We start from the raw sequence: 121,896 nt of genomic DNA, 5'->3' as shown, positions 1-121,896 counted from the left end.
TTTATTTATAAATATATTGACAGAGGGTAACGAATGCGTTTTGGAGAGATGCAGAAACACACGAGAGGCAGGAAAGGCGCTGGCACTGGAAAACAGAAGGAATTAACATTAAGCATCGAAGCAGCAATTATTGTTGCTTAACACACAGTGAAACTGTCAAATGTTTTGCCAGACCAAGAGCCCCGTGTTCACTTCAAAGTTTGCTGGAGGTGTAATTTCACGGCAACCTAGAAATGCGTCTGCACCCCTCGCACCTGAAAAACTTTACTAGTCTCTCCCCAAAATAGGGTTTCCAATAGTGAAGATCTGGACAAAGTTGTTGAGGTGGGGTTTTTTGGGGTGTGTGTGTGTGTTGTCCTTTGCCCCCTCCCCCCGATTTTTTAAAATAAAAAGTATTGCCACATGTCCAGGTTTCCCCTGATATTATGCCAACTCGGCAAAAATCTGCCCGGACGCCATCTTGGTGAACGATTCCCAGACATGTCAGGAAAGACCCAGACGTGTGGCAGCCCTACCAAAACTCTCACTTGGGGTGGAATTTGGCAGCGATTCTAATTTTTTTATTATTGTCACACACAGTTCCTCAAAAAACAGCTGTGTGTGTGTTGGGGGGGGAGACAAAGTTGTTGTGACAAGAGTAGCAAAAATATCTCCCCCCCCCTGAAGTGATGTGCATCTTATTTTATCACCCCTTTCCCACTTATCTTCCCTGTCAGCTCAAACATTTTTCTCCTCAGCCCGGGCCACATCTCATGTGTTTTGATAACAGAATTTGCAAGAACAGTCCAGGGTGTGTGAAAATGCTTTCCTGGCAGTAGTTTGAACATATTTTAAAGTTTGCTGCTATGATTCATTTGTTAATTCTACAAATGGCCTCAAAAAAGAATAGAAAACAAGAAGTTTGCTTTCCTGCTACAAATACAGTCAACAGCCACCTTGAATTCCTTCGTTTGCTGCGTCTGTGGGGAAAATAAATAATAATGGCCAATGTTCATCTTCGGGCCTTTTTTTTACAGTGGTACCTCGACTTACGAACGACTCGACAACCGAATTTTTCGACTTACAAATGGGGGTAATGGCCGCGCGCTTACAAATGTCTCAACATCCGGGGGGAAAACCCGGCGGTTTTAGATGGGATTTTTTTGACTTACGAATTTTTAGATAGGGTTGCTTCGACTTACGAATTTTTCCGTTTTCAATGCGTTCCTATGGAAAACCGCGTTTCCAATGGCGTTTTTCGACTTACGAATTTTTCGACTTGCGAAGGTGCCCTCGGAACGGATTAAATTCGTAAGTCGAGGCACCACTGTATTTACAAAATGGCACGCCCACTAAGTGCAATATATTTTGCTTTAAAAATAAAATCTGGAGCTACAAGGAGCATCACCCAAGGCATGTTATGCTGAAAACATTTCTCCTAAGTATCATATGCATTTGCTTTGCTTAATGGAAATTATAGCAAAGTGGAACTCAAAAGATACGCTGGAAGGCACATTTGACTTCTGGTAAACCGAAGGCGCAAGTGGGAAATAAGATAACCTGCCTGCAGTCCTTTGACTTCTTCCCACATCCAACCCCCCCCCCCCAAAAAAAACCCTACTTCACCGAAATAGCAGAATCCAGCCCCAAAGATGACCGCAAGCATTTCAAGCCAAGCTCCAACTAGAAGGAACTGGGCAGCCTCTCATCAGGAAAAGGCGATGCGCAGATTCTTGGGCTCCTTTCACCAGTGAAGACTGGCAGGCCACAAGAGGAACCGCCCACCTCTTGTCATTTTATTTCTGATACGTTCCTAGATAATGCATTTGATAGAATTACTGGAAACGCTTCTAGGGACGGAGACCCAGTCTAGACGTTTCGGTCACCACGGAGATCAGCACCGCCCTGGGCAAATTCTCTCCTTAATCCCAGCCATATTGTGTACTGGAATGCCCTGTGTGAGTCAGAGCCGCTTGGAGATGCGTTTCCCTGCCCATAATCCACACTGCTTACGGCTTGCCAGCTGGGCAAAGGAAACTCGCAACGCTGCGGCCTACCTTCAACCGACTGCACTGTGACCAAGCTTCACATGCTAACTCCCAACAGCTTTAAGGTGGGATCAGTTGCCGGAAATTGCTGCAGGGATGCGAGGCCTTGAAGGAGAAATTTATACTGTGATGGTCACCGTCGTGCTCTCTGGATGCTACTGGTCTCCTGACTCCTATCAGACCTTGGTTCAACGGCCAGGGATGGTGGGAGATGCATTTGAGCAATATCTGGAGCAGGCATAGGCAAACTTCGGCCCTCCAGATGTTTGGGACTACAGTTCGCATCATCCCTGACCACTGGTCCTGTTAGCTAGGGATGATGGGAATTGTAGTCCCAAACATCTCGAGAGCCGGAGTTTGCCTATGCCTGATATGGAGGGACTCTGATGTCCCCGAGCTGCCCAAAGTGGCAACCCAGCCAGATGGACGGGTTATAAGTAATAAATTATTATTACACTTACATGGTGTGACCCAGTCCCAGAGCTCAGAACCCTGGCAAAACATTAACTGGGTAGTCAAAGCAGTGTCCTGTTTTGTTTGACTATAATTCCCATCCTCCCCGATCACCATGGACAGTGGTCAGGGATGATGGGAGCTGGAGTCCATCAACATATGGAGACGTGTCTGTATAGGATGAGTAGTAAAATATGCTGGAAATGTAAAGAGAAGGATGGTGAATTTTATCATATGTGGTGGACATGCGAAAAAGTTAAAAGATTTTGGGAAATGATATACAATGAACTGAAAAGGATTTTTAAATATACCTTTCCCAAAAAACCGGAGGCTTTTTTATTGGGACTTATAGGACAGGAGATTGTAAAAGGAGACCAGGTATTGTTTTTGTATGCGACAACCGCGGCTAGGACTTTGTTAGCCCAAAAATTGAAAACTCAGGAGTTACCGACGATCGAAGAGTGGCAGACAAAAATGATAGACTATGTGAAATTAGCAAGGCTGACTAGCAGGATCCGAAACCAGGGAGAGGCAAAGTTCTAAAAAGACTGGAGTAAATTTGTGGACTATATGGAGAGGAATTGTAGAAGTTTAAAGACACTTGCAGGACTGAAATAAATCCTACGAAATGACTTTAAATAAGGATGAAGTGTGCATGCACACGAAAGCTCATACCAAAATAAAAACTTAGTTGGTCTTTAAGGCATTACTGAAGGAATTTTTTAAAATAAGGAGTAAAGGAACTGCGAGATAAGAGTTGAAAAGAAAACCAAATGAGGGGAGGGAGGGAAGTCAAGCTCGGCAGAGCATTGGGAATATGAGATAGGAGAATAGTTTTTAAAAAGAGAAAATTTGTATGTGTTGTATTTTTTTTAATGTTTTGTTTTGTTTAATTTGTTTAATGTGTTTATTTGGAAAATTCAATAAATTGCTTAAAAACCAACAACATATGGAGACGTGTCACTTTGGCTCTTCCCGATAGATGTCAACAAATCTGCGTCCGTAATGTGACCCTGCATCCTTAGGGCAGGTAAAGGTGGAAGGAGGTGTTGTGGTTGTCATTTTTTAAATAATAAAACTGGTTGCAGTGCAGCAGGAAATATAGCTTGCAGTTAGGCTCGGACAGTGGTGGTGGGGACCATTTTCAGCCAAAGAGGCTTGTCTCCTGGGGGGCAAAAGTGGGAAGGGCCAATGGATCTGACTCTTAACTTTTGTTATTATAGGCTACATTCCAGATGCACAAGTCAGAGGTATCTGTGCACACCTCTTCCTCCATCCAGGCAAACAAGAGCCATGATCAAAGTTCAGGGGCAGATTCCAGCCAGGCAAAAGCACTTAAGGAAGGTGCAGAGCAGGGCTGGTGAGGGATGCGTCCTGTTTGGGGTGGGGGAGGAATCCTAAGGGCCAGAAATAGAGAGAGCTGGCAGGCCACATTTGCCCCCAGGACCTGGGGTTCCCCACTCCTGGGCTGGAGCAAGAATAGGAAACAAGGAACCAGTTAGCATTTAGTCCACTCTGCACACTGATGAATACTACATGAACCTTGCAAGTGCAGACACTGGAAGTACCCAAATAACTATCTAGGTCAGGCAGCCCCAACCTGCGGCCCTCCAGATGTTTTGGCCTACAACTTCCATGATCCCTAGCTAACAGGACCAGTGGTCAGGGATGATGGGAATTGTAGTCCAAACATGGAGGGCCGAAGGTTGGGGGTGCCTGATCTAGGTACTTCCTGGAGCTTCTGACTGACAGACAGAAGCTGTGCCTGAGACCTGGAGGTAAATGTTGGAGAGCTAATCAGGGGCTGACAAAGGGGCACAAGCAATGGCATAAAAAGAGACGGCGAGAGAAGCTTGGGTGACTCTCTTGACTTGGATCCTTTGTGGAATTTCTAGTGGAAGATTGTGTCTTTGGAAGAGTAAGAAACCTTTTCAGTGGTGCCTCGCTAGACGAAATTAATTCGTTCCACGGGTCTTTTCTTATAGCGAAAAATTCGTCTAGCGAATCCCATAGGAATGCATTGGATTTTTTTTTAAAAAAATTTCCCCATAAGAACGCATTAATTGAATTTCAATGCATTCCTATGGGAAACCGCAATTCGCTAGACGAATTTTTCATAAAACGAATTCGTCTAGCGAGGCAACCTCTGCTCGAAAAATCCTTTCGTTAAGCGGAAATTTCGTTTAGCAGGGCATTCGTTAAGCGAGGCACCACTGTAATTGGTTCCGGAAGTCTGTTCATAAACTGAAGCGTTCATAAACTGAAGCGAACTTTCCCATTGAAAGTAATGGAAAGTGAATTAATCCGTTCCAGATGGGTCCGTGGCGTTTGTAAACCAAAAATTCATAAACCGAGGTTCCACTGTATATAGATCAGGCATCCCCAAACTGCGGCCCTCCAGATGTTTTGTCCTACAACCCCCATGATCCCTAGCTAACAGGACCAGTGGTTGGGGAAGATGGGAATTGTAGTCCAAAACATCTGGAGGGCCGAAGTTTGGGGATGCCTGATCTAGATAAAAGCACACTTAGATGCAGATCACTACGATGTATTGTGACCTAGCCTGCGGTGTGTGGCCTTTAATGCTTAAGAATTACAACCGGATAGTTCTCATTGTCCAACAGAGTTCTGCGGCTTAGATAAGGGGTCCCTTAGTGCAGGGGTAGCCAAGGTGGTGCCCAGAGGCACCAGTATGCCCACCAATACCTCCATAAAGTCTCCATAAATATCACCTCAAAAATTTGCAACACACAACTGTTTGCTCTTTGACCTAAACTCCCTTGTGTGCTGGCTCAGCCTCCACTGGACATGCCCCCTTAAAACATGACATTTCACTGGGTGCCAGGATTGGATCCCCACCCTCTGTGTGGCGTCTTCTTCCCTACTGATGGGCTGGCTGGCTGGGGGTGGGGTAGGCCCCCGTCATTTTGTGACCCTGTTTCTTATTCAGCTGACTAAGAAGTGGCAGCTGTTATGCCATACCACCGCAGTGGCTATTTTGTGCTATGTCATGTGTCCCCCCCCAATGGCTGCCATTTTGTGACGGGCACCCACGGCACTTTCTCGGCATCCCAAATGGGCCCACAGAGGCCTTCCTTGGTGGAATTAAGGGAGGACCAATGCTCTTGACTTGGGTCTCCCGGTAGCCAGGAGTCAAAGGACCAACAAAAGGAGAAGAAAGAAAAAGGAAAAATAAGAATAAGAAGCGTTGGCAGTGATATCCTTTGGTCCAGAGTGTTTGGGGAGCCACTAAGTGATCACACTATTAGGAAGAACAGTTTCTTCTCTCATTTGTGTGTGTGTGTGTTTGTGCACTCCCGTTTCCTTCATTTAGAACGGAGACAGTGAAAAAGAGCCAACTGTGGGCGCAGTCGGCGTTGTTTAGAAGCAGATACAATCGCAGGACGTGGATTGGATTCAGAAACGGAACTTGAGTAGATGTTGACAGATTTACTGCTCTCTCCCCGCAGCTTGTTTTGGCTGTCAAGGTTGGCTCTTCATTTTAACACGCGGCACGCAGCGCAGGCCCAAATGCGCGTGTGCGCACGGCCGCTTGTTTACAACAATGGAAGGAGGGATGCCCGGTGAGCCAGATGGAATCCTGAAATGTCCTTCAGCCTCGTCGCGTGCGATGAAAGCACGCACGGCACCTTCCGGGGTTTCCTATCGCCGTGGGAATGGGCTCGTCTTCGGTCGTTGCGGGCCACCGCGGTCACAGGATGGGTTCTGTACCGTTCCAGTCGACGACGGCGCCTTTCCACCTAAAGGCAAAGCAGAACTGTTTACTTTGATGGGTATTGACGTGGAATTACTCTCAGGCCGTTATTAATGCGGCCTGACCGCAAGATTGGCGAGGACCAGTTGAAGGAGAAATTAACAGCTGACCGTGAAAAACAACATGCAGGATCAGGTCAATGGCCCATCTAGTCCAATATCCTGTTCTCACACGGGACAACCAAATGCCAAGGAGATGTCCGCAAGCAGGATCTGAGCGCAAGAGTCCCTCCTGGGGCTTCTTGCAACAGGTATTCAGAAGCATGAGTTGCCTCTGGCTCTCCTCCCTTTGAGGTTTTGAAGCAGAGATCTGTCATGGATGCTTTAGCGGAGATTCCTGCATTGCAGGGGGTTGGACTAGAGGACCCTTGGGGTCCCTTCCAACTCTACAATTCCACGAATCTATGATGCCAGAGCATAGCCATCATGGTTGGCATTCAACAACAGCCCTCTCCTCCTCTGTGAGCTCGACCAGTCCTCTTTCAAAGCCATCTAAGTTGCTGTCCTGCACTACCTCCTGCGGAAGTGAGTTCCATAGTTTAACTACGTGCTGCGTCCAGAACTACTTTATTTTTGTCTGCCCCGAATGTCCAGCATTCTGGACGTCAGGCCTAGATTCGCCATTTTAAGCAAAACAAGCACGTGCTCAGGGCATCGAGGGAAGGGCGGCACCACAGATATTTTCCCATTGCCGGGTTTACCATGGGCTGTATCACAGAATTGTAGGGCTGGAAGGGACACTAAGGGTCATCTAGTCCACCCCCTGAAAATACAGGAATCTCAGCTGAACAAAAATAATGGCGCAGCTGAACAAAAATAAACGTTACTTTGTACAAATACACCAAAATAAGCATGATTTCCCCTCTTACTGTAGGTTTCATTTCATTTCGAAAAATCTAATTTTATTTTAAGGTTTATTGTTGTTAATATTTTGAATCAGATATATATGGGGGCAACAAAATCTTTTATGCGCTTAGGACCTCTAAAGGACTTAATCTGGCCCTGCTAGATGCCTATGAGTTCTAGTTTCACGAGAGAGGGAGAAAAAAACCTTCTGTCTATTCACTTTTTCCATGCCCTGCTACCATTGTTGTGGCCTTTCACTTGCCTCACAAAATGGAATTGTTCTTGGTGAGTTGAGAGTCAGATTCCGCGATTGAATGTGGCGGGCAAACTCTCTCAGGAGAACCTCGGCCCATGACGTCACATGAACCGCCATTACAATGGGAGCTCATCAGCTTCCTGCCGGTGGCCTTCGCAAAAGTGCCCCGAGGCTTGAATCAGCCTGGACCGATTGTTCTCTCAAGGAGTCTTTTGACAGTCGTGTTTATTTATGGCTATGACTTCAAAGGAGCTCCAGCGAGGAGCCAGAATCGTTGAAATACACTTGGGAGTTCAATGGAGAGTCAATTCTCGCTTTTAAAAGCTTTTGTAACAGCGCAGGTTTGCTGCCTTAATTGACTCAGGAGTCAGTCCGGGAATGCCAACAGCACATCTTGTTTAACTTCATTTATGTCCTCCAAACAAATCTGTGTTTTTTAAAAAGACACAGAGGAGGCTGTAGGCCCCTCCGGGTCTCTGTTCTTCCCACTGGAACTCCGCACGCAGATGTTGTAGAAATTTGGGTCTCCCACTGTTTTTGGACTACAATTCCCATCATCCACAGCCACTGGTCCTGCTAGCTAGGGATGCTCGGAGTTGTAGCCCAAAAACAGATGGCGATTCAAGTTTCGGAAACCCTGTTGCAGATCGTGCAGCTTTTGTGTCGCATGTTTGCTTGTTTTTTTTGCTTCTGCGTACATTGTTTTGAATGTGCAAATAAACGGGATGCAGGAATCGTCTGACTTCTTTGATTTCCACTACTTATTTGTAGGGTCAGACAATTTTCCTGAACCCATCTTCTGATTTTGTTTGTACAGACCCTGACTAAGATGGAAAAGTTGTGGCACAGACTCACATCTCTAGCTATATATATGTCGACTTGGCAACTTTGAACCTAAGTGACCTTATGTTCACTCTGCTGCACTTGTGTGAGGAGCCAGTCTCTTTCAGTGTGGCATCTCTGGAACTCCCTGCCCAGTGACATCAGCCTTTGCTGTATTCTTTCTTACATACACTGCATGTATTCAGATCTGCAATTTTAGCTTATATCAACTTCTCACTGTTGATTTTATTCATTCTGCCTTTTTATAAGCTTGTTTTCAAAGTTGGCTTTCAATGATCCTTTCAGTGTATGCTTCACAGCCTTTGCAAACCTCATTTATAGCTGGGCAGTTTGCAGATTTCGTTAAGTACATAAAATACATATCTAGAGCCACCTTTTTCAACCTGGCGGTCTCTGAGTGCACCTGGGCATCAACTCCCATCAGGGAAAGGCCGTAGCTCAGGTCCCCAGCATCTCCAGAAACATTTGGGAGAGAACTCCATCCGAAGTCTGAGAGAGCTGCTGCCAGTCAGTGTAGACAATACTGAGCTAGATGGACCAAGAGATCTGCCTCGGTATTTGGCAGCTTCCTATGCACCCAACCAGCATGGAATGATGGGAGTTGTAGTCTGACAATCTCTGGAGGGTACCAGATTGTGGGGAGGCCGACCTGGGATAGCTCTGTCGATAGACTCTTAGCCCAACATTGAGCAAAATATGCCTACACTGTAGAGGAGTTGGACTACAAGCTTTGCATTCCAGAGATATGCATCCATGCCAAGGGAATTCCAGGAGAGGCAGACTTCAGGAGTTAACAAAATAAGACGGCTGCCTTAGAGATCACAACGAGATCAAAAGTTGCAGCCTACCCTTCGGCAGAGCTAACAGAAGTTATTTCCTTTGCTAGAGACAGAAAACATCGGGAGGATCAGGAGTGTGATATGAGCCTCTCCCTCTCCCTCTCTTTTTTATTCCTTGGGGCGATGGAATACATTACGGGCCACATGACATTCTGGGGGGAAAACTCGAGAAAGGCACATTCCTTTCGTCTCTCGGATCAGAACTGAGCTTCTCGCACAGGTGACGGGCATGGAACCAGCATGAGGAAGGGGTGTGGGTCGTCTCTTCCAGATTTTCATTTCATATATGTCAGAGGACGACGACAGGAAACACACAGCAAAAGGGCTTGCTCTTAGGGCAGGCACCCCCAAACTTCGGCCCTCCAGATGTTTTGGACTACAATGCCCATCTTCCCCAACCACTGGTCCTGTTAGCTAGGGATCATGGGAGTTGTAGGCCAAAACATCTGGAGGGCCGCAGTTTGGGGATGCCTGTCTTAGGGATTTGCAACACATTTAAAAACATAGGTAAAGCATACCTGCCAAGTCTCCTGCAGAATAATACGGGATTAGCAGCAGCAGCGACACCGGAAGTTGCACCGGAAGTTGTCCGGCAGCCATCTTGGGGGTGCCCGCATGGCGGCGATCATTTTGGGGGTGGCCATGGGGCCACCTCCAAGATGGCCACCACCATGTGGCCACCCCCAAGATGGCCGCCGGGCATGCGTAGAAGCTATTTCTGCCGCCAGCGGTGGACATTTTCTAGTGCCCATAGATGGGCAAACCGGCACCAGAAAAATGGCTGCCGGCAGGAGAGGATTTAAGGGAGATTTACGGGAGAGGAGCTCAAACGGGAGAACGCCGGGAAATGGTAAGGAAAAACGGGGGTTTCCTGGGGAATACGGGGTACTTGGCAGCTATGGTAAAGGGACCCTGAGCATTAGGTCCAGTCGTGGACGACTCTGGGGTTGTGGTGCTCATCTCGCTTTATTGGCCAAGGGAGCTGGTGTACAGCTTCCGGGTCATGTGGCCAACATGACTAAGCCGCTTCTGGCAAACCAGAACAGCACACGGAAACGCCATTTACCTTCCCGCCGGAGCGGTACCTATTTATCTACTTGTACTTTGACGTGCTTTCGAACTGCCAGGTAGGCAGGAGCAGGGACCGAGCAATGGGAGCTCACCCCGCTGTGGGGATTCGAACCGCTGACCTTCTGATCGGCAAGCCCTAGGCTCTGTGGTTTAACCCACAGCGCCACCCGCCTCCCTTTTATTTAAAAAACATAGGGTACCCCAAATCCATTGAAATCAAGGAAGCTTACTAACTTCCATACATCAGAGTACGGCAAGCATTGAATGCCACCCATAAAAATCACACCATTTACGAATTCGCACAAAATAACAAAATGTTTTGTTAATCCTCCATGGGAGGAGCACGCAAAACATTAATTGGGCAAGGATTCCTCCATTGCCATCAGATCCATGCTGGAGGAAAAACAGCGCCTGTTGAATTTCTGGCTGTCATGCAACTGTTAAAAGCACAGGAGCCATGCCAAGAAAAAAAAAGTATCTTGTACAGGAGTGGAGAGAGTTGGTGTGTTGTCTGCACATGAACTGTGAAGGCTGAATATTTGGGTAACATATCAGATAAGTTTTCGGATGCTCTTAAGAGGAACCCCCAATTGGCTGCTGGTCGCATTATCTCTGGCCAAACAAGTTAGCCAGGCTTTTGAAGCATTTAAAAAAACCCTTAAATCTGTTTGAACAGAGATTACAGCAGGACAAAGATGAATACATAAACGAAAGTGTGTGTTTGCAGACGACAATTATTTCATCACCCTTTCTCCAACCTTCTGAAAATCCACCACCTGGAAATTATAAAGAAAAGAGAGTCGAAGGGAGGAGGGGGACAATTAGGCAGGTGTATTAGTGACAAAATAGGTTGCGATGTTTGAACAAAGGCTTTAATGGCAGCTGAAGAGACTCCTCGTGTTCTCTGAAAATTGCACATAGGCTTCAGATAACGCCTTTTGCTAAGCAGCGTGCAATTTAGCCGGCATTGTTGGGAGACGTAGAACCGAGAGCTGCCACCTGCATTTTCGGCCTGCAAGGCTTCCCAACTACCACCTGACTATGAAGTCATACCAGGGGAACTAATGGGCCGCAGGCATGTATCTGGCACTGAAGAAATGCAACTCGTTTGAAAAAATATGAACACGACAAAATAATTCTGATAAGTGGAGGAGGGGGAAAACCACTTCCGCATTTCTCGGAGGTGGTGTTGTGGGCGTGGCCCGTCTCGACCCTCGCGAGGGGGCTGCAGTTCAGCCCTCTCGCGATCGTAGGTTCCCGCCTCTGTCATACCCGGCCGACCAGTAGCGTCGGGAGGCGGGGCCTTCACTACCTTTAAATCAGGACGGAGGCGGGAACACAGCCTCTCTTCCCTTGAGAACCCAGACCTTCGGATCAGCTTACCTCCTTCGGATCGGAGCTTACCCTCTTCAGATCGTCGGATCGGAGCATACCTCCTTGCCCTGAGGATCGCTGCAGAAATCGCTGCAGTCTTGCCTCTTTTGAGCTGAAATCACTACAAAAACGGCGTTTTTAAACGCCACGTTTCTTCCTTAGCGTCAGGCTCAGCAGCCCTCAGCAGGATCGTGACCGCGCGGCACTGTCCCGACCAGCCTCAACTCGCTCAGCGCTTCGGCATTACCCTCGGTGGTGTCTTCGTTGCGGCGTTGCCTGGAGGTTGGGGGACCCCCCCCCCAGTTCTTTACCGCATAACTTCTCCGGCGCCGCTCCTTCTGGAACAACATTCGCTGCGAGCAAGAGGGCCACGGTCGGGGCTGCCATAGCGACGCCGCCAGGAGCCGTTTGCCGGCGGGGCTTACCCACCCGGGACCGTCGTTAACCCTCAGCACCGTTGCGCAGGCATCCCTTCCTTTGCTTCTCTCCACGACACGCCGGTGGGCTCGCCGGGGACTCCGTGGCATAAAAGCGCAACTCCAACGCGGCATTCGTTCTGTGTGCGGTAACGTACTGCTTTCCATTTCGCTCTTGTTGTTAGCGGGGCAGCGCGGTCTCCTCTGTGGGGCTTGGACCTGTTGCAGAGCCCACAGTATTTTGTTGTCAGGTCGGGGTTGCCATAGCGACCTGATTTCTATCGCCATTTCTAGTGTGTCCGTTTGTGCTTCCCGTGGCCATTTTGAGTGCGTCTTCCGGCACCCGGGCGGCCATTTTAGTGGGGACACGTGCTTTAGCGGCGGCCATTTTGAGAGTGGCCGCAGGCGCCTCCCACCCTCGGCCATTTTGAGTGTGTCTTCCTGCTCCCCTGGGCGGCCATTTTAGTGGGGACACGTGCTCTATCGGCGGCCATCTTGAGTGTGGCCACAGGCGTCTGCTGCACGCGGCCATTTTGTGTGTGGCCACGTGCGTTTTTCATAGAAGCCATTGCGAGGAGGTCGACGCGGGTACCTCCCTCTTGTTCATCATTTGAGGAGGTCATTCTCCTGCGTCTTGGCAGCGGCGCTTGGGAAAGACACGCAATTCCCCCCTCCCCTCAGGCCTGATTAAAGCCTTGGTTTCTGCTACGCGGCGCTGCTGGCCTAAGGCGCCCTCTCAACAGCTGGTCTCTCGCCGTGTCTTTTCTTAGTTTTCTGGTTTATTAGGCCTTTTCTTTTATAGCCTTTTCATTGCCTTATTGTCGCTGTCCCAGTTGGTCTGTGCTTTTAACATCCCCTTCAAAGGAGGAACCAATTGGCTTCTTTTAAATTGTTTCCCGGTGGGCGCTTATTGTGCGATTGGTGGGCGCTTTAAGTGACGCCCCAACGCGTTTATTCTGCGTTCCTTATCTGATTTGGCTACTAAGTCTGAGCAAGTCTCTTATCTCTTGTCCTAATTCATTTATTGGATAAGTTTAATATAAATAAATAATTATTAGCTTAGTTGCCTCTATAACCCTTTAAAGTTGCGATTGGCATTGTAATTAGCCAGATTAGTTAATCCGGAATTTCTCTAGCATATAGTCGCCTTACGCAGATCCTTTAGTACTTTTTATTACTTTATTTACTGTATAATTTCATTGGGTCGGTTCCAAAGGGAGGTTAGAACTGACGAGGCATATCTTCACCACTGAACATCTTGATATCTTCATATCTGACCAGGAGTCATACTTAACATTACCCTTGGCTTCCAGAACCCCAGGTTGTGTAATTTCTCGCAGGACGCATTAAAGATTCCTGTTTCGCGTTGTTCCTTTAATTGCTGGCAAATAATCTTGCAGGAAGATGCCTTCGGGACGTAGCACGCGTAGCAAATCCTCCAAGGGTGCTGCCCCAGTAGGGGGTGCCAACGCCGCTTCCTCAGCCCCGGCTACCACATTTAATCCCGAAGCCTTGGCCCAGGTAGCTTCCAATTTGCAGAATATTTGCAATCAGTTGGGACCCCTGTGTTCCACGCTGGCCCCTTTGTGTGTATCCCTTGCCTCCGCGAACAGGGGGGCTCAGATTAATTTTGGGAATACCCAAGCCTGCGTCCCTGAGTCACCCCCTGGAAATAGCCAGCTATCCAGCTCTCTCTCTTTCTTTAGCTCACAGTCCAGTGGTGGTGGGGATCTTGGCGCAGCTGTTGCCCTGTCTCCTAACTCGCAGCAGGACATGGGCGCCCAACCGGGCACGTCAGCTGCTTCCCTCCAGATCCTCCGGCAGACTCAAGCCATGACGCAAGCTTCTCAAGTCGCGTCTCAGAACCCCAGTAATTCCCTCCAGTCTGCCCCGCTCTCTACTATCCCCCTCCAGTTAGGCTCTCCAAACGACCCGGTGGGACATAGCTCGCAACAGGTTTTGGTGCCCCAGCGGGGTACCTCGGCCGTTTTCCCGCAGCACTCTCAACAGGCCCAGACCATGGCTCAGGGCTCCCTGACCGCCTCGTCAGCCACCTCTCAGGTCACAGTTGACCCCACCCATACCCAGGTTTGCACACCAGCTTCGCCTCTCATGTCTGCTCAGTCCGTTTCAGACCTCTTTAGGGCTCAGTCCGTGCAGGCCCAAGCCGGGCCCTCTCTGCTGGCTGCGGTTCCAGCATCATCGCGGGAGACTGCTGACACGCGGACAATAACCGAGCCAGCGGGTGCCGAGCCTAGTCAGGCGGGAGGTAAAGCAAAGAAGAAGACTGAGAAGCGGAAGCGCACCAAGAAGGACGACTCAGATGAGGACTCAGGTACGTCGTCCGATTCCGATGCAGATATTCCCATGGAGGACTATTGGGGGGTGGCGGAAGAACAGATGGGTCTTCCTTATTGGGTGCACAGGAGGCGTTCTAGTTCCCATCGCAAGGGTTTTGACGGTACCCTCGAATGCCGGGGTGGGGCATTGGTGCCAGAGGCTAAATCCTCCACCAATTCGGACACTGACATAATTTTGGGATCCCATCTGTCTAACCGGAGGCGTGAAAAAATCTTGAATGGTGATTACATCGATATTTTCACGCTGCTGCCACCAACTCATATGCTTGGAAAGGGGGAGAAGAGGAAGCAATTTGGTAAGCGTAGGTATCGAACCCCGCGTGCAGACCGCACGTTCGAGAACTGGCAGACCGGTATCCACATTTGGGTGGCAGTAATTGCTGCAGCATACCCCAAGCGGGCAATGCATTTGTTAGCTTATGTAGCTGATGTTAGGCTGGCCTACTCGATGGCGGGGGAGGCGGCGGCTCTTAACTACGATGAGGATTTCCGTAGAAACGCCTCTCAGAACTCAAGAACACGCTGGGACCAGAGGAATCAGCACTACTGGAGTAACCACGTGGTGCCATTTGTCGAAAAGAAGCAGGCGGAGCCGCTAAAGTCAGCCAGGTTTGAGCCCAGGAAGGACCCGCGTCGCAGGGTCTGCTGGGAATACAACAAGGGCCTCTGTCAGAGGCCCAATTGTAAGTACGTGCATGAGTGCGACAAGTGTCTCGGTCAGCACCCCGGAGTTTCCTGCTACAAAGGGAGGCAGCCCTTTCGTGGAGGAAAAGGGGGGGGGCTCCAGCCATGGTCCCAGGAACCCCCAAAGTGCCGCCCAGGGATCAGCCTCCGGCCAGAATAGGTACTAATAAGTCCCTATCCCTGGCATTCACCCCCATAAAGCTTTCACCACTGCGCCGACTCTTGAATATCTATCCCAATCTCACCGCCTCCTCTTACATCTGGGACGGCTTCTCGCAGGGTTTTAGAATCCCGGTGCTCACCCCTCCGTTAGCAGGTGACCCACCAAACCAAAAATCCGTGCGCGATAGGCCGGATATAGCAATCAGGAAAATAAATAAAGAAATCACCGCAGGTCGGGTGGCGGGCCCATTTGGGACACCTCCCATACCGGACCTGCACATTTCCCCCCTTGGCATGGTACCAAAGAAGACCCCTGGCGAATTCAGACTCATACACAATCTATCTTTTCCAGATGGCAAATCAGTTAATGACGGCATCCCACAGGACCTTTGCTCAGTGAAATACACATCATTTGACCAGGCTGTTAAACTGGTTAGACAATTTGGAAAGGGGGCATTGATGGCCAAATGCGATATAGAATCGGCATTTCGGCTTCTGCCAGTTCATCCACACGACTTCAAGTGGTTGGGTTTTAAGTTTGAGGGTGCGTACTTCATTGACAAAGCCATGCCTATGGGTTGCTCTGTCGCGTGTTCAGCCTTTGAGGCCTTCAGCACATTCTTGGACTGGGCCCTCCGCTTTAAAACAGGCTTAGCAGGTGTTACGCATTATCTCGATGATTTCCTTTTTGTGGGCGGGGCAAATACTGGTGAGTGCGCGAGGCTGCTGGAGGCCTTTGCTTCCCTCACTCGAGACCTCGGGGTCCCGCTTGCAGCCGAAAAAACAGAAGGGCCTGTAGTCAGCTTAACTTACCTGGGCATCGAATTAGACACCGTGGCCCAAACGTCACGCTTACCTCAGGACAAACTGATTGCGCTTAGGGAACTAATCCTGCAGCTGACCCCCCTTAAGAAAGTCACTCTTAAACAGATTCAATCCCTGCTTGGGCATCTCAATTTCGCTTGCAGGGTGGTTTCGCCGGGGCGCCCCTTCTGTCGACGCCTAGCTAGACTGACAACAGGTCTCAAGCGCCCATACCATAGGGTCCGTTTACCCAAGGGAGTAAAAGCCGACCTCGAGGCTTGGCTAACATTTTTGGATCACTACAATGGTGTGTCACTTTGGCAGGACAATCTGACCTTACATTCAGACTTCCAAGTACAATCTGATGCTGCCGGGTCCTTGGGTTTCGGAGTCTACTTCAAGGGCAGATGGTGCGCTCAGCCTTGGCCCGCCAGCTGGCATGCCTCAGAAGTCACACGGGATCTAACCTTTTTGGAGTTCTTCCCAATCGTGGTCGCGGTCCACCTGTGGGCCGACGAATTCAGGAACCGCCGGGTCTGCTTCCGGACTGATAATCAGGCGGTGGTCAGCGTGATGTCCAGACAATCTTCCCGTTCTGTGAGGGTCTCTGCCCTTCTGCGGGCTTTCGTGCTGCGCTGCCTAGAACTGAATTTACACTTCACGGCCAAATTCGTTCCGGGGGTTAATAATGATATTGCCGATGCGTTGTCTCGTTTCCAGATGGACCGCTTCCGCTTGCTGGCACCGGGGGCGCAGCAGTGTCCAGAGCCGTTCCCGGAATCCCTATGGAGCCTTGGGAGCGAGAAATCTTGAAGGGAGTATTCGCTTCGGTTGCCCCCTCAACTCTGAACTCTTACAAACGCGTTTGGGCAGAATTTTCTAAATTCAGAAATAAAGGTCCCTCCCCTTCACCTTTGGGCCCTCCCACGGAGAGGGAGGTCATGCAGTATGTGGTTCACCTAAGGGGATTGGGTCGTGCCGCCAAAACTCTTAATATTCACACGGCAGCGATCTCCTTCTTTTGCAAATCCCTGTACTCCACGGATCCTTGTAACAACTTCCACTTGCGCAGGGCCATGGAGGGATGGCAGAGGCTACAGCAGCCAGCCGGTGACACCAGAAGACCCGTTACTTTCGACCTGCTGTGCGAGATTCACTGTCAGTTGTCGACCCTTTGCTGGTCCCCTTATGAGGCGAGCTTGTTCTCTGCGGCCTTCTCACTAGCATACTTTGGGGCCCTCAGAGTGGGGGAGCTAGTATGTGAGGACAACCCTGACGGGCCCTCCTGTGGGATCAGGATGCAGGATGTATCTTTGTCAAACTCGTTAGCAGTAATCCACATCCGCCGCTCTAAGACAGATCAGCGGGGATTGGGGGCCACCATTCGCCTCCCAGCGTTGGGGGGCCAAGGTCCGTGTCCCGTTAGGGACCTCAGGCACTTCCTATATTTGAGACCGGCCGGCACAGACCCTCTGTTGATCCACCAAGACAGTTCTAAGCTCACGCGCACCCAGTTTACACGGGTTTTACGCAAGGCCCTCTCGCTGTGTGGCGTTGACCCGAGCCAGTTCTCCGCCCACTCCTTTCGTATCGGGGCAGCAACCTCCGCGATGCACTTGGGCCTTTCAGCAGAAAGGATTCAAGACCTGGGGCGATGGAAGTCCAACGCTTATAGAGGTTACCTGCGCCCCACTTCATAACCCCAGGCTCCAAACGAATCCTCTGTTTGCCTGTACCTGATCCCCCGTCTGTCGTTACTTCCTTTTCAGGTGGGAGCCGCATCAATGTGTGGATTGCGGGTCACAGCATTGTGCATTGGGCCAAAGAAAGGGCAATGGAAACCGGTCGTGGGAGTGATCTTGGCCTCCCGGAAAATGTCAAAGTATCGTGGATTGCCAGGCGTGGAATGCGCTGGAAAGAACTTCTGCCTGCTGTCTTGGCAAGGGCTGCTTCAGTTGGGCCCCCCCATGCGCTGGTCATACAGCTGGGGGAGAATGATTTGGCGTGTCGAAACGCGGTGGAATTGAAATGGAATATTGTTGAGGACTTTAACAAGTTACTGGCTTCTTTCCCGGGGATGACGTTGATATGGTCCGCCTTATTGCAGAGGCGTGTTTGGCGTGAGGGGCTCTGCCCGAAGGCTTTGAACAGGACCAGGAGGCTATTGAATTCATTTGTATTGCGCAGGGTCCTCGATTTGAATGGGCAGATAATTCCCCACCCAGAGATAGTACGTACTGAAGCAGCCCTTTATCGTAAGGACGGAATACACCTTTCACCAAAGGGGAATGACATTTGGTTAGGTGATATAACTAGGGGGTTAGAGCATTGGTTGAGGGTGTGAGCGTATTGGCGGCGAGCCTTTGGGGCTCGGGTGGCGGTTAGGCATTGGAAAATTTGCATAGATAAAGAATGGGGGGGCAGATTGCGTCATCCTCTGCCCGGAATTGGAGATTTAACCCCGTTAAAGGGGTTCCGGGGGCGGTCGCTTTGTCCTGGGCCTACGGAGGTCAGGGCCTTAGAGCACCCCCCAACGGTGGCCACAGGAGGTGTCTCAGTAGATACATATCACTGGGCTCCTACCTGGTGGTTAATTTCTCCCGGACTGTAACACACGGGTTACAGTCGGATATAGTCGGTTAGGTTCCAATGCCTAAGCCAATACCGCTCAACATCCTTAACCAATAAAGTTGTGGCCTTTTCACCCACTTAAACGCATTTCACTGTGTCGTGTCCTTTATTTCCGGGGAGGGAGGGTCATTGCCACACAAAACCACTTCCGCATTTCTCGGAGGTGGTGTTGTGGGCGTGGCCCGTCTCGACCCTCGCGAGGGGGCTGCAGTTCAGCCCTCTCGCGATCGTAGGTTCCCGCCTCTGTCATACCCGGCCGACCAGTAGCGTCGGGAGGCGGGGCCTTCACTACCTTTAAATCAGGACGGAGGCGGGAACACAGCCTCTCTTCCCTTGAGAACCCAGACCTTCGGATCACCCACCCACCCGCCCTCTTGATAGGCAGTTAGGCAGGTAGGCCGACGCTGCTATGGAATTAGTCGGTCGCCTCGGTTGGCCGTGGGGCCGGGTAGGATTTTTTCCACTTGGGTTAGCCAACCTGGTTTTTTCGCCTACCTCATAGCATTCCGTCACAACTTGGTTTGGCGGTTAGGCATTGGAAAATTTGCATAGATAAAGAATGGGGGGGGCAGATTGCGTCATCCTCTGCCCGGAATTGGAGATTTAACCCCGTTAAAGGGGTTCCGGGGGCGGTCGCTTTGTCCTGGGCCTACGGAGGTCAGGGCCTTAGAGCACCCCCCAACGGTGGCCACAGGAGGTGTCTCAGTAGATACATATCACTGGGCTCCTACCTGGTGGTTAATTTCTCCCGGACTGTAACACACGGGTTACAGTCGGATATAGTCGGTTAGGTTCCAATGCCTAAGCCAATACCGCTCAACATCCTTAACCAATAAAGTTGTGGCCTTTTCACCCACTTAAACGCATTTCACTGTGTCGTGTCCTTTATTTCCGGGGAGGGAGGGTCATTGCCACACAATACCCCCCCCTTCCCCAACGCTGGATTTCACCTACTTGGTCCGAATGCAGTGTTCCAATGGAGGGATGAGGTCATCATCCTTTCCTTCGATGTAAGGCTGTGAGGTATCTACAGGGAAGAAATCAGGCATCCATTAACGTTGCATGTGAGCGGATCAAGCATACTTCACTTCATTATATTGTGTTTGGATACCTGTGCAGAAATAACTCTTGCTTTATAGCAAAATTTCTTTAGGCCCAGTGTTTTGGTCAAGACCACACCCAGTCTTAACCTGAGGAAAGGCTGGCCCAAATCACCCATCAGTCTCATCTAAGTTTTACTTAGGCTGCTGGTTTTTTTAGTTGCATCTTTGCCCGTTCACCAGGATATGTGCAAATATATCATCGCTTCCTTGTTTCGATTTCCATTGTCGTTTCTGTTAGAATAATGCACATTTTCTTGTTGGTGCTATGGGGCCTCTTAAACTTGATTCAGCTTGGAGTTCCAGCATGTTGGGGTTTTTTTGGGGGGGGGTAATAATTTTTATGAAATTTTCTGTTTTACAATTTAGAATATTCATTTAAACAACCTTAAAATGTCAATGACTTCCCTTCTTCTCTTTTCCATGATTCATTTTGCATATCATAAATCCCTGCATATTTTGCATAAACTAAACCATTCAGTATTCCATTATTACATCCATCAAAACTTGTTTACACTGTTGAATTGATCTTAATGCTGCCAATGTTTTCAAGTGTACACAATTCCCGCCCCCATATATTCAATAAACATTTTCCAACGTATGTCCTTCTTGTTCTCTTATTCTCTTATTCTATATGATAGGTCCGCAAGCTGTGCGTATTCCATCAGTTTAAGTTGCCATTCTTCTTTAGTTGGGACCTCGCTCGTTTTCCATTTTTGGCCTAACAAAACACGGGTTGCAGTAGTGGCATACATTAAAAAAAAACCTTTTTGACACCTGGGAATTTCCATCTGAATTACCCCAACAAAAAGAACTCCGGGTTTTGTTTTGTTTCTGGAAAAAGTACTTGGTTCCAGTATGTCTGAATCTGGTCCTATTGCTGTGTTCTAAAAGGAATTTCCCCTTTCCTGTCTTCGAGCTGGAGAAATCTGATTGTCCCTTTGACGGAGGAACTGGGATGTAGAAAAAGCAGGGGTGGGATTCAACCCCTTCTGCAGGATACGGGCCCTGGGGGCAAAATTTTGGGGGTGCTGTAAGGGGAAAGGCTTACAGAGAACAGCCTCCCCTCATCAGGAGCAGCTTGTCTCCGAGCAGCCACGAGAGCGAAGGGTCTGATGGGCAGAGCTAGGAGACGGAAAGGGAGGGCCAGTCCTCAAGCAACATCCAAGAGCCATTGCTCCATAGGCAGGAAGAGAGGGAGGGAGAAAGAGGGGACAGGAGTCAGTCAGTCCGCAGGCCATTCCCCCCCGACACCGGAATTGAGGAGGCGGAGAAAAGGGAAACGCTTCACAGTTCCGAGGCTTTTATGTTGGTCTAGAACCCGGCGATCGCCAGTGCAGGAATCTTATTCGGAGTGAGCGGACATGAAACCACCAGCTCGTTACACTGTAAATAATGTGCACTAATAAAACCATCTTAAAGACAAGCATGTGGAGGGTCGTTACTCAAGAGTAGCCACATTAACCCTGACAGGTGCCTTTGGTGAGCGTGACCAGAGGCAAAAGCAAGCAAAGCCGCAACTGCAATCCCTGAAATGCAGGCATCTTTCGCCCAACATGGGACTCGAACCCGCAACCCTGAGATTCAGAGTCTCATGCTCTACCAACTGAGCTAGCAAGGCAGACATTCCTATACATAAACATCTCTCCATCACCCAGGCAAGCAAGAGGCAGCCCCAGAATTCGAAGACTTATCCCAGCCAAGCAAAAGCATTCTGTTAAGTACCGTGTCTCTACAAACTCCTTCCCTCTTTTTCCAGCTAGAGCTTTAACTTCCTTGGTCAGTTTCCCTGAAAGCGCCGTGGCCCAACATTTTGGGGACATTTGCAAATGTTTCAAAGATCCCTCATGCTAATTGTTGTGCAAAGGGTGGGTGGGCGGGTGGGATTTTTTTATCAGGATCATGTTTGGGGAGGGGAGGGTTAAGCGTCCTCTCCCCGTGTGTTGCAGTACGGAAAAGTATCTCACCCTCCGGCCAGGCAGGGAACTAGGACTTTTTAAAATAAAAGCCAGATAGTTCTACCAGCCATGAAACTGAAGCGCTATCTATTTGGACCCCGAATTCGGCCACTGAAGCCACCTTCTGACGATATGATAAAGGGAGAAAGAGGCAGGCAGGGCGTAGCCCCGGGGGTCAAATGCTTTGGGAAGCTAGAAGGGAGGTGGGGAGAATTTCAGAGCTCAGCACCAAATTCCACTCCCCTGCGGCTTCGTTTTCCCGGCTGCTGAACGACAACTCTCCGTTTCATAACACCCCCTGCCCCTCCCCCTTGCCGTTCCTCTATGAATAGCAGCCCACAGCTCTGGAGCAATTGGCAGTCGGGGATGCCAGGATGGTTAGACGCGTGGGTGCATTTGGAATGAAAGCAAAGAGTTTTCCTCCGTTCAAACTGCAATGCGGCAATAGGCCGAAGAACAAGGAAAGGGCTGGAAAAGTTTGAGCCGTGCAGGTACCATGGCAGCAGGCTGGGGGTGAAAAAGGTAAAAAAACCAGAGTTATGAAGGCATCTAAAGTGAAACCTAGTACATGAACCACAGCTACAAGAAGTCAACAGGAAGCGGCTTTTCTCAAGCTTCGGTCTTTGGACTACAATTCCCATCATCCATGACCACTCATCCTATACAGACACGTCTCCATATCAGGCATAGACAAACTCCGGCTCTCAAGATGTTTGGGACTACAATTCCCATCATCCCTAGCTAACAGGACCAGTGGTCAGGGATGATGGGAACTGTAGTCCCAAACATCTGGAGGGCCGAAGTTTGCCTATGCCTGCTCCAGATATTGCTCAAATGCATCTCCCACCATCCCTGGCCGTTGAACCAAGGTCTGATAGGAGTCTGGGCTAAAATAGCTGGGGATGATGGGAGATGTAGTCAACCACACGCAGGGACCTGAAGTTTAAGGAGTCTGGGATGGTAAATAAGGAGAGATTGCGGATACCACCGTGAAATTGCATCTATTTTGAATGGTTATCCAGAAATAGGATTTCACAAATTTCAAGACAGTGAGACCAAGCAATGCAGTGTGGGAAGACTTTAAGCTAGGGGTTGCCAACTGTTTTTCCAATAGCCCCTGCTGCTGTGCTTGTAGCAGCAGGTTGATGTGCAAGAATTAATCAGGTGAGGCTCATTCCACAATTTCATCTGCTTTTTGTGTGAACTGGGATGATGCAAGGGAGTGAGTCCTTCAAACCAGAACTGAAGACCAGGATCAAACCATGGTTTGAAAAGTTGTCTTAAACCATAGTTTGCTGGCTCAAATGTAAAAGCAAACTGTGGTTTGTTCAAACTTATTAAGCTGGGCATGCCAAGAGGGAAGAGAAGGGGAGGATGGAGCTCACAGAACTTCTCCTTGCCTTCCAAAACATGGTTTGGAAAATCAGGAACGAGACATCTGAAGGCACCCTAAGCGTCTTCATGAAATGCACGATTAAAATCACATGCCCAGACCAGTTTCAATCTTTTGTTTGTCTCCCTACCGATGGTTAGACGGATATCGTCTTGCTGATTGGCTAAGCCGTCGTAGTAATAGAGGTCAAACCGCCTCTCGGTTTTCCAGTCCGCGAGCAGATCCTTCCGCAAGCAGAAGAGAACGCTGAAATGGCTTTCGCTGCACACAACCCAGATTGGGAACTTGGGGGTCTTCAGGTAACAGCCAACCTGAGCAAAGGGGAGAAAAAAAGTACACACGTTTGGGACAAGGTTATATTTTCACAACTGGATAATGCCTGAAGGCTCTTTCGATCTTATTTTCACAGTGGAAGACCATAAGCATTTTAAGTAGTGTGAGGAAAGTCCCTTCAGATGTCATTTCTGTTTCCTTGCAAAAATCACAATCATAGTAATGTATTTATATGCCACTCATCTGACTCGGTTGCCCCAGCCACTCTGGGTGGCAAATTATTTTGCCAGGTAAGAACATTCCTCTTCAACCAGGCCTTGGGGCTTATTGATACTCTACAGCAGGCATCCCCAAACTGCGGCCCTCCAGATGTTTTGGCCTACAACTCCCATGATCCCTAGCTAACAGGACCAGTGGTCAGGGATGATGGGAATTGTAGTCCAAAACATCTGGAGGGCCGAAGTTTGGGGGTGCCTGATCTATAGCCTTTTAAATGTGTCTGTGGGAAGGAGGGTGTTATTGTTTTGCTGTTTTGTTTTACTTATTTACTGGTTTTTATCCTGTATTTTATTCTGTGAAGCGCCCTTCTTATGATGAAGGGCAGTATATAACTCTAATAAAAAAATAAAAATAAAACCACAGTAAAACATCACAGATTAAAGACTTCCCTAAACAGGGCTGCCTTCAGATGTCTTCTAAAAGTCAGATAGTTGTTTATTTCCTTGACATCTGATGGGAGGGGGTTCCACAGGGTGGGAGCCACTATTGAAAAGGCCCGCTTCCTGATTCCCAGTAACCTTGCAGTGAGGGAACCGCCAGAAGGCCATCGGAGCTAGTCCTCAGTGTCCAGGCTGAATGATGGGGGTGGAGACGCTCCTTCAGGTATACTGGGCCAAGGCCATTTAGGGCTTTCAAGGTCAGCACCAACATTTTGAATTTTGCTTGGAAATGTAGCAGCTTAATTCCATGCTGCGGATGTGACATTTGAAAGCCTAGGCATTGTTGGCAAGGCCAGTTGGCAGCTCTTTGAGTGAGAAGGACCCGTGTTGTGAACAACATCAGAAGAGCCCGGTTGAATCTGGCCAAAGACCCATCTGATCCATCATTGTGTTCTCACATCCTAAGCTCTTGCGATTCCTAGCAGCTCAACACCATCACCGTCTGGCCCAGAGGAAAACGTGGGTGAACATTTGATCATATGTGGTGGAACTGTAAGGTGGTAAAAAGATTTTGGGAAATGATATATAATGAGTTGAAAAAAATGTTTAAAATAACCTTTGTTTAAAAGCCTGAAGCCTTCCTTTTTGGAATTCTAGGTGCCGAAATCCCAAAGGAGCAGAAAAGACTATTTATGTATGCGACCACGGCTGCATGGATGTTATTGGCCCAGAGATGGAAAGAAGATAAAGTCCCTACCAAAGAAGAATGGTAGATGAATTGACTATGCTGAAATAGCTAAAATGACTGGAAGAGTCAGAAATAAGGAAGACCAAAATGCTAACAGGGAATGGGGATTTTTTTTAAAAAAAACTTATCTTAAAGACCATTGTAAACAGTTAAAAGTAGGATAGGAATATCACTTGTAGTTTAAGGTTAATTCTGGACATAATGGAAGAGGCAAAGGGTTTGGATTATCATAAAAGATCCAGGAGGAGTTGATTAATGATAGGACACACAAAGGGGAGGATGGAACTCCAGGAGATTCCTTGGAATCTTGTTTTTATGGTTTATGTTTGATATATCTGCAAAAGTATAAGTTGAAAAACCAAATAAATAAATTTTTAAAATAGAAAAGAAAAGGTGGGTAAACATGCAGGTTGTAACAGTTTAGGGAATAATAAAAAATATTTCAGAGGAGGAAGAAGAGGAAGAAGAGGAGGAAGAGGAGGAAGAGGAGGAAGAGGAAGAGGAAGAGGAAGAGGAAGAGGAAGAAGAAGAAGTGAGGGGTAGGAGGCGATTCAGAGGGGCTCTTATCTATGGGTCCCTTAATGGGTCACCATCAAATGCCCAATGATGCCGACCTTTGACACCAGTTCTGAACAGAACACCTGCTTTCCAAACCCTGTGTCACTATAAGACCACCTGACCTGCTTTCTTTTCGATTGAAGAATTAGATAACCCTATTTCCACCCCCTCATTGGGGGGGGGGGGGTTCTGCACCTCATTACTTTGATAATGACTATTTTTAAAGCCATTGTTCTATACAATGGTTTGCTTGTTTATTTCTTGAGTAAATTTTTGAGTTGCAAACAGAGGCCCACAGTTATAAATACGCCGTCAGAATTAAACAAAGAGAGAGAGAGTGAGAGAGCAAAAGGTAAATTTCAAATGGGGGAAAGATAATATCGCAAGGATTTCCTTTCGAACGCATGCATATGGAAGCATTTTGAAAAGCAAACAAGGCGTCCAGCCCTTTCCCACTCCAGAAGAAACAAATTCTCAAGAATGCTGTTTGATGTGAAATGAGAAACACATTGAAAACATTTCTCCGGAGCGAAACCGCAAATGCCGCTCAATTAAAAGATTTTCAAACTTTCTAGCTTCAAGGAACCTTATCCACATATATTTGTTCTTTAAAAACATACAACAAAAAAAACCCTCCATGACCAACACAGAATGCCTGTGACTTGCATAGCAGGGACAGACAGAAAGCTAGGCTGGATCTACTGGTAGATTTCTGGGTGGTTTGCAGAACATTGTCAAAAATCTCTTGACTCTCCACAGTTTAACAAGAACAGAGAGGAGGAGGAGGAGGAGGAGGAAGAAGAGGAGGAGGAGGAGGAGGAGGAGGAGGAGGAGGAGGAGGAGGAGGAAGAGGAAGACTCCATCTGCCTCACCTCCACAAAGACCTCTGGATGCATTTGCCCAGAGTCTGGCTGGCATCTCTTCTATGCCTGCAAATTTCATTCACTTTTGTAAAAAGAGGAAAGTTGTATCTAAATAATGAGTCCAATAGGAAAAACAAAGAGCAACTCTGAAACAGTTCAGGATGCTTTGCAAACCTGATGTACAGATGTATGTTACATCCTGTGGCTGGTGCCTATCTATAGCCTATAAATTTTCAAAGTTAAAAGCCAACTGTGGATAACCAGCTTTCAAAATGCTATAGTTGTGCAGAGATGAACGAGGCATCAAATCAGAGCGCAGAACAAACCTCTCACCTCTTTTGATTGGTTCCAACACATCCCCAGCGATCCACTGTTGTGGGGAAAATGGCGGGTCCAATACGATCAGAATAACTGCATACCTCACTGCCCTTCTGACCAATGGAGCTCTTGCTTTCTCTCATAAAAATGAGCAGTGGTTTTTCATTTTTTGGGGGGAAATGTCAACCTCTTTTACAAAGGGGCCTCTTCAAAGGCATAGCAATTGCCAACTCCCCAGGAGAAGTCCATGCCTGTTTGACTTCATTCCATGCTTCTGCGATGGTAAATCAATTCCTCTCAACAAGGTGACCCTGGTCACTTCCAGAACAAAAGTTCTTTACACCCAAAGGCATTTTGCCCCTTGGTCAGAGCTGCGGGGCAGATTTTTTTTCCCCTGCAGCTACTTAAAGGGGTGTGTGATGGGAATGAAGCCCAGGCTGCTTCTCTGCCTTCAATGCTTGCAACATCCCAAGATGCAAACAGGGGTCAGGTATCAGTTATTGCCCTGTTTTACGAGATAAAAGGAAGGCACTACAGCAAACAAGGCACCCCCAAAAATTGCCAAGGAGGTTACATTGGACAGAGCAGAGAAGGGAGCTAATAATAATAGCAGCAATTTATTTCGTTTGTGAATCACATCCTATGAAACATCTCAAAGAAATTTAACATCAAAAACACACACATAACATGATTTCATAGATAAGAACAATTTCAAAACCAATACAGATTACAGGCTGGGTTAAAAAAAACAACACCTCTGTCTGAAAGGCCTGTTGAAAAATGATAGGTTTTGATAGGTGCTGAAAAGACGAAACGCCTGCCAGAAGCAAGATGGAATGAGTTGCAAGTATTTGACATCAACACAGGCCTTTTCCCTGCATCTGCAAAGCATTTCACACTGATTATCTCAGAATGCCTTAGGTACAAGAAACAGAAGCGGCCTGGATTTTTTCTGAGACCTTTTTCTTCGATGGTTCTCTTTTTCTTTTCTTTTCTCCCACCTCCCCAGGTGGGATAAAAGAACTCCACCGTTCTTTATGACATCCCCACCCCTGCAACACGTATCCCACAATGCCCTGGAAGGATGCCTGGTCCGGGGCCTTGTGGGGGATGCAAAATGGCGTCCAAACGGACACCACAGGAGTTGTCCCTGTCCCTCAGGGAATGCACAAAATGCAGTAAAACAAGGGCATGGAACCCTTTCAAGTTTGATGGCCTCCTTCCGTCCTGACTGATCTTCTGAGGGCCACATACAGGTGTTGGATGGAGCCAAAGGTAAAAGGGTGTGGTGCAGGATAGAAGGCCAGCCTCTCAGCTTCCACACCGGCTAATTGACCTGGAGGCGCAGGTCAATTCTGTGTCCAGGGCAGCTGTCTATCAGCTCCATCTGGTACACAGGCTGAGACCCTACCTGCCTGCAGACCGTCTTGCCAGAGTGGTGCATGCTCTAGTTATCTCTCACTTGGACTACTGCAATGCGCTCTTTGTGGGGCTACCTTTGAAGGTGACCCGGAAACTGCAACTAACCCAGAATGCGGCAGCTAGACTGGTGACTGGGAGTGGCCGCCGAGACCACATAACACCGGTCCTGAAAGACCTACATTGGCTCCCAGAATGTTCCTGAGCACAATTCAAAGTGTTGGTGCTGACCTTGAAAGCCCTAAACGGCCTTGGCCCAGTATACCTGAAGGAGCGTCTCCACCCCCATCGTTCTGCCCGGACACTGAGGTCCAGTACAGAGGGCCTTCTGGCGGTTCCCTCGCTACGAGAAGCCAAGTTACAGGGAACCAGGCAGAGGGCCTTCTCGGTAGTGGCACCCACCCTGTGGAATGCCCTCCCACCAGAGGTCAAAGAGAACAACAATTACCAGACTTTAGAAGGCATCTCAAGGCAGCCCTGTTTAGGGAAGCTTTTAATGTTTGATGGATTTCTGTTGTCTTTGTCTTTGTCCATGGAGTTTTCTTGGCAGGGATACTGGAGTGGCTTGCCAGTTCCTTCTCCAGGTGGATCACGCTTAGTCAAAACTCTCCACTATGACCTGTCCATCTTGGGTGGCCCTGCATGGCATAGCTCATAGCTTCTCTGAGTTATTCAAGCCCCTTCGCCATGACAAGGCATTGATCCATGAAGGGAATGAAGGGATCATTCTGTATTTTAATGTTTTGTTGGAAGCCGCCCAGAGTGGCTGGGGTATAAATAATAATAAATTATTATTATTATTATTATTATTATTATTATTATTATTATTCAGCCTCTGCTGAAATTCCCTCTGGCGAAGGACAACCTGCTAAATCTCAAGGCAACCAGTTTCATGGCCAAACAGCTGTTGGTCTCTCCCAATAGTTCAGGTGAAATACGCTTCCTTGCCATTTCCAATCCACTAGCTCTAGCCCTCTGGGGCAACAGAGAATGTGTCTTCTCCATCTTCTACCTTGACAGATACTGGAATATACCTGCCGCACCGACCCTTAACCTTCCCACTTCCCAGGCTGAACATATCTAGTTTTTTTCAACTGGTCTTCACAGGAAATGGCTTCCAGAGCTCTCTCCATCATGGTTGCCCTCCTGTGGATGAAGCCCTAGTTTGTTAGTGTCCATCCTAAAATGTGCCGCCCCAAATTGTACTCCAGATTTGGCCTGATCAGCGCAGATCAGCAAAGAACTTTATTATAGAGTTCCCTTAGGTGGGCTCAGCAAAGCAGGATCCTCAACCAACTAAGCTAAGCACTCCGTTTCTTATTTATATTTTCAAAATACAAAAGTGATTATTACAAATTCCACAGTGTCATGAAACATCAAGACAATGCAGTCATATAATTTCCACCCTGGTCGATTACAAATTGGGGGAAAGGGTAGCAGTACATTGTTCCTTTTTAAAGTACAGTTTGATTGGAAGTTACCTTATTTTTCCGTCTATTTGGGGGGACTCAGATTTAAGAAAATGGGGGGAGATGGCCCTGCCCCCTAATTTTTGACTTTATTTTTTAGGGGGAAAACCTAGTCTTATACACGGAAAAATACGGTAGTTGTTAATGCATAGCCAAATGCTGGCCTTTTATCATACGACAAGGAAATCTATATGCAATCATTTTTCTCCCATTCCAAACATAACAATAACTCTCTCTTCAAAAAAAGTCCATTCTACTTGAGCAAATGCCTTTTGTGTATCACTATCTAAGCACTAGTCTTGATTTTTCATTATCTCTTATACTGCGATTGTTACTTTACCAGAAAATCTTCTATACCAGGGTTCCCCAAACTCGCAATAATCGCGTATGACTTCCGGGAGTTTAGTCCTCGCCTTCTCAGGTGAAGATAATTTGGTTTTAATAATAGTATTTTCTCTATGATAAATTAAAATAAAAAATTATGCCACATACCCTTTGAAACCCTTTCACATACCTCAGCAGGGAGGAGTACCATACTTTGCGGGAAAAACTGTTCTATACAAAGCCACCTTCCCTATTAATAATATGTTTAGGTGACAGACAACATGGCCACCCAACATTTTATAGTCCAGAGATATTGGTCTGAATAGTCCAATCTACAAGAGATCCCTTCCAAGCTTAGGTTTTAATATGATGGTTCTCTCAGGAGCTGTATCCCCCACTAAGCAGTCATTCATACCCAATGTTACTTTTGAAGGCAATATGCTTTTATATTACTGATAATATTCACAGGAGAAGCCAACTGGGCCTGAAGCCATATTTTAACTTACTGTTCAGACTTTTCTTATTGTTTCTTTTACATCTTAAACTCTGATTAGAGTTTCCAGGAAGCTAAATCGCCACCATCCAATCAATCAAAATGCATTTTCTTCTCTGCTGTTGAAACCACATTCTGACTGGACGTATTCCACAAAATCTATCATCTGCCAACATCTCTCCCTTCTACCACTTCTTTCTGGCCATGACAATTCCATACGACTTGCTCATCCCCAAAGCAAAATTACACCTTACTGCCCGTCATTCGAACGTGTGGTAAACCAGACTCCAATAACAGATTCCCATCAATTCAAACTCCCAAGCTCAATCCTTGCCGAGTTCATTAATTCAACAGTCTCCGATCCATTTACAGCCAATCAAAAGCTCCAGGTCAGTTTCTTGACATCAAATGTCCAACTCAGCTCTATAAATAATGTTTACAGCACCACTCCTTGGCTTGAGCAAGGGTTCCCAGCACAGTTTATTGAAAGATGTTCCCATCACAGTCCATTTATCAGATTCCCAACAAGGCTAAAATCAAGTACTGTACTTGCTCCCCATTCTCTTTGGAAAAAACACACAAGGTGCATCTTGTCTATGGGACCAGTTGCTCCATTTGTCCCGACCCTCCTCCCGTGGCTCCGCTTCACAACTCACTGGTAGAACACAAAGTTTTCATGCAAAACATCCCTGGTTCAATCCACGACATCTCCAAGGCTGGGAAGGAGATGCCTGACACTCTTGAGAGATGCTACCAGCCAGCGTTGACAATATTGCAGTACAGTCATACCTCGACTTACGAAGGCTTCGACTTCTGAAGAATTCGACTTCCAAAGTCTAAGCCTCTGGAAGTATTTTCGGCGCGGACATTCTGCACCCATGCAGAGCGGCGCACGCAGTCGGTGCATGCGCAGAAGCACAAAATCGTGCTTCGCGCATGCGAAGTAATCAGTGTAGATGTAGGAGTGTAATCTGTCAAGGGTGCTTCCCTGCCAAAGCAATGCACATGGCAGAAAGCTGACTCTTTATTGTAAAAAATAACACAGTCACTTCTACAGCTCTGGAGACCTACGCACACCAATCTAACAGCTAGACAGTTCTATTCCCAGGTCTGTGCACTATGGAGCAGTTGCAGCAACAGATGAGCCCCCCCCCCCAAGTTTATGTACCTTCGCCCGATGGGGCTGCACACATGCAGAGACTACGCCTGCATGGAAGCTGCTTCTGCTCATCCCTCTTCAATCCGCTCCTGGTTCTGGAAGAGGGTGGTGCAGGAGAGAGTGGAGATGCACCTGGCCCTTCACCTGCCTGATGTGCCTCTTCCTCCTACCCATCCCTGTGCTCCACCCTCCAGCTCTGAAGCCTCTCCCCCTGCCTCCATCTCTTGCCTCCTGGCTGGTACAGGTCCCCACTGATCACTAGGCCCCTCTCCCGAGTCAGACTCCAGCACCGCTTCCCTGCTACACAGCCGCCAGCGTCCTGCCAGTCTCCGATATCATCCATCATTGGCATTAAATTCAATTACTTGTAGGGCATTGCCATAAACACCAACACACACAGACACTTGGGCAGAGTCCTGTTAGTTCAGGCCTGTTCTCACAGCGGTCAAGTAGAGGCCCACGGAAAACCTGCAAGTGGGACATGAGCTTCCTCCAGGAGGCTGAAGGATTTGTCATTAATAGAATGCATTCCCATATGGACAGGCCGCGTCCGAAAATAAACACGAGGATCAGGCTGTTCTATGATCACTTGCAGATTTGAATAGGAACGGAGAACATGAAAGGCAATGAAGAGAGGAGAGAGGATGGAAAGAATTGAGAGGTTCAGAATAAATATAACAAGCTCAGATCTTGACAGGGAGGTGAATCAACTGTGTGATGTAGCAGCAAAAAAAAAAAGAAAGAAAGAAAGAAAAGCTAATGCTACTCTAGGCTGCACTAACAGAAATAGAATGTCCCGATCAAGGGAAGTCATAGTTCCGCTCTATTCTGCCTTGCTCAGACCACACCTGGAATACTGTGTTCAGTTCTGGGAGCCACAACTTAAGGCAGGCATATCCAAAGTCCGTTTCAGGAGGCCTAATCCGGCCCGCCGGTCGGTTTAATCCGGCCCCTGTGGCAGTTTATTTCCTGGGGTTAGATTCTTAAAAAAAAACCTCAACAACTTCAATCCTAAAGAAAGGATAACAACTTTGGTTGGCCCTTCAGCACCACTCCTCATGGGCCTTCACTTCATCAAATCTGGCCCCCTTTGAAAAAACTTTGGCCACCACTGATAATTAAAGGATATTGACAGAGGAGGGCAACCAAGATGATCAAGGGTCTAGAAACCAAGCCTTATGAGGAACGGTTGAGGGAGTTGGGCATGATTAGCCTGGAAAAGAAGGGACTGAGAGGAGATGGGAATCATAGAATCATAGAGTTGGAAGAGACCACAAGGGCCATCCAGTCCAACCCCCTGCCGAGCAGGAAACACCATCAAAGCATTCTTGACAAATGCCTGTCAAGCCTCTGCTTAAAGACCTCCAAAGAAGGAGACTCCACCACACTCCTTGGCAGCAAATTCCACTGCCGAACAGCTCTTACTGTCAGGAAGTTCTTCCTAATGTTTAGGTGGAATCTTCTTTCTTGTAGCTTGAATCCATTGCTCTGTGTCCGCTTCTCTGGAGCAGCAGAAAACAACCTTTCTCCCTCCTCCATATGACATCCTTTTATATATTTGAACATGGCTATCATATCACCCCTTAACCTTCTCTTCTCCAGGCTAAACATACCCAGCTCCCTAAGCCGTTCCTCATAAGGCATCATTTCCAGGCCTTTGACCATTTTGGCTGCCCTCTTCTGGACACGTTCCAGCTTGTCTGTATCCTTCTTGAACTGTGGTGCCCAGAACTGGACACAGTACTCCAGGTGAGGTCTGACCAGAGCAGAATACAGTGGTACTATTACTTCCCTTGATCTAGATACTATACCCCTATTGATGCAGTCCAGAATTGCATTGGCTTTTTTAGCTGCTGCATCACACTGTTGACTCATGTCAAGTTTGTGGTCTACCAAGACTCCTAGATCCTTTTCACATGTACTGCTCTCAAGCCAGGTGTCTCCCATCCTGTATTTGTGCCTTTCATTTTTTATTTTTTATTTTCCCAAGTGTAGTACTTTACATTTCTCCTTGTTAGAATTCATTTTGTTTGCTTTGGCCCAGTTGTCTTAATTTGTTAAGGTCATTTTGAAGTGTGATCCTGTCCTCTGGGGTATTAGCCACCCCTCCCAATTTGGTGTCATCTGCAAACTTGATCAGGATGCCCTCAAGCCCATCATCCAAGTCATTGATGAAGATGTGGAATAAGACTGGGCCCAAGACAGAACCCTGTAGCACCCCACTAGTCACTACTCCCCAGGATGAGGAGGAGCCATTGATGAGCACCCTTTGGGTTCGGTCAGTCAGCCAGTTACAAATCCACTGAATGGTAGCATTGTCTAGCCCGCATTTTACCAGCTTCTTTACAAGAATATCATGGGGCACCTTGTCAAAGGCCTTGCTGAAATCAAGATAGGCTACATCCACAGTGCTCCCCTCATCTACTAGGCTTGTAATTCTGTCTGGGAGCCATCTTCAAAAATCTCAAGGGTTGTCACATGGAAGATGGAGAAAGCTTGTTTTCTCCTGCTCTGGAGGGTAGGACTCGAACCAATGGATTCAAGCTACAAGAAAGGAGAGTCCAACTAAACATCAGGAAGAATTGTGTGACAGTAACAACTGTTTGACAGTCAAGCCAGGGTTTGAAACTGGGGCCTTCTGCATGCTCTACGTCACTGAGCTACAGCCTTTCCCCTGTGGACAAAAAGCCCAACCGTGCTTGGAAAGCCATAGGTTCCCCAGCCCTGCTCTAGGAACTGCATTTATCCTTGAACATAGGCCTTCATCCAGCCAGCCTGCTATCACGGGACCTCAACTCTGCAAAGATTATAGTTAAAAGGAGGATAACAGATATAGAAAGGCAGAGGGATTTGAGTAAAGTACCCCACTTTCTTATTCAGGAGGAAAGGAGATACATACCCTGCCCTGTGCATATCTATGCCACCTGGAAATACCATCTCATAGAAGAGCTTTCACGTTAGTGCGATATAGCATAATGCCCTCAGCAGTTCTTCAAGGGAACTATAAACGGACCCCAATGTGCGAGAGATGCTGCCCGTGTGGATCTGGGGAAGTGGAAACTATTGGCCACATACTCCTGCGATGCAGCTACTACGAGGAGGTGCGAGGCGAGCTCATCCCCCGATGCTGGCTGAGCTTCCTGGACACTCGGACAATTTCTCTATAGAGTGGCTCCTTTCAGATGCTAACTCTAATGTGAGAGCAAGGGCAGAGCTATTAGATGTACCCTCCCAAGTAGTGATACCTGCTTTTATCTAAAAAAATTATAATGGTGAAAGTTTAGACATGTTATTTATATATGTGTTGGCGTTGGTGCTGACCTTTAAAGCCCTAAATGGCCTCGGTCCAGTATACCTGAAGGAGCGTCTCCACCTCCATCGTTCTGCCCGGACACTGAGGTCCAGCGCCGAGGGCCTTCTGGCGGTTCCCTCGTTGGGAGAAGCCAAGTTGCAGGGAACTAGGCAGAGGGCCTTCTCGGTAGTGGCACCCGCCCTGTGGAACACCCTCCCATCAGAGGTCAGAGAGATAAAGAACTACACAAGTTTTAGAAGACATCTGAATGCAGCCCTATATTGGGAAGTTCTTAATGTTTGACCTTTTATTATGTTTCTATATGTGCTGTAAGCTGCCCAGAGTGGCTGGGGAAACCCAGCCAGATGGGCGACGTATAAATAATAAAATTATTATTATGACTATTTATGATTAACTAGATACCACCCAGCCCTAGTTATGTGGCGCCTGTAGGAGTGCCAACTGCACCGAAGTGGTCAAGCAGGCGTATTTGGGTATACCTGAAGGAGTGTCTCCACCTCCATCGTTCTGCCCGGACACTGAGGTCCAGCACCGAGGGCCTTCTGGCGGTTCCCTCGTTGCGAGAAGCCAAGTTGCAGGGAACTAGGCAGAGGGCCTTCTCGGTGGTGGCGGCTGCCCTGTGGAACGCCCTCCCAACAGGTGTCAAAAAGGAAAACAACTACCAGACTTTTAGAAGACATCTGAAGGCAGCCCTGTTCAGGGAGGCTTTTAATGTTTAATAGATTATTGTGTTTTATTCTTCTGTTGTAGGCCGCCCAGAGTGGCTGGGGAGACCCAGCCAGATGGGCGGGGTATAAATAATAAATTATTATTATTATTATTATTATTATTATTATTATTATTATTATTATTATTATTAGTCGTCGTCGTCATAGTACTCTCCCAAGTAGTGATACCTGCTTTTATAAAAAAAAATTTATAATGGTGAAAGTTTAGACATATTATTCATATATGTACCCTCCCAAGTAGTGATAATTTCTATTACCTAATAACTTTTATAATGGCTATAGTTTATATTTATTGTATATATTTTAAATTGTATATTGGATTGTTTGATGTATAAATGCGTGTGCTGGTCGAGAACCGTAAAAATAAATTAACTAACTATCCTTGAACATGTGGCTCTCTCCCTACTGCTTTTCCATCCCTGGTTTCAGTTACTGTGAGTTTATTCAGTGCTGAGTGAGCCCATTTGCTGACATTTCGGGCAGGAGAATTAAGTGTGTGTGTGCGTGTGTGCACGTGCGTGCGTGCGATTGCAAAGGTTTGGGTTCAGCTTGGTTTCTGGTAATGCCAGCTTGCTTAAAGGAGTATTACGAGCCTCTCTCTGTTTACACACCAGTGGTTGAGAGGAGACAGCAAGCCCGCTCTCCCCCAGCCCGCTTTAGAACCAAGCCGAGGAAGAATTAAACCCACTAGAATTTCATTTGCTTTTCACTGCCTCCCTCGTGCGCCCGGAGACTTAATCCTTCCAACACACAGTGGAAGGCACATGTTCTCAATAATGATATATATATATTTATAAAACCCAGCCTCTTTGCATCAGGAGTTTCACTTAAGGCAAAAAATGGGCATGCCCTTTTGCAGGGATTTCTGCAATTGATTAAGTCGCTCGCCAGGAGCCCAATTTCCCCCAGACGCCGTATGTTAATCAAATGCTAGAATCCCTTCAGAGTACAGGGCGAAATGTGGGGTATTTACTTATTTATGGCATGTATTACTTAGGCTTCTCGGAAGCCTCGTGAACAAGCTCTCTGGGCATCACGCAAGATAAAAGAAAAAGTCACAATAAACCTTAAGAATCCAACCTAGGCTAAAACCGACCAATGTAAAACACAACAAAAATCACAGGAGCTAAAGACAACCCCCCAAAAGCAGGCGCTGGAGGCAACAACCATACCAGGGAGGCAGACAGAGCAATCTAGGCCAACTTTGCACCAGTCCGTGGAAGGTTTGGACTGGGTTGGAGTGTCGGCCCAATCCTGCCTGCCTCACGCCAGGACAGAACTCCCGCACAAAATGGTTGTTGACTGTACTATGTTTCCAAACTGGTGTGTTGCCCGGAACTTCCCAGGCCACAAACATTTTGGGTTTCATTTTTTGGACCCACGCTTGTGTTTTCCAGGCAGCGATAACATGGGGGAAGCTTTGGAGAACGACTAATGCAGCAAAATGATCTGTGGATGGCCCAGTATGAATCTGCCATTGGTTCACTATTATTGTACCATGGACATTCCAGTCCAATGCAGGGCCTTTATGTTAGCCCAACAGAATGTTTCTCCCCCAGCTTTTGTCAAGGGGCAGATATCCAAACATCCCCAGAAACGATAGACATTGCAGATGTTCTTTGAATGCGCCAGACACTGTAGAACGTAACCTTTTCTACTGTCCACCGTACAACCAGCTATACAAACATGTGCTATCCCCTCTTTTTTGGGTAGTCTAACATCACGGCGACCCAGGTGATCACAGGGACCCAGGTGGCGCTGTGGGTTAAGCCACAGAGCCTAGGGCTTGCCGATCAGAAGGTCGGCGGTTCGAATCCCTGCAACAGGGTGAGCTCCCGTTGCTCGGTCCCAGCTCCTGCCCACCTAGCAGTTCGAAAGCATGTCAAAGTGCAAGTAGATAAATAGGGACCACTCTGGCGGGAAGGTAAACGGCGTTTCCGTACGCTGCTCTGGTTCGCCAGAAGCAGCTTTGTCATGCTGGCCACATGACCCGGAAGCTGTCTGCGGACAAACGCCGGCTCCCTCGGCCTATAGAGCGAGATGAGCGCCGCAACCCCAGAGTTGGACACGACTGGACCTGATGGTCAGGGGCCCCTTTACCTTTACCTAACATCACGGCACAATGAAAATACCAGATTCTATCTGTCTGACATTAACCGCAAGGATGGCTGAGCTTTTATTAATCGTTTCTCAAGAGTGGTGAATGGCACTATTTAGTGGGAAGAAACTCCATTGAAAATACTTGCTATTACAAGGATGACGATGATGATGATTATTATTTACATGGATGTTAATTTGTATATATATATATTTAAAAAAATTATATATGGATGTTTTTAGGATTGTCTTTATTTGCAATGCCTAATAAAGGTTCGGCGAAGTAAGCATCATGGACATACTGTAGAATACAATTGAGGTTGAATCCTGACAAGACAGAAGTACTGTTTTGGGGGGACAGGGGGCGGGCAGGTGTGGGGGACTCCCTGGTCCTGAATGGGGTAACTGTGCTCCTGAAGGACCAGGTGTGCAGCCTGGGAGTCATTTTGGACTCACAGCTGTCCATGGAGGCGCAGGTTAATTCTGCGTCCAAGGCAGCTGTCTATCAGCTCCATCTGGTACGCAGGCTGAGACCCTACCTGCCTGCGGACTGTCTCACCAGAGTGGTGCATGCTCTGGTTATCTCTCGCTTGGACTACTGCAATGCGCTCTACGTGGGGCTACCTTTGAAGGTGACCCGGAAACTACAGCTAATCCAGAATGCGTCAGCTAGACTGGTGACTGGGAGTGGCCGCCGAGACCACATAACACCAGTCCTGAAAGACCTGCATTGGCTCCCAGTACGCTTCCGAGCATAATTAAAAATTTTGGTGCTGACCTTGAAAGCCCTAAATGGCCTCGGTCCACTATACCTGAAGGAGGGTCTTCAGCCCGGACACTGAGATGAAGCGCCGAGGGCCTTCTGGCAGTTCCCTCATTGTGAGGTTACAGGAAACCAGACAGAGGGCCTTCTCGGTAGTGGCGCCTGCCCTGTGGAACACCCTCCCATTGCATGTCAAGGAAATAAGCAGCTATCCTATTTTTAAAAGACATCTGAAGGCAGCCCTGTTTAGGGAAGTATTTAATATTTAGTGCTGAATCGTTTGGGAGCTGCCCAGAGTGGTTGGGGAAACTCAGCCAGATGGGTGGGGTATAAACAATAAATTATTATTATTATTATTATTATTATTATTATTATTATTATTATTATTATTATTTACATCTCTCTCTTTTTTTCAAATGATTTTTATTGAATTTTCCAAACAAGCAAGAAAACAAAAACAACAACAAATTTTTTTAAAATACATTCCATCTTATATTCACCGATCTCCGTTCATTTTGCTCTGCCGAGCTGTCACTCCCCCCCCCCCCCCCGGTCATTCGGCTTTATTTCTCACTCTTATCTCACAGCTCCTTTTTACCAACATGTTTAAATCAAGTTCGTAGGATTTATTTCAGTCCTGCAAGTGTCTTTAAACTTTTACAGTTCTTCTCCATATAGTCAATGAATTTACTCCATTCCCTTTGGTACTTTGTCTCTCCCTGGTTTCGGATCCTGCTAACTCTGCATAGTCAATCATTTTCGCTTGCCACTCCTCAATCGTCGGTATCCCCTGTAATTTCCATTTTTGGGCTAATAAAGTCCTCGCCGTGGTTGTAGCATACCTAAATAATCTCTTATCTCCTTTTGCTATTTCCTCTCCCATTAATCCCAATAGAAAAGCTTCAGGTTTTGGGGGAAAGGTATACTTAAACATCTTTTTCAATTCATTATATATCATTTCCCAAAATCTTTTTACTTTTTCGCACGTCCACCACATATGATAACATTCACCATCTTTATCTTTACATTTCCAGCATAATTTACTACTCAATCTATACACTTTGGCTAATTCTACTGGTGTTAAATACCATCTATATTATTATAGACATCTCTCTCCACCCACCCACCCACAAAATCCCACCAGGCTAGGAGGGCGCTGCTTCCTTCAAGACTCTTTACAGAGGTGGTCAGGCTCTAGCCACCTCTGCAAACGTTTTTGAAGAAAGCTAGAAGGGAAATGAGATGGCTCAGTAGAAGGCAGCTCCATATGCTCCTATATTCCCATGGGGCTGATTACAGAAATTCACCTTACCATCCTGGAATGCGAGAGGAGTAAGAACAACAGAGAAGTAAAGGAACACTGAGACACCCCAATTTTGCACAGATGTCAGGATGGAAAGCAGTGTACCCTGTGGCTCAGCCCTAAGAGGGTTCTCCTCCTGAACTAGATACAAGTAAATCAAAGACAGCCTTTCTGGACAGGGGAAAAGGCTGGTTCCATCAGTGTTCAAGGCCCTGGAATTTGGTGCGTACCTGACAGATGTTGTAGTGCTCAAAGAGGGACAGGACGCCGATGTCGCTGCGGCCGGAGACGCCTTTCAAGAGGGTGATGTTGCCATTCCCAGAGTCCAGCTCCATCACGTCATTGAAAACGTTGGACACGGCTTGGCCAGTCAGTAGAAGGTTGACCAATTCCTGGTTACCGCAGAAGAAAAAGGGGCTCTTGGAACAGACACTGTAGGAAGAGCTGGTGCTCATGTTCTAGGACTAATTCTGCTGGACCCAACTTTCCTCCAGATCCCTTGGAAAAGTGTGTGTTTATCTCTGTCTGCAGGGAGAGGGGCTGGTCTGGGAGAGGGCAGAGAGATAGGACCCTGGGGGATGGTGCCCATGGCACCCGCTGCCAAATAACCAGCCGGCAGCAAATCGCACCGTTCAAAGTTGGAGTTAGTTCTTTATTAGCAAAAACAGGATTTTCAGAGACTTGGCTGGGTGTCAGGCTTAATGAGCACAGCAGCTCATCCTCAGGAATCAGTTGCCGGGACTGAACCCCACCTCCCAGTTGTCTAAGTCCCCTTCTCGCCAAGGCTTTCCCCCAAGAAATCAGAGACTGTGCCCGTATGCAACCAACCTCTCCTCTGCCCTTTTCATGCCTCTCCTGGTTCTGCAAGGAAGCTTATTGCAGAAGGAGGAGACCCCCTTGCTTCTTCACCAGCCTGACTCATCCCTGCATCTTGGCCTCCCCTCCTCTTCTGCTTCAGCTTCTGCCATGGATTCTAAACTTCTCTCTGCCACAGATTCTCCCTGCTCACTAAGCCCTGTTACCTCTTCAGCTTCTGACACGTCCTCCTTCTCCTAGTCTTCTCCCTCTGACCCCTCATCATCGTCCCACCACCAACCTCCGGGCTCTGAGCTTTTCCCCTCTGAGGTCCCTCCAGCTGGCGCTTCCCACCATTCCTCTGTGTCCAACCCAACCATGACACCCGCTCACAAAATTCACCCCCTGACATATACCGGTACATTTCGGCCCCGTCTCAGAAGCCTTTGCCATATTTACCTGCGTACAGTATCCGTGTGCGCCAATCAGCTGGTTTGTGATCACATCAAAATCTCCACGTACTCTAGGGTGGGGGGATAAAAATGAAGGCAGCAAAGTTAGATTGACTGAAGTTTCCCCCAAACCTTCAAGGGCACGTCAAAAGCACACCATAAAAAGGGTCTAGTCTAGGGGTCAGCAAGGTTTACCTTGCCTGGGCCAGTTCACTCCAGCAGAGATCCCTCCGTGGGCCGGCTCACGCTCGTGCATGAGCGCACACAGCGCAATTTCCTGCGTCTGCATTTGTGCAGACGTGATTTCCAGCATCTGCGTCTGCGCAGGAGCAGACACGATTTCTGGCACTGCAGAAGCGAGTCCCCGTGCCGCACTGGTTTAGCACAATGTGCGGGGACTCACCGAGTGAGCAGCTCGGTTCAGGGGCAGTTCATGCGCCAGTTAAACCACCCCCGTGGGCCGCTTGTGGCCCATGGGCCTTAGGTTGCCTACCCCTGGCTAGTCCAATATTTTGGAGACTGGGCCAGGTTCCGTGACATTCCCAAATTCTGCCATGGGTGTGCAAAGTCCTATTATAAGCGTGCACTGTTCAACCCAGGTGCATTTTGCATCACTGCTGCACACTTTAAACCAGCCTTAGCCAATGTCTTGCCCTCCAGATGTGTGGATTTCAACTCCCTTCCGTCCCAACCAGCACAGAATCCAAAACATCTGCAGAGCACTAGGTTGCTGAAGACTGCCTTAAACCCTTTTGTGCAATTATTAAGTCAAGACTCTGGAGGAATCTGGGTGATTTAAGAAGGGCAGACCTGAAAATCCTCCCCCAAAGTCAAATGCTAGAATCCATAGGCCTCCTCTATCTCTCTAAATAAAAGATTTTATTCAAAGAATAAGGCCACAATATATTTCATTGTGAACATGAGTATCCGCAGAAAGTATTGAGGAAGTTACTATGAGTACTAAAAAAAATTCAAAAAAGAGCCTTTAAATGAAGCACTCAAAGAGTATGCTTCAATTTTTAAAAGGTGATGACTTATAAAATAAAACATTATTATTATTATTATTATTATTATTATTATTATTATTATTATTATTATAGCTACATTAATGGCTGGAACTCTTTTCAGAGCTGAACTGACATAGCAGAACGTGAAATAAGGAGCAGTCAAAGAGCAAATATCATTGCACACTTTCAATGGGGCTTCAGAAAGAACCACCTTTGGCTACTGGCCACAGTTTTTCGCTAAGGGAACAATCACACTCTGGAAACCCCAAACCTTTGCTAGAAACAACTGACCGGGGCAACCTGCGTCAATTAGGGGCTGTGGGACGTTGAGTCCGGACAATAGGAGGAAGTTTCTAATTCCATCCTTGGGTGCAAACGGCCTGGGAATCTTGAGTTGTCCCTAAGACGCCCGCAGAGGAGAGACATCTGCCCTTCGCATCATTTCTGCGAGTGAGGAAGCCATCAAGGCCGTGGGATGGAGACTGGCGGCTAAGCCTGGGTTGTACTGAAATCCCCTGGGTAGTCTCCATTAGGTACACGTAACAACCAGGCGACCTATCAAGACAGGCCAAGCGTGAACAACACAGGTGTTGGGTCCATTGCTTTGCCCTCCCGCTGCCCCGGAGCCAGGCAAAATAGTTAATCTGAGCACACGGAGGCGAAAGAGGAAGCGGGAAAGAGCCTCACCACCCTCCTTTAGTTCGATGCACTTTTCACGAGACAAAATAATGAAACGCCCCCCCCTCAACACCTCGCCAGCAAGGGTGCAGTAAGTGGGGTGGCTAGTGCCAGATTTATGTACAGTGGTACCTCGACATCCGAACAATTCGACTTCCGAGGGTTTCGACTTCCAAAGTCGACAATCCCAGAAGTCTTTTCCCCGCGCGTGCGGTCAGTGCATGCACACAGGGCCGGTGTGTCCAGTTAGGCGGACTAGGCAATCGCCTAGGGCGCGTAAATGGAGGGGGCGCTGGCCAGCCTGCCCCGCAAAACCCCCGCGCCACCGCCGCCCTACCACGGTGCGCGCTCGCGCTCCTCCCGCCTATGGAGGGGACGCTGTGAGCTCCTCAGCGGCTGCAGAGAGCGGGCGGCGCCAGCGCCCATAGCTGAAGGCTTCAGCTATGGGCGCTGCTGCTGCCACCGCCGCTCACTCATTACAGCCGCTGAGTAGCTCACAGCATCCCCTCCACAGGTGGGAGGGCGCTGAGCTCTCCTTTTGGCTTGCGCTCCTCCCACCTATGGAGGGGACACAGGGGCATCAGCGGCGTTGTGCGTGGGGCATGACGCATGTGCCGGGGGGGGGCGCCAGAAGGTGATTTTGCCTAGGGCGCAAAAAGCCCTAGCACCGGCCCTGCATGCACAGAAGCACGAAATCGCACTTTGCGCATGCGCAGAAGTGGCGCTTCGACAACCGAAGACTTCGACTTACGAAGACGGCTGCGAAATGGATCGTCTTCGTAAGTCGAGGTACCACTGTATATGCTAAAGAAGCTAGAGCTTAGGGCCCCACTTTAACTTACAGGCACAAAAACAAACCATCCTTCTCTCCTCCCGGCTGCCCTCCCGCCTTTTTTAATTGTAGATTTTCCTACTCCCGGCCACATGTGTGTGTTTTTAACGGGAGGCCTGGCACTTCCGCAGCTCCTCTCCATGTGGCGAGGTTGCACTGCTCCAGGGGTGACCTCACACCCCTTTCTTCATGGCAACAGACTGTTAACATTAGCAAAACACACACAATTACAGGGTTGGCGACAGAAATAGGCCACGGGTGGGGAAAGAGGGGGAAGAAAAGGTCTTAAAATAATTGCAAGGGACGCTTCTAGGAAACGGCAGCCTGTGCACAAGGGCTCTCCGAAGGGATGTTCTCCTTGGACATGTTCATGCGCCACCATTTATGGGTTTGGTCCAATGGCATGCAAGACAGGAAAGCCCAGCCGCCACAGGTCAAGTGTATCTTTTACGGGCTGAAGGGTGAAGATCTTCCTGTATCTTCCTTCCCTATTCCCCTGTGGCCTGCAAAGCTGGTGTTTTATTCTAATCTGCAATTTTAGCTCGGAACGCACACTTCTGACTGTCAATCTTACTCATTTTGCTTTTTCCATAAGCTTGCCGGTAACTTAGATTTTTCTAAACGGCAGTTCCGATGTGCGTTTTGCATTCTTTGTACACCGCACGGAGGTCTCGTGTGCAGTTAAGCAGCAAACACGTTTCGTTAAATACAGTTTGAAAAAATAACCAGGGTACTGCAGGCAAGACGCAAGAGCCCGGGGTGTGAAGATCGAGATGCAAAATATCCAGAACACCACGCGGTGTTAATAGAAGCTGTGATTTTCAGGGTGTGCTGTATTAATTTGAAGACAGTGTGAGTTGAGGAGGAATGTCTCCTACATCTTATAGAAACGGCAATGGAAGAAACATATGTTTGAATGCACAGCAAACCTCTGAACCGTGTAATGGAAGCCCAGTTCCCTTCAGGAGGGAAGGTCAGAGGTGGGAGAGAGAGAGAGAGAGAGAGAGAGAGAGAGAGAGAAGACCTGGCTACTCAAGTTCTGAGGCAGATTAAGAGGCTATGAAGCACATTTTCCATGGATTAGAATAGATTGCTCTTAATGGACCAAGCAGCCTCCCCAATTGACCTTCTGTGTCCCTGAGACTCGGAGCTGTTTTCTCAAGGCCATTGTTTTTTGGCCTGTTTTCTTTTTTCTTTTAATGATGCTATATATTACTGATTAAACACATAAGCAGCCATTGTTTGCTCCATCGTCCCCCGAAGAGGGAGAAAAGCAAAACAAAAAACGTTTCAGAGGGGAAAGTTAAAAAGCTTCGAGACTTTTTCGGGAGTCTAAGCTGGGATGGGGATCTGTGTTCCAAACACGCTTGAATGCGCATGCAAAGAAGAGGAGGGAGGTCAGGAGGGAGTTATTCCAAGTCGCAGGCTCATGATGTCCCTTAATCCTCTAGCAAAGTGCCTTTCCTTACGACAGGTGGCCTACACCTGCCTTAGCTGATGGCAATCTCCAGAGGCTCTCCTCCTCCGCAGGAATGCAGGAAGCAGCTTGACAGAATTCCAGAGAGTTGGAAGGGACCCCAAGGGACATCTAGCCCAACCCCCTGCAACACAGGAACCTCAACCTCCTACTGAGTCAGATCGCTGCTCCATCCAGCTCAGCACTGAACGACTGGCAGTGACTCTCCAGGACTGCAGATGGAGCCACTCTGTGTCCTACCTGGAGATGATGGGGATTGAAGCTGGAACCCTTTCCACATGTGCAACAAGAGCCTGCTGGATCAGGCCAATGGCCTGTCTTGTCCGGCATCCTGTTCTCACGGTGGCCAATGGGAAACCGCAGAGCACAGAATCATAGAATTAGAAGGGACCCCCAAGTTCATCTGGTGGAACCCCCTGCAATGCAGGAATCTCAAGTAGAGCATCCATGACAGACGGCCATCCAACCTCTGCTTAAAAACCTCCAAGGGAGTAGAATCCATAACCTCCCGAGGGAGACCTTAGCAAAAGAGTGCTCTCTCCTCTTGTAGTTTTCAGCAACAAGGATGCACAGAAAACACCCAGCTTCTCTCAGGCCTTTGCCTAATTCTTTGGCTAACTCTCTCTCAGTGTGTGCGTGTGTGTTCATGTCTTACTAAAATATGTATTGCTGTGTTTTTATACAGTGGTACCTCGGGTTACGAACACGATCCGTTCCGGGTCGCAGTTCGTAACCCGAAAAGGTCGTAAACCGAAGTGCCATTTTGCGCATGAGCAAAGCACGCGTGCCGCTTCTGCACATGCGAGGAACGTACATGCAGCGAAAAATACTTCCGGGTTTGCGGAGTTCGTAACCCGAATTGTTCGCAACCCGAGGTGGTCGTAACCCGAGGTACGACTGTATTGCAAATCACCCTTTGGTTTTCAGAAATAATAATGGTATAGAAATAATAATATGGTGGTACGGTACCTCGGTTTTCAAACGTAATCCGTTCCAGAAGACCGTTCGAAAACTGAAATGTTCGAAAACCGAGGCACAAAGGGCAGTCTGCAATTTCAATGGGGAAAATTGAAAAAGAAAAGAAAAAACTCAGCAGAAGCCGTTTGACTTCCGAAAAGCGTTTGAAAACGGAAGCAATTACTTCTGGGTTTTCGGTGTTTGGAAACCGAAATGTTTGGCTTCCGAAAGACTTGAAAACTGGAGGTACCACTGGGAGGAGGAGGAGGAGGAGGAGGAGGAGGAGGAGGAGGAATTCAAAAGCATGACTGCCTTCAACTGTGGAGGCAAAGCACAGCTATCGTCCCTAACAATATCCTTGCCCTCCGTTGATTTCCCTCATCGTCTTTTGAAGCCATCCAAGTTGGTGGCCATCACTGCCTCTTGTGGGAGGGAGTTCCACGGTCCAACTATGCGCTGTGTGCAGAAGCGAAGACTCTGCCGCTGGGGATATAGGAACGCGAGCATATTCAGACCATTGGTCCACCTAGCTCCAAGAGCGATGCTCAAGAGCGAGGTCAGGACCCTCCGAATGCCAAGGAGATGCTCTGCCGCTGAGCCACAGCCCCTCAGTACCCCCTTTGCATTTCAGATCGGGGCAGGGAAGGACTCTGAGGCGTTTAGCGCCCAAGGCCCCCTGCTGAGTTTTTGACGAAGACGATGCTCGAACTGGAGACTTCCAACCGGTGCCAGATTTACGTATAAGCTAAACAAGCTATAGCTTAGGGCCCCAATTTCTTGGGGACCCAAAAAAAATATAAAGGGGGAAAAAACCTGGATGTACATTTCCAAAATATAAGCTATAATAGGAGTACAGCATCTAGATCAGGCATCCCCAAACTGCGGCCCTCCAGATATTTTGGCCTACAACTCCCATGATCCCTAGCTAACAGGACCAGTGATCAGGGATGATGGGAATTGTAGTCCAAAACATCTGGAGGGCCGAAGTTTGGGGATGCCTGATCTAGATCCAGGGAAGTAATAGTACCACTGTATTCTGCTCTGGTCAGACCTCACCTGGAGTACTGTGTCCAGTTCTGGGCACCACAGTTCAAGAAGGATACTGACAAGCTGGAACGTGTCCAGAAGAGGGCAACCAAAATGGTCAAAGGCCTGGAAGCGATGCCTTATGAGGAACGGCTTAGGGAGCTGGGTATGTTTAGCCTGGAGAAGAGAAGGTTAAGGGGTGATATGATAGCCATGTTCAAATATATGAAAGGATGTCATATGGAGGAGGGAGAAAGATTGTTTTCTGCTGCTCCAGAGAAGCAGACACGGAGCAATGGATTAAAACTTCAAGAAAGAAGATTCCACCTAAACATTAGGAAGAACTTCCTGACAGTAAGAGCTGTTCGGCAGTGGAATTTGCTACCAAGGAGTGTGGTGGAGTCTTCTTCTTTGGAGGTCTTTAAGCAGAGGCTTGACAGGCATATGTCAAGAATGCTTTGATGGTGTTTCCTGATTGGCAGGGGGTTGGACTGGATGGCCCTTGTGGTCTCTTCCAATTCTATGATTCTAAAAAAAACAAATAAAATAAACCCTACATACAGCAACAGTGTTTTGTGTTGTGTAGGCTCCTATGAGGTAAGTCATTGGCCCCGCCTGCTAGCCTGCTCCCTAAAATATAGGGTGCCTACATTCTGCAGGTGCAAATGGCTTTAGATACCTGTTAGGTCCATAAATTACCATATAGCATATATTCAACACAAAAAAAAAACAGTGACAAATTTGTTGTTGACAAAGGACAGCTGGACCTATAAAGGGCCCCATTACCTTCAGTAGCTTAGGGCCTCATCCAACCTAAATCTGGCTTGGCTTCCAACGCTCTTAATGTCAAAGTCGGGAGAGGCAGGCGTTGCGAATCGAAAAACACACAGCAATCAAAAAGGCATTAGCTGAATCAGAGCCGCTGCCCAGAGGAAGCAAGCGGAGGAACTAAAATGCCCCAGTTCTTATCGTCTGTTTACGTTCAACAAGCTTAATGAGTTTATCGCTTATCTCTACCAGGATTGACTTGTGGGGTGTTGCTGTTTTTTTGACGGCTCTCCAGGGCAGGAGTGGAAGGAGCAGGCTGTCCTGCACTAAGTGTATTTCTAATTATTACTGTCAAAACTTTCAGGGGAAGATGGATTCCCTTGTTTTCTTACCCAAGGAAAAAATACGTACCAATGAGTTTCTGGTACAGGCATTGCGAAGGGCAGCTAAACGGACGAGAGAGGCATCGTTTAGGCATGGGAAGCAATGGAAAGGTCAGGGATTGCTGGCTAGGTGTCCTGGTATGGCAAAGAAACTTCGCAGGAAACCCACACAGGAGAACCCCACCCTAGTTTCCTTCTTACGTTTTGGTAGGAGCTGTGGGAATGCGGCTCCTGTGAGCTGGGGTAGCCCAGGGAGCGCAGTGTGGCGGGGCAGATCGACCACCTGCCCCAGCACCGCTGCAATTTACCTGGGCGGGGCTGTGTGGAACGGAACACCCAATTGGCTCACCCGGCACAAACCATGGAACTCACTGCCACAAGAGGCAGGCGATGGCCAATGGCCGAGTTGGCTTCAAAAGAGGATTTGGCAAAGGATCGCGTTGGAAGACCCACACGGGCACCGGAAGCTGAGTCACCAGGAGGCCTGTGTGCCCTCAAACTCCCCCCACCCCGCCCCACAGCATGACTGTGTGTCTCCTTTGCTGTTCTTCCAACCCTGGAGCAGTGTGGGAAGCAGTCACGGGGATGGAGAGGGGTTCAGTGTGAATGTTGTAGAGTGTTGGACCTGGAAAAGCAGCTGAGAAAAGGAGGCTGGAAATTTGCCGCGCGTAACTCCGTGGAGGGGCCTTCCGTTTAAGGAGAGGGAAGATATATTGCTGGTGCAGCAGAAAGGTTTGTGGTTCAAGCCCCACCTAAGGACGGCTGTGGGGCAAAAGATTCCTGCATTGCAGGGGGTTGGACTAGAAGACCCTTGGGGGTCCCTTTCAACTCTACAATTCTATGCGTCTATGAGCTACACCGTTGAACCACAGCGGTATAGAGGGGCACGGTTTCTGATGCACATACAAAGCAAATTCCCTGTGTTGCAGAACAGACAATTCTAGACAAACCGCAAGCAACACACGGCTAATAATGAACTAACAATCAGTAAATAATAATATAACGTTTCACAGCAAGAAATAGTACGTGCATCGTGTTTTAAGAGTTCATTAAACCGAGATGGCAAGCGTAGACAGTCGCTATCAAAGCACACTGGAATGAAGGCTATTCAATTGGTATGTACTTGTTATTCTTTTTATTGGTTGTTTATACGCAGGGTGGTCATTTTCATGTTTGTTTCACCATTGCATGTGACGTACTTCATTCTATAGCCAGCTGATGAAGAATCATCTTCAAAACAGTTCATCTATCCGGAAAAACTGTTCTGCTGTTTTCTGTTGGAGCACCTAACACCGCTTTCTGCAGGACATTGACTACTGAAAGGCATCGTGCCTTCAGCGCAGTGTGCTTCAGGGTGCAAGGGAGAAACGTGCTAAGAGGAAGGCACGCTTGGCAAATCCACACTGTGATCAACTCCCACCCAGAAACCAATGTCCCCACCGTGGAAGGACGTGTGGATCCAGAATTGGCCTCCAAAGTCACTTACGGACTCATTGTTAAAACCGTGTTTATGGAAGACAATCTTACTTGGCTACGAGTGATCTCCAAAGAAGAAGAAGAAGGTTTGGTAACAGGTAGGTAGCCGTGTTGGTCTGAGTCGAAGCAAAATAAAAAAATTCCTTCAGTAGCACCTTAAAGACCAACTAAGTTTATATTTTGGTATGCGCTTCCGTGTGCATGCACACTTCTTCAGATACACTAGAAACAGAAGTGCCAGACGCTATATATATACAGAGGGTGGTGGGGGTGGGTGGGAATGGGTGGTGGGCTGATGGGAGTGGTAAACCTGGAGATGGCTGTTAATGGCTGTTAATCCATTAACAGCCATCTCCAGGTTTACCAGCAGCCATCAGCGTAATGCTGGTGGTCAACAAAAGAGGTTTAAAGACAGTCTCAAGGCAAATCTTTAAAAATGTGGTATAAACACTGACAACTGGGGAAAAACTGGCCTGCGAGCACTGCAGTTGGAGAACAGCCTTTACCAAGTGAAGACACTCGAACTCAGGTCGCAAGGGAGAAACGTGCTAAGAGGAAGGCACGCTTGGCAAATCCACACTGTGATCAACTCCCGCCCAGAAACCAATGTCCCCACTGTGGAAGGATGCGTGGATCCAGAATTGGCCTCCACAGTCACTTAGGGACTCATTGTTAAAACCGTGTTTATGGAAGACAATCTTACTCAGCTACGAGGGATCACCGAAGAAGAAGAAGCTTTGATAGTGACTGTCTACGCTTACCATTTCACTTTAATGAACTTTAAAACTCTGTGCATGTACAGATGCTCCCTGGGCAGGTGGAGTGCAAGGAGCCCATACGGCTCTAAAAATCAAAGCAGACGTGCCTGTTAAGGGAGTCTCAGGGGAGACTTTTTTTGAGAAACCAGAGCCTAAGGAATTCCATCCGTGATAAGCGAGAGCATACTTGGAAACTTTGGCCATATTCCGCATCGCACAACTATATCTCAGAGGCTTAGGAGCCAATGCCAGTCACCCTTCAGAAAGAAATGCAGATGTACTCACTGATCGATGGATCTTGATAGTATCGCAGACAAAGTCAGAAGAATGCACCCGTACGGACCAGCTTCAAACTGGGAGGGAAGGAAGAGAAGAAGCTTGTGGTTCTGAGCTGGAAGGCACACCTTTCAAACTAGTCATTCGCGACAGAACAAAAAATGCACTCATTTGTCTTATTTTAAAAATATTTTTGTGTGTGTCAAATTGCACAGTGGACCGTGTGGAACAGAACCGCCAACTATCCTTTCGGCAGATACTTTGATTTTATCTTTAAAAATGTAAAGGTTGTTGGTGCTTAAGAAGAGAATCCCAAGCCTATAGGTAGTATGTTCAACAAACACGGGTGGCGCTGTGGTGTAAACCACTGAGCCTCTTGGGCTTGCCGATCCAAAGGTCGGTGGTTCGAATCCCCATGACGGGGTGAACTCCCGTTGCTCTGTCCCAGCTCCTGCCAACCTAGCAGTTTGAAAGCAAGGCAGTGCAAGTAGATAAATAGGTACCACTGCAGCGGGAAGGTAAACGGCGTTTCCGTGCGCTCTGGTTTCCGTCACGGTGTCCCGTTGCGCCAGAAGCGGTTTAGTCATGCTGGCCACATGAGCTAGAAAGTTGTCTGTGGACAAATGCCAGCTCCCTTGGCCTAAAAGCGAGATGAGCGCCGCAACCCCACAGTCGCCTTTGACTGGACTTTACCGTCCAGGGGTTATTTATCTTACCTTTTTTAGACCCATTGAAAAGAATGGACATGACTAAGTTAGGTCCACTGATTTCGTTAGGTCTACTCTTAAGTAAAACTGTAAACTACCACACTACAGTGGTACCTCTACTTACAAATGACTCTACATACGAAATATTCAACTTACGAGTAGAAAAAATTGGGGCGTGCTTACGAATTTCTTCGACATCCGAAGGGCCCTCACCACCGCCACCAGCACTCCCGCCACCCTGCTGGGCTGAATCGGGCCCTCGCCACCACCGCGCTCAGCTGGCTCCCACTGGATCCAGCCCTTGCCAGTGGCGCCAGCGCTCCCGCCACCCCGCTGTACTGCCTACGGCCAGATCCGGCCCTCGCCACTGCTGCCTGCGCTCCCTGCACTGAAAGGTAATGCTGTGCAGTTTGCATGCCTTTAAAGTGCACTTAAAAGTCTTTTTTTCTAGGCTCCAGAACGAATTAATCTGTTTCCAATGCATTCCTATGGGAAACCGTGATTTGACTTATGAATTTTTCTACATACGAATGTGCATTTGGAACGGATTAAATTCGTACGTAGAGGTACCACTGTATACTAGGTCAACCAAAATGTCACATTATTTATTATTATGATTGATTGAGGGGGGGGTGAATTTATTTTGTACTGATGTAGAATTGGGAGTTGGTCTGTTTGTCATTTTTGGTGTCCCTGCCAAGCTGCCTTAAACCAATAATAATAATAATAATAATAATAATAATAATAATAATTTATTTTATACCCCGCCCATCTGGCTGGGTTTCCCCAGCCACTCTGGGCGGCTTCCAACAGAAAAATAAAACACAGTACTCTATTAAACATTAAAAGCCTCCCTGAACAGGGCTGCCTTCAGATGTCTTCTAAAAGTCTGGTAGTTGTTTTCCTCTTTGACATCTGATGGGAGGGCGTTCCACAGGGCGGGTGCCACTACCGAGAAGGCCCTCTGCCTGGTACCCTGTAACTTGGCTTCTCGCAGCGAGGGAACCGCCAGAAGGCCCTCAGTACTGGACCTCAGTGTCCGGGCAGAATGATGGAGGTGGAGACGCTCCTTCAGGTATACTGGACCATGGCCATTTAGGCAGAATCCTTGTTCTATCTTGCTCAGTATCTCTTACCCTGACTGGCAGAGGCTGTCCAGGATTTCTGCCAGGGAGCCTCTCCCAGCCCCCTCCCTGGAGACGTCGGGGATTGAACCAGTAAGCTTCTGCTTGCAAAGCAGACATTCTGCCTCTACGCTATGGCCCTTCCCAGCATTCTATACCTGGAAGATGAGATTCTGTAGAAGCAGAGACAGCTAAAGGGGTCAAATCCAGTCTCTTTGATAAGCTACTGTCGCCAGCCAAGTCTGCTACATGCTCCACAGAAACTTGCTAACTGAAGATTATAGAAGAAGAGCTGAAAGAATGCATGTCTTCCCCCCTTTCCTAGCTGGAGGTAAAGCCATCAATCGTAGAATCGTAGTTATTTATTGGGAGAGTGTGATTTTTGCAGCTGCTGTTAAAGTTGCAAAACAACGAAAGACAGCACAGAGCAATGGAGAATTTCTGAAAATCACGCTGCAATTGAGAAGCGATTGAGAACTTGACCTGATCGAGATTCGTACCTGATGAATATTTTGTTGCAGGAACCTCAGCAGGTCTTCGTAACTTGTGGCAACGTGCAACATCAGCTGCAAAAGGAAGAAAAAGGCGTAGGGTGAAATTCAGGCCAAAATACAATGGGAACATCCAGCCAAGGTCTAATGGACAAATCCCAAACACAGAGAGAGGGACAGGACTACTGTCATGTGTAGCAAAGAGTTTCTCCTGGTGGAGACAGGCATTCTGCTAGGTACAGTGGAACCTCGGTTTATGAACACCTCGGTTTATGAATTTTCGGTTTATGAACGCCACGGACCCATCTGGAATGGATTAATTCATTTTCCATTACTTTCAATGGGAAAGTTTGCTTCAGTTTATGAACACTTCATATGAACGCTAAAAAGCAGAGACATCACCTTGCCGACAAAGGTCCGTATAGTTAAAGCTATGGTTTTCCCAGTAGTGATGTATGGAAGTGAGAGCTGGACCATAAAGAAGGCTGATCGCCGAAGAATTGATGCTTTTGAATTATGGTGCTGGAGGAGACTCTTGAGAGTCCCATGGACTGCAAGAAGATCAAACCTATCAATTCTTAAGGAAATCAGCCCTGAGTGCACCCTGGAAGGACAGATCGTGAAGCTGAGGCTCCAATACTTTGGCCACCTCATGAGAAGAGAAGAATCCTTGGAAAAGACCCTGATGTTGGGAAAGATGGAGGGCACAAGGAGAAGGGGACGACAGAGGACAAGATGGTTGGACAGTGTTCTCGAAGCTACGAACATGAGTTTGACCAAACTGCGGGAGGCAGTGCAAGACAGGAGTGCCTGGCGTGCTATGGTCCATGGGGTCACGAAGAGTCAGACACGACTAAACGACTAAACAACAAACATGAACGCTTCAGTTTATGAACAGACTTCCGGAACCAATTACACCCATGCTTCAGTTTATGAACATTTCAGTTTAAGTACTCCGCGGACCCGTCTGGAACGGATTAATCCACTTTCCATTACTTTCAATGGGAAAGTTTGCTTCAGTTTATGAACGCTTCAGTTTAAGTACTCCGCAGACTGTCTGGAACAGATTAATCCACTTTCCATTACTTTCAATGGGAAAGTTCGCTTCAGTTTATGAACGCTTCAGTTTATGAACAGACTTCCGGAACCAATTGTGTTCATAAACCGAGGTACCACTGTATTAGGGTCCTGAGGCTTTCTAGTGGGGTAAAAAGGTAAAGGTAAAGGACCCCTGACAGTTAAGTCCAGTCACAGCCGACTCTTGGGTTGCGGTGCTCATCTCGCTTTACTGGCCGGTGTTTGTCCGCAGACAGTTTTTCTGGGTCATGTGGCCAGCATGACTAAGCCACTTCTGACAAAACCAGAGCAGCGCACGGAAACGCCGTTTGCCTTCCCGCCGGAGCGGTACCTATTTATCTACTTGCACTTTGACGTGCTTTCAAACTGCTAGGTGGACAGGAGCTGGGACCGAGCAACGGCAGCTCACCCCATCGCGGGGATTCGAACTGCCAACCTTCCGATCGGCAAGCCCTTGGCTCTGTGGTTTAGACCATAGCGCCAACCGCATCCCCTATGGACAATGTGGACAGATACAAAACAGAGGCTATGAAATAATACACAGTTGGAAGTGTTGACAATAGGACCCACGGAGGGGGTGGGGGGGGAGTTGTGAGATTCAGAGAAATCTCGTTTTATGGATATGTACAGGTGAAACTCGGAAAATTAGAATATCGCCGTCGAAAAGTGCATTTATTTCAGTAACGCAACTTAAAAGGTGAAACCTATATATGAGATAGATGCATGACATGGAAAGCAGGTTATGTCAAGCCTTTATTTGTTGTAATTGTAATCATTTGTCGTTGGGCAGGTCAATTATAAATGGAATGTAATTAATGAAATGTAATAGCGATGTTTATTTTTGTATTATTGTAACTATTTGTTTTATTACTGTGGAATTTCCAAAATGAAGCATTTGTAAAAATTAAAAGAAAAATAAAAAATAAGAAGTTGTTTACTGAAATAAAGGCACTTTGCGACGATGTTCTAATTTCCTGAGTTTCACCTGTATTTGGTACTGTAACTAATTCTCATTTGTAAAATCAAATAACAGTGACCAACCCCCCCCCCCACAAAAAAAGCAGAAATAAGGCTCAAATGGGTTAAGAGAAGGCTTTGGTGAGCTTTGAGGAAAGGGGTGTCCAGGAATAACACACAGGAACCCTGGTGAGACAGGTCAATTCTGTGTCCAGGGCAGCTGTTTATCAGCTCCATCTGGTACGCAGGCTGAGACCCTACCTGCCTGCAGACTGCCTAGCCAGAGTGGTGCATGCTCTAGTTATCTCCCGCTTGGATTACTGCAATGCGGTTTACGTGGGGCTACCTTTGAAGGTGACTCGGAAACTACAACTAACCCAGAATGCGGCAGTTAGACTGGTGATTGGGAGCGGCCACCGAGGCCACATAACACCGGTCTTGACAGATCTACATTGGCTCCCAGTACGTTTCCGAGCACAATTCAAAGTGTTGGTGCTGACCTTTAAAGCCCTAAACGGCCTCGGTCCAGTATACCTGAAGGAGCGTCTCCACCCCATCGTTCTGCCCGGACACTGAGATCCAGCTCCGAGGGCCTTCTGGCGGTTCCCTCACTGTGAGAAGTGAGGTTACAGGGAACCAGGCAGAGGGCCTTCTCAGTGGTGGCACCCACCCTGTGGAACGCCCTTCCATCAGATGTCAAGGAAATAAACAATTACCAGACCTTTAGAAGGCATCTCAAGGCAGCCCTGTTTAGGGAAGCTTTTTAATGTTTGATGGATTTCTGTATTTTAATGTTTTGTTGGAAGCCGCCCAGAGTGGCTGGGGGAACCTTATTTTTTCGTCTATTGTTGGTGCTGACCTTTAAAGCCCTAAATGGCCTCGGTCCAGTATACCTGAAGGAGTGTCTCCACCTCCATCATTCTGCCCGGACACTGAGGTCCAGCACCGAGGGCCTTCTGGCGGTTCCCTCGTTGCGAGAAGCCAAGTTGCAGGGAACTAGGCAGAGGGCCTTCTTGGTGGTGGCGCCTGCCCTGTGGAATGCCCTCCCATCAGATGTCAAAGAGGAAAACAACTACCAGACTTTTAGAAGACATCTGAAGGCAGCCCTGTTCAGGGAGGCTTTTAATGTTTAATAGATTACTGTGTTTTATTTTTCTGTTGGAAGCCGCCCAGAGTGGCTGGGGAAACCCAGCCAGATGGGCAGAATATTATTATTATTATTATTATTATTATTATTATTATTATTATTATTATTATTATTATTTGTCTGCCTAACCCAGGATAGTCTCTGCCCAGCCACAACTCCCCAGCGTCTAAAGGGGAGGCGGCTTTCCCATCGCCTGGGACCCTCCGAAGATGCAAAGCCCTGAACTATGGTCTCTCTCTTTCTCTTTCTCCCCCCCTCCCCCGCAATTTTGAGATGGTCGGCAGCTGCAGGGCTGATGAGAATCCTCTGTTGGGGAAGTGGAACACGAAGCTCCGCGGCCCCCAAGGGATTCTTAAATTGAAACGCCTTGTATTTTTCATGACGTTCATTCCACAAGAACGATCTTTCCGGTTCATTACTGTTTTGATCTCATCTCCGCTCTGCTCAATTTGTGGCTCGATGCACAGGTTATGTGCAAACACGTATATTGGAGTCCGGGTGTCAAGGTTTCTGTTTGTTTTTTAAATGTTGCACAACGGCTAGTTTTACGCCCCTTCCCCACCCTAACAGCAGCCCCGCTGGAAGAAAGGGAATTTGGATCCCCTCTTTTTTTGGGAAAACACACAACCACACACTCCCAGGACTCTGGAAATAACTGTCGAGCGGCTAAACCCCCAGATTTGCTGCACCCTGCTCTGGCTTCTCAGCTTTTGCCAGACGCTGACCACATATTTCCCGGTTCTGTTCTCGTTGCCATTAAGGGCTAGAAGCATGCATTTCAAGTTTGATGGATAGAAGGGATTCTCAGGATTCCCAGAGCGCAAATCCCACACGCACAAACAAAGTTTGCAAATTCCACGCGTGCAGAATAGAGTACAGTGGTACCTTGGTTCTCAAACTTAACCCGTTCCAGAAGTCTGTTCCAAAACCAAAGCCTTCCAAAACCAAGGCGTGCTTTCCCATAGAAAGTAATGCAAAATGGATTAATCCATTCCAAACTTTTAAAAACAACCCCTAAAGCTGCAATTTAACATGGATTTTTACTATCTCACGAGACCACTGATCCACAAAATGAGAGCAACAAACAATGTACTGGAGTCACACAATCAATCGATCAGTAGCTGAACTGGGTTCCACAGTGTCACAAAAACAAAAAACAAAAGAGCCGCAAAAACAAAAAACGCAAAATAAATAGCAAAAACAGACAGACCTCAGGGTAAGACTCAAATCGGAAGCGTAACACTCAAAAAAGGAGCACATTCGGCTTCCAGAAAAAGTTTGCAAATTGGAACACTTACTTCTGGGTTTGCACTGTTTGGGCTCCAAGTTGTTTGAGTACCAAGGCGTTTGAGAACCAAGGTACCACTGCACGCTATTTCTAACTACAAAGCAGAAACATCTACCAAAGAAAGATTCCTGCATTGCAGGGGTTTGGGCTCTTCCAACTTTCTACAATTCTATGAAAGGTTGAGGGCGGGGTGAGGGCAGTTCTGACCAAAACATTACCGTTTCCAAGATCCCATCTGCTTTGTATTTCCCTACAGGAGTGAACTGCTGCGTTCCAGTACACCTAAAAAGAACAGAACAACAAAACATCTGTAGAAGGAAAACAGCAGCTGGGGAGCCCCGTTCGCTAAGGGCAAGAGTCATTAAAGGGCTGTGCCCTTTGCACCCAGAGTTGGCGGGGGCTGGGGGAGCAACAAGAGTTTGGAATCTCTCCCCCTCGATACTTTCCCAGGGAAGAGGAAAACGGTATTTCCCATGTGCTTTTGTCCTTCAGATTTTCTTTAAACAGGAATCTCAGAGGTTGGGAAAACATCCTCTCCTCTGAGGGAGATCACTGCTCCAACTCTGTATATGGCAATAGCTTGGATCCTTGCGAGAGGAGCCCCAGATCAGCGATTAAGACACAAGGAAGACATTGCCCCACGGTGGTCAGAGCTATTTGTCCGTCAAGCAGGGAGGGGAAGATGCCACCATTTGCTATTTCTCCCTGTGCTCATCGTACGCTTCCGTTCTGCTTCAGTTCGGCTACTGCCAAAAACTACAGCATCGGTCCGCCACGGCAACTTTAAGTAACTTACACAATTTACATAATCAATCATACAAATTATGGAAATTGTGCAGGCCACTGTGGATACTGGCCTGATCCAGCAGGTTCTTCTTTTAAGCACTGACATTTTTTTGCCTGGGTTCTGCGTTCATCAGAATTCTCCAACAGCCCTCGCATCCAGCCAGTGCCGGATTTATGTATAAGCTAAACATGCTATAGCTTAGGGCCCCACTCTGTTGGGGGCCCCCCAAAAAAATAAAGGAGGAAAAAAAACTGGATGTACATTTCCAAAATATAAGCTAAAAACAAATAAAATAAACCCTACATACATCAACAGGGTTTTGTGTTGTGTAGGCTCCTATGATCATACCTGCCAAGTCTCTCGCAGAGAAATCCGGGATTGGCAGCCACGGATTAGATGCAACTTCTGGTGTCGCTTTGCCCACCTGTGGGCACCTAAAATGGCTGGTGCTGGCACCGGAAGTCGCGTCTACGCATGTATGGAAGTGCGTAGACGCAACTTCCGGTGTCGCTTTGCCCATCAGAAAACTTCCGGTGTCGCCTTGCACCAGAAAATGGCCGGCACCGGAAGGGAAAAGCGACACCGGAAGTTGCGTCTATGCACTTCCGGACATGCCTAGATGTGACTTCCGGTGCCGCCACCAGCCATTTTCTGGTGCCCATAGATGGGCAAAGCGGCACCAGAAAAATGGCCGCCGACAGGAACCAAAAAATAAGGGAGATTAACAGGAGAGGAGCTGAAACAGGAGACCTCCGGGAAACGGTAAGGAAAAATGGGGTTTTCCCGGGAAATATGGGGTACTTGGCAGCTATGCCTACGATGTAAGTCATGGGCCCCGCCTGCTAGCCTGCTCCCTAAAATTTCACTGGTTTGCTCGTTTCTATAGATAGGGTGCCTACATTCTGCATGTGCAAATGGCTTTAGATACCTATTAGGTCCATAAATTACCATGTAGCATATATTCAACACAAAAAACAGCGACACTTTGCTGTTGACAAAAGACAGCTGGACCCAGGGCCCCATTACCTTCAGCAGCTTAGGGCCGCATCAAACCTAAATCCGTCCCTGCATCCAGCCAATGTTGCCTACTCTAGCAACAGAACTATGGGGTCATTTCCCGTCCCCTGGGCCTTCTAAACTGGACAGACTTTTGTGTGCAAAGATTCTGCTACTGCCACCAAGCAACAGGTGGCTCTCCCTGAAAACAGCAACCTTTTGTTGCAGCGCTCGCTGCATTTTCATAAACGGAGCTACGTGTACAGAGTGGGCACGCTTGTCACAATGCTCTGTGCAACTTTTGCAAACATACGAGGGTGTGGGTGTTTTCCAAATTAGCAGCAGATGTGAAAGGCACCAAAAGTCTCAGTCCTGATGGAGACCGCCACTCCCCGCGGCTGCTGTTAACTAGGGGAGGGGAAAACCAAGAGACTTTCATTTAGCGTCCCGCCTGGTTTAGCCCTGGTTAGGCGTGCTCTGACATGCACAAAATTTTCCCGGAAATCGGTAAGGGAGGCCGAGCTGTCTCCGAAGGAAGCTGACCCTCCATTAATTATCAGGATCTGTATTGACGAAATGTGTTAGAATAATCCCCGTGTTCTTCGGGAAATAGCCTGAAAAACCAGTGGCTTGAGGAGGGCATCGTCTTCCACTTACAAGGCAACCGTGGCTTTCCTGCGGCCGCCTCCGCACCACAAAATGCCGGCAATGGCCAGAGTGAGGCACTGGGTTCTGGCAGCCGCCGATACTTGAAGGCACTTGCTGTTTCAAGACAAAAAAAAGATAGCAAGGGGGAGAAATGAAATGGGCAATGAACAGGGAGGACCATGCTGCAGTGAACACAGGAAGCTGCCAGATCATTGGTCCCTGTAGTTCAATGCTGCCTACACTGGCTGGCAGCAGCGGCTCTGCAGGTCTTTCCATGGAGAACATTCCCAGCTTTGCCTGGATCTGCTGGGGATTCCAATATTAAATTCCGATCCCCTCAGTTCACAGGAAAACACATCAGCATTTTAGTGTGAATTACTCCTAATATAAACATTTTTTTTTGTATTTCCCCCCAGATTATTCAAAGCAATTTTTGGCTCTTGTTCCTTAGTTTCACAAATATGCGTAGTTTATTTGCACACTTTCCCCTCCTAGTATATGCACTTTTGTTACACATTGTACTTGGTTGGAAAACTGCATTGCAAAATTCGGAGAGGTGCAAATTTCAAAAGACGACCGTGTTTCAGTTTCCATATTTCCTAAACGGCCTCGGTCCAGTATACCTGAAGGAGCGTCTCCACCCCCATCGTTCTGCCCAGACACTGAGGCCCAGTGCCGAGGGCCTTCCGGCGGTTCCCTCGCTGCGAGAAGCCAAGTTACAGGGAACCAGGCAGAGGGCCTTCTCGGTAGTGGCACCCGCCCTGTGGAACGCCCTTCCATCGGAGGTCAAAAAGAAAAATAACTACCAGACTTTTAGAGGACATCGGAAGACAGCCCTGTTGGGGGAAGCTTTTAATCTTTAAGAAATTAGTGTATTTTAATATTTCTGTTGGAAGCTGCCCAGAGTGGCTGGGGAAACACAGCCAGATGGGTGGGCTATAAATAATAAATTATATTATTATTATCATTATTATTAGTATTATTTGGGTAGTATGTTAGGGTTGGTTCACATTTAACTATGAACTGAATTCCAATTCTTCCCCATCCCTACCTGGGATGAACATAGCAGGACTTCCTTCTGAGTAAACAAGCAAAGGATTATGCTATAGGAGAAATTGCACTCTATACATCTCTTCCTTCCTCTACCTGACCAATAAGCTCCATCTTATTGGTTGAAATGTCCTCTTTTGAGCCACACTCTCATTGGAGGCTGAACTAGGGGAGAACCAAGTAGCCAATTCTCTCACGTATCAGCCTTGCTGTTGCTCAAACATTGGTAGACTCCCATCTGGTTCATGCAGATTTTCCCTTTTTTAAACATAATTTTTATTTGATTTTACAAATATAAAATTATAAAAATAACATAACACATACCCACAAATTAAGAGATTTCTCCAAATCTCTGGACTTCCCACCTGGGCTGTGTTATGAAATCTTTTCTACTGCATCTTTTTCGATACAGTCGCACCTTGGTTGTCGAACGGTATCTGTTCCATAAGTCCTTTCGACTTCCGAAAACGTTCGAAAACGAAGGCACAGCTTCCAATTGGCCGCTGGAGCTTCCTACACTCAATCGGAAGTTGTGTAAACCACGTCAGACGTTCGGCTTCTAAAGAACGTTCGCAAACCGGAATACTCACTTCCGGGTTTGTGGGGTTCGGGAGCCAAAACGGACGAGTACCAAGGCGTTCAACAACCAAGGTACGGCCGTGCTCCCTATTTTATTTTATTTACAAAACCGCATTCGCTCCATAATACCTGTTACATTACAAGGGTTATTGCAACCCTGCTAATGTTTCCATCTCAGTCTGACCCCAGTGTTACCCTCCCCTAAGGCTTTATCCTACAGATATTTAAATGCACTTGTAGATTCCCAATTTTAAAATTGAATTTTAACATTGTATTTAATCTGCATTTTAATTGAATCGTTTTTTATGCTTGCTTTGGTATTCTTGCTGTTAGCCGCCCTGACCCGGTCTTGCCTGGGAAGGGCGGGGTATGAATAAAATTATTATTATTATTATTATTATTATTATTATTATTATTATTATTATTACTATTATTATTATTATCTGTTTACAGTGCAGATTCTTCAAACAGATGAAGTAAATCTTCAGATTTAAATTGCACGCAGTTTGTATATACTTTCTACTCAAGATGCACACTTAAAAAGAATTGTTAACATACACACTTTTTGACACATTTGCTTGCAAAATGCAAATTTTGCGTTCATCTTCGGCATGCAATATGCCTTTGTGTGCACTGAAACAAAATATTGAGAGGTGCAGAGACCAACAGGGGAGCCGGCCTTGTCATGATCTGCAAGCAAGCTTTGCGCTGGGCCGCAAAAACTCCTGCCCCCCCCCTCCTGAGCTCGGACGCCCTCTTCCTTAATGCCCTTTCCATTTTAGATCTTCGGTTCAAAGAACGACACTCCCTTTGATTGATTTCTATGAGAGGCGGCGGCCAGGCGAGAGAAGTGGCGGCTTGCAGAGCACGATGGCAGATGTCTGGAAATAGCTGATGGGTTCATATCGGGAGGGAAAGGAAGTCCTTAGCATAAAGGTTAAAAGCAGAGGGAAGGCATTAGGGAAGGGCCGTTTCGGGCCAGATATTGGAAAACGACCCCGCCCTGGACCGCGAGTTCCGTAGGATGCAGAAGAATGTACTTTGGGTAGGGCAAATGAGACCCCCAAGGGGGGCATTTGGAGGAACAGCTGAGGGGGAAAGAAAAACCAAAACAAATGAATATTGATGATGCCTCCTGATTGTAACCCATAAACTTAGGAGTGGGAGGCTTCAGACGTCCCTCGCTGCCAGGGTTTCAACATACCACTCGGCTCCGAGAATTTAAAGCAGAGGCAGAGAAATGCAGAAACTGAAAAATAATTAAAAGTCTTAAACAGCTTTTTTATATCTGAAGGAGCATCCCCCCCCCATAGTTCAGCCCGGACACTGAGGTCCAGCTCCGAGGACCTTCTGGCTGTTCCCTCGCTGCAAGATGTGAGGTTACAGGGAACCAGGGGCAGGGCCTTCTCGGGAGTGGCACCCGCTCTATGGAACACCCTCCCGTCAGATGGCAAAGAGATAAGCAATTATACAACTTTCTTTAGACATCTGAAGCCAGCCCTATATCAGGAGGTTTATATATGTTTGATGTTTCATTGTGTTTTTGTACATGTTGAGCAGCTGGGGCCATCCAGTCAGATGGGTGGGGTACAAATAATAAAAATATTATTATTATTATTATTCATCCTAGGCTGACATATATATGAAAGGATGTCGAATGCCGCCTCAGCCTTGCACTTTTCACTTTCCCTCTGCAGGTCTCGCTTGGGGATTATTTCCCCATCGATCTTGTAGCTGCAATGACACAGACGCAAGGAACTCTGTCATTTAGACCGCCTGAATGATGTTCATGGACCACTGATGGTTCTACAGACCAGTGTACAGGAACAAGTGAAGATCACCAGTGTTGAAGCGACAATTCTTCAACATCAACCTCGTTGGACTGGTCATGTTGTGCGGATGCCTGATGATCGTCTTCCAAAGCAACTACTCTATTCCGAACTTAAAAATGGAAAGCGTAACACTGGTGGTCAACAAAAGAGGTTTAAAGGCGGTCTCAAGGCAAATCTAAAAAAAAAATGTTGTATAAACACCACCAATTGAGAAACACTTGCCTGAGCGGGCTCCAATTGGAGAACAGTCTTCACCAAAGGTGAAGAGAGCCTGGAGAAGAGAAGGTTAAGGGGTGATATGATAGCCATGTTCAAATATATAAAAGGGTGTCATATAGAGGAGGGAGAAAGATTGTTTTCTGCTGCTCCAGAGAAGCGGACATGGAGCAATGGATTCAAACTACAAGAAATAAGGTTCCACCTAAACATTAGGAAGAACTTCCTGACAGTAAGAGCTGTTCGACAGTGGAATTTGCTCCCAAGGAGTGTGGTGGAGTCTCCTTCTTTGGAGGTCTTTAAGCAGAGGCTTGACAGGCGTATGTCAAGAATGCTTTGATGGTGTTTCCTGCTTGGACTGGATGGCCCTTGTGGTCTCTTCCAACTCTACGATTCTATGATTCTATGAGGAGGTTTCTATACGTTTGATGTTTCATTGTGTTTTTGTACAGGTTGAGCAGCTGGGGCCATCCAGTCAGATGGGCAGGGTACAAATAATAAAAATATTATTATTATTATTATTATTATTATTATTAATCCCAGGCTGACAACAGTTTGAGCTCATGATTTGGGGCAGGAGTTGTGACCAGCAGAGAAGTGAGTCGTAGGGCTTGCACCTGCTCCCACCTGCTAAATTTAGGGTATTCGCCATGTCAACACCTGGCCAAATGGACCCCTATCGGATGCAATCCATCTGGCGCAAGGTAGGCTAGTCTTCTCCAACCTGGTAGCCTGCAGTAAAGCCCAGCCAACCCAACTCAACTGCCCAACTGATGCTTCGCCTGCAAGGCTATTGATCTGACACCTTGCACAGTGTCCTTAAATGCTCCCAAGAAGCACCCAAATTAGCTGCGGGTGACATAAGACCTTGCTTCCTCTTTCCTCGCCCGTAAGTGACCAACACCAAGAATCGCCCAGATTAGCTGTGTGTGATGTAAGGCTTCGCTTCACCTTCATCTGCTTCCCTGCAAGTCACCAACACCCTTCCGAGGAGACGGAAGAAAGTTAACATCCCACACTGTCCCAAAGGCAGGGGGAAGAACGCCAAAGGCCTCTCTTTCATGTCTGATGCTTTGATTTGATGTTTAGTCTTCTTAAATGAGTAGATCTTTTGAGCAGACCAGCGGTGGGAACACCGAGAAGACTTATCTCTCACGCAGAGGCCTGCTATTGTCTAAAATTTCAAGTGGCGTCTTCATCTGAAATGCGGATGTTTCAGGTTTAGAATGTGCGTGGAAGGGATTTTGATCCCACCCACCCCTTTTCGTTTACTTCAGGGGGTGAGTTTTAGGAGTGACATTGCAGCCCTGATGAATTAAACCAATTTAATTTCGCTTCTTTCATCTCAGGTCAGAAGCTGCATTTGATGGAGGACCAGAAATGGTCAGGCGTGGCCTCCTTCCCTCAAAATAACCAGCTGCCAAGACCGTCTTCATATATACCAGGCATAGGCAAACTCGGCCCTCTAGATGTTTTGGGACTACAACTCCCATCATCCCTGACTAGGGTCCTGTTAGCTAGGGATGATGGGAGTTGTAGTCCCAAAACATTTGGAGGGCCGAGTTTGCCTATGCCTGATATACACTGTTCCTCCACATCCCACTTTGATCCTCCAAGGTCGGTAATAGGAGACAGGTGATATTATTATTCAGTGGGGCAGCCTTGGTCCATGGGTTAATTGCTGCTGACCCCTAACCATATGACTGGACACCCTTTGTCATCTCAAAAATTGCAAGCTCACTTTCTTAGTAAACCTTGAACGGGAAGCCTTGCATTTTTGAAAGGCACCCTGATAAAAATAGGTATTCATTATTTTAATCGGGAGGCGGAGTTAGCAGTCAGCAGCAGTCAAACTTAGCTCATTGCAGCTTCTGGGAGCTTAGAATCATAGAGTTGGAAGAGACCACAAGGGCCATCCAGTCCAACCCCCTTCCAAGCAGGAAACACCATCAAAGCATTCTTGACATATGGCTGTCAAGCCTCCGCTTAAAGACCTCCAAAGAAGGAGATTCCACCACGCTCCTTGGTAGCAAATTCCACTGTCGAACAGCTCTTACTGTCAGGAAGTTCTTCCTAATGTTTAGGTGTAAGCTTCTTTCTTGTAGTTTGAATCCATTGCTCCGTGTCCGCTCCTCTGGAGCAGCAGAAAACAACCTTTCTCCCTCCTCTATATGACATCCTTTTATATATTTGAACATGGCTATCATATCACCCCTTAACCTTCTCTTCTCCAGGCTAAACATACCCAGCTCCCTAAGCCGTTCCTCATAAGGCATTGTTTCCAGACCTTTGACCATTTTGGTTGCCCTCCTCTGGACACTGTGGTGCCCAGAACTGGACACAGTTCTCCAGGTGAGGTCTGACCAGCGCAGAATACAGTGGTACTATTACTTCCCTAGATCTAGATGCTATACTCCTATTGATGCAGCCCAGAATTGCATTGGCTTTTTTAGCTGCTGCATCACACTGCTGACTCATGTCAAGTCTGTGGTCTACCAAGACTCCTAGATCCTTTTCACATGTACTGCTCTCAAGCCAGGTGTCTCCCATCCTGTATTTGTGCCTTTCATTGTAGCAGGGGAGTTTAAGGGGGAGGCTGAGAGTACTGCATAGGGCCAAGAGACATTGGGGGGGGGGGGTAAGCTGCTGCAGTGACCTGCCAACACCAGCGCAATGTTTGTGCATGAAGATGTTTGTCCACTTGCGCACAGAGACACACTGCTTCTGCGGAGGGTCCGATTGGCTTCCTAGCCCTCCCCAAACGCACCCGGCCCGTCACGAACAACATGTGTTGTACAAGTGCAAAAAATACATGGGGCTTGACCCTCAAGGACCATCAGCCTCTCAGTCAACACGAGCGCTGCTATTTGGACTTTATCTCCCTTTAATGAGGTCAAGACCAGGAAGACCCCTTTTTCCCCTTCCAACAATAGAGGGGGATTTGCGTTCAGCTCAGGGTGGAAAACACGCCGGCTCTCACCAGCGTCGACTTACCATGTATCGCTGTTCCTGCTGCTGTCTCCAAAGATAAGATGTCGCAGGAGGAAGGCTTGGACTACTGCCAGGACCCCGCACGGCCCACCCTAGACAACAGCAAAAGGGAAGGGACAGAGAAAAACAATGAGGGCCGTTTGAAGCTGGTGAGAAGCTTGCACGGGCTACAAGCCTCTTCAGCTCCACCCAGCCTCCTGCCTCTTGTTTCCCTTTGTTTTCTGTGTTCTTAACCGCCGTGGCCCAAATGTCGTGGACGTTGCGGCCGGCTGAAAATTCTGCGCTTGTAATTAAAAGGTTGCGTCCCTGGATGTTTTCCCGAAGAAGAAAACCCCAGAACAGTATGTGCAGGCGATGCCAAGATCTGGAGCATGTGGCTGATTAGTTCTGCCGTCGAGGGGTGAAGCAGGGGTCTGGTATCTCTCAGTGGCCAGGTGACCTGGGGGCAAACGGCTGGAGCAAAAGAGCTCAAATATCCCGGCCAGGAGGAGATTTGAACCCTGGTCTCACTGTCTGTATCCTCCTAAGTCCTACTCTTAGGAGGTCGATTATGGGTCCTCAGACTTGAGGACATGGGACACTCTGATACGAAGTGTACAATGTGCTCTTCCTTAAGGCAGCCAACTGGGCAATGTCTGGAGGGTTCAGACTGGGAGATCAGGGTTCGAATCCCCACCTGGCCAGTGCGCTCACCAGGTGATCTTGGGCCCATCACTATCTCTCAGCCTAACTCACCTCACCAGGCTGTTGTGGGGCTTAAATAAGGTGAGGAGAGAACCACGTACGCCCCCTCGAGCTCTTCGGAGGAAAAGGTGGGGCATATATGCAATAATCAAATAATAAACAGATAAATAAACAAACAGGCTACAGAGATGCAAAAGTATATTGACTGTGTCTGGAGATCACACAATTTTTAAAAACAAAAACAAAACACCGTTGCTTTCATGAGGAAATGTTTATACATGGGGTTTTTTGTGTTAGGCTTGGCTGGCCAAAGAGCGAAAAACTATTTCGTTTCGTAAGTGATCGCCACAATCCTAAATGGAACAGAGGTGGCAAATCTCTGCCCCACTTCAGGTACTGCTAGACCCCCAACTACCACCTGCCCTGCCCAGAATGGCCAGCAGCCAGGGATCATGGGAGCTGAGGTTTAGAAATACACGGAGCACATTTCTGCTCTGTGCATGAATATTCGGAGGGGAGTGACTGAGCAAAACTTTCTGCGTTCTGGAGTCGCAGGTGATCTGCTCCTGTCCCAGAAGTGGGATCGATGCAGAAGGAATTTTGCGCATGCACCATTTGCCACAGCTCCCGGTTCCTTCAGCTGCTTTGCGCATCCCCCGCCCTAACCATATGGCCGAGGAACAAGTGTGGATTCCTGCAGGAGAGCAAAGAAGACAGTCTTTTGTGCCGTCACAGTACAGCCCCATCAAGATGTGTGGCGATTTACACCAGTCCTAAGAGACCTACATTGGCTCCCAGTACGTTTCCGAGCACAATTCAAAGTGTTGGTGCTGACCTTTAAAGCCCTAAACGGCCTCGGTCCTGTATACCTGAAGGAGCGTCTCCACCCCCATTGGTTCAGCCTGGACACTGAGATCCAGCGCCGAGGGCCTTCTGGCGGTTCCCTCACTGCGAGAAGCAAAGCTACAGAGAACCAGGCAGAGGGCCTTCTCGGTAGTGGCGCCCGCCCTGTGGAACGCCCTTCCATCGGAGGTCAAGGAGATGAACAACTACCTGACATTTAGAAAACACCTAGAGGCAGCCCTGTTTAGGGAAGTTTTTAATCTGTGATATTTTAATGTATTTTGGTATTTGTTGGAAGCCGCCTAGAGTGGCGGGGAAAACCCAGCCAGATGGGCGGGGTATAAATAATAAAATAATAATAATAATAACTGACTGAGCCTAGGGTTCAGTATAGGTGAAAGTCTCCTTGCACACTATTGCACTAGCGCCATTTCAACTGGACTGGCCTAGGACAGCGCCCTCCCCCCACCCCAATTTCCCCCCTAAATTGTGTCCCCCAGTGGCTTCGGAATCCTGTCTTCAGGCTTTACCTTTTTCTGTACAATGCCATACTTCAGCTGAGGGATGTCGTTAAACATAAAGCTTTGGATTTTCCATTCCTCGCTGAAGCAGCCGAGGCTGGAGCCAAACAGAAGGATCTTCAGGTCCTTGATTTAAATAAGGGGGGGGGGGAGAGAGAGAGAGAGAGAGAGAGGACATGAGATGAAGAATAAAAAAAAGGAAAAGACAGACCTCCTGTTCTTTTTGAAATCTAATTCTTCACTCCCAACAAATAAGAAGTTTTCAGGGACGGCGTAAGGGCGCATGCGTGATCCAAACAGTTAGGATTCCAGCCAGCCACGCCCTATTTCAGGGAACTCCGTCCCATTCTCTCTTCCCCTGCATTATAAACCTTCCCCGGTCAGGATTCTGTGCCCCCCTGATTCCAGCAGGGATTTCCAAGCAGGAAGGAGAAACCCAATGGCACGGTGCCCGAGCCTGTCTCGCCACACTGGTAATTTTAATAAAAATAAATTGCATATGCAGTTGTCCTGATTAACCCGAGGAGTCGTTTTTTCCTTCCCTCGCAATGTTCCTTCAGCATAAATGGCTGTGTGTGTGTGTGTGTATCACTGCAGCAGAATGAGGCTTTTTGGCTGCAGACCCACTTGGGACTCAACCAGTCTTCCATTATCTTCAGGAAGGCTGTGCCAAGCCTAATTGTTAAAAGAAAATGGAACCCACTGCAGCTTTTTTTATTTATATTTTATTTATACCCCGCCCTCCCCAGTCAAAAACCGGGCTCAGGGCGGCTGACACCAACAGAATTACAATAAAACATAAAAACAATTAATTAAAATACAGATTAAAATACAGTATTAAAATTTAAAGTGCAGCCTCAATTCAAGTATTCCATAAACCCAAGCCATGAGGGAGGAAAAACACAGGGGTCAAGCTGAGTATAACCCAAAGGCCAGGCGGAACAGCTCTGTCTTGCAGGCCCTGCGGAAAGATGACAAATCCCGCAGGGCCCTGGTCTCCTGGGAAAGAGTGTTCCACCAAGTTTGGGCCAGTACTGAAAAGGCCCTGGCTCTAGTAGAGGCCAATCTAGCCATCTTATGGCTCGGGATCTCCAGAATATTGTTGTTTGTGGACCTTAAGGTCCTCCGCGGGGCAATTAAAAGTTGCAAAGCCTTTTTTTCCAGGGTATTTGTGGGCCTTGCTATCAAAATATTACCACGCGGAGCACTGCTGCTGCTGTTGCTGCTACGATTTCTTACCCACCCTTTGCCATAATAAAACACCAGGATGGGTTCCAGCAGTTCGTTTTTTTACAAACAAAACAAAATGGTATTAAAATCAGCTTAAAACACCTCGCAGTCAAAGAGAATAGGGTGAATCTTCAAGGGCAGGGTAAATGAAGAATGCCAAAGGCTAAGTTAAAGAGATGCATCTTCAACGTAAGATGAAAGTTGTGTAATGAAGGTGACAGGCAGAAACTCTGTGCGGAACGAATTCTGCAACTTAGGAGCTGCTGCAGAGAATGTTTGGCTTCTTCCCCCACTGCTTAGACTCTGCTATTGCTCTCATGTCCTGCTTGGGGGGGTTTGGTAAGCAAAGGGGTAGAAAGCCTTTTTCTGTGGCGAACTGCATTGCCTTGGGGCAATGTTTCAGGGGTGCACGGGGGGGGGCAGAGGCAGGGCCAATAGTGGGTGAGGCTCCACTTCAGTCTATGCCCCACCCCATTCCTCTCCACCCAGGGAGAAGAACAGAGGACTGAACTGCTTGCTTTTGAAATTGGTTCAAGGACCCCTGGATAGCTCAGCTGGTTAGAGCCTGGTGCTGATGACGCCAAGGTTGAAGGTTTGATCCCTGCATGGGTTAACTGCACATTCCTGCATTGCAGGGGGTTGGACTAGATTACAGGGGTGGCCAACTCCCAAGAGACTGTGATCTACTCACAGAGTTAAAAACTGGCAGTGATCTACCCCCTTTTGGGGGGTTCAGGTCAAAGTTGTTGAACTTTTTTTAGGAAGGAAAGCCCTGTTTTGGGGGGGTGCAGGACAAAAATGTGGAGCTTTTTTTTTAGGGGAGACAAAGTTGTTGAGCTTCTTTGGGGGGAGCCAGTGATCTACCAGTGATCTACCACAGACGTCCAGTGATCTACCAGTAGATCAGGATCTACCTGTTGGACATGCCTGGACTATGTCCAACTGGTCGTCCGTGATCTACAGTTAGATCTCCTGGGTGCTCCAGGTCGACCTTGGGAGTTTAAAAAGTGCTTTCCCGGTTGCACGCCACGCCCCCTGGGCTCTCTCCAATCTTTGCTGCTGTCTGGTCTCTCCCCTTAAAAAAAGCTCAGCAACTTGCCAATCCTTCCGCTCAAAAGCTCAGCCATTATGGGCAATGACAATGGGTAGATCACTGCTAGTTTTATTATACAGGGAGTAGATCACACTCTGGAGAGTTGGACGTGCCTGGACAGACTAGCAGGTCCTCAGCATCCTTCCTAGCTCTGCAAATATATGATTCTATGTGTAAATATGGTGTGACCCGCTATAATACAACTGCAATCCCTCATGCTTGGAGATCTCGAGCAGGCACAAAGGATATTCCATTTGATCATATCTCAAGCTACAGTTGAAGGATGTGAGGTGGCCAACCTTTGAAGAACCTCTCTCCAAAGAGCTGGGTCTGAGACCTTCTAAAAGTTGACCGCACTGGGTTAGATCTGCAGGTGCTGGTCTGCCTCCATGTACAGCAACAGTCATTCGGCCTTTTCTGCACCGGCCACATCAATGTGTTTCTTACCCTTGCAAGATAGTAGTCAATGGGCTTTGACGTTACTTGGACAGCGCACAGAGCAGAAGAGTCGGGCATCATGTAGACGTCCTCCAAATCTTCTTCGTCCTCAACATCAACTGTGGAGGGCAAAGGAAAGGCTGTTTAATATCCAGATAAATACTAGTTGATGGGAAGTGTGCTGTTGCACGAAGGTATAGCTTCCCACCTGGACAATCTGATTGGCCAATGTGAGAACAGGATGCTGGACTGGACGAGCTACTGGCCCGATCCAACAGGCTCTTTTTCTTCCTATTGGTAGCGAGAGTTGTTTTTGTGTGTGAGCGGGGTGTGAGTGTGTATTTTTGAATCAGGTTAGCCAGATTGATTCGTATGCTGTTGGTGGATTCTCGTTGTCTTGTTGGACTATGTACAGTGGTCTCTCGACTTACGAATTACTCGACTCACGAACGGGGCAAACGCTTACAAATTTTTCTACATCTGAACGGAAACTGTTGGTGGCTTTAAATGCGGTTTGTTTGGCTTACGGATTTTTCCGAATTTTTTTTCCCCTATGGGAAGCCGCGTTTCGACTTCCGAACTTTTCGAGCTATGAATGTGCATTCGGAACGGATTAAGTTCGCAAGTCGAGGGACCGCTGTATGTGATAAAGGGGAACCAAACCAGGATGAAGGTGTCTTCCTCTACTTGTCCCTGTGTCAGTAAAGCTGACACACACACCCCACTAAGTTGAATAATAGAAATATAACCACCCCACCCCACCCCCATTCACCATTCCCCCCTCTCCCTCTCCCCCCTTTTTCTTTCTTTCTCTTTCTTTCTTTCTTTCTTTCTCTCTCTCTCTCTCCCTCCCTCTCTCTCTCTCTCTCTCTCTCTCTCTCTCTCTCTCTCACACACACAATAGCTATGGACACAAATCAATGTTATAACAGGAGTGGCAGATGGGACGGATGCAAAATGAGAGATCCCACTGAAAAGCAAATTACAGGTGTTGAGGACTTCCATGGTTTTTCTCACAAGCAGCTTCCAGGCAGACAGAAATTCATCCCAGGGGAAAACCACACCTGTTGATTTTCTGCCTGCCAGCTGCCATTCTCAAAAGCACAGGAACTTTCTTTCTTTCTTTCTTTCTTTCTTTCTTTCTTTCTTTCTTTCTTTCTTTCTTAACTGTTTAAACCAATTCATGAACCAAGAACCTGTACATTGACCACTAATGATGAAACATATGTTGTAGATATTTTCCCCACATTTATTATGCGATTTTTGTGACATACAAATGACGTGAGAAAACTTGGTATACTCATTTGTGTAACACTATTCTTGATTATAAAACCCAATAAAATAAAGAAATAAAATTTTCTATCCGCCTCCAGAAAGAGCGATGGATAAGCATGTAAAATCCCTAACACACACACACACACACACACACACACACACACACACCACAATAAGTGAGCTAGTTGAGAACGGAATAAAACACACCTAGTTCCAGAGCGTCTTGGTTCAAGCTGTCTCTGCTGGGAGAGGACACAGGCATCTTTCTGGACAGAAACAAATTAAGCACACAGATGACCAAACAAGAGGCAATTTATCAGAAAGGCTGCTGTATAAACAGAAATGAACAACACGCTTCAGCAAGGAAAGCGGTTTATCATCCACATTCTTTGCTAAGAAGGATGGGGACGAGGGGGGCATCAAATCCCGCACCCCCCCCCTCAAAAAAATTCAGGGACTGTCAATCTCAGCTCTAAGTTTCCCGATCTTAAATTCGGACCTCCACATTTCTGCAGCAAATTTGCCATTTCTTCTCTAATCCTAGCATGGATTCGCCAGCAGTTCCAATTTCTCCCAATAAATCCATTCTCATCTGCAGTTTCGACTAACGTACACATTTTAGCAAGCAGTCTCCCCTAACGGAATGCATTTTTGTAAGGTGTTTCGCTATTGCATTAGTTTTCATGCCCCAAAATATGTGCCTTTTTTGCAAACATTGCTCGGTTGGAAAACTGCGTCGCAAAAAAATCAAGTGAGTGAGAATTCCGAGGGATAGCTGCATTTTGGTTTGCGAAGAGTGAATTGGGTAGCTTCTCACTGAAATGCAAACAAAATTAAATCCCCCCCCCCATTCCTATGGGGTGGGGGAGAGTACAATTTTTAGGGGGAAGGAATGCCCTGCTGCCATGTTTTCTCTGAAAAGCCCTTGGAGGCTACTCTATAGGCTGTAGCAACACTCATATAGTTGATGCTACTGCAAATCCCCTCCCTGCAGGGGGGGAAGTAAAAATTGCCCTAGCAGTTCGAAAGCACATCAAAATGCAAGTAGATAAATAGGAACCGCTACAGCGGGAAGGTAAACGGCGTTTCCATGTGCTGCTCTGGTTTGCCAGAAGCGGCTTTGTCATGCTGGCCACATGACCTGGAAGCTATACGCTGGCTCCCTCGGCCAATAATGCGAGATGAGCGCGCAACCCCAGAGTCGGTCACGACTGGACCTAATGGTCAGGGGTCCCTTTACCTTTACCTAATAGAGTACAGTGGAACCTTGGTTTATGAACACCTTGGTTTACTAATTTTCGGTTTACGAACGCCGCAGACCCATCTGGAACGGATTAATTCACTTTCAATTACTTTCAGTGGGAAAGTTCGCTTCAGTTTATGAACGCTTCAGTTTATGAACAGACTTCCGGAACCAATTACACCCATGCTTCGGGTTAAGTACGCTTCAGGTGGAGTACTCCGCGGACCCGTCTGGAACGGATTAATCCACTTTCCATTACTTTCAATGGGAAAGTTCGCTTCAGTTTATGAACACTTCAGTTAAAGTACTCTGAGGACCGTCTGGAAAAGATTAATCCACTTTCCATGACTTTCAATGGGAAAGTTCGCTTCAGTTTATGAACAGACTTCCGGAACTAATTGTGTTCATAAACCGAGGTACCACTGTAATGAAATGGAAGCGTGGGTGCAATTTTAGCCAGGGCCTTCGGGGAAAAAACCCAAGAACCTCTTGATGACATGTTGTGCATTGAAAGAAAACTATATGAAAATGATGTACCAAATACATATCGATAAAACGAGACTTCTCTGAATCTCACAACTCCCACCCCACCCATCCCCTCCGTGGGTCCTATTGTCAACACTTTACTTTAAGTTGGCAAAAATGTATAGGACAAGTACAAACACCTGCTGGAAATGTAAAGAAAAGGAAGGTACCTTTTATCATATGTGGTGGTTCAGGCTTACTGGGAAATGATATATAATGAAATTGGGGGGGGGATTGCTTAGAATAACCTTTGCTAAGAAACCAGAAGCTTTTCGATTAGGAATTATAGGTAGCAATATCCCAAAGGACAACAGCTGCTTCAATGCTACTAGCCCAGAGATGGAAGGAAGACAAAGTCCGTATCAGAGAGGAATGGCAAACCAAGCTGATGGGACTATACCAAAATGGCAAAACGGATGGAAAACTCAGAAACCAGGAGGTCAAAAACTTTATACAGTGATGCCTCGCAAGACAGAATTAATTCGTTCTCCGAGTCGCTTCGTCTTGCAGTAATTTCGTATTGCGAAGCGCGGTTTGCCGCGGCAAAACAACAACAAAAACCCGCAAAAAAATTCGTCTCGCGAAGCACGGCCATAGGAAACGTCGTCTTGCAAGTCACCAAAAACATCGCAAAACGCTTTCGTCTTGCGAGTTTTTCGTTGCGCGAGGCATTAGTCTTGCGAGGTACCACTGTAAAAGACTGGGGGAAATGTATAAGTTATTCAGGAGACCGCTGTAAGCAGATGGAAACATCAGCAGGATTTTGATTTCACTGGTAGTGTGGCAATTACCATGGATAATATGGTTTGATATAAAAATTGGAGTATGGAAGGAGATGCAGCAGTAAACGTTTAAAATGGGACCCCGTGGAGGGGGTGGGGGAGAGACCTGAGATTCAGAGGAATCTCTTTGCATGGATATACAGTGGTGCCTTGGTTTACGAACTTAATCCATTCTGGAAGTCCCTCCTTAAACCGAAACGGTTCTTAAACCGAGGCGCGCTTTCCCTAATGAGGCCTCCCCCCGCCGGTGCCCTTCCATTCTTAGACCATTCCATTATTCCGTTCTTAGACCGAGGTGAAGTTCTCAAACCAGGACACCATTTCCAGTTTTGTGGAATTCGCAAACCGAATCGTTCTTAAACAGGACTGTTCTTAAACTGAGGTACCACTGTACTTTTTGATTTTTTGTTTATAATTTTGTATTTGTAAAACCAGTAAAAATGATTTCCCAAAAAGAGAGAGAGAGAGAGAACTTTTAATGCTTATTTTGACGATTATTGCACGGTACATTGCAAGGGGCTCCTCCCTCCCTCATTTTGCACATTGTGTTGTCTTCCCATCAGGCTGTTAAACCTACTTGGATTCTCTCCAGTTTGGTAACTGAAATCAAAACGTATTCCTGGCCTCTGTTTGTCTCCACGGAGTGAGGGAACCGTTTCCACACCCAGATGGGAAGAGAGACGGAGGTCGTTATCCCGGATATGGGATCCCATATATTCCCAGCTCAACAATGTCATTGCATCAGCGACTGTTGACTTGCAATATCCTTCCCATTCATGTGTTTCCTCTCCTGGCTCTTGAGCAGGAGATGAGCAAAGCAGGGAACTCCCTTCGTGACATTCAGGACCTTCATAGCAGAATACGTGGGGTTGTGGGGTGTCTCCTGGACCTCCGACTACTGGACCCCTTGTGTAACTTAAGAACATAAAGCTAGCACTTGTTTTCACCCTAGAAAGCTATAAGGAATTGAGTCAACAAAACATGACTCAGTCAGGAGAACTCACTCAGCATGCATACACACTGGAGTAGAAAATGAATCACCAGTGTTAGCGATGAGTCAAGGCAAAAAAGAAAAGAAAACCCCGCCCTGCTAACATCCATCTTTTAAAAGATTTGTCATGGGATTGAATCAAATAGGTTGCAAATCAATAAAATTACATTGCAAGGATATCTAAAAGGTAAAAAAAGGTAAAGGACCCGTGGACGGTTAACTCCAGCCAAGGGCGACTATGGGGTTGTGGTCCTCTTATTCCTTTCCTGGTGGGTCCGTTCAGGATTGGCCATGAATAGGGTTCCGCATAGGGATTTTATACAGTTTATAATGCAAATATTCCCCATCTTGTAATGTTCAATTCTATTATGAGATGAGCACGGTTTTCCTGAAGGTCTTCAAAACAAAATGCAGAGCAAGCTTGTGAATGTGTGCCGTCAGCAAGGTGTCTTGGGAAATGTAGTCTCTGAAGGTATCTGAGTAGGTAAAAAGGTAACGATAAAGGACCCCTGGATGGTTAAGTCCAGTCTAAGGCAACTATGGGGTTGTGGCGCTCATCTTGCTTTCAGGCCAAGGGAGCTGGCGTTTGTCCGCAGGCGGCTTTCCGGATCATGTGGCCAGGGTGACTAAACCACTTCTGGCGCAACGGAACACAGTGGCAGAAACCAGAGCGCACGGAAACACAGTTTATCTTCCTGCTGCAGCGGTACCTATTTATCTACTTGCACTGGCATGCTTTCGAACTGCTAAGTTGGCAGGAGCTGGGACAGAGCAACGGGAGCTCACCCCATTGCAGGGATTCAAACCAGCAACCTTCCGATTGGCAAGCCCAAGAGGCTCAGTGCTTTAGCGCCACCAGCATCCCACAAGGATATCTAGCAATGCTCTGGGTTGGCCAAACATCCTTCTTTACAGAGAATAATCCTCTCTTTTGAAGGCATCCTCCGCTTGAAGGGCTCTCTGGTCCAACTCTTTAGACAAAGAGCCCTAAGAAGAGAGAGCAGGAGACTTAAAGCTGCCAGTCAACACACCTGAGCAGGTACACAGATCACCTGGTCACAGTCCTTCCTACTAGGGCAAGCAGGGTTGGCACAATACATTGTGCAAGAAGAAGAAGAAGAAGAAGAAGAAGAAGAAGAAGAAGAAGAAGAAGAAGAAGAAGAAGAAGAAGAAGAAGAAGAAGAAGAAGAAGAGTAGTTTGGATTTGATATCCTGCTTTATCACTACCCGAAGGAGTCTCAAAGCAGCTAACATTCTCCTTTCCCTTCCTCCCCCACAACAAACACTCTGTGAGGTGAGTGGGGCTGAGAGACTTCAGAGTGACTAGCCCAAGGTCACCCAGCAGCTGCATGTGGAGGAGCGGGGAAGTGAACCCGGTTCACCAGATTACGAGTCCACCGCTCTTAACCACTACACCACAATGGCCCAGCTGCCGCTTCTCCTCTTCCACCTCCTGCAGTGGCTTGGACTAGATGACCCTTGGGTTCCCTTCCAACTCTACGTTTCTACAATTCCTTCCTTCCCCCTCCTTCTGCCTCCTCCTCTCCCCTGGCTTCCCTTCTCTGTACAGCCTCCTCTTTGCAAGCCTGACGGGGCTTCTCACTTCATCCAAACTATGGTTTCCAACACCTGAACAAGCCAGGACATTAAACCACCGTTTTGAAGTCCGAATGGAATGGGAAGCCAAGAGAATTAGACACTTCCTGGCTTTACCGGGACTTGAGCCAAGGGGATCCATGGGCAGGCAGAAGGCTGGCAGTTTAATTCAGTTCCAAAATATAAGGTATTTGCTTACTGCTTGGGAATCCACAGCGTCTTCAGCTGCAGTTTAACAATTTTGCTTTCCTGCCAGGTTCAGACACGAACCATACCTAGCTCTGCCCTACACTTACATGACATGCTGCTGTTGTTGTTGTTGATGATGATGATGTTATGCCGCCCAGCCGACTGGGCTCCCCCAGCCACTCTGGGCAGCTTCCAAGAGCATATAAAAGAACACAACAAAACATTGGATATTAAAAGGCTCCTGATGCAAGGTGCCTTCAGATGTCTACAGAAAATTGCATAATTGTTTATCTCTTTGCCATCCGACAGGCATTCCACAGGATGGGTGCCACTACTGAGAAGTCCCTCTGCCTGGTTCCCTGTAACTTCACTTCTTGCAGCGAGGGAACTGCCAGAAGGCCCTCAGAGCTGGACCTCAGTGTCCGGGCTGAGCGATGGGGGAGGAGACGCTCCTTCAGTTATACAATGCAGTTCTGCTTATCCAGCCCGTGACACCACGGCACTTGGCATTTCTCTACCTCTGCCCCATGTCACTGACTAGCACTCGGGTGATAGGATGACAGAAGGGAAATAGAAGGGAGATTCAAGGGTTGTGGTATCATAGCAAGGGTCAGTAGTAGCAGATCTGACATGGAGAGCTCCCTAGACATGCAGGTACGCATTTGGTGAGTATACACAGCATAGCAGGGTCAGGACCACAGGTGCCCACAGGCAGAGTCCTCCTCCGAAAGCAGACCCAAGGAGGAGATGGATCCGCTCCTTGGCTTATGCCAAGAGTGGCTGCAGTGACCAGAGACTGTATCTCTTCTCCCGAACCTTCAGGATTCATCTCTACCACCAGACTCTGTGAAGACCACACCTTGGTCCCTCTCCAAGGTGCTGATCCTGCCTTGCCTTCCTTTCTACCTGGGACTACTGAAATACCCTTCGCTTTGGCCATCACCTGTCTTCAGAGGTCAACATCCCCGTGGATAATTTGGGCCTCAGGGAAGGCCCAAATCAGCAAGATGGTTTTCCAGATTTCATCAGTCGCCTGCCTTGTGGACAAATGCCGTCTTCCGTCTTCGTTCTTGCCCTCACAATTAGGGCTGGTTTTCAACATCGTGATATATCACCAGCTAAATATTGTGATATGCCGATATATCATAATGTCTGAAATAAGGATGGAGATATGTAGAGGGCATGGGGCTGGCTTCACGGTTTCTCCCGCATCGTGACTTCTGCATAGCGTGAGAAGCCACCCACCCCACAATTTGTGATATATGGCCAGGTCAAAAATTATGAAACTGATATCACGATATGGACTTCAAACCTGTTTTGGACAATACATTGATATATCGCCCAGTTTTGTTCACAATCTCTCCAATCGGCTGAGTGTCCTCATAGCAATAAAGTCAGTGTGGCAGGTTAGAGAGAGCCAGCGATGGTGTGGGGGTTAGAGTCTCAGACTAGGATCTGGGAGACCACGTTCGAATCCCCACTTGGCCACGAAGCTCACTTGAGTGACCTTGGGCCAGTCGCTGGTGCACAAATAAATAAGTGTGCACCAGGGTACAGCAAGACAACTGTGGCATCTGCACACCAGTCAACACAATGCAAAAAACCACAATCCAAAAAGTTGAAACAAGAGGGTTTCTGGGGCTGGGAAAGACTTGCAAGGACTTTACCACTGTTTCCCCTTCAGCAGATGATCTTGCAATCACAACTATTGTATACATAGCACGCATGGGTTGGTGGAGCAGGGAAATGCAAGATTCCCGCATGTTGTAAGAAGGAAGCAATCCATCACATTAGGAAAAGCGGGCAGGAAGAAAATGGGCCTCCCCATAAGGAAGCCATACAGTGCTCTCTCCAGATTGACAGGCCTCCCCCTTTTGATCTCTGCGCATTGTGGGCCCTGTGTTTACACGAAGAGCAACGCTGCTGGAGAAAGTCCCTCTCTTGATACAATAAGGGCCCCTTCCTCTACAGCTTCCTATTTACAATATAGAACAAATACACAAAGGGCTTGTTAAATAAGCAACGGTCACCGGCCCCTTCAAAACAACCAACTCTCCTTGCAGGAGAAATAAGGCTGCAGCGTTTGGCCGGCTTGCTTGATGGGTTTTCCACAGCGTGGCGGTACCTTTAGAAATAAACCTAGGGCCTCAAAAGAACTCATAAGAACAGAAAGAGAGCTTGCAGGATAAGGCCAGTGGCCCATCTGGGCCAGCACCCTGCTCTCACAGAGGCTGAAGCCACAAGCAAGATTCGAGCAATACAGCACTGCCACTCAGAAGCATCGCTGCCTCCAACTGTGGAGGGCAGGGGATAGCCATCGTGGCTGGTAGCCACCGGTAGTCCTCTCCTCCAGGAATTTATTGCATCTAGGTCTGATCTGAAGGTCGGCGGTTCGAATCCCTGCAACGGGGTGAGCTCCCGTTGCTCGGTCCCTGCTCCTGCCCACCTAGCAGTTCGAAAGCACATCAAAGTGCAAGTAGATAAATAGGGACTGCTCCGGCGGGAAGGTAAACGGTGTTTCTGTGCGCTGCTCTGGTTCGCCAGAAGCTGCTTTGTCATGCTGGCCACATGACCCGGAAGCTGTCTGCGGACAAACGCCGGCTCCCTCGGCCTATAGAGCGAGATGAGCGCCGCAACCCTAGAGTCAGACACGACTGGACCTGATGGTCAGGTCCACGACTGGACCTTTACCTAGGTCTCTTTTAAAGCCATCTAGGTTGGTGGCCGTGACTGCCTCCTGCAGCAGGGAGTTCCACAGTTTGACTGAAAGATCTGTTTTCCCCTATGAGCCCAAGACGGTGCCCGAACATTATCCGGGGCTCCCTTCGCTCGGTATCCAGTTTGTGGCTGGATACACTCAGTGGTGCTAGGCAAAGCGTTTTCTCTCCCCCTCTCTCTCTCTCTCTAACCAGAGGCAAAGTGGGCAAGGGTGAGGTGTCCCATCTCTGAAGGAAGGTGCCAGCTGTCATTCCCTTCCGCCATTTCCTGCCTGCCAGGACTCCAAACACAGCAGCGACGTCAAGCTGGGGAATGGGAGCCACAGAAAACGAAGAGCTGCCCTTTTACATGACGACAGCCTGGGAGTCAGAGAGGACGGGAAGACGACTCAGACTTGTAAACGGGGCCCAGAGACAAAAGGCCCTTTCCTCCCCGAAAAGGACAACCACACAGGACTTCCTTCCAAAATTCGGTACCAGCTCCACCAGCTTCCGGTTTCTGAATCAGAGTCCACACCCACCTAGTCCAGCCCTGGAATAATATACAGTGGTGCCTCGCTTAACGAATGCCCTGTTTAATGAAATTTCCGCTTAACGAAAGGATTTTTCGAGCGGAGATTGCCTCGCTAGACGAATTCGTTTTATGAAAAATTTGTCTAGCGAATCGTGGTTTCCCATAGGAATGCATTGAAATTCAATTAATGCGTTCCTATGGGGGAAAAAAATTCAAAATAAATTCAATGCATTCCTATGGGATTCGCTAGACGAATTTTTCGTTATAAGAAAACACCCGTGGAACGAATTAAATTTGTCTAGCGAGGCACCACTGTATGCATATATATTTACAGCTGTAAAGTTACTAAGATGTACCAATCAATGAAAAGATCATTTAAAAAATTATCCCTGCTTCTCTGCTCTGAATAGGAAAGTTAGTACGGCCCAATGTCTCATCTTTGGCATGGAAGATTTCGCCTCCCCTCCCCCCCAACCCACCCACCCTGCACAGAGACAAGTGCTTTTTAATAGTTCCTGAAATATCACTGCAAAACCTCATCATTTGGTAATGGGTTGTTTTCTAGCTACGTCCACGGAGGGATCCTGAAATGGCCACAAAGGCTTAAAAGGCCTCTATTGGAAAATTAGCCATGTTTCAGAGAAGCATCGTTTAAAAAAAGAAAAGGAAAATGAGAGGCTTTGGGCCATTTTTGCTTCCAGATAATTTCTCCAAGCTGTGCCTTTGCAAAAGGGTGGGGGGGGGCTGTTGGCAGGTCCCTGTACACAAATACAGAGCTATAATGGCTGTGTTTGCACATCACACAGAACCATAGTGGATCATAGATCATAGAACTGTAGATTCTAGGGTCATCTAGTCCAACCCCCTACAATGCAGGGATTTTAGCTAGGTTTTAATCAAGGGGCTTAAGGGGGCCTTTTCAGACCAAGGACCACATCCCCATCTGGGGGAATTTCTAAGATTCTTAAATGTCCTGCAATCACTTCATTTCTCCCAACCTTTTTTGCAAAGCCAGCCACCGCCATCGCCATTCCTGCGCCATTTCTCCTCGTTCCAAGCGCACGATGCAAAATACCGAAAGGCTGTGTTTATATGATGTGGCTTAATCTATATATATATATAAATGGTGAAGGTGCATGTGTGTTATTCCCCACTTTTCTCCCACAAGCACTTACCCGATCGTCCTGAAATTTGGCCACAACCTCAGAGTCACATGAGAGTAGGTAATCATGCGCTGACCAGCTGACACACCTAACACAGGTAAAAACCTGGATTTGTGGTCAAAAAATTGCGCCCTCCAGTGGACATTCAATGAACAACGGACAAACTTACTCCCACAATCCCTCACGCTCCAGAGACCACTCCTCCAACAGAGAACAAACCGCCCGAGACCACGCCGCTCCTCAGGGAACCAGATCCGCCTCGGAGATTGCAGCCGAGACCAGGCCTCTCCCCAGGGATCCCCTGCCGTCGCAAAGATCCCCCTCTGTCCACGGAACACCGCACTCCACACAAACCCCCCACACACACACATAGGCCTCTCCACACCTCGCGGATCATGCCGCCGCCAATCTAGGCCTCTCCACAACCCCCACCCCACCCCGCGGATCCCACCACCACCGATCCCGACGCCCCCAGGGACCAGTCCGCCCTCCATTGGGAGCAGGAGGGGACGGGATAGGTCATGGATCGGGACAGGGTGGGGGGAATCACAGGGATGAGCCACAGCAACGCGTTGCCTGGCCAGCTAGTTATATATATTTAAAAAGTGCACAGAATACTTCTGCTGTGTTCTTTACGTGCTTGCTCTGGGCTCGCTGGGTCCTTGTTGATTCTCTCCCAGCTGTAATCCACTCCAGCAGAAAACTGGGTCTCCCCTCTGCTCTGACCCCCGCATAGCTCGGAAGATCTGCCACAGCAGGTTCTTGTCAAAAGTGCAACTAATATTATGGGGGAAAGTTCCATTTGCTAGAGCTGGGATAGATCTTGGTACTGGGGACCATTGCAAGTGAGGGACGGGTGGGGAGGAAATGCCCTATAGCCTGTGCTTTTAAATTTATGCATTTCACAAGTTCCACTCCTTGTACATTGGCAAAACCCCAGATATTTATTATGGTTCCTGGGAAGGGAGGACCGCTTTTATTTCTGGGGAATCTTTCCATAAATCAAACTCGAGACATTCACAGGGAAACCAAAATGCTTGTTTACAAAGCTATTGTACTACCAACCTTACTGTATGCTTGTGAAACATGGACCACTTATAAACCCCATCTCCAACTCCTCGAAAGATTCCATCAATGGTGTCTCCAAAAAAAATGTACACATCACTTGGGAAGACAGGCAGACTAACACCAGTGTACTGGAAGAAGCAAAGATCACCAGTGTTGAAGCAATGATTCTTCAACATCAACTTTGTTGGACTGGTCATGTTGTGCGGATGCCTGATGATCATCTTCCAAAGCAACTACTCTATTCTGAACTTTAAAATGGAAAGCGTAATGCTGGTGGTCAACAAAAGAGGTTTAAAGACTGTCTCTAGGCAAATCTAAAAAAATGTAGTAGAAACACCAACAATTGGGAAACAGACCTGCAAGTGCTCCAATTGGAGAACAGCCTTTGCCAAAGGTGTCATGGGCTTTGAAGACACTCGATCTCAGGATGCAAGGGATAAATGTGCTAAGAGGAAGACATGCCTGGCAAATCCACACCGTGATCAACTCCCGCCCAGAAACCAATGTCCCCACTATGGAAGGACGTGTGGATCCAGAATTGGCCTCCACAGTCACTTAGGGACTCATTGTTAAAACTGTGTTTATGGAAGACAATCTTACCGTGTTTCTCATATTATAAGACACGTCTTATATTTATTTTTTCCTCAAAAAAACACACTATGGCTTATTTTCAAGGGGTGTCTTATTTTTTTCCTCCTCCTCCTGCCGCGGCCGGCATTGCTGCTGTGCCTATCACTATGTCTTATTTTCGGGGTATGGCTTATATTCCTTGAATGCTTAAAAATCCTGCTATGGCTTATTTCATGGGTATGTCCTAAAATATGAGAAACAGGGTACTCAGCTATGAGGGATCGCCAAAGAAGAAGAAAGGAGGAGGAGGAGGAGGAGGAGGAGGAGGAGGAGGAGGAGGAGGAGGAGGAGGAGGAGGAGGAGGAGGAGGAGGAGGAGGAAAGGTTCTAGGGAGAGTCCCAAGGACCATATAGAGAAGACATCCAGCCCTTAGGCCTGAAATTCTCCACTCTTCTTTTACTCTTCCCTTTGCAATGATACTAAAAAGAACAGCATCTTCTTTTCACTGGCCAGCTATTTTTTTATTTTTAAACCCTCTCCCTCCCTGATGCCTCAAATTCATTGCTCTTCAGATGGGTCCTTTAGATGCTACACATTGCTCTGGTTTTCGGACCTGATCCCTCTCTAGACAGCACACATAGGCAAAAAAGTAAAAATAAAATAAAGGTGCCTAAGGCTGGTGGCAGATCAGCAACAGGCATTTTTGAAAATGTCAAACCACAGGGTGGGTGGGTATTTTAAAAGGGGGGGGAACCATCACCACCAACAACAACAAAAAGTAGAACAGAAAGGAAAAGAACGAGAAATGTATTTCTTGATTGGCGTTTGGGGGGGCACATCCCAGAATTCCCAACAGCTGGAACAGAGAGAGAGTTGCCTTCCAAGGATGGGAGAGGAAAGGGCAAAGTCTGAGCTAGTGGCGGGTAATGACGTCTTTAAAGCCCTGCGAAGACACAGTCACGGCTTCTCCCTACCAGAGAAGAATGGCAAACCACGCTGATGGACTTTACCAAAATGGCAAAGCTGACTGAAAAACTCAGGAACCAAGAGGACAAGAACTTTACAAAAGAATGGGAAAAATTTATTGAGTTATTGAGGAGACCACTGTAAGCAGATGGAAACATTGGCAGGATTTTGACTCCACTTGTAGTGTGACAATTACCATAGAAAATATGGACTGATATGATAGAGCATGGGTCAGCAAGGTTTACCTTGCCTGGGCCGGTTCACTCCCGCGGAGATCGCTCCGTGGGCCAGATTGCATCTGCGCAGGTGCGATTTCCGGCGTCTGCGCAGACGCGATTTTCAGCGCCACGGAAGTGAGTCCCCGCTCCCAGTCACCAGTCTAGCTGCTGCATTCTGGATCAGTTGTAGTTTCTGGGTCACCTTCAAAGGTAGCCCCACATAGAGCACATTGCAGTAGCCCAAGTGAGAGATAACCAGAGCATGCACCACTCTGGTGAGACAGTCTGCGGGCAGGGAGGGTCTCAGCCTGCATACCAGATGGAGCTAGTAGACAGCTGCCTTGGACACAGAACTGACCTGCGCCTCCATGGACAGCTGTGAGTCCAAAATGACTCCCAGGCTGCGCACCTGGTCCTTCAGGGGCACAGTTACCCCATTCAGGACCAGGGAGTCCTCCACACCTGCCCGCCCCCTGTCCCCCCAAAACAGTACTTCTGTCTTGTCAGGATTCAACCTCAATCCATCCTCCAACCACCTCCAGACACTCACACAGGACCTTCACCGCCTTCACTGGTTCTGATATGAAAGAGAGGTAGAGCTGGGTATCGTCCGCATACTGATGAACACCCAGCCCAAACCCCCTGATGATCTCAACATGAAAACCACAAAATATATAGATAAATAAGAACAGCAGCAAGCCAATAACCCCCTGGACAACACATTTAAAAGGGTGTTGGGTGCCGGAGCATGATACTCTTAATTTCAGGGTTGTGGGTTCGAGTCCTACGTTGGGCAACTCGATGATTCTATGTTCTATGATTCTCCTCTTTGGGGGAAGTCGTGACTGTTTAAACGCTTGGCGTGAATGTGGCCGGAGAGGGGGGGGGGACAAAATCTCTCTTTGCACCACACTCACCTTTAGAAACCTCCCAGCATGGCCTTCTCCCCTCCTAAATCACCTTGTTTTCTAAAGACTGGAGCCCTGAAAGGTCACTTTCTCCTTGCGTGGAAGGCATTGCAATCCTGCGATCACTGATCACACCAAACCAAGTTGAACTGAGGCAGCTTCTCCTGCTCAAAGGCCAGCGACCGCACATCTTTCAGAAGCGTTAGTCAGAAGCTTTGAGTCACAGCATTCTGTCTGGCAAATTTTGGGAGCTGGCAGGATGATGGACAAGCTATCTGCCAAGGGAGCAGCAGCAGCAGGGAGCATTGCTTTTCAAAGAGTGCCCTCTGCTGGACCTCTGGACGTATGACCGTACTGCAGGCATCCTAAGTCAGAAACGAAAACAGCTCAAACAATCCATCTCCCTCTGCAGGGGAACTCAGGGAATCGTAGCTCTGAGCCTCCTAGCAGCTAACAAGCACCCTTAAGAAAATACAGCTCTCAGAATTTTTCGGGGGAAGCCAGGGCTGTTTAAAGTGTTACCATAGTGCTTTAGATGTATGGCCTGAATCTGACGTATTGATGGTATCTAACACCAGCTAAACTTGCTGACAAAGGTCCGTATAGTTAAAGCTATGGTTTTCCCAGTAGTGATGTATGGAAGTGAGAGCTGGACCATCAAGAAGGCTGATTGCCAAAGAATTGATGCTTTTGAATTATGGTGCTGGAGGAGACTCTTGAGAGTCCCATGGACTGCAAGAAGATCAAACCTACCCATTCTGAAGGAAATCAGCCCTGAGTGCTCACTGGAAGGACAGATCCTGAAGCGGAAGCTCCAATACTTTGGCCACCTCATGAGAAGAGAAGACTCCCTGGAAAAGACCCTGATGTTGGGAAAGATTGAGGGCACAAGGAGAAGGGGACGACAGAGGACGAGATGGTTGGATAGTGTTCTCGAAGCTACGAACATGAGTTTGACCAAACTGCGGGAGGCAGTGGAAGACAGGAGTGCCTGGCGTGCTATGGTCCAAGGGATCACGAAGAGTCGGACACGACTAAACAACAACAAACTTGCCAAATTGTATAAGACAAGAACTACGGTAATGAGTGCTGGAAATGTAAAGAAAGGGAAGGTAAATTCTACCACATGGGGTGGACTTGTAAAGAGGTAAAGGCTTTCTGGGAAATGATATATAATCAGCTAAAGAATATGTTTAGAAATACTTTTGTGAAAAAACCAGAAGCCTTTTTTACTGGGTATAGTTGGTGAAGAGATACCAAGGGAAGATAAAAGACTGTTTATGTATCAACAACTGCGGCAAGAATTCTCTTAGCCCAAAAATGGAAACAACAGGAAGTTCCAATGAAAGAAAAGCGGCAGATGAAATGATGGACTTTGCAGAACTGGAGAAGCTGACGGGAAAAATCCGAAACCAGCGTGATCAAGTATTCCAAAAGGATTGGAGTAAATTTATACGATATCTGAAAGATTACTGGAAGCAATTAACATCACTAGCAGGGTTGTCTGAAGACTTGCAATGAGAAATTTTCTACTTTTCTATATTTACCGGGTATTTAAATTTTGAGCCATTTTGTAATGAGTGTAATTAGAAGTGGAAAACGTACAAAATGCAATGATATAAAGGTTAATTTTGAAAGCCATAAGGCGGGAAGGAAGGAAGTTGACAGGCTCTAAAGAGCCAGGGACGTAAGATGAGTGTTATGATGTGAACGTATATTATAAAATGGAAAATAAATTTTATATATAAATATGAGAGATGTATGGTCTGAATCTTGCCCTTGCTAAATGTTGCAAGGGGAGGATATGGGTGCATCTGAGGCAGTAATCCAATCGGTGACAAGTTTTACCTGTAGCCAATGTGGGAATTCAGACAAGTTGACTTGGAGATTCAATATCAATTGGTTATAGCTCAGAGGCAGAGCCTCTGTTCTGCATGCTAAAAGTCCCTAGTTTGATCCCTGGCATCTCTAGACATGGTTGGAAAATGCCGCCTGTCTGAAACTTCTGTGTTTCAAGGCAGGAAATGTTGGGTTTGGGTCAATGCTTAGTGATCTGTTCAGGGGTGTGGGGTTTGCAGCCAAATCACAAACACACGCTTTGCTAGAGAAGCACAGGGTTAGTACACGGAGAGTTCTTCAACTTCCTAGAGAGGATCCTCTGGGCGCTCCTTTCCCCTGCCTCCCCTGAGCAGGAATTCTGTAACAATGGAGATATACCTTTATACTTCCGTCTGCCTTTGAGGAGTCTCTCTCCATCATGCTTCCAAACTGATCAGGGGGCTCCAGACACACACATCCTATTCTGAAGCCAACTTTTGCATTTTGTACCTGAGGGGTTTTCTGACCTGTATTATATTTGCTGCCTGCAATGAAATGTAAGTAAACTTTTTTTTTCCTTACTAAAAACGTGTGGTTCATTCTCTGCAACGGGGGTGAAGCGGGAAGTCAGCAGAGCACAAATAAAAGGGGACCAGGTGCGCAGCCTGGGAGTCATTTTGGACTCACAGCTGTACATGGAGGCACAGGTCAATTCTGTGTCCAGGGCGGCTATCTACCAGCTCCATCTGGTACGCAGACTGAGACCCTACCTACCCGAAGACTGTCTCACCAGAGTGGTGCATGCTCTAGTTATCTCCCGCTTGGACTACTGCAATGTGCTCTACGTGGGGCTGCCTTTGAAGGTGACCCGGAAACTGCAATTAATCCAGAATGGTGCAGCTAGACTGGTGACTGGGAGCGGCCGCCGAGACCACATAACACCGGTCCTAAGAGACCTACATTGGCTCCCAGTACGTTTCTGAGCACAATTCAAAGTGTTGGTGCTGACCTTTAAAGCCCTAAACGGCCTCGGTCCTATATACCTGAAGGAGCGTCTCCACCCCCATTAGTTCAGCCCGGACACTGAGATCCAGCGCCGAGGGCCTTCTGGTGGTTCCCTCACTGCGAGAAGCAAAGCTACAGGGGACCAGGCAGAGGGCCTTCTCGGTAGTGGCGCCCGCCCTGTGGAACGCCCTTCCATCGGAGGTCAGGGAGAAGAACAACTACCTGACATTTAGAAAATACCTAAAGGCAGCCCTGTTTAGGGAAGTTTTTAATCTGTGATATTTTAATGTATTTTTGTATTTGTTGGAAGCCACCCAGAGTGGCGGGGGAAACCCAGTCAAATGGGTGGGATATGTATAAATAAATAAATAAATAAATAAATAAATAAATAAATAAATAATAAGGTGCAATTGCCTTATTCCTAAGCTTTAGTGAGCTGAAAAATGTACAAGTGTTTTCTCTGCTAGAAAGGTTATGCAGTTCACTTACTTCTGTATTTCTTCCACGCATGTGGGGTAGGAGGTTTAAATTTAATCTACAGATTTAATCCTCAATCCATCTCCTACAAGGGGAAGGGTTGCCTCTCAGTGGTGGAGCATCTGCTTTGAATGCAGAACATCCAAGTCTCCGTGCCTGGCCTCTCGGCACAAAGCAGCTTCTAATGTCCAGTAACAATTACACAAGCTATTCTGGTTCAAATTCCAAAGAAATGACCAGCCTCTCAACCTGGCGCCCTCCAGATGTTGTAGCTCATCAGCCCCAAACAGTCAATCGTCTGGGATGGTGGAAGCTGCTGTCGAACAATATCTGGATGGCGACAGATTGGATAAGGCTGAGCCAAAAAGTTCTCTTCCAACCAAGGAAGGGAACCTTTCTTTTGGTTATCAGAGTATTATAGAATTGTAGAGTTTGAAGGGATCATGAGGATCATCTTTTCTAACCCCCTGCAATGCAGGAATCTCTTTGCCCAATGTGGGGCTCGAAGCCACAACCCTGAGATTAAGAGTCTTACCGGCTGAGCTATCCTAACCTACCGAAAAATATTTACAAACAAGTGTGTGAATAAACGACTGGGTGTCGTTCTAAATACTATGTCAAATCTTGATCCTACCTGAAGCCTGTATTTTGAGGTTCGCTCTTTTGTGTGGATCTCGCTGTCTTCTCATGGTCAGCTCCCATCTGCTTTGGAAAAAAGCTCGAGCGGTGGCTTCCCTTATTCGTCTCCGCAGGGTACAGGGGCGCAACTTTCCTTTCTTCAACCGAGCGTCTTTCGGACATCAGTTTGGCGAATGGGCCTTCTATGCTTTTGGCTGAATTTTTTGCCGCTTCCCCGCCTGCATTTGTGTACGGGCCAGTCAGGATCGTGGAGGAATAGTCCTTGGTTACGTCGATGGAACAGCCAAGGTGTGGAGAAAAGAGATTTGCAGATGGCCTGGAGATTCCTGCACATTGCGGATCCCCCATTGGCGCGGCGAAACGGTCCCCGGTTCCGTTTTCTTCTCCGGGTTGCGCTGTTCTCTGGATTCCAGATGGTTGCTTTGTGCGCCGTCTTTTCAAGGAGTCCTGAAATAAATTGTAGAGAGAGGAGAGCGGCGGTAGAGCACGAGGCTTTCGATTTCAGGGTTAAGGGTTCGAGACCCATGTTGGGTGAATGATTGCAGGGGGTTGGGCTAGATGACCCCCGGGAACCCTTCCGACGCTACAATTCCATAGGCCTTGATGTACCAAAGCACCCTAAAGCTGCATGTCTTTAGAATAAAATGAGAATATACACATTGTGGTGTTTTTTTATGACAAAGGGGTACCCGACCTCCGCTTGTCCTTTTCTTCTGTACAAGAGACATTGATAGCTCGGCTCCTCAAAACATCTAAAAGTGGCCCTAGGATGAGCCACACATGATGGCTAAGAATCAAAGAACTGTAGAGCTGGAAGGGGCACAGAGGGTCATCTAGCCCAACCCCCTGCAATGGAGGAATCTCAACACACGGTCCCCCATCCAGTTTGAAACCATGTCAGACCCTGCTTTGCATTGCAAATGTGCAGTTTAATTGCCGCGCCATAGGGATCAGGATGGTAGAATCTGCCTTACATTGAGCCAGATTCTGGGTCCATGTAGCCCAGAACAGGTGGTTTCTCTTCAGGGCAAAATGGGGCACTGCTCTTCTCCCACCCAGGGTCCACACTCTTCCTGCCACCCCAACATAATGAGCCACATAATCATCAATTGGATCACTCAGTCTGTCTCTGGTGGCCAATCAGCTGCAAGTCTGCAAACAAATGCACCCAATGAGCAGTCACTATGTGTTGCTAGGCCCCACCCCCTTGTCTCCCGGTGAAAGCTATTTTGCCCCAAACAATTACTTTCCCTCTGAGAGAAAGCCTGGGTAGGTCACTGGAACCCAGATCTCCTCCATTAGAAGCACACACAACCCCCCCCCCCCAACTCAGGAGTCTTTTGGGACCCAACAGGTAGCATAGAGGTAAGGTAAAGGTAAAGGGACCTGAAGGAGCGTCTCCACCTCCATCGTTCTGCCCAGACACTGAGGTCCAGCACCAAGGGCCTTCTGGCGGTTCCCTCGTTGCGAGAAGCCAAGTTGCAGGGAACTAGGCAGAGGGCCTTCTCGGTGGTGGCGCCTGCCCTGTGGAATGCCCTCCCAACAGATGTCAAAGAGGAAAACAACTACCAGACTTTTAGAAGACATCTGAAGGCAGCCCTGTTCAGGGAGGCTTTTAATGTTTAATAGATTATTGTGTTTTATTTTTCTGTTGGAAGCCGCCCAGAGTGGCTGGGGAAACCCAGCCAGATGGGTGGGGTATAAATAATAAATTATTATTATTATTATTATTGACCATTAGGGTCCATTTGCAGACGACTCTGGGGTTGCGGCGCTCATCTCGCTTTACTGGCCGAGGGAGCCGGCGTACAGCTTCCGGGTCATGTGGCCAGCATGGCAAAGCCGCTTCTGGCGAAACCAGAGCAGCACATAGAGGTAGAGCTGTCCTAATCAACAAACCATTTGCTGCCTTTTAAAAGATGTGGCTTTTATCCTTCCACAGAGACTGGTCACCGCACTTTGGCACTTCAGGCCACCCTCATTCAGGTGACTTTTGCGACTGCCTTGGAAAGGGTCCATGGCTCAGGGGTAGAACATCTGCTTTATCTAAAGAAGGATCAGGGCCGTCTTAAGCATGCCCGGCGCCCTGGCGCCGTGGTGCGACAGATCCCTCCGGCGCCCTGCCCCATTCCCCAGCGCGGCGGGCGGGCGCAGCTGCACTGCGCTACCCAGCCTATCGTAGGGCCGGCCCTGGGCCAGGGGGCGCTGCCCGCCCCCTGTTGCGACGCCCCTGCGCGTGGCGGAGGTGGCCTCAGGCCCGCGCGCCTCCGGAGAGCAGCCTGAAGCCGCTGAACAGCGGAGGCACACCTGGGGCAGTCTCAGCCGCGCCTCTCAGCGGGCGCAGCGGTGCCCCTGGTGGCCTGGCGCCCTGCGCCACCGGGGGCAGGCCTAGAGCCGGCCCTGAGAAGGATTCACCCCCAGCATCGGCAGGTAGGGTTGGGAATGTATATCCCAGGTCTGAAACCCTGGAGAGTCGCTGCCGCTCAGTGTAGACAATATGGAGCTACGTGGACCAACAATAAGGCAGCTTTCCTGGTCTCTGCTGCGTCAGAGGTGGAAGAGCTGTTGGACCCCAGATCTCATCTAGGGGCGGGCGATATATGGAGATGTCATCCAAAGGGGTTTGAAGCCCCTATCGTGATATTGGCTGCATAATTTATGACCTGGCAATATATCACGAATCGTGTGTGTGTGTGTGTGTGTGTGTGTGTGTGTGCTATGCAAAAATCACAATGCGGGAAAACCATTAAGCCAGCCAATGCCTCTACATAGCTCCATTCTTATCTCAGACATCGTGATATACTGTATTGGTATATCAATATATTGGTATATCACAATCTTTAGCTGGTACAAAGTTGAAAATCAGCTCCATCCTTATTTCAGACATAATGATATATCACTATATCACAATTTTCAGCTGGTACGAAGTTGAAAATAGGCTCTATCCTTATTTCAGACATCACAATATATTGGTATATTGTGATGTTTAGCAGGTACAAAGTTGAAAACCAGCTCTATCCTTATTTTAGACATCGTGATATATCAGTAATCACGATGTTTAGCAGGTACGCTGTTGAAAACCAGCTCTATCCTTATTTTAGACATCGTGATATATCAGTAATCACGATGTTTAGCAGGTACGAGGTTGAAAACCAGCTCTATCCTTATTTTAGACATCGTGATATATCAGTAATCACGATGTTTAGCAGGTACGAGGTTGAAAACCAGCTCTATTCTTATTTCAAACATCGTGATATATTGGTTTATTGCGTTGTTTAGCAGGTATGAAGTTGAAAACCAGCTCTATCTTTATTTCAGACATGGTGATATATCAGTATATCACAATGTTTAGCTGGTTGTTGAAAACCAGATATCTATGTTGAAAACCAGATATCGCCCAGCTCTCATCAGCTCTAGGCAGCATGGCCTATCACTAGGGATGGTGGGAGTGGAAACCCAGCAACCAGGGGCACACAGATCTCTCCATTCCTGCACTGCTCAAGGCTTTTAACTGGAAATGTCAGGATTTGAACCTGGAACCTTCTGAAGGCAAAGCAGCTGCGCTACCAGTAAGTGACGTCTCCTGCTTACTCGGAATTCAACAAATGAATTGGCTCAGCGTCACAGATGACTTTGGAAAAACCGAAAGGGGGACCCAAGTGCGAAATCAGCACGTTCCCCACTGGCAATTCCCAGCAACTGGTTATTCAGAGGCAAGCTGTCAAAGCAGCATTCTGGAGCAGCTAGACTAGCCGCTATTTGTGTGGCCACAAATGTGTGGATTTTTTTTTAGAAGGCCTTTTGGGGTCAGATTGGCAAATAGGTCCATTTGGTTTCTCTCATTTCCTCACTCTTCAAGCCTTACGTTCACTTCTCGACATATCTACATCAGTTTGCACTGCTGTTTAAAAAGGGAAAATGCAGCAGCGATTTTGTATGAATTTATTCTACGACACACACTTCCTATGCCATTCTGCCTAATATACACATTTCTACAGAGCTATTTCCCTCAATATAATTCATTCTTGGAGATTATTCACACCAATGTATGCAGAACATATATGCACACTATAAAACGACTTTGCCAAATTCAAAGCAGTGGAAATTTTCGAAGGAGGGCTGTTTTCTACAGTTCCCATATTGTTTCAGGAAGTACAAATTTGGTACTCTTTTAAATATCAGCTGAATTTAATTTCTCCCTAGTCTGGGGAGCCCAGCTAAGGCAGTCCCTGTCTTCAGGTTCTGAGGAAACTACCAACGACCTGAGACGACACTGGGGTTTTATTTTTTGCTATGTTTCAATATTTTTTCCCAATGTTTGGGTTTCCTTGTTCTGTTTTAATATTTTAAATTGCAAAAAAAAATCCTGGGCTGCCTTGTCAGAAAGATGGTATAGAAGTGCAATAAATAACATTATTTATTGTTTTATAATAATAAAAATAACAAAATGCTTAGAATGAGAGCAAAGAACCTCTGGAGAGCTGACTGGGGGGGCCGCCATCGTTCCTCTGCCAAATGGACCACCGCGCCTGGCTTGGGGTTGCTCCCTCGTGGCATTCGAAGACAACTCAGGTGTCCTCAAGGCCTCGTAGTGATGGCTCGCTGGCTTCTCTCCCTCAGAAGGTGAGGTACTCTCGAATGCCGTCCCAGCCTTGCACTTTTCGCTTTTCCTCTGCAGGTCTCGCTTGGGGATTATTTCCCCATCGATCTTGTAGCTGCAATGACACAGACGCAAGGAATTCTGTCATTTAGACCGCCTGAATGATTTTCATGGACCACTGATGGTTCTACAGACCAGTGTACAGGAACAAGTGAAGATCACCAGGGTTGAAGCAACAATTCTTCAACATCAACCTTGTTGGACTGGTCATGTTGTACGGATGCCTGATGATCGTCTTCCAAAGCAACTACTCTATTCCGAACTTAAAAAATGGAAAGCGTAACGCTGGTGGTCAACAAAAGAGGTTTAAAGACAGTCTCAAGGCAAATCTAAAAAAAAAAAAGGAGTATAAACACCACCAATTGAGAAACACTTTCCTGCGAGAGCTCCAATTGGAGAACAGCCTTCACCAAAGGTGAAGAGAGCCTGGGGAAGAGAAGGTTAAGGGGTGATATGATAGCCATGTTCAAATATATAAAAGGATGTCATATAGAAGAGGGTGAAAGGTTGTTTTCTGCTGCTCCAGAGAAGCGGACACGGAGCAACGGATTCAAACTACAAGAAAGAAGATTCCACCTAAACATTAGGAAGAACTTCCTGACAGTAAGAGCTGTTCGGCAGTGGAACTTGCTACCAAGGAGTGTGGTGGAGTCTCCTTCTTTGGAGGTATTTTAGCAGAGGCTTGACAGGCATATGTCAAGAATGCTTTGATGGTGTTTCCTGCTTGGCAGGGGGTTGGACTGGATGGCCCTTGGGGTCTCTTCCAACTCTATGATTCTAAAGGTGTCATGGGCTTTGAAGACACTCGAACTCAGGATGCAAGGGAGAAACGTGCCAAGAGGAAGGCACGCTTGGCAAATCCACACCGTGATCAACTCCCAGCCAGAAACCAATGTCCCCACTGTGGAAGGACGTGTGGATCCAGAATTGGCCTCCACAGTCACTTATGGACTCACTGTTAAAACTGTTTTTATGGAAGACAATCCTACTTGGCTACGAGGGATCGCCAAAGTACAGACCACAGTATGGGAACTGCTGCCTGGAGAGCTATGGAGTCGAATAGAAGCACACTTTGGTTTAGGAACTCTGTCTTATGGTTTAAGCAGGCATGAATGTCATGTAAGCGAGCTTTCTCTCTTCTATTGATCAGGCTTAGACGCATAAATAAAACCATAATATGACAAAGGAGCCACCAGTGACCTTGCTTCCAAGGAAACCAAGCCCTCTGGGATCTCTTACTATTCAGAGATCGGGGTGTGCATAGCACTTTATTAATAGGAAGGCAACAACAGTATATTGTGTTGTTGAGCTGGGGATATATCAAGATGTTGAAAACCATCCTAAATCCTGACAAGACAGAAGTACTGTTTGTGGGGGACAGGAGGCGGGCAGAACTCCCTGGTCCTGAATGGGGTAACTGTGCCCCTGAAGGACCAGGTGCGCAGCCTGGGAGTCATTCTGGACTCACAGCTGTCCATGGAGGCGCAGGTCAATTCTGTGTCCAGCGCAGCTATCTACCAGCTCCATCTGGTACACATGCTCTAGTTATCTCCCGCAATGCGCTCTATGTGGGGCTACCTTTGAAGGTGACTCGGAGACTGCAACTTATCCAGAATGTGGCAGTTAAGACTTGTGACTGGGAGTAGCTCCCAGGACCATATAACACCGGTCCTAAAGTATCTTCACATTTTCAAGCACAATTGGTGCTGACCTTTCAAGCCCGAAACAGCCTCAGCCCAGTATACCTGAAGGAGCGTCTCCACCCCCATCAATCAGCCTGGACACTGAGGTCCAGCTCCAAGGGCCTTCTGGCGGTTCCCTCCCTGTGAGAAGTAAGTTTACAGGGAACCAGACAGAGGGCCTTCTCGGTAGTGGCACCTGCCCGGTGGAACACCCCCCCATCAGATGTCAGGGAGATAAAGAACTACACAAGTTTTAGAAGACATCTGAAGGCAGCCCTATATTGGGAAGTTCTTCATGTTTGACCTTTTATTATGTTTCTATATGTGCTGTAAGCTGCCCAGAGTGGCTGGGGAAACCCAGTCAGATGGGCGACGTATAAATAATAAAATTATTATTATTATGACTATTTATTATTAACTAGATACCACCATCAACATCAAAAAAACCAAGATCATGGCCACTGGTCTCATCACCTCCTGGCAAATAGAAGGAGAAGAAATGGAGGCAGTGAGAGATTTTACTTTCTTGGGCTCCTTGATCACTGCAGATGGTGACAGCAGTCACGAAATTAAAAGACGCTTGCTTCTTGGGAGAAAAGCAATGACAAACCTAGACAGCATCTTAAAAAGCAGAGACATCACCTTGCCTACAAAGGTCCATATAGTTAAAGCTATGGTTTTCCTAGTAGTGATGTATGGACGTGAGAGCTGGACCATAAAGAAGGCTGATCGCCGAAGAATTGATGCTTTTGAATTATAGTGCTGGAGAAGACTCTTGAGAGTCCCATGGACTGCAAGAAGATCAAACCTATCCGTTCTGAAGGAAATCAGCCCTGAGTGCTCACTGGATCCTGAAGCTGAGGCTTCAATACTCTTGAGAAGAGAAGACTCCCTGGAAAAGACCCTGATGCTTGGAAAGATGGGAGGGCCCAAGGAGAAGGGGACGACAGAGGACAAGATGGTTGGACAGTGTTCTCGAAGCCACCAACATGAGTCTGACCAAGCTGCGGGAGGCAGTGGAAGACAGGAGTGCCTGGCGTGCTCTGGTCCATGGGGTCACAAAGAGTCGGACATGACTAAACGACTAAACAACCACAACAAGATACCACCCAGCCCTAGTTATGTGGCACATGTAGGAGTGCCAATTGCACCGAAGTGGTCAAGCAGGCGTATTTGGGTGAGGCGATCTCGCAAGTCCTGAGTTTCTAAGGGCTTTAAATACTATCCATAGGTTCCTGAAGCTCGTCTGGTAGCCAATTGGCAACTGGAGCAGACCTCTGAGTCCAGACATTATAGGCGGGCAAGGCCTCACTCCTGTCAGCAATTGTGCTGCAGCATTTGTGCCTCGGTTGCGTGAGCAAAGGATGGAGAGAGAGGTGTTCGGATGTAGAAACCCCTGACCTTCCTGTGACTGGAATCACCTGTACAAAGGTCAGAGTCACATCCATTGCTCCACCCACTAGCCAACCTGGCCCCGCCCAACACTGGCATGTGGTCCCTAGAAGGATGTCCTAAAGGAACATGCAGCCTCCCAGAGATGAAAAACGCTCTCCACTTCTGAGTTACACCAAGAAGATTCATCTGTAGCGACAATACCGGCCCAAGAAAGTGGATTTAGAATTGAAGCGCTTATTCATACCTGTAGGTCTCGGTTTTGCTTTTTTCAGGCCCAGTTTGCAAGTGGGTGTCTTCATCGGAGAGATAATTCTTCAGGACAGAGTCCTCTGTACACCTGGGCTGGGGGAGTTTCTTCCGTGGGGCTGGCGGGCTCCCCTTAACGCCCTTGGAGCCGCTCGTACGCTCCAGAAAATAGCTGGCCATGACTTCAAGGAGGGTTTTCAGGGGATTCTCCCTTGCCTGCAACAGAAGAGCTTGGCTGGTTAGAGAAAACCTCTGTCTTTCATTGAACCATTAACTGAGATATGTACACAAAGGGACAGAGGACGCTGCTTCAGACCACCAGTTCATCAAGCTCAATATTGTCTACACGGACTGGCAGGGGCCCTCCAGCTTTCTATAGCAGGCTCTCTCTCTCCAACTGCTACTGGCGGATACTGGGATTGAACCTGGGAATGTCTGCATTCAGGGCAGGTGCTTTGCCACTGAGCTATGGAGAAAACGCAGGATGGGTGTGTCGTAAAAGAACAGCAGGCTGGTGAATAAGCCATTCACAAAGGAGAACTGGGAGGAGGAGGAGGAGGAGGAGGAGGAGGGGAATAAACGAAGAAGAAGAAGAAGAAGAAGAAGAAGAAGAAGAAGAAGAAGAAGAAGAAGAAGAAGAAGAAGAAGAAGAAGAATTTATATGCTACTCATCTGACATTCTGGGCTCTGTAGTTTATCCCTCTTAGAACTACAAATCTCAGTAACCCTTAGCAAACTACAGTGCCCACAATTCTTTTGAGGGAAAGAACGGGCTTTTGCGCACATTCATCTCTTAACTGCAGTCTGCACTTGAATTGGATTTGAGATTTTTTGCAAACACTCACTTTCCATTTGGGGGCTAACGAAACACGGGCCGCAGTTGTTGCATACATAAATAACCTTTTCTGACACCTAGGAATTCAGTCTGGGTTATCCTCAATAAAAAGGACTCTGGTTTGTGTGTTTTTTTGGAAATGTATTTTAAACATTTTTTTTCAACTCATTTTAAATCGTTTCCCAATACACTTTTACCTTTTTTACATGTCCAGCGAGTTCCGTAGTTTATCTATGGAACGGCTGGCCTCATCTCCACCCGCTCCCAGGTTTCAGAACGATCCGGGGAATTTTGTACATAGGATTCACCTTCTCACCTTGTTTTGTTTGCACAAAGACTGGAGGTTCAAGACATTTCGCAGCTCGTTTCTGTTGCTGATGCTGAGAGCTGTTCGAGGCAACTCTTCGTCCATCACAACGATGGTTTTCTTCAGGCACTGCGGAGGGAAGAGAGAGGACGGACGTGGCGCTGTGCAGGATAGGTACCTCTTCCCATCCTGTCTTAACAGTTCATGACAACTGGTCTACAAAGTTCCTACAAAAAAACACTATCCAGTGAAGTAAGCATAACTGCACATGGGGGATGTACATAAAGCAAAGGTTGCCAACCTTTTGGGACCTGTGGGCAGATTTTGAGTTTTGGAAGCAGGGTGGATTTGATTTAAATCAAATCGATTTAAATCACGATTTAGATCAGGCATCCCCAAACTGTAGCCCTCCAGATGTTTTGGCCTACAACGCCCATGATCCCTAGCTAACAGGACCAGTGGTCAGAGAAGATGGGAATTGTACTCCAAAACATCTGGAGGGCCGAAGTTTGGGGATGCCTGATTTAGATCACTAGTCAATAAGACTTGATTTAAATCACTAGTCAGAAAGACGATTTAAATCATTTGTTTTACAGAAAGACTCATTCTTGCTGGTATAGTCTTAATATTTACAACCAGATGAAGGTTTTGGTTTTGGAATAATAAATTTTCAGAGTAGTTTTTAGAGTTATATCAAAAGTTACTGATTTGGTTATACTTTTAGAAATAGACGGGTATGAAATCATTGTGAGGTTTAATAAGTTAACTGTTTATATTTGGGCAACTTTTCTGCTGCACTTTATTGGAAGGAGAAAAATAATCATTTCCTTAATAACCATTTAAACAATTTATTTAACTAAAGCAATAAAATTATAGCATAGGTATCCATGTTCGTTAACTGATGTGGTTAAATGTGTGTGACTGAGTTTTAGCACACAAGAAAAACTTAAAACAAATCCCTATTTCCTAATCAATAGCATTTGGACTACAATGTAACTTAAATATAAAACGATCTTTAGAAAGATTTTTTTCCTCCCAAAGCGTTTTATTTATGGTCTCAGCAATAAGATTAGCTGCTTTGCAAGCCTGCTGGCAAAACCATTTCCCCCAGACTTCAATTTCTTTAAAACTGACATTATGGCAGAGGACAAAACTGTATTGTAACTTTTGACATATATTTTTAAACTATTTTAAAAAGTTATATGATTTCATTTGCATTGAACCAGTTCTTCTGTTTGTTTGTCTGCTCCCTCCCCCCCGACCGCCACAAGTTGCAATTTATTTATTTATTGAGCTTGCAAGCTGCCCCTGATAATATGAACTGGCGGCCAAGCATGTAAATAAATACTTAAACAAACAAACAAACGATGCAGAAGCTTGGGCTAGATGAATCGCTTCCAAGACGGCAATTCTATGATTCCGTGAAACTAACAAACAGATAAATAACCCAGGCTTAAATTAGATGTGTGAAATGGATATGGGTCACAAAAGCAGGCATGCATTTTTAATTTGGAAATTCCTTCTCTGTCTTTTTCTCATCGACTCTGCAGCTTTTAATGGATAAAAAGCTAGAAGCGGCCAAACAGATGGCTTTTAATAGCACCTCCTACCAGGGGCGTACCCAGGATCAAAACTAGGGGGGGGCAAGGGGCGGGGCCAAGGCGCGGGAGGGGAGGGGCCACAAAGTTGGAATGTGGGCGGGGCTACAGAGCCCAGGTGAAATCAAAATAAACCTGAAGCGACGGCGGCGAAGGGGAGAAAACCAGCGGCCGCCTAGAGGAGAAGAGGGAAGTCTGGGGGTGGGCGGGGGGGGGAGAGAAGGGAACCAGGCTTGGATCGGGGCCTCCGCGGAGGTCTGGAGCAAAGCCCCGGCCTCCGCGAAGCTATCCGAGGCTCCGTTGCTGCAGCGGTCTGGCAGGCGCTGAACGACTCCCGACGTTCGGGAGACCTTTGAGCACAGCCGCGCTGTGCGCATGCGCCCTGCACGGCGGCCGCCGGAGTCCACAGCCGCGCTGTGCGCATGCGCCCCGCTTTGCGCATGCGCAAAGGTCTACCGAACGTCGGGAGCGTCAGCCCTTGCCTCCTCCCACACAGCGCGGCTGTGTGGACTCCGCACGGCTCGGGCACAAGAGACTGCTGCGGGCGCCGAACTCGCGCTCCGCTGGGCTGTCCTCCGCCTCTGCCCACCAGCCCCGCCGGCAGCGCCACTCTTGCCCGCAGCTGCCCGACCGGCCCTGCCTCTAGAGTAGGGCAGCGGCCCCTCCCTGCCCCGCGGTGGGTACGCCCTTGCCTCCTACCGGGGAGCTCTCAATCCCTTCCCTCCCCTCCATTATTATTTTTTTTAAAAAAAGTTATTTTTAAACAGAATAATCACTAGCACAGCTTCATTGCTCGGCAGAAGCACCGTACTTTTTTTCTCTTCAGTACACATCTGTTCAACGCAATCTACTCTCTGTTTTAATATCTGAGCATCCTTTTCCTATCAAATTGGGTGGAAAACTCATGTTTCTGCTTCCGCGTTCATGGCAATCTAAGTGCATTCTGGGAGATGTAGTCCTCGTGGTGGGTGGCAGGGAGCTTGTTGTTGCAGCCTGAATCAAAGTCATTCTCATATATGTGTATATATATGTACACACACACACACGCAAGCATTAATTTCCCCAGCAAAATCTGGGGAAAGCAGAAGGAACGTTTTAAGCTTAACAAAATGCATTGCTTTTTTTTCCCCTTCCCAAAGGATCGTAAAACGCGCATGCACTGCTCTCCAAGGCAGACCGCAAAGCTCTTTATTTTTCTTATTCTTTACCTTTTTGCTGAGAAATTCTCTCACCAAGGATGCAGCCACCTCTTCCAGGAAAGAGGCTTCCATTGCACAATTCCCGGAGCATGCAAAAAAAAGAGGGAGATTTGCGTGTGCTGGCTCAGTTTAAGGACAGGGAGAGGGAGAAAGCGAGAAAGCCTTTGTTTTGTGCGCCTGGCGAACTGCTGCTCCTGCACTGCTTTCCGGTCTCCAGCTGCAGCAGCCCGGCTGTTGCGTTGCCGTTGGCAAGTTGCCGTGGCGATGGAATCCTGGCCGGGAGAGCGTTCGCAGCGCCCCCTGCCGCTCCTGCGGGGGCAATGCGAGGCAACTCACCTGGGCGCGCACAGGTAAGCGCGCGAGGCAAGGTGTTCAGGGCGCCGGGCACTTCGGAGGGACCCAGCCAGTGCCGGATTTACTTATAAAGCTAAACAAGCTATAGCTTAGGGCCCCAAGTGGGCCCCCCCCCCAAAAAAAAAATAAAGGAGAAAAAAAACTGGATGTACATTTTCAAAATATAAGATAAAAAACAAATAAAATACACCGTACATACAGCAACAGTGTTTTGTGTTGTGTAGGCTCCTGTGATGTAAGTCATGGGCCCCGCCTGCTAGCCTGCTCCCTAAAATATCACTGGGTTGCTCATTTATACCGGTATATATAGGGTGCCTACATTCTGCTATTTATAATTATTAGTAGTTTGCATCATATATTTACACCTATTATTAATATTTCATGTTATAGCAAGTTTCTAGAGACTAGGTTATGAGTAAATTGGGTTTCTAAAGGAACTTTTGACATTGCCAAATGTCAAGGTGTTTGCATTATTAAGTTTGTTATGAATAAAAAAATCATTTTAAGTTAGAGCTTAATAATTAGTCCAGGGGTCCTTTACCTCTTTACCTCTGCTATGCCGCATCCTTGAGTGATCTGGAATGTGTCCTTCAACTCCGAGATTGGGACTAATGAGCTGCTCTGCAAAGGTGGAATAGGCACTCATTGCCCTGCCCACTTTTTTTACCCTGACCACGCCCACCACTGGCATGTGGGCCCCTTTAGGATGCCCAGAACAGAACGTGGCTCTTAGACTGCAAAGGGTTCCCTACCCCTGTCTTATAGTGAAGGGTAACAGCATCTCTCCTTTCCATCTGTGTTATCTTGGTTCATCTCACTAGCCAACCACTAGGTGTCAGCATTAACACACAATTGGATCTTGCAGGATGCAAACAGCCAGTGAAACAGAGCTGGGCAGTTGTGGTGATATTGGAGCAGGATCCCACCCCATTTCCAGCCCTTGAAGCAGAGGGCTCATGAGTTAGTAGGGATAATTTTGGCCGTCTCACCTGAATAATGGGCTCCCATTTACCTAAGTGTCTCACTTATTATTTTATTTTATTTCATTTTTTGTTTGCTGTGTTTATAACCCACCCTTTTCTCCAGGGACCTCAGGCTAGCATTCATGATTCTGCGTCTCCTCATTTAATCCCCCAACAACCCTGTGAGGTAGGCTAGCCTGAGAGAGAGAGACTGGCCCAAGGAGCTTCATGACCGAGTGGGGATTTGAACCCTGGCCTCTTGGGTCCTAGTCCGACACACTAACTGCTGAACCAAACTGGCTCTCGCACTTGCAAGATGCCTGGCACTCACTGGGGCGGTAAACAGGGGGAGCAATTGTAGGCGAAGCCTGAGCAAATGATAGGCAGAGCCCATAACAGGCAGAGCCCACTAATCCTTTTCCTTTTCTTGATGCGCGTGGGCACCCTAGCAATGTCAGCTGTCCCACCATGCTTTGCAGTGTGCTGCCATTGTCATCGCTCCCCACCATGCTCTAGGGCACATGCAGAGTTGCGTGTCGAGATCACAAGACACCCCCCACAATAACTCACACAACACACAACAATTTAAGTTTAAGGTTTGGGGCATTAATTTGGCCACAACTTTATTTAAATACAACCAAATGTGAGTGGTTGCTTAGACATTGGTTAATCCATCTGTCCCCCGCCCTGGGACAGATCCATACTGACTTCCGCTAGCCATCTAGGGAAGTCAGTAGGTAAACACCCAGAGGGGGAGGATGTAGTTGTGAGTCAGGCACTCTCCCCTCCCCGAAATGCTCCCTGAGGCTCTTGTGCTTGTAAGGCCCTTGCGGGGGTACAGACGAGAGCCCGTCAAGCCCCAGGATTCCTTTAACAGAATACCTCTATAAGCAGCAGCAATTTTTGAGGGGTAGGCCCAGCCTTTCCATTCCCCTCCACCAACCAATTTTGTAGCCAATGCCTAACCGCCAACCTTACAAGTTGTGACGATTTGCTACGCAGTAGGCAAAAACCAAATGGCCACAGCCAATCAGCCAAATGGACAAAATCCCCAAAGCAGGTGACCCCATGACAGGCATAGCAATGTCAATAGCAAAAGACCCTTAAAAAAGAGGTGGGTGGGCGGGAGATCCATTGCACTTGGCAAAAGTGAAACCGCAAGCTGCACACAGGGGTTTTTATTGGCTAAGGTTGTCAATCAAAACTTGCAACATACTCTTTACCCCAGTAACAAGAATGCCCCAATCAACAGACCCTCTAGCAGGGCCGGCTCTAGGTAGAGCCCCGGTGGCGCAGGGCGCCAGGGCACCGGGCCGGTAGGTGGGGCGCTGTGCGGCAAAGCCGCGCGGAAGCCATGCTGCGCGCTGCGAGGGCGGGGGCGCCGGAGCAATCTCCGCCCCTCAGCGCCAGGGCGCCCGACCTGCTCGAGACTGCCCTGCCCTCTAGACTAATCTGCCCAACAACCCAGGGGATGTCTTGTTAACCCTTCCGCAACTCGTGCTCTCCATGATTGGAGAACCCGTTTTGACGTATGGAGGACAGCGCAAGATGCCAGCAACATCAATGTCTTGTGATTCTTGTGAAACCAGTAGGAGAATGTCACCCAGGACATTCTATACAAGATCTCAAAGTAGCTGTCTTATTACAAAAGAATTTCAGAAATAGACTGTAAAGAGAAGTTGCTGAATTGCAACTTATTATCAAGCTTAAAACCATGGAGAGACCTGGTCTGAATAGAGACATTGGATTCTTATCTCATTATACATGATGAAGCCATTTTTAGCCATCTCACCCCTTGCTTTTTCCTGTAAGACCAATCAGTCGTTAACAGTCGTCAACAGGTTCACCACACCTATCAGCCAATCACCCATTCCCACCACCCTTCTGAGTAATACCCCTTCCCACCCTCCCACAATACATAAGGGTCTGGTGACTTCTGTTTTAGTGCATCCTTCCCGGGTATCTAGACAATCCCTCAGCTGTTGTCCCGTGTCAACAGCCAAGGTACTCTAAGCAGCTGAAGGGGAAACTCTGCTTCCATGTGGTTGATAATAAACCTGTAACAACTTCATTAGAGACCTTATTATAGTACCGAGGCTGATTTTTGGAAGACTCAGTGTTGACCCAGATTGCTTTGTAACGCCACCGCTGTTTCACACTGCCATCTATCAAGTTTGACAGCATCTCTACTTAGGGAAGCAAAATCGGTGAGCCAAGCAAATTTCACGGAGAAATACGTTTTGTCAATACGGTTTAAGGTCCCTCATGCTCCTGAATTCCAAAAATGCAACTTCCATAATGCAAAATAAGTAAATAAAAATAAAACAAGATATATTTATTTCAGATTGTTAGTCTTGCTGCAGTAAATTAATCCCATTTGTGCCACGGACTCCAGAGTGCCAAAGCCTCATAATACTTTTCTGGGAGAAAGATCTATCCCGCAGGGAGCTGAATGGGCGAATTCAATAAAACATAATTATACAAGCTATGGGCCTCCCAACGTTATTGGACTACAACTCCCATGAATCCTGTCTACTGGCCATGCTTGGCTGGGGCTGACTGGAGTCGGAGTCCAGCATTATCAGGAAGGCCACTGGTACACAATGCCTGGGTAAGAATGCAATTGGCTGGCAATTTGTGTGCGAACTTCCTGCTGGTTGCTGTGGTTCCTGCAAAGGACGCTGAATTAAGGTGGACTGAAATCTGCTCCAGCAAGGCACTTTTCACTCTTGCTTGAAGACTTGGACTCACCGGACAGAGTAAAACTTAGTTTAAAAATAACTGAAACTAATTGATCTAAGGTCCCATCACCTCCTGGCAAATAGAAGGGGAAGAAATGGAGGCAGTGAGAGATTTTACTTTCTTGGGCTCCTTGATCACTGCAGATGGTGACAGCAGCCACGGAATTAAAAGACGCCTGCTTCTTGGGAGAAAAGCAATGACAAACCTAGACAGCATCTTAAAAAGCAGAGACATCACCTTGCCAACAAAGGTCCGTATAGTTAAAGCTATGGTTTTCTCAGTAGTGATGTATGGAAGTGAGAGCTGGACCATCAAGAAGGCTGATCGCCGAAGAATGGATGCTTTTGAATTATGGTGTGGAGGAGACTCTTGAGAGTCCCATGGACTGCAAGAAGATCAAACCTATCCATTCTGAAGGAGATCAGCCCTGAGTGCTCTCTGGAAGGACAGATCCTGAATCTGAGGCTCCAATACTTTGGCCACCTCATGAGAAGAGAAGAATCCTTGGAAAAGACCTTGATGTTGGGAAAGATTGAGGGCACTAGGAGAAGGGGACGACAGAGGACGAGATGGTTGGACAGTGTTCTCGAAGCTACCAACATGAGTTTGACAAAACTGCGGGAGGCAGTGGAAGACAGGAGTGCCTGGCGTGCTCTGGTCCATGGGGTCATAAAGAGTCGGACATGACTAAACGACTAAACAACAACAACAATTGATCTAAGGTACTTGTGCTCATTGATTTCAATTATCTGCTCTTGTTGCGGCTGGTGAAGAATGAAGCAATGAGACAGGATGGTTTCCAACGTGAAGGCTACCTCGAGCATTTTTGGGCGCTCCCTTTTATTGACAGTTCTACATGACAGCTAATGATTAACCTATTGGCGCAACTTTTAACCAATGGTGGTAGCGCGACTCCATACAAGGTGATGTTCCTGTGCACCTCACTTTCCCAGTACTGCCCCAAAATGTCTGCATTGCCTACGTGCAGTTTCTCATGCCCTCTGTCCATGCTCCTGTCACATGCCTGCTCTCCAAACACTCCTCCTTGACCAACTCACAACCCTCTCAGTAGTTTCCCAGGACCCCATTGTTCTCTTCCAACTTGCCTCTCCTTGTCCGGTCCTGACCTGTCAAATCCTGCTTCATCTTGTCCTGCCTTGCTCTGCCCTGTTCCACCTCGCTCTGCCATGACCTGCTGCCCTGCTGACCCGTGCCTCCCAACCTGTCCTTTTACACGTGTTTTCCTTTCTGACGTTAGCCGGTATACCGGGCTATTCCTTCTGCTTTAGAGGATCGGCGTGGTGTGCCAGGGCCGACCCAGTTGCATTCCCTACATGAAACCCTTAAGCCTTTCATTTCTATCTGCATCAGGCAAGTTTTCCTTGATCACCATTCCCTGAACCTCCTGCATTATTATTATTTTTTAATGGCCCTTTTGATTGTTGCGCTGTTTAAATGGGCTTGTTTCATAGCACATTTCCGTTGCAGATTTATTGTTGACATTTCTATGGAACGGTTTGAGTGTGTACTTTAGTTAGATGCGTTTATATTTATTTGTAATTGGTTTTCTACTTGTAAAATGCTTGGGGGCCAAGGAGGAGGAAGAAGAACACAGAAAGCTGCCTTATTCAGTCCCTTGAATCCTGTTGGCTATTTTTCTGAGCCATGCAGATTTCACCATTGAAGCCCTAGAGATGAAATAGACTCCACACCCCAGACTTTGAAGAAGCCTCTTTACTTGCAGGGCAACAACTATTACAAGCAATATCATACATATACAGTGGTACCTTGGTTCTCAAACGCCTTGGTACTCAAACAACTTGGAACCCAAACACTGCAAACCTGGAATGAAGTGTTCCTGTTTGCGTACTTTTTTTGGAAGTCAAACCTGTTCTGTTTTGAGCGTTACACTTCCGATTTGAGTGCCACACTTCCGTCTTGCGTGTTACGCTGTCTGTTTTTGCTATTTATTTTGCGTTTTTGTTTTTGCGGCTCTTTTTTGTTTTGTTTTTGCGACTGTGTGGAATCCAGTTCAGCTACTTATTGATTGATTGATTGATTGATGGTGTGACTGCAGTACATTGTTTATTGCTTTCATTTTATGGATCAGTAGTCTTGTTAGATAGTAAAATTCATGTTAAATGGCTATTTCAGGGGTTGTTTTTAAAAGTCTGGAATGGATTAATCCATTTTGCATTACTTTCTATGGGAAAGCACACCTTGGTTTTGGAATGCTTTGGTTTTGGAATGGACTTCGGGAACAGATTAAGTTTGAGAACCAAGGTACCACTGTTTACTAAGTCCAATGCAATGTGTTTCACTCTCTTGAGCCCAAGAGAGGGTTTTCTTGCTTCTTGCTTCTAAAACTCCCTTGAAGCAGTCCATAAATTATAGCTCGGTGCTCACCAACTCCTCCGGGCCACATGTGCTTAGAGTTTCCACACTCGGCGAAACAGCCAGCCAACCTCCCACCCATCCTATCACTACCCATGATCACTTTTAAAGGGAGTTATCCATTTCTGTGACCGGCATTTCTGTCACCTTAATTGGAGCCACGAGATTTTGCAGCTGCTATATTACATCACATGGGTTTTCTCTTCCCCCAGTTCTTTGCAAAATGCATTTCCTAACAAATACGGAACCATTACAATTACTAACAAGTCCATCTAGCTCAACAGCAGTGCAGACATTGGACCAAATTCTTTCAGTAAAAAGCTCGGTAGCTGCAGGTCCTGGAGGTTCAGAAGGAAACCCCGGTTTGGGGAGGTGTAAACATAGGAAGTTGCTTTCTATAGAGTTAGATCTTTGGTAGTGAGAGATTTTATTTTCTTGGGTTCCACGATCACTGCAGATGGTGACAGCAGTCACGAAATTAAAAGACGCCTGCTTCTTGGGAAAAAAGCAATGACAAACTTGGACAGCATCTTAAAAAGCAGAGACATCACCTTGCCAACAAAGGTCCGTATAGTTAAAGCTATGGTTTTCCCAGTAAAATCATAGAATCATAGAGTTGGAAGAGACCACAAGGGCCATCCAGTCCAACCCCCTGCCAAGCAGGAAACACCATCAAAGCATTCTTGACATATGCCTGTCAAGCCTCTGCTTAAAGACCTCCAAAGAAGGAGACTCCACCACACTCCTTGGTAGCAAATTCCACTGCCAAACAGCTCTTACTGTCAGGAAGTTCTTCCTAATGTTCAGGTGGAATCTTCTTTCTTGTAGTTTGAATCCATTGCTCCGTGACCGCTTTTCTGGAGCAGCAGAAAACAATCTCTCTCCCTCCTCTATATGACATCCTTTTATATATTTGAACATGGCTATCATATCACCCCTTAACCTTCTCTTCTCCAGGCTAAACATACCCAGCTCCCTAAGTCGTTCCTCATAAGGCATCGTTTCCAGGCCTTTGACCATTTAGGTTGCCCTCTTCTGGACACGTTCCAGCTTGTCAGTATCCTTCTTGAACTGTGGTGCCCAGAACTGGACACAGTACTCCAGGTGAGGTCTGACCAGAGCAGAATACAGTGGTACTATTACTTCCCTTGATCTAGATGCTATACTCCTATTGATGCAGCCCAGAATTGCATTGGCTTTTTTAGCTGCTGCATCACACTGTTGACACATGTCAAGTTTATGGTCTACCAAGACCACCACTACCATAGTGGTGTATGGAAGTGAGAGCTGGACCATAAAGAAGGCTGATCGCCGAAGAATTGATGCTTTTGAATTATGGTGCTGGAGGAGATTCTTGAGAGTCCTGTGGACTGCAAGAAGATCAAACCTATCCATTCTGAAGGAAATCAGCCCCGAGTGCTCACTGGAAGTCAGATCCTGAAGCTGAGGCTCCAATACTTTGGCCACCTCATGAGAAGAGAAGACTCCCTGGAAAAGACCCTGGTGTTGGGAAAGATTGAGGGCACAAGGAGAAGGAGACGGCAGAGGACGAGATGGTTGGACAGTGTTCTCGAAGCCACGAACATGAGTCTGACCAAACTGCGGGAGGCAGTGGAAGACAGGAGTGCCTGGCGTGCTATGGTCCATGGGGTCACGAAGAGTCAGACACGACTAAACAACTAAACAACAACAAGGTCAGTATTGTCTACACTGACTGGCAGCAGTTCTCCAGGGATTCGGACAAGGGCATCTCTAGCCAAACCTAGAGATGCCAGGGATAGAAGCTGGGCCCTTCTGTACACAAAACAGACCCTTTGCCACTGACCTATGGCACTCCGCCGAGAAAGAACAAGGAGAAGGAGGAAGAGGATGGAATGTTGCTTTGCAAACATACAACACCATGGAGTTTTCTTAAAGAGAGGGAGGGACAGAGTGAGGCCACAAAAGGCAAAACTGAGGCACCCAGTTCTTGGCTTCCTTCTCCAGAGGTCAACCATCGCCCTCTCTGCACACACAAACAGTTTCTCTCCAGCAGATCACCAGGACAGAGCCCAAACATAGAATCCATTAGAAGTTCTCCATCTCTTAATTCGTTGTTAACGTGGCTCTTCTGGAATTGGAGCTCCCCAGAGGAGGGCTTCGTGTTCTGTTATTTTCTCAAAACTGCCAATCAGCGTCTTCCTACACAACTGGGAATGCACACGCAAAGCTCTTTATGAGGTTCTTTTGACTTTTTCTAGAAGCAATTTATCGTTGGATCCGGCTGAGGTCGTTCCATTTGGCAAGCAACACAAATCCCCTCTAGAGGAAAGCCTTATTTTAGCTGACGGCGAGCTTGCATCCTTTCCAAAGCAGGCACTTAACAGTCCCAAGAGTGTGTGCTTGTGTGTGTATCCCCGCTGACTACTGAAAATATTTTCTTATTCATTCCAAGCCACCCACTAATAGTTACCACTTTTACCACCCACTAATAGTTAGTTCTCTGGGCAGTGTATTTTTTTAAAAAAAGTATCAAATCTAAAGGTAGAATAAACATCAGTTAAAACAGCAATTGGATAAACTACAAATTACTCAAGAAGCACTCAAGTGTGTGTTTTCCAAAAACCTAGAGAATAAAGAGGAATTCACCTAGCAGCCAAAGGCCACAAAACAGGCACAGTTCACTTTGAGGCTGAGAGGGGATTTGAACCCTAGCATCCCAGGTTCCTGTCCGAAAATCCAACCACTGCACAACGCTGCCTGTTTTGACTATTGTCTTGCCGACTGGACATTGGCACTTTGGCGAATGCAACCTACCAAAGCTCCTCTTTCAAAACTCCAGGGGGAAATGAAAAAGGAGTTATGGGGTTCCCTAAAAAAATGTCCGCCTTTGTATTAGCCTGGGAACATCCTTGTCAATGAGACAGAGACAGAGTTGTGCAAAGGTAACGTGGCTGAGCTGAGAAATACAGTTTGTGAGGAAAGTACTAAAATAGGATACCATTCCCCTTTATCTTTTGATCTGGCAACATTCTTCACATGCACTGAGATGCCTGGGGAGAATCGCACAACCTTGTAGAACGTCAGTCATTTTGTGGCTGGTTCTAAACTGTTTACAGGCGAGCTGCTCTTTTGCCCCATAAAACACACAGGCCAGCAGGGGAGGCGGGGAGAGACACCCTTTCCCTTTTGCTAAGCAAAGGTTGAGGCAGTCAAATGACAGTCCAGGAGCCTCGCAAGAGCTGTAGAGAGGAATAGGAAGTAAAGCTGTACTGGAAATGAAAAAGCTCATCTCTCACTCAGTGTTCCCAAGAGAGTCATGCTGACTGGAGGTCACATATTCTAAGGACTTCGGCCCTCTTCGCGCCTTCTTCAAATCCACGTGGGCATAACGAAAATGGTCAGAGGATGGAGTGACAATGCTTACAGCACTGGCAACTTTTTAGTTTAAAGGAAAGGCGAGTGAGAGGTGACACAAAAGAAGATAATTAAATTATGTACGGGATGGTGGCTAGAGAGAAGTTTTTCTCCCTCTCTTCGAACTCTAGAACTTGTGGACGTTGAGTGAAACTGAATGTTGGAAGGTTCGGGGCAGATAAAGGAAAGCAGCTCATAGTTGAACTGCGGAACTCACCCCCACAGGAGGCAGTGATGTCACACTTCTAGAACCAATAGGTGAAAGCTTCTCCTAATGTTGCAGTGCAGTTCTCTAGCCAAATAATGTGTACAAACGTGCATTTTTTAAGCAAGATGTGTATTATTATTATTATATACAACACTTGATTGGGGAGGGAGCCTTCCAATCAGTTTCTAAAGAAGATAAAACAATAAAATTACCAACAGCTTTCTTGGAAAAGCTAACATGGAAACTGCAGGTAGCAAGGGGCCAAAAGAAAAGCGATAACTTCTATGCAGTATGGGGCGATTTTTATTGAATACACAGGTAGGACATGGGGGTGTTTGGGGTGGGTAACATAGTAATACTTGAAGTATACATTTTAACCTTTCAGATTGTGGCAGGTATAATGTATTCCTTTCCTTTTAATGAGGTTGGCGCACATGATGGGTTATTTTATGGTTTTTAAGATTATGAGATTGTTTGAAATATATACTGTGGCAAATAAACCATTTTTAAATTAAAAAACCAATACAAAGATCAATTAATATAATTAGTCGAAACTGCATACAGATATGTAAATAATAAAATACAATACAATAATAAATAAACCTTTATTGTCACTACGCCACCTGTGCGCAGTGAAATTAAACGAGCCCCCCCTCCCCCCCACATACACTCAGTCTTGTTCGCACTCTGTGTGCTTGTCCATATCATGCTAAGTTGCATGAAAATGGTGGTGTATTTTCCAAAATGGTGTGGAAATGCAGATAGATGAAGGTAAGATTGGAAAAAGGAGAAGTTGGAGGCAATTGAAGCGGATTCCTCTCTCCCTCCTTACAACTACAATATTCTTTGGCGCTGCAGAGTTCATCCTGCTGGGTTTGGGGGTCTGTTTAGCAACGCTAAAATCCTACGGCAAGTTTTGCCCAAGAGAGATAGAGATAGATACTTTATTGTCATTGTACATAGGTAAAGGTAAAGGAGCCCCTGACCATCAGGTCCAGTGGTGTCCGACTCTGGGGTTGCGGCGCTCATCTCGCTCTATAGGCCGAGGGAGCCGGCGTTTGTCCGCAGACAGCTTCCGGGTCATGTGGCCAGCATGACAAAGCTGCTTCTGGCGAACCAGAAAATTGAATGCCATCCCATAAAAACAAAAACACAGTTTCAAGAGTTACAACCACACATACACATACATACACACACATCGCAACTCCCCAAGATTTAGTTACAGCATTTAAGATGGTTATAGCTCTTGGATAAAAACTGTTTTTTTAAATCTATTTGTTCTTGATTTAATTGTTCTGTATCTCTTGCCCGAAGGCAACGGTGCAAAAAGACTATATCCAGGGTGAGATGAATCCTGCAAAATATTATTTGCTTTTTTAAGGCAACAGGAACTGTATAGTTCTTCCAGAGTTGGGAGGAGATGACCGATAATCTTTTGGGTTGTGGTTATGACCTTTTGGAGCATGACTGTGCAGCTGGAAAACCAAGCACAGATACAGTATGTAAGAATGCTCTCTATGGAGCCTCGGTAGAAGGACACCAGCAGTCTCTCACCCAGTTTGTTCTTTTTTAAAAGTCTGAGGAAATAAATTCTCTGCTGGGCCTTCTTTACCAGAGCAGTGGTATTAGCACTCCAGGTCATACCCTGCTCGATGGTAACACCCAAGAACTTAAATACAGCCAGGGCCGGCGCGTCCGTTTATGTGAACTAGGCAGCTGCCTAGGTTGCCAAAATGGAGGGGGCACTGGCCAGCCTGCCCGCCACCCACCACCGCCCACCGGTGTCGCCTCCACTGTGCCTGTCACCTGTTGAGCGGCTTCAGGCCTCTATCCTGAGGTGCGCGCTTGCCTCCGGAGAGCGGCCTTAAGCCACTCAACAGGCACAGCTGACAGGCACAGTGGAGGCGGCCCCAGGCTCGCGCTCCTCGCACGAAGCTCCAGAGGCGCGCGGGGAGCGCGAGCCTGGGGCCGCCTCGCCGTGCCTCTCAGCTGTTTTTTATTATTTTTATTTTTATTTTTATTTTTCTACTTTTTTATTTTTTCTATTTTTTATTTTTATGTTTTCTACTTTTTTATTTTTATATTAATGGGGTGGGGGGCAGAAGGTGATCTCGCCTAGGGCACAAAAAACCCTAGCACTGGCCCTGAATACAGCCACCCTCTCCACCCGGTCCCTGCCAATATACAGGGGCTGAATGTCTGCCTTTTTCTTCCTGTAGTCCAGCACCAGTTCCTTGGTCTTGGCAATATTAAGGACCAGATTATTACAGCATCTCAGTTCTTAACATGGGTCAGAGGAGTGGGAATATAGGTACTGTCCAAAAGGGTCCATTTCCCAAAAATTGCTGGGGAGGGTGATAGAATGGAGCAGCGATAAGGTGAAAGAGGTTGGGTGTGCGGGAATGATGTTGGCATGTGGGCAGGCAGAAAGACAAGAGGAAGGGAGGAGCCGAGTTTCCCCCTGGCTCCGTTTGATAATCCGAGCCAGAGAATAACTTTGGAAGTCATGGCACTTGCCTTGTATCTTAACTTATGATTCCGTGTCCCTGAGGTCCACATTCTGAGTCGCCGAATTGCTAAGCTTGGCTGCACCATTCATAATAAGACACCTTTAAAGGGACTTAGAAAATATTCAAGAGATGAAATTGCATATAGCTTCTACCTAGCTGATACCTCGGGCAGATGAAATACATACTCGGAAGCAGAGCAACTCCCTGTGGTTGTAAATATGCAAAGTCCTATCTGATGGCACGAATTGGAACTTTAATGTCCTTTAATGGTATATATTAACAGGAGCACCAGAGCATCGTTCCATCGAAACCCTATGCGGGAAAATGGACATTACGGTTGCTCTTAGAGCTGCCTTTACTAAGCCCTTGTATGGTTTGATTTGAGTTTGCAGCTGTTGTCCATTCATATGCCTCCAGGTTCAAAAACTGGAACAAGGCCCCCAAACTTTGCTCGCAAAGGTTTGAAAATTCAGCACTGCCGCAAGGAGACATGGCGTGACTCGCGTTCCTGCAGGCAAAAATATCGGCGGACATGTCTCTATCGTCAGGGAGAATTTTGAAGAGCAGAGATCCTCTGCCAAGACACTCCCCCCTCCCTGCGCCTTTTGACTATACAGTGGAACCTCGGTTTATGAACACCTCGGTTTACGAATTTTCGGTTTACGAACGCCACGGACCCATCTGGAACGGATTAATTCACTTTCCATTACTTTCAATGGGAAAGTTCGCATCAGTTTATGAACGCTTTAGTTTATGAACAGACTTCCGGAACCAATTACACCCATGCTTCGGTTTAAGTTCGCTTCAGGTTGAGTACTCTGCGGACCCGTCTGGAACGGATTAATCCACTTTCCATTACTTTCAATGGGAGAGTTCGCTTCAGTTTATGAACGCTTCAGTTTAAGTACTCCACGGACCGTCTGGAACAGATTAATCCACTTTCCATTACTTTCAATGGGAAAGTTCGCTTCAGTTTATGAACGCTTCAGTTTATGAACAGACTTCTGGAACCAATTGTGTTCATATACCGAGGTACCGCTGTAGTTGATTGCCAAAATTGACTGCGTTTTCAGCATAACGAAGGGCATATTTTTTCCAAATAAATGAATGAATGGATCTGGAAATGGCTGTTATCAGCATGTCTTCCATATGTCCCAGTGAATTCAGGGAGGCTTTGTGTTGTGCACATACCACCCTGCCCTTGCTAGCTGGTGAAGTGAGACTGGTGTCTCTCCTGGAAATCTCGTTCTCACCTTGCAAGTGGATAATGCCTGCTTTAAATGTGCTCTCACAGACGCAAGCACGCATGTGCATGCAAACCACTTATATTCCTTCTTTCCCTATAACACAGAGAACAGGGCAAAAGGTCTTGCATCATCCTGGGCTTTCTCGTGCCAAAACATTACAAACAGTGACTTTTCCCCTACAAAACACTTCCCGGCTGAACAATCTAGAAGCGGTTTTTTAAAATGTTTGTACCCAGGAACGAACATTATGTTCCCAGACCCGGGTTGTTGAAATAGCTTTCCAGGATTGTTTGCCTGGATTTTTAAAGGAGCACCTCTTGTACAGCATTCCAAGGCACCCAGAGGCTCCCTTGATGGAAATATAATCCACAGTGTGCAATTTACCCCTCCTGAAAAACAACAACCCACATGTATGGAGTTTGGGAATGCTTGGAACAAGTATGGAGTTTGTTGCTTGAGGCTCAGATAGACCAGGCTCAGATTGGGCCCAGTCTTATTCAACATCTTTATCAATGACTTGGATGATGGGCTTGAGGGCATCCTGAGCAAGTTTGCAGACGACACCAAATTGGGAGCGGTGGCTAATACCCCAGAGGACAGGATCACACTTCAAAATGACCTTAACAGATTAGACAACTGGGCCAAAGCAAACAAGATGAATTTTAACAAGGAGAAATGTAAGGTACTACACTTGGACAAAAAAAATGAAAGGCACAAATACAGGATGGGTGACACCTGGCTTGAGAGCAGTACATGTGAAAAGGATCTAGGAGTCTTGGTAGACCACAAACTTGACATGAGTCAGCAGTGTGATGCAGCAGCTAAAAAAGCCAATGCAATTCTGGGCTGCATCAATAGGAGTATAGCATCTAGATCAAGGGAAGTAATAGCACTACTGTATTCTGCTCTGGTCAGACCTCACCTGGAGTACTGTGTCCAGTTCTGGGCACCACAGTTCAAGAAGGATACTGACAAGCTGGAACATGTCCAGAGGAGGGCAACCAAAATGGTCAAAGGCCTGGAAACGATGCCTTATGAGGAACGGCTTAGGGAGCTGGGTATGTTTAGCCTGGAGAAGAGAAGGTTAAGGGGTGATATGATAGCCATGTTCAAATATATGAAAGGATGCCATATGGAGGAGGGAGAAAGATCGTTTTCTGCTGCTCCAGAGAAGCGGACACGGAGCAATGGATTCAAACTTCAAGAAAGAAGATTCCACCTAAACATTAGGAAGAACTTCCTGACAGTAAGAGCTGTTCGGCAGTGGAATTTGCTACCAAGGAGTGTGGTGGAGTCTCCTTCTTTGGAGGTCTTTAAGCAGAGGCTTGACAGGCATATGTCAAGAATGCTTTGATGGTGTTTCCTGCTTGGCAGGGGGTTGGACTGGATGGCCCTTGTGGTCTCTTCCAATTCTATGATTCTATGACTCAGTGGTTAGTGTCATCCTTGGATGACACAACCTTGATGGCAGAAAGCGAGGAGGAATTAAAGAACCTTTTAATGAGGGTGAAGGAGGAGAGCGCAAAATATGGTCTGAAGCTCAACATCAAAAAACCCAAGATCATGGCCACTGGTCCCATCACCTCCTGGCAAATAGAAGGGGAAGAAATGGAGGCAGTGAGAGATTTCACCTTCTTGGGCTCCTTGATCACTGCAGATGGTGACAGCAGTCACGAAATTAAAAGATGCCTGCTTCTTGGGAGAAAAGCAATGACAAACCTAGACAGCATCTTAAAAAGCAGAGACATCACCTTGCCGACAAAGATCCGTATAGTTAAAGCTATGGTTTTCCCAGTAGTGATGTATGGAAGTGAGAGCTGGACCATAAAGAAGGCTGATCGCCGAAGAATTGATGCTTTTGAATTATGGTGCTGGAGGAGACTCTTGAGAGTCCCATGGACTGCAAGAAGATCAAACCTATCCATTCTTAAGGAAATCAGCCCTGAGTGCTCCCTGGAAGGACAGATCCTGAAGCTGAGGCTCCAATACTTTGGCCACCTCATGAGAAGAGAAGAATCCTTGGAAAAGACCCTGATGTTGGGAAAGATGGAGGGCACTAGGAGAAGGGGACGTCAGAAGACAAGATGGTTGGACAGTGTTCTCGAAGCTATGAACATGAGTTTGACCAAACTGCGGGAGGCAGTGCAAGACAGGAGTGCCTGGCGTGCTATGGTCCGTGGGGTCACGAAGAGTCGGACACGACTAAACGACTAAACAACATGACTCAGTGGCTAGCAGTGCCTTTTTTTTTCTACTATGGCAGCCAAGCTTGGACAGGCGATACATACATTGGTAACTTCAACACTTGATTACTGCAATGGGCTCTCTGTGGAGCTACGCTTGGAACTGGTATGGAGGCTCCTGCTGGCGCAAAGTGTTGCAGCTAGACCAGGGGTCGGCAAACCTGCGGCCCATGGGGGTTGTTTAAATGGCCCACGAGCCGCCCCCGAACCGAGCCGCCCACTCAGCAAGTCCCCGTGCACTGCACTAAGGTGGCACAGCACGAAGTGAGCAGTTGCTTCCGCGGCGTCAGAAATCGCACATGCACAGGCACGATCCGGCCCACGGAGTGATCTCTGCGGGAGTGAACCGGCCCAGGCAAGGTAAACCTTGCCAACCCCTGAGCTAGACTGTTGGTGGGGACAGACTATCGACAGCACATACTTTCAGTTCACAACAGTTTGCATTGGCTGCCCATACTGGCTACTTTAAAAATGTACTGCAGAAACCAAGATAGCAATGAAAGCATTCACTGACAGTCCACTGACCGGGATAACAATACGTAATACAAATTGCCACCCATCAGCCCCACGGGTGTCCTGTTCCTGATGCCAATCTGGACCTCACCAAGGTTGCTGCCTCCTACCTAAGACTCTCATCCAAGGATGGGTGAAACCGCACCCTCGTCCCTGGCACTCCTTCCTCAAACGGGGAAGTGCCTTCACACAATTGAGCTAACACAACACGCAAATGAACCTGATGAGCTACCACAGCTGAGTTCACTGCATACATTTAAAGCACTATGATGCCACTTTAGACCGAGTTACAGGTAGGTAGCCATGTTGGTCTGACATACCATAGTTGTAGTTAAAACAAAATTAGAATAAATAAAAAATAAATAAAAATAAATATTTTTTTTTTGAAAAAAAATCTGACTTATTGTTGGGGGGAAAATTGCAACATTACCAAACTTAAAACCATGGAGAGACCTGGTCTTAATAGAGACGTTGGATTCTTATCCAACGCGAGAGCCAGTGTGGTGTAGTGGTTAAGAGCGGTAGACTTGTAATCTGGGTAACTGGGTTCGCGTCTCCGCTCCTCCACATGCAGCTGCTGGGTGACCTTGGGCTAGTCACACTTCTCTGAAGTCTCTCAGCCCCACCCACCTCACAGGGTGTCTGTTGTGGGGGAGGAGGGGAAAGGAGATTGTTAGCCGCTTTGAGACTCCTTCGGGTACTGATAAAGCGGGATATCAAATCCAAACTCTTCTTCTTCTTCTTCTTCTTCTTCTTCTTCTTCTTCTTCTTCTTCTTCTTCTTCTTCTCCTTCTCCTTCTCCTTCTCCTTCTCCTTCTCCTTCTCCTTCTCCTTCTCCTTCTCCTTCTCCTTCTCTTTCTCTTTCTCTTTCTCTTTCTCTTTCTCTTTCTCTTTCTCTTTCTCCTTCTCCTTCTCCTTCTCCTTCTCCTTCTCCTTCTTCTTCTCTCATTATACATGATAAAGCTATCTTTAGCCATCTCACCCCCTGCTTTTTCCTGTAAGACCAATTGCTGTCATTAACAGTCGTCAACGGGTTTCCATATCTATCAGCCAATCACCCATTCCCACCACCCTTCTGAGTAATACCCCTCCCCACCCTCTCGCTATATATAAGGGCCTGGTGACTTCTGTTTCAGTGTATCTGAAGAAGTGTGCATGCACACGAAAGCTCATACCAATGACAAACTTAGTCGGTCTCTAAGGTGCTACTGGAAGGAATTTTTTTGTTCGTTAGTTTCAACCACTTTAGACCGTCATAGTTTTCCCCAAAGAATTCTGGGAGTGGTTGAACAGTCAGTCCCTCTTCACAAGGAATTCTGGGAACTGCCTCTCTGTTAGGATGCAAGACGCCATTTTCAGTCAAGGTGAAGGGCCAAAATGCGGCTTTGCTGTGGCTTCACAAGGTTCTCAGCATGATGGGTCCAAATTCACAAATTATGCTATCCATTTAAAAACAAACAAACACTCCCTACTAGTGTAAGTAGAGTTCAGGGGTGGGGAACCTTTTTCAGTTCAAAGGTTGCATCCTTTAACATGCAAACACAGAGACATACATGGATCTCATTTTTAAAAGATTTCGAGCAACTGCTGTAGAGGAACAATAAAACCCAATCTCTGCGGGGATTCCAAGCATCACATTCTTATTTAAAGAGAAAACATAGAAGAGCTTGTTAGAAATGGAGCAGAACATAAAAACTTAATGCTTATGGCAGTAGGCAAAATATTGCGAAAGTTGATGATTAAAACCAGCTGTTTAATTTGTATCTCTCAGGAGGCTGCCCTGAGAGATGCCTGGTTGGAATTATGGAGGGAACTCCAGAAAGCTGTCTTTGTGAGACCCGGCATTAAACCTCAATTGAGTAACCAACTGCCTTCCTTTATCTTCCACGCGGCGTTTTAGTAGGGATGCCTTAGGCAGAAGGAAGAGAATCGTAGCCGTGGCTTCTGGCAGTGTGTCACAGAAGGAAAACACAAAACATTTGTGTTCTGGAGGTAACGTGGGACGTAGGAATTTCTTTAAAAATCTGCAGCACAGAGAAACCGGCAGAAGCTCTTTGGACCTCAATGGTCAGAGCTGCCTCTCTGCTCCTCGAATCATTTCCCAAAATATAAGATAAAAAACAAATAAAATAAAACCTACATACAGCAGCTCTGTTTTGTGTTGTGTAGGCTCCTATGATGTAAGTCATGGGCCCCGCCTGCTAGCCTGCTCCCTAAAATATCACTGGTTTGCTCATTTCTATATATAGGGTGCCTACATTCTGCATGTGAAAATGGCTTTAAATACCTATCCTATATAATAAAGTCCCTGTGTCTCTTCGTCCAGTCCCTGTGTCCGTGGGGCACATGCGCAGTAGCACGGACACAGGGACTGGACGAAGAGACTGCACGTGCATGCTCTCCACCCCCCCTGCCTCCTCCAACCGCCACTCCTGGCTGGACACCGCCTCACTGCAGGGCACGTCGGGGAAGCGAGGGTGGAGGCCAGCGGAGGTGAATGGGGGGGAGGAAGGGCGCCTTTGAGGAGCCCGGTCCAGCTCCCACAGCTGCGGCGATGGCCGCAGCCCCGGAGCCCGATGCCGACTGTCCTCCTCAGGAAGGTTCAGGAAGAGGTAGAGAGGTGGTCCCCACCACTCTTTCTCAGTCCAGTCCCTGACACCACCCCTTTTTAGAGAACCTTGACTGTGGACCAAGTGAGTTGTGATTTACTAAAATGGGAAGAGATAAATGCGGAAAGAAGACCTGATCAATGCCCCAGGGAGGTTTCTTGTTTAATGCGGCTTTTCAGTGTAATCAGATATTGATACTGCCCGCCTGTTACAGAATGGCATCTGCAGTCATTGTCAAAAGCAGTCTTAACAGCTTGCTGCAGTCATCAAAGCTGAAATAATATCTTTCGTGCCTGGTCCATTTAACATTACTAGTGTTATTGCCCTGCAGCGTTTATTTATTTGTGTGTGTGTGTATGTTTATAAAACTGCAATGGCAGCTTGTATGCAAACTTTTTATATAACCTCCCTCCTCCCCACACCCTCTTCCCCCTCCTTCAAAAAGCCTAGCAACTGTCAGGCAATTTCTGAGCAAAACTTGAATCTGGCTCTGTGTGCCAGAAAAAGGAAGCGAGCGATCACAGGTTATGTGTATTCTGCTGGGGGTTTTTTTGGGATGAAAAGGAAAGCCAAATTGGGAGAGAGGGGAAAAGATCTAAACCTGAAATTAACGCAGGTGAATTTTTGCATTTGGAATACAGTCAAAGCTTCACTGAATTCCTGCCCCCCCCCTTTTCAACAAATACGCAATCAGCTCTTGTCTTAGGTTGGTGAGGCAATCAATATACAATGGTAGCTCATGTTGCCTGTTCGCAACATGAAAAGGCCGCAACATGAAACACCGCATCTGCGCACGCTGTGACACAATGCGGTGCTTCTGCACATGTGCAAAGCATAATTTAGCGCTTCTGCACATGCGCGCAGGTTATGGACGTGCCGAACCCGGAAGTAACCCATTCCGGGACTTCCAGGGGCGCGTCCATAACCTGAAAAGACGCTACATGAAGGTCCAAATTTCAAATAGAATTGTTGGAAGGCAGAATAAAATTATTGTCAAAGATGTATGATTTGTTGTTAGAATGGTATACGAAAGATGAATTGACAAAAGATGTGATGATAAAATGGGCAAA

The 121,896-nt window shown here is 47.3% G+C and overlaps 1 protein-coding gene and 1 non-coding gene across 2 annotated transcripts; both read right to left on the bottom strand.

The window, feature by feature from the left end:
• Positions 1-5,250: 5,250 nt before the first annotated feature.
• On the bottom strand, positions 5,251-101,881 carry MINDY4 (MINDY lysine 48 deubiquitinase 4). The gene is made up of 18 exons (XM_060280935.1): positions 101,658-101,881; positions 98,861-98,980; positions 97,708-97,925; positions 94,198-94,441; positions 89,722-90,173; positions 72,545-72,603; positions 71,072-71,181; positions 68,311-68,427; positions 66,257-66,345; positions 59,595-59,699; positions 57,373-57,436; positions 52,695-52,760; positions 50,373-50,440; positions 40,733-40,796; positions 39,709-39,870; positions 23,122-23,302; positions 19,495-19,567; positions 5,251-6,241 (listed from the first exon to the last, which is right to left on the bottom strand). Exons 1-18 carry the CDS (start codon positions 101,718-101,720, stop codon positions 6,193-6,195), a joined length of 2,304 nt encoding a protein of 767 aa, XP_060136918.1. The 5' UTR covers positions 101,721-101,881; the 3' UTR covers positions 5,251-6,192.
• TRNAQ-CUG (transfer RNA glutamine (anticodon CUG)) lies at positions 21,189-21,261 on the bottom strand. The gene has a single exon. It is a non-coding gene; the product is annotated as a tRNA-Gln (tRNA).
• Positions 101,882-121,896: the final 20,015 nt, after the last annotated feature.

The sequence above is a fragment of the Zootoca vivipara genome, chromosome 12 (assembly GCF_963506605.1).
Source record: "Zootoca vivipara chromosome 12, rZooViv1.1, whole genome shotgun sequence".
In the NCBI taxonomy this organism is placed as follows: Eukaryota; Metazoa; Chordata; class Lepidosauria; order Squamata; family Lacertidae; genus Zootoca; species Zootoca vivipara.
This window is presented reverse-complemented; position numbering and strand designations above follow the sequence as displayed.

Coding starts and splice junctions, on each gene's coding strand:
- MINDY4 (XM_060280935.1), bottom strand. CDS start 101,720: ATGGAAGCCTCTTTCCTGGAAGAGGTGGCTGCATCCTTGGTGAGAGAA. Junction 97,926..98,860: donor CTTTGTGCAAACAAAACAAG/GTGAGAAGGTGA, acceptor CTTCTGTTGCAG/GCAAGGGAGAATCCCCTGAA. Junction 6,242..19,494: donor GAACACTGCATTCGGACCAA/GTAGGTGAAATC, acceptor CTTTGCCTTTAG/GTGGAAAGGCGCCGTCGTCG.